This window comes from Trachurus trachurus (genome assembly GCF_905171665.1).
Source record: "Trachurus trachurus genome assembly, chromosome: 17".
In the NCBI taxonomy this organism is placed as follows: Eukaryota; Metazoa; Chordata; class Actinopteri; order Carangiformes; family Carangidae; genus Trachurus; species Trachurus trachurus.
The window spans coordinates 31,099,105-31,229,217 of NC_139900.1; the positions used below are offsets into that span (position 1 = coordinate 31,099,105).

General features: G+C 41.2%; 8 protein-coding genes across 15 annotated transcripts; 3 read left to right on the top strand and 5 right to left on the bottom strand.

Annotated features, from left to right (window-relative positions):
- Nucleotides 1-26,432: 26,432 nt before the first annotated feature.
- mylk4a (myosin light chain kinase family, member 4a) lies at nt 26,433-37,319 on the bottom strand. 4 transcript variants are annotated; one of them, XM_083992078.1, is made up of 15 exons: nt 36,521-37,319; nt 33,759-33,896; nt 33,110-33,206; nt 32,371-32,836; nt 31,746-32,110; nt 30,927-31,032; nt 30,305-30,398; nt 29,845-29,954; nt 29,386-29,527; nt 29,210-29,280; nt 28,997-29,125; nt 28,768-28,920; nt 28,600-28,678; nt 28,095-28,149; nt 26,433-27,815 (listed from the first exon to the last, which is right to left on the bottom strand). In XM_083992078.1, the coding sequence occupies exons 1-14, from the start codon at nt 37,043-37,045 to the stop codon at nt 28,096-28,098; spliced, it is 2,529 nt and encodes an 842-aa protein (XP_083848204.1). In that variant the 5' UTR covers nt 37,046-37,319; the 3' UTR covers nt 26,433-27,815; nt 28,095. The 4 variants fall into 4 exon arrangements, with proteins under 4 accessions (XP_083848204.1, XP_083848205.1, XP_083848206.1 ...); XM_083992079.1 differs by having other exon boundaries at nt 32,371-32,815; nt 36,521-37,317; XM_083992080.1 differs by lacking the exon at nt 33,759-33,896 and having other exon boundaries at nt 36,521-37,318.
- Nucleotides 37,320-46,749: 9,430 nt separating this feature from the next.
- On the top strand, nt 46,750-58,407 carry wrnip1 (WRN helicase interacting protein 1). Its single transcript, XM_083991126.1, has 7 exons — nt 46,750-47,451; nt 48,479-48,673; nt 54,824-55,062; nt 55,547-55,773; nt 56,753-56,908; nt 57,691-57,770; nt 57,916-58,407. The coding sequence occupies exons 1-7, from the start codon at nt 46,798-46,800 to the stop codon at nt 58,195-58,197; spliced, it is 1,833 nt and encodes a 610-aa protein (XP_083847252.1). The 5' UTR covers nt 46,750-46,797; the 3' UTR covers nt 58,198-58,407.
- Nucleotides 58,408-58,631: 224 nt separating this feature from the next.
- On the bottom strand, nt 58,632-60,412 carry LOC311000973 (chymotrypsin-like elastase family member 3B; the record flags this gene model as incomplete). Its single annotated transcript, XM_083991900.1, has 8 exons — nt 58,632-58,649; nt 58,739-58,891; nt 58,981-59,123; nt 59,290-59,426; nt 59,704-59,829; nt 59,996-60,078; nt 60,164-60,252; nt 60,373-60,412. 8 exons carry the CDS (start codon nt 60,410-60,412, stop codon nt 58,632-58,634), a joined length of 789 nt encoding a protein of 262 aa, XP_083848026.1.
- A 1,037-nt stretch (nt 60,413-61,449) lies between these two features.
- dhx30 (DEAH (Asp-Glu-Ala-His) box helicase 30) lies at nt 61,450-69,922 on the top strand (the record flags this gene model as incomplete). Its single annotated transcript, XM_083992076.1, has 19 exons — nt 61,450-61,621; nt 62,072-62,208; nt 62,319-62,429; nt 62,527-62,790; nt 62,886-63,035; nt 63,116-63,268; nt 63,704-64,177; nt 65,615-66,001; nt 66,097-66,175; nt 66,267-66,371; nt 66,458-66,633; nt 66,736-66,942; nt 67,029-67,110; nt 67,237-67,430; nt 67,543-67,702; nt 68,441-68,598; nt 68,742-68,845; nt 68,934-69,073; nt 69,535-69,922. The coding sequence occupies 19 exons, from the start codon at nt 61,450-61,452 to the stop codon at nt 69,792-69,794; spliced, it is 3,513 nt and encodes a 1,170-aa protein (XP_083848202.1). The 3' UTR covers nt 69,795-69,922.
- Nucleotides 69,923-70,180: 258 nt separating this feature from the next.
- On the bottom strand, nt 70,181-90,873 carry LOC311001113 (glycosylphosphatidylinositol anchor attachment 1 protein). Of its 3 annotated transcripts, none has more exons than XM_083992086.1 (14): nt 90,797-90,873; nt 90,344-90,464; nt 89,769-89,948; nt 89,473-89,584; nt 89,209-89,356; nt 89,002-89,103; nt 88,690-88,886; nt 88,414-88,610; nt 88,138-88,291; nt 87,948-88,019; nt 87,654-87,847; nt 84,993-85,163; nt 82,198-84,893; nt 73,800-73,889 (listed from the first exon to the last, which is right to left on the bottom strand). In XM_083992086.1, the coding sequence occupies exons 2-13, from the start codon at nt 90,415-90,417 to the stop codon at nt 84,650-84,652; spliced, it is 1,845 nt and encodes a 614-aa protein (XP_083848212.1). In that variant the 5' UTR covers nt 90,418-90,464; nt 90,797-90,873; the 3' UTR covers nt 73,800-73,889; nt 82,198-84,649. The 3 variants fall into 3 exon arrangements, with proteins under 3 accessions (XP_083848213.1, XP_083848212.1, XP_083848211.1); XM_083992085.1 differs by having other exon boundaries at nt 87,654-87,850; XM_083992087.1 differs by lacking the exons at nt 84,993-85,163; nt 87,654-87,847; nt 87,948-88,019; ... (7 more) ...; nt 90,344-90,464; nt 90,797-90,873 and adding exons at nt 70,181-70,387; nt 70,546-70,658; nt 71,413-71,568; ... (5 more) ...; nt 73,381-73,489; nt 73,616-73,705 and having other exon boundaries at nt 82,198-82,851.
- Nucleotides 73,897-82,930, top strand: sharpin (SHANK-associated RH domain interacting protein). Of its 3 annotated transcripts, XM_083992092.1 has the most exons (9): nt 73,897-75,977; nt 78,435-78,609; nt 79,315-79,407; nt 79,486-79,627; nt 79,736-79,826; nt 79,946-80,231; nt 81,537-81,640; nt 81,858-81,959; nt 82,069-82,930. In XM_083992092.1, exons 1-9 carry the CDS (start codon nt 75,708-75,710, stop codon nt 82,117-82,119), a joined length of 1,314 nt encoding a protein of 437 aa, XP_083848218.1. In that variant the 5' UTR covers nt 73,897-75,707; the 3' UTR covers nt 82,120-82,930. The 3 variants fall into 3 exon arrangements, with proteins under 3 accessions (XP_083848218.1, XP_083848216.1, XP_083848217.1); XM_083992090.1 differs by having other exon boundaries at nt 79,315-79,627; XM_083992091.1 differs by having other exon boundaries at nt 79,315-79,627; nt 81,861-81,959.
- A 455-nt stretch (nt 90,874-91,328) lies between the features above and the next one.
- On the bottom strand, nt 91,329-93,219 carry exosc4 (exosome component 4). Its single transcript, XM_083991019.1, has 3 exons — nt 93,028-93,219; nt 91,892-92,098; nt 91,329-91,807 (listed from the first exon to the last, which is right to left on the bottom strand). Exons 1-3 carry the CDS (start codon nt 93,196-93,198, stop codon nt 91,448-91,450), a joined length of 738 nt encoding a protein of 245 aa, XP_083847145.1. The 5' UTR covers nt 93,199-93,219; the 3' UTR covers nt 91,329-91,447.
- A 740-nt stretch (nt 93,220-93,959) lies between these two features.
- prkacbb (protein kinase, cAMP-dependent, catalytic, beta b) lies at nt 93,960-104,337 on the bottom strand. Its single transcript, XM_083991618.1, has 10 exons — nt 103,961-104,337; nt 100,056-100,117; nt 99,847-99,975; nt 99,472-99,570; nt 99,301-99,383; nt 98,994-99,120; nt 98,781-98,876; nt 97,890-98,012; nt 97,617-97,781; nt 93,960-95,443 (listed from the first exon to the last, which is right to left on the bottom strand). The coding sequence occupies exons 1-10, from the start codon at nt 104,004-104,006 to the stop codon at nt 95,318-95,320; spliced, it is 1,056 nt and encodes a 351-aa protein (XP_083847744.1). The 5' UTR covers nt 104,007-104,337; the 3' UTR covers nt 93,960-95,317.
- Between the last annotated feature and the right edge of the window lie 25,776 nt (nt 104,338-130,113).

A 130,113-nucleotide genomic window follows, 5' to 3' on the forward strand; every position in this document is an offset into this window, starting at 1 on the left:
CATGCATCGCTATAAACAAACAAAAGTGAGAGAATGTTGTTTTATACTCACATGTATTGCATCTTGCTTTTATCCTGAAGCACATTGAGTTTATGCTCGCCATATGAAATGTGCTATATAAATATATTGACATTGATATTAATTTGCAACCATATCACTAAAAAAGGCTTTCAATAAAAGTGTGTCTTCAAAAATGGATGATGAGGCAAGCAGGAGCCCCTCGGGCAGGTTGTTTGACAGCTGTGGCGCCACTACAGTCTACAGCTTTAGGATTCTGTGTTACTGTAATAGTAACCTACCAATAATGTACCATTTGCAGAGTTTCCTGTTGTTCCTTTGCTGTTTTCTTTTGTGATGTTTTCTTGGGATTTTGTTACACCACAGTTGTTTTGAATGTAGAGTTGACTGGTTAGAGTTGCAACATGTGCCGCTCTAATTCATCCTTAACTATAACAGAAATTACCTCATTTGTTAATGGTTAACGATCAAAGTCCCTGAAGTCCAACACACGTTCTCGCTATGGGAGTTGAAGGCAAGCAGGATAGGGAGATGCTTTCTGCACTAAATGCTTCACTTCAAGGAGCCCTCTTTCAGCATTCACTAAGCCTGCAGAAAATGAAGCATTACACAGTAGATGACCTGTTCTTTACAGTCAGAAAAGATGATTTAATTCATTCATGTCGGGTGACAGCAAATATATAGCAGACCGATCTTCCAGTGTTTTCAACCGCAGTTGAGTAATAGAAGGAACAGTTGTCTTTTCATTCCTAAAAAATCACCCATCATTTCTTTGGGAAGTAACTGCAGTGGTGACAGCACCCAACAGATGGTGGTTAGGTTAACATCAGTCATAATAGTCATGATGGCGATGATGATGACAATAATAGCTCCAGCAGCATACTGCAGTTGCAGGTGGGGATACGAGGAGGAGGAAATGTGTTTGTGTTTGTATGTGTGTGTGTGTGTGTGTGTGTGTGTGTTTGTCCATGCAAACACCTGAGTGTCTTGGCAACCCTTAGAGGAAGGGTCCCGGTCATCGGACATCCCTGTTGCAGGGCCCACTCCCTGCAGCAGCAGACCCCCTAATCAGTGGGAACAAAAGGGGGAGGGCGTGTAGCAGCTCCAAAATAGCATGAGGAGTAGGAGGAGTGGAAGGATGTAGGGAATCTGATGCAATGCCTCATAGTGCACGTATTAGTTATGGTCAAAGTGAACTGAAGAGACTGTAGTGCAGCTAGTTAATCTGTCCTATCAAAGTGAATACTTGATGTACAAGAAGCCAAGAGACTAGGGAAGGAGAGAACGTGAGGAGGGATTCAAAATGTTCACCTTTCAGTGTTTATCGTGCATTTGATCATGTGAATCTGGAGGGTAGTTCTATGCGTGTGTGTGTGTGTGTGTGTGTGTGTGTGTGTGTGTGTGTGTGTGTGTGTGTGTGTGTGTGTGTGTGTGTGTGTGTGTGTGTGTGTGTGTGTGTGTGTGTGTGTGTGTGTGTGTGTGTGTGTGTGTGTGTGCGTGCATGTGGTTGTGTGTGACTTCCTCAGCTGTTCATTATGAAGTGACAGCCTGACAAACTGTGGCTCTAGTGGTTGCATCAACTTCCTGACCCCACAAGCCACAGTGTTTTCCCCTGATTGACTTTTCCTCTCAGACACCACACAAGATGGGAAAAGATTGTACCGACATCACTTTCTGGGGAGGATGACTCCAGGCTAATCTCAACATGAATCTGCCCCGGCATCGCTGTTGCATGAGAGCCCCCCCCCCCCGTGAATGTTTTAAAAATGAATACACTCGGATGTTCACAAAATCCACTTGATGACACGTGTAAGGCTTCCTTGTTAGTTACTCAGAGCAGCCTGTCTCTGTGGCTCTTTTTCATGATAAGTCCCTGTCCATATGGAGAAAAGGCCCATCAAAAGCAGGAGATGATAAAGTGGACAATAAGCGGGGGCCACCAGGTCTCCGTCCTCTGGGGGCCACAGATTAGGCCTCCTGCACTTCCTTTGGAAAACAGGCACCGGACCCAGAGGAAGCTCCTGTCAGCTGCGCTCCCTCACCTCCCTGGCCTCTCTCCCTCTAATTCCTAACTCCCTTTCTCCAACACTGTCTATCTCCCTCCCTCCCTCTCTCTCTCTCTCTCTCTCTCTCTCTCTCTCTCTCTCTCTCTCTCTCTCTCTCTCTCTCTCTCTCCTGCTCCTATTCTCTCTGCCTCAGAGATGAAACACAGGCCTCTCCATCCACAACTTGCCACTGCACTCCACCCGGATACCACAGGCCAAGCCTCATCAGGCTACTGCAACATGTCACACAGATACTCTTTTTTCCTACTTTACTGCCACATGTAAAATCTTGACTGAATTTTAAAAAAAGGCAGTTTTCTCTTTTTTGTGTGGATTGGCTTCATCAATACATCATAAACCGTACCATATTTGTGTTGAGTGTGTGCGTGCGTGTGTGTGTGTGTGTGTGTGTGGGTGGAGGGGGTGTAATTACAGAGGAACACAAATCTGTAAATAGAACAGCGAAGCTCCTGCTGAGAATATCCTGTGTTCTGCTGCCAGGGCCCGAGCAGTGGGACAGTGGAAGGTGGAGGGGGTCAGGTGGTCAACAGTGATTGAGTGGGGACACTCCCTCGACTCCAGTGCCAAATCCCAGTTCCAGTCATCAGACAGATAGTCCCCCACCCTCCTGCTGTCTTGAGGATGACCTAGACAATTACGTTGGGACTAGGTGGTTCTTTGGCCTTTAACATCACAGTAGTGTGTTTGCCTGCGTCACCGAGAAGCTTTTCTGTAATTTGTTATGTAGACTATGCCACTTTTGAAAGGTCTAATATTGTAATCATTCTTGTACTAATGAAAATCCAGCTAAACAATCGCAGGCTTTCCGTTTTTTCTTTCCGTTGCACTCTAGCATCCTCTGGCTAGACATGCAAATCAAGTACTTAAAAACCCACCATGTAATGCATTCACTTCACTTCACGTTTTTTCTCATTTCATTTGCAAACAGTCGATAAAATAATTGCAGATTTGAAAACTTTACAAAGCTGTAAAACACTCATAATATCATAACATGATATGCGGTGCTTTGGCATCTCATACAACTTGAAATTCGCAGACCTATCACTCTCACAAGTAGCAATCAGTGTCTGAAACAACACAGCAAACGGCAATTAAACAACTAAGTAACTCAATATAATTCCAATTCCAATGAGTACAGTATTTACCACCACTTGCATGTTATGTAAAATTCACATGAACAACTTTCAATTTAGCTAGTTTCAGCCATCAGTTCTATCAGTTATTATAACACGAGGGTCACCAAATGGAACTGGCTTGTCGGCAAACTATAAACTATATTCAGTTGAGTGCAATGTGTTTATATACAAACAACAGACCCAACTAAAGTAAAACATCAGCTATGATAAAGACAGTTTTCCTTTAAGCATATGGATGTCATTTTGTTGTATTTTCACACTATTTTCAGCCTCACTCATGAACACACTTTCACTGGACCCTGTGATTAAGACGTGAGGATGTCTACTCTCCAGCTCACACAGTGCCAAACATCATGCTGAAGTCCCAGCCCCTAATGATTGACATGTTCAGTATCACATGTGTGGTTATTATTCCATCCAGGGGTCGCATTCTGGTCTTTGTAGACATGACAGGCATTTCAAAAGACTGCAGCACTGTAGGTCCTATTTCCAGCAGAACCGCCACAGGCAATTTGGATCTCCCGCTGGCCAAGTCGTGTGCCTGTTGTGGGCACTCATGGAAAGCCTAAGTAGGTAACTCTGTCAGGCTTCCATGTAGGCCCGGTGGCCACTGAAGGCTGGCACAATGTGCCCTCTTCACCACAAACACTGCCACAGGTAATGTTTTCCTGAAGTCACGCCAGTGTTTTAAGAATTTCCATGCATTGAGGAAAAAGACCCAGGCCTGACTTCTGAAATACAAGCAGCCTTTTCAGCCAAGACCAGCACTAATGTAGTCTGCCTTTACAGACAGCAAGCAGACTAAAGCTCTCCTGTCTTGGAAGCAGAGAGGTGAGAGGATTAGGGCTTGCCACAACATTTAACGACACTGAACCCTGTTTGATTCAATCAAACATGGTAGAAAGCAGGCACGGACGACTCTGACCTAAACCTCCTGTTTTTGACCTCGCCATGCAATGTGCATTTGTGTTTGGGCTTCTATTAGAGTATGTCAGAGAGAGTGCTCACATGTGTTTGTGCCTGCTGAGTGAGAGACGTTTGGCACCTCGCCACACATCAGCAAGTGGAGAGGACGGGTTGATGCAAAAGCAAATTTCATCATGGTTTCCCTTGACAGATTTGACAAATTCACAGGAAAGTCCCATCATTTGTAATCCACATACAGCTCTGATGAGATTAAAGGTGAGACACTGGTCCTTTCAGAGAGAGACTTACTTAATGTCTGAATGCTGGACAACCCTATATTTGCATGTGCATGAGTAATTTTAAGTCTGCAGGAAAAAGCGTTTTATGGTGTAATGTGTCAACGTTATGAATTCTGCCTACATTTTGAAAAACCTTGTTACTGGCATGTTTCTGACCGTAGATCATCGGATGAAAACCGACCTTGACATCTGAATATTCCTCTTGCATTAGTGTCCAATTTACGACAAAATGAATGACAGCCAACGTGCCAACTCTAACTTTTTCACAATAAGGCCTCGGCTGCTGACTGAGATGTGTCTCGCTATCATTCCTTCCATTTCGTATGAGCCAAAAAGCCAGACCTCAGCCAGACACCAGTACACCCTATCCCTCTGGAGGCGAGGTTCCGTGATTTGACAGGGTCTGGGCCTCAATCTGGTCAGGCCAGAGCGAAGCGAGCCACAGAGGAACGACATGTGATAAATGGCTCTTATCTGGAGGTTGTGGCGTTGGGAAGCTGACTCTGTTTCCCTCCGATTACATTAGCAGGCAGGAAAATGGGACGCGAGGGGAATGGCTGGAATTCCATAGAACGAGGGGCAGACGCTCATTTTCACTTGTTTGCCGTCTGATAAAGAGACCGGGACGAGGCATAGGTGTGAGGGGGTGTGCTCACGTGGTCTATGATTCGCCACGATTTTATTGGTCGTGGCAAACTATGCAGAATAGACAGTGCATTGCAAAGAGGGAAATTGTATGATGTCAGCTTAAATCCAGTTTATCTGGACATGCACAACCCATTCATTTCATGCAGGAGCATGAGCAGGGTTTTTCCTCCCTCAAATAAAAGGAAGGCTGTATATCGTACATGCTGCAACCTCTCGTGCTTATTCCCTGCCGTGACAGAATGTGTAGAGCCAATATCCTGGTGGCTGCAAGGGTCCTTACTGAGTGATTCATTACTAAGGACCAAAGTGTCATCTGTGCCACTTGACTGCACTTGACTGGATAGCTTCCCAGCCACAGAGCTGCAGTGTTGCACGGCTCACAGTTTAACACAGGTGTCACGAGGTCATTGAATGCGTCAATCTCAGAGTTGCAGATAATTACGGTTTCATTTAGTGATAGAGGAGCTGAACATTTGCAGATTTCAGAGTTCATAATTGATACTTGTTTATATTTTCTTTTAAAGATGATTGTGTAATTATATGTGAGAATTCACATGAATTGATTATCTGCACAGTCTTTGTACTGTATTTCATGATGTCATGTTTTGCATTTTGCCTGCTTTCTGATGTATAAATTAAATTGCTGAAGGTGCTGCAAAGAAACCTTTTTAACTCACAAGCAACACACATTCCCTGCAGAGATGTGTGTGTTGCCCAAGTTGATCAATTGTTTTGGGCTCTTGTGGAATGAGGTCTGGAGTAAACAGACCTTGGCCCTGGAGTCATGTACCTGGAAAAGTTCTGAGATCTTGATCACAACCTGCTGGAAGTGCTGATTTACAAAATTTTAAACAGAGGTAAATCTTTAAACAGCTGCCTGCACTATTATCTGGCAGGACGCATCCTATCTTTGTCTCAAACTGTGATCAAGATTTGAGACTGACTATTCAGACGTAAATTTTCAAAGATAGATGAAATACTTTCAAGACACAATGACCTTGCTTTTTCATCATTTGGGTTTTCAGCCTAGTTTTCTTCATGTTTGTTTGTTAATCTGAAACGCTAGCAGGTTGCTAACGTAAATAAGTAGAAAACATTGTTGCAGCTTTATTGCCTCTCTCTGGGAGGAAATAACATTGTTTCCAGATTTCTGGACAGATAGAAAAACACAGATATTTGGTATGATACCAAGGGAGAGGGAGAAAAAGGAAGAGAGAGCGATTGTGATAAGAAGTAGGCAGCGGCCCAGACAAACACGGCGTGGCCCTTCCTTACTGACATCCTGAGGAGGAAGCTGTGGTGCTCTGGCCCCTCTGCTCCAGTCCCTCAGAGACAAGCTCCTCCAACAGGTCATCGAAGTGAGCCAGGATCAACGCTTATTAACACTTTCCCGTCCGTTTTTTTTTTTCCTGTTTCTGCTACTCATTTTTCTGTTGAACCCAACCTTATCAACACGTACGTGCTGCCTGCCTTTCTGTCTGTCTAGATAGGTTGCTCGCTGTATCACACTATCACGCTGACTTTTTTCACTCCCACCATTGTCTCTATTCTACAATCTCTGAGTTTTTTTTTCATCATTTCCATAAACTTCTCCTCAGTGCCTTCCTTCTCCACATCACTTATTTTCCACACCTGCTTGTCATGGCTCCGAGCGTAAATCATATACCAAATAAGTGCAGATATCCACCAGACGTGCAGGAGAGCAAGCAAGCAGAGGGAAAATCCTACTCCCAGCTCCATAAATCACCATTCAGACAGTCAAGCTAATTGCTGCTCAAATGGCTCCTAACGAAGCTCTAATTGAATAAGGTGGCTGGTGCGTTTAAGCAGCGCAGTAAGCTGAACTCTGGAAAGGATATCTTTAGAGTGTGTGTGTTTAAGCGAGGCAGGCCTGCTGGCACCAGAGACACAGTGGTAAATGGCTCAGTTTAGCATTACAGTGGTGGCTCCCTACGGGCCTGTCTTCCACTGTAGCAGCAACCTGAGGAATTGCAGGCTCTCGGAGAAAAGGCTGGAAAATAAAGAGTGAGAGCAGAAGAGAACCAGGTTGTGCCAGTAAAATATGTACGCCGCAAACACCAGAGAGTAGGCGATTTATACACAGCCTCGCAAGTGCACTTTGCTGCAAAATACAAATGTGTCTGTGTTTGAGTCGTGAATGTTTATAGATTTATGTTTTATTGCATATTCCATTTTGTTTTGAGGGGGTTGTTCGAAAACACAACATTGAAAGGTTGACAGACATGTTTTGAACAAGGCGTCACCGTCAAAAACAATGAGCAAACCACTTTTTTTCACTACTTTGGGTAGGTATGACTGCCATGTGTTGTTATTCTCCCTTCATTTTGTTCTCACATCTATTCATCCTCTGGCATGGTTATCTACTCTTTGCATGCCTGTCCAGCACAGCAGGGGTCCCCCGGGAGAACAAACCACGCACCGGCGGGTATGAGGCAGTCCCACAATCCTCTGTTTCCCTCCCCCCTTCCCTCTCCTGCTCTGTCTGCTTTCTCCTGTCCCACCGGGACTCTGACTATATGCCCCCGCCAGTTTGCCTTATGACCTGGTTGCTGATAAGACCAGAGGCCCCGCGGTGCCCAGCGCCCGGTGCCAGCACTTCCCTCTCATACAAAGTCAGTCGTGCTGTGTCACAGATGGGATAGGTGATCAAAAACAGCAGCCCCACTCAAAAAAAAAAAGGAAAAAAGACCAGAACTGTTAGACAATAGGGCTCCATGGCATGGTAGTATGGCCCTTTTAACCCTGAGTGTAGATCCTTTCTCCTTTGTTTTTCCTAGAGAGATTTCTTTTTAGCCACTCCAGCAGCACAGCTGTCAGGGTGATCCATCACTTGCACCACCATTTTTGGTTTTGAGTAAAATGCCTTGATAATTGTTTGATAGATTTCCATGAAATTAGATTCACATATTTAAAACGATGAAAAATGTAATTAATATTGATGATCCTTAAACCTTTCCGCTAGGAACTTGTAGATTTCACAGCTAATACTTGGATTTAAGGCAAGATCCAATGATATCCCCAACAGCTCTGTTTGTCCTTTCTAGTAGTTTCTAGTTAGCATGCTTACATCCCAAAACGTGATAACATGAAAGCTTGAAGCGCTGCATGCCTGTGGATTCTTAATTTATTCTTTAAATTTCTTTATGAGGTCATTTGACCTGGCAAGAGATTTGTTCAGCTGAGTAAAACTTATTTGCCCCAGCTTTCTATGACAGACCTTTAGGCCTACAAGGTGGCTACACACCTCACACGCTCCCACAGATACATGTTTACATACTCTTGACTCACTCAGTCACGCAGTTCACTCAAGAGCGCGCATATACAGAAAGAGAGAGAGAGAGAGAGAGAGTGTGTGTGTGTGTGTGTGTGTGTGTGTGTGTGTGTGTGTGTGTGTGTGTGTGTGTGTGTGTGTGTGTGTGTGTGTGTGTGTGTGTGTGTGTGTGTGTGTGTGTGTGTGTGTGTGTGTGTGTGTGTGTGTGTGTGTGTGTGTGTGTGTGTGTGTGTGCCGTCTGGCGTGGCTGAGTGTAGTCCCTGTTCCTATTTGTCTGGACACATATAACAAGGCTCATCAATCTTCTTCAGGGACTGTTCAGAGTTTGGATTAAAAACACCTGGGCCTCTGCAGGCTGACTCATGAGGTGGAAACACGCTCCTACCTTGTCAGAACAACGAAGAACAGTCAGTCTAACACGACCTTAGACAGATAGAGATGGAGACCTGGGCAGGGTACAGAACCCGGCTGGCGCTATGGTGCTCTGGGAGCTGTCTGAAACGTTATCCCTCCTTGCAGAGCAGCACCAGTGGAAACAAAAGAAGGACCAGGACAGCCTTTGTCCATATGAAACTCTTCTTTCAAACCCATTATGAATCTGTTGGAAAAGATTAGGGGTAGAGGGAAGCAATAATTGCGCGTCAGCAGTCCAAAACATGCATTACTGACGATAAGGCTGTGACTCACTATACAATGCACCTCCTACTGGTCAACGATTGAAGCAAAACATTAAAAAGTCCCACAAGTGAGAAGGATATTTGCTTCCTTTGTGGTCTATTTGCCTTCCTGAGCTGTTCTTGGCTCATACAAAGATTAAGTCAACTACAGGAACAAGAAAGGTGAGACCTGAGGTAGACTTGAAAGTGTACCCATGCTGAAAGCTGGGTATAATTCACAGAGGAGGGAAGCACAGGCAATCTGAGGGTGTTTCATAAACACATTCCTGAACAGAGCTGAAGTGCTGCAGACAATACATTTGTCTGAGGCGAAATGTATAAGGCAGTCCCTGCAAAAAAGGATGATAAAGACATATTGAGTGTCATTGTGAGTCTGTGCACGTGTGTGTACGTGAGAGTGTGTGTGGCTGAGAGAGAGGTGCTTTGACCCCGGTCAAGTCACTTGACTTCTCGGCACCTCTGCCTAACCCAGCTGTATCAACACAGCCCCGCTCTACCCGGGCAAGCAGGCAGTGGGCCGGTGGTGTGTCAGGAGCCTGGCTTCAGCCCATCACCCAGAGACTGACTGGGTGTTTGTGTGAGTTTGGGTGGAGGGGATAGAGGGTGGTGGAAAAGGACCTCCACCCCTCACCACAACTCCACTCCATGGAATTCAAATTATTCCTTGCCACCCCGCGCCCCCCACCAGCAACCATGCCCTGAGTAAACAAGCAGCTGGGGTCAGGGGCAAAGCAATCAGCACCACTCTTAATGGATTGCTGTGTTTGCTGACAGGTGGCTCGCTGGTGCCTCAGAATCAATATGATAAAAGGCCCCTTGTGTTACATGTAATGCAACAATGCAGCAAAGATCATGTTAAAAATTATATGGAAATACTTAGTGTGTTCAAAGTTACACTTTGCCTACCTATGCATTTGCTGTCTAACAGCCCCCTTTATTCATATGCCTGTTCTAATAAGCAAAACATGTAAATGTAAACATGTAACAACAAGTAAATAAGTTTGAGTTTCTCAATTTGTTATCTGCATGGTCAATGAGACAAAAGTGAAGTGTTTTTTTTTTTTTATTAATTGAGAGGCTCTTTAGGAATTCAAAGTCCATTGAGAGGCCTTTATCATAACTTGAGAAACTTGCAAAAACAAACATACAATAGGTGTCATGCTTTTTGTTGTTAAATTGGGTTAATATCTTATTCAAGAGACACCACTGGCTGTACCTGAGGTCAGGTTAGAAACAAATGACTTAGATGGCTATTTTGGCTGTTGGACCGATGTTGGACAATTTGACAGTAAACTATCAGAACATGTTTCATGAAAATTAAATACATTACATGGAGTTAAAGAAGCTGTGCCCTGAGGTGATTGCAGGGCACAGAATATTTCATGCACGTGAAATTTTCAATGTGATGTGTTGCTGTAACTTAAACATTTTTAAACTCAGGGGCAAAAGTGATGAACTGCATTGTATCATTTGAGGTTTTGCAGAAATATTGCAGCTGTATTCAAACATTCATGTAAAATGGTAGGATGTAAAAGGCAGCAAATAAAAAATGATTTGAGACACAAATCACAGTCCTCCTCTTACCCACTGGGGATCTTGGCAGCTTATACTGTAGCAGGCTTCATATCATGCTTCACTCCAGACTCATTTCGGACGGTAGCCGGAAGAGGATGTGGATATGGGTGGAGGGAGAGTGTGGAAGAGGAGGACTCTGGAGGGGTGGGGGTGTTTGTCTAGACATTTAATATGAACACCAGAAATCTTTGGCATATAGTGTATCTCGCCTTTTGCATGACAGCAAGGAAATACACACACTATCACATTAGACATAAGTGTAGACGGGGTGGTTTTGAGTGGCTACTCGAAAAACGGACCCATCCCATTTAGCTACCTGCCTACCTCACTTGACCTTGATATAAGCTAACTCCTCTAAAATTTACAAAGACATTTGCAAAGGTGATGAGAAACGGCTTTTTCTTTTTTTTTAAAGGGTGACACAAATGTTACACCACAGGAAGACTGGCTTTCTGTGCAGGCAGCTCTGCTTGAGCAGCTGTTAAAGATATGATGCATGTTGAATCCACTGGGTCCCTTTTCAAAGGATTTAAAGATGTTGCATGCCCTCAGCAGTGACATTAAAAGAAAAAAATCTACTACTTTGCTAATCCTCTCTGAACCTCTAATATCATTACTGTGGTAAATTCATCTTGGGGGAGGAGGAATGAATGGGCCTCTTTGTTTTATTATTATTATTTCTGGCACGGGGAACCACACACACGTCTGTGCAGCACTGACCGAAGGTCTATACCCAGATGGCAATGGTGCTACAACTTATTGTACAACAAACACATCTTTCAGGCTTTCGAGCCAACACTGGCCTCAATATGGGCTGGGACAGGGGCCAAACAATGCATTACCTCTCACCGCCTAACCTCTACTGCTTCCATCTCTCATAGTTAGCCCTCCTCTGAACAGGAGCATCCCAATCCCCGGGCTGATTTACTGTCTGAGGGATGCTATGGGTTTCCTGCTCCAGAGTACACAGAAGCCACAGCAGGACACACCACACAGACAAATTCCCTTCCACACAATAATGCAGTATATGGAGAAAAGGGAACATTCAAATATGTTATTGCTTATCAAATATTGCATTGCTCGCCACTGGATGACAAATGAGTATTTGGACTTGAAAGCGCTGGTGGGGCCTTGAGTGCTTGGGTGTGCGGTTCTCTACAGTCTGACAGCTGGCGGAGGAAAAAATTAACCTGGCAGAAACCTTCTCTCCGCAAAAAGAAAAAAAAAAAAGCAGTCAATAACAGGAACTCAATCAAACTGCCCTGGTTTCCGGTAAGCTATGCACTCTGGACTGCCTGGTCTGACAGAGGCTGGCTTGCTGAAAGACTGGTTGGCTACAGGTCGGGCCCCCACCGCAGCACAGAGAGCGCTCAGTTGGCTCTGCGCTAGCACACTCATTTGTACCTCATATGAACGAGGTTTCGTCTTTTATTCAGGTGGGTAGAAAAATGTGCCGAACACTGCAGTGATTTGCCAAAGAAAGTACTGAGCCCCAGCCTCAAGTCAGGTTAATGCCACATAAAGATTTGAGTTATCCTGTGCTTTGCTTTTCACAAAGTGATTAAAAATAGAACATTTTTGGGGAAAATCCACTTGCTACATGATGTCAAGAGAGAAACTGGGAAGGACCTCTCACTTCTTAAAGTGATATTCCACCCAAAGAGCATCTTTTTAGAATGAAAAACACGTTGTCCTTCGCAGAGAACAGAGGTTGTGGTCAACTTGGATTCATTGCAATTACAATGGATTCCAATAGTAACAACTTTCACGGCTGAAAGAAAACATCCATAGAAACTTGTCAAACCACTCCTGCTACATAATCCTATTTTCCACTGTCAACTAGCATGTTCAGTATTTTCCAACAGGACTGCGTCGTTACTTTACGCACATTAGAGCCTGTCTCCTGCTCTTCTACGGTCAGGTCATGGCTCTCAACTGCTGCATGTAGCTAGCGTGAAGTGAACACCCTATTTTTTTTAGATTTACTGTAACAACCAGTCAGGATTGGTTTTCAGCCATTTTGGCAACAGTTTTCTTGGTACTTCGTTATCCTTCATTATGTAGTGACGAAGCTAGGATAAATATTAACCCCTGCTAATGCTATGCTATGCTGAACATGTGATGTTGCATGCTGATAAGATGATGCTACTCTTCTGATCTGCATGTCTCAAAACATTGCACTGCAGGTCAAAATATGTCGCTAGAGACTAAAATGTGTGCATGAAGTGGCACAGACTGATACAGATAACTTACAAACATCATGGTGGTCAGGAAAGGGCCGGAGGTAGCTGCAGTGGTCCACATGGCACCTAATGTCACAGCCAGTAAACCTCCAGAGCGACAAGCAATGTTGGCAGGGTGGGCCTTCTATGCTTTGACTGCACAGCTCCTGTCATCACCTCTACCTTGTTTAGTCTAAGTGTCGCTGTCTATCAGCTCACCGTAACACAGAAATATTCCTCTTTTCTCACTGCAAACAAAGGAGGAGACAGTGCTGTGAAAATCAGATCCACGAGTGAGAAAATGAAAGGGATGTTTATAGGAACAAATTAACTTGTTGTAGAGATTTAACCCAAAATTAGAGCAGCTGTTTGATGATAGGCTACACAATTAGGTGAAATTCAAAAATGTATTTTCTAAACTGTTTGAACCACAACTGTTCTAGGCTCTTGTATCAGCTGTGACGTGGCTTCATTTCAAAAGAGCCAAGTCATCATGAATCATGATCCATTGCATCCAAAGTTGACAGTTCTATTCATTCTCCATGGTTATATTCTTTATGTTTTGGAGTCTTGCTTTAGTTGTCAGACACTCAAGTCATATGAGATCCAGTGACTGTTTTATACATTATCTTAACTACAGAGATATATGGATGCAGCGATGTCATAAAAGCAAAATAAGCAGTTCAAACAATCTCTAATATTTATTTGAAGATCACAAAATGTTGAAAAATACTCATGTATGTTACAGCAAGTCAAAACCGCAAGCTGTCGATGATCCATAATTCTGCTGTGAATTGCAACAAGAAAAATATGTAGCCTACTTTATTTATGGAGTTTTCGAATGTTCATTTAGATTTACATCTATATGCTCATTTATGTGGTTAAATTCATATGTGTAGTTGAAACACCACATATACATGGTAACAGTGGTAATAAACTATCCGGTGTAATATATTGCAGGTTTAACTGTGCTTTAATGCATTCAAATCTTAGCTGATTTAGGTTTTTAGACAATATTTGCTCCATGTACAGTTCATGAAAATTGTTAAAAGCCTACAAACCAAAAGCATATGATTATGTTTTGCTGGGTAATCTATCAGCTACCTTACCCGTATCATGTTTGTTTTATTCTCTGTATAGGAAAAAGCTAATAAGGGTGCAACTTTTCCTGTGCTGATTTTTTTTTTTTTTGCAGCAGATGGAGAACTTGATGACTTTACATGGAGCTAAAGTCCAGTGCTTCAGGTAACTGAGCAGCTGCCTCAGGGAGCGTGGTTTGGGCTGCAGGCTTAGTGATGACCCCTCTGGAATGAGCTGCATCCTCTCACGTACCTTGTATCAAGCTCCCAAAGTTATTAACACCTACTTATGAGATGTCATAAAGGCGCCACCCTCTGGCAGGAGCCCTCATCTACGCTTTGCGGAAACTTTATATCACAACATATTTCCAGTCTCTCTGTCTTTCATGTACTTGTCGAAGATGATGTTTCTAAATATGCAGGACAAACAGATGCAGCTTCCACAATGGCCCCACATCATCACCTCCAGTATGCACACATGCATGGACCACCACCCTCTCCATCTGTACACTTTCTCACACTCCTTCTTGCCCTACCATGTTTAGAGCCATGGCTTCGAACTAATTGAATAAGCAGCGACCCTGTGGACTGCCTCTCTGAGGGATTAGGATATGATCTCAAAAGAGCGGTCCTCTGAGGGCAAACACAGCCAATTTAGAGCCATTTCATGCTCTGTGCTCCAGCACACGAGAGGCCAGCATTGGAGGCCACACACACACACACACACACACACACACACACACACAAACACACACACACACACACACACACACACTATAAATAAGTAATTCATGGGCCTCAAATCAAGCATGCTTTAAATTATGTTCTTTCTCTTAAACACAGCTGTTTTTTTTTGTCTCTCCCTCGCCTCCCAAAATGGTATGGACACCATTAATTATTAAAAACTGTCTTGGTATGCAAAACACCTGAATCCCACATGTTCTTACAACAGCAACAGCTATTAGACATTGAATAATAGAAAATAATAAAATAGGTAATAAAGATCTTTAAGACGTTAAAGGCATTTAAAGAAAAAACAATAAAAGATATTGCCAGTTTCTGCCTAATAATGATGAGTTGACTGTACTTTGAATATCAACATTACTTGAGTCACCCAGCAGTAACCCCTCTAATGCGTTCACCCTTCTGGCTCCATGCCAACGCTTTGTTTCATCAAATTAATTGTCTGAATCCTGTTTTTAATGATGCTTGCTTCCATTACATTTATTAAAGTCCTCTCTATGGACTGTTTATTTTTTTTAATTGGAAAAAGTAAAAGGATTTCATTTACAGATAAGAATCCCTGGGGGTCTTTTGACCCCACATTTAGTTTTTGAAAAATTCTTGCAGCAACGCAACAGAAAAGGCCTCAGGATTTTTTTTTTCTTCCTTTGCTCACATTTCAGAAAAGTTCACAGAATTAATTCTACTCTTGAAAACATAAGGTGCTTATAAAAATAACGATATTTTAATTTGAATATAAATTTTTCACAGTTACCATGAGGAACATTTTATAATCTGACAGTCTATTCATCCTTTTACCTTCTCTGACTTGACTTTTCACCGCATTTCTTAAATATGAAATTCATAAGCATTCACATCACCTTAAACACCATTTTTAGGGGCTCCAGGGTTCAGAGGAAGCAACTCAAACAGTGTGTGTTTTATTACATGCCTCAGTAATCCAGGAAAGGGGAAGCACATGTCTCGGTGAAATACGATCGAATTCAGATTATCTGTGAATATTTTGCCCCATTTTAACCTCTCACATAAAATGAATCATATAAAAGTCGCTCCCAATTCAGTGTATGTTATTTGTTATGGAGAGAGTCTTCTTCTTCTTCTCGGAGCAGCCAGAGCAGTATAGTTCATGTCTGCCTTTCTTTTTCCAGCTGCCTGTTAGGATTGTGGCTTCCCCTGTGGCGGTATATATCTCCCCCCTGGCAGAAAGAGAAGCATGCCATTAGTTCACGAGACCTGCCATTGCTGTCAAAATACATGCGGGGAGTAGATCTATTAGATACCTATATTTCCTGGTAGAACAGCCTCCATCTCTGCCTTCCCCCTTGGCAGATTGAATAGAGAGACAAAACCCAGATGACTGGTTCTGAATCTATGAAAACATGGACTAAGTACACTGCTTTGGATGTGGATTCTAAAAGAAAATAATGAAAAAGCCACTGGTGGAAAAAAAAATTGTTTCTCAAAGGACAGTTCAATTGAGAAGACATAGTCTGCTGTCACGGATAGCTATGATGCCAGTAGGCTTTTTATTATTTTGCTGATTTGTATTCATTACATTTTGCACGTTTAGATTTTGAGAATTCTTATTAAAATGTTTTTTTTGTGGCAAGAATAAAATTTTAACTTTCATCTTTACACAAACAAACACAGTAAATCTTTCAGTGCTCTTTGCAAATCCCCGGCGAGGATCTATCATGAGAGTCAAAAACAGTTAGAAGCCATTGATAGTATTTAGTACAGGGGTTCATGTCCACAATGAAGTGAGTCTGATTCCTTAAGTAGCACAGGGAACGGTGCAAGAAAGATTTGTAATAAAAGCCCGCTCAGGTAAATCACTTTTCAACCTGTCATCACCCGCGAGGGTAATATTATTGGAAACAGACGGTGTGTATAACATGTGGATATTGGCTACTCGTTTCACGGTCCCTTAAGACTTGGGCACCAGTGAATTCCACACTTCTTTATGAATTATCTTTAAACCACCTTTTGGCAGACATTTTAATGTGTTTTTGTCCCCAGTGATAATTATTTGTTTCAGCTCACTCTTTTACATATAAACTGTAGAGTCTATTGTCAGTGATGGTTGGACGAACTTAGATCCTAGATCCTAGTAAAAGTAAAAAATACTCCACTATAAGTTATTCAAAATGTTTCTTGTGTAATATGGCAGAGGGATAATTAGCAACATGCACAATCCATGCAGAAAACTGTCCATGTATTATTAAATATCACATCATAGTATCATCATCATCATCATTTTATGTACTGTTGGGTTATTGAGGCTGCATGATTACAATCACTGGGTTTACAATAGGCCTATTTTGTATAAACCAGGGTGAACTTGCACCTCATATTACTATTGAGTTGCTATTGAGTTGCTATTGTGCTTTAGTTAAGAGACAACAAGCTCAGGCCTGAACAGTACCTTTGAAATAAAGGGCCGTATAAGAATAAAGTCTCAGTCTTCAGAGCTTGAGGAAATGTACTTTATTTCGCCATTGTCCAAACAGAAAGTTTGGTAGGTGAGGTAAATAAATAAAGGAGTAATTCTGGGGCCGGAATATAATACAATAAATAAACCAAAAACAGTGTTCTCTAAAAAAAAAATAATCAAATCTAATGAATTGGCTTCTGGTGAAAATGTGCTCTCAGGAAAATTAATTCAGCAGTTATTTGACTACCCCCTCTGTCTGGCCAAAGCCTTATCCACTAAGCTGAGTCTCAGGGCGGTCCACTGTTTGTGTGAGCTCTGAATCTGCAGGCTTTACAGGCTTTCCTCTTCCCCAGGCAGGGCGGAGAGGCTGCTGACTCCACAATCTCATCCCTATATCCCTCTATCCCTCTTCCTCCATCCCTCCATCCCCCAGTGTCCTGTTTACTCTCTGCAGCCCTGCGGCCGTGCCACCTCGGAGACACTCCAGACCACCAAGGTCCTAGCAGCCGCCTCGGATTGGCCAGTGACAGCCTTCACCATGGGAACAACAGGGAGAGGTGCTGGAGTGGGTGGGGGAGTGGCGCTGACGGTGGCTTAGTGGTGGGGATTTTCTATGCTGTGGGACCAGGCAGGAGGGTGAAGGTATGATTAAAAGCAGCTAGTCCTTGACATTTATAATATATAGGGATGCTGCTGCGTCGTGTGGCCAGGTGACCTCTTGTTGGGCTCCTCTGCAGCCATGCATTTTTTCTATTTTTGGGCTTCTCAGCGGTTGACAACCATTACAAAACCATGAAACCATTATGAAAAAGAAAATGCCATACTTCGACAATCAAAAGAAGATTTATGGAGCTGTTATATCTCTTAGTTACACAGGCACTGAATATGAACAATTTCTTCTTGCAGATTGCACCATTAAATTTTGTCTCAGCTCTGGCTGGCAGGAGGTTTTCATACCACCCTACTTAAGTTTCTTCTACAACCATGAATGTAATAGGAGATGTTATTTTTGACACTCTGAGAAATCGGGAGGGGAGGTCATGTTGGCCTAATAATGTTCTGGGATTCTTTCCAAAGCTTTAGTCGCCCTCTGCTGGTTACAGGCTGCACTATTTCTCCTTGTCAGCAATAATGTGGTGTGTTTGCACAGAACTACAGTCTACCACAGAAGCGCCCGCAGCAAACTCCATCATGACATCTATTTTTGCATGGGTGGTCCCCTTTACATTGTTGAACTCAGTGACAGCAAGCGCTTGTGAATGTAAAAAGAAAAGCGCCGCTCCAATTGTGGGCAGTAAAAAGAATTTCTGCTTAGGTCAGTCTTGTCAGCAACCCATCAAAGCCAAACAGCATTGGCCAAGCAGGGCATGTAGCTCTTGAATGCCTCTCTCAAAATGCTCCCTGGCAGGACACTGTATTCTCCGCAAGAAGGCAGTTGCATGATGAGAGGGTAATGTAGATATTAGTTTTGGTTTGGAAATGTTGTACATGAGGTGTTCAAGGGCCTACTTATCAGGGGCCGACATCTAGACAGAGAGAAAGGGAGACTGCTGGGGGAAATAGAGGTGGTGGGGGTGGTAGGGTAGAGAGGGGGAATACAGGTGTGCGTGCATTCGCCTCAACATGGAGCCACGCTGCACTAATTTTCTGCTGAGTTTCTGGAAAGTGGGTTCCTGCTCTGAGGCAATCAGCGCTGTGTTTTCCCCATGCTGATGTGAGCTCTGCAGGTCATGATGGCCTCTCCCTTCAGGCTGGAGGGAAAGGACCTGCTGAGCCAGCACATGGGGAAAAGAGGCATCCATGATCAAATTAACAGATTTATTTTATTTATTTATTTTTACCAACTTTATAGCACAGACTCCGTAACTTCAGACGTTGTGTGTCCACGATGACAAGGAAACAGACAACAACAACCAAGGTCTGTGCACTTTTAAGATAAAAAAAAAAAGGTGAAAGACTGCAACTGAAACAAAACCTGGAACACTGAGGGAGAAGGGGGGAATTTGTGGGAGCTGACTCCAGAGTGTTTGGGTAGGGTCTTCAGGATTTTGACAGCCACAGGATACGTGTGGGCCATTGTTAGTCATTCCAAGTGCTACCTCAGTGGTACAACTTCCTCCTCTCCCACCAACCTCCATGCCCACACACACACACACACACACACACACACACACACACACACACACACACACACACACACACACACACACACACACACACACACACACACAACTGCATTTGCCATTCACAGCTATGCATATTTCTGTTGGAGTGGGAGAATGATTTGTTCATAAAGACTGAAACTTGACAGCTTTATTTCATTTTCATAGTCAAACGTCATCTATAACCTTTTTATTTATTGCTTGCCTCGTTGAAATTTAGAATGAGCTTTTGTGTGACATCACTGCATCTGCCGAATTTACATTTACTGCATGAATCAAACTCAGCATAACTGAGCTGGAAAAGCAGTAAGTAAAGCAGTGCAGATGCTGTTGTTTTTTTTAATTATCCTAATTACTCTATATAAAATGTTGAAAAACAGAGGAAGTCAGGTCTTTAGTTTTGATTTTTTCCCCCCACTTATTTTACCACTAAATAAATAAATATAGCATTTAAAAAGAAAATAAATTTAAAAAAAATGTACTATGATGAATAATGCTCCCTTTTGAAAAATGTTTGAGAAATATTTGATACTATTTTAGTAAATAGGTGGACTGTATGGAATGTCACCTTTGTGTATGTAATCATAGTATTGAATGAGGTTATACTTAATACTTAAAAAAAAACAGGTCACAAAAGAACATAAAATACAAAGTGTAATACTCATTGATTCAAGGATTACATCTTTAATATTATTTTGTTTTGTATCAAGAATTTCTGTTTTAATATATTTCAAAATAAAACTGTGAAATTATGTTGCTATCATGCTGACTATAATAAGCCAGTGCACATATATTTGTAACTATTGCTGCATATGTGTGAATATACTGTACACTACACAGACATTAAACCTGTGATCTAACAATGTAAAATGTAACTGTATTAATTCATAGACAATCCCAGATTGGATTGCTCTTCTGAATGGTACAGATAAATGCATATTAATGATTCATTTTAAAAATAAAACATCTGACTGACAGTGTTTCCCAGCTGCAATAAATCGCTGGCCCCTACCAGTAAGAACATGAACATCATCCAAAACGCCCCTGAATAGACACAGACACAGTAAATCTTTTTTGCCTGCGCAGCCTGCCACACAACACATAAAATGTCTCCCTCAAAATGGGCTCTTTGTGTGGTCAAGTGAATATGGCCTGAAGAATGAACCGCAGTGCTGTGACTCTTTTCCTGTTTCCCCTGTCTAAAAGCAGACTGGACTGAAATGAAGGCAGGTCCCAAAAAAAACGCCAAACCAAGAACAAACCATGCAATGAATTTTTAGCTTAAATATGGTCAGGTATCAGTAACCAGTCATCCACCCCCCACCCCGATCAAAACCCAAATGGGTGGCTGCGGTTGTACCCTGCTCCTCAAAATATGTGGTGTTGCAAAAGTTGTGTTCTTTTTCGCCAGGCTATACTTTACATCTCAGTAACATACATACCGCCGCGACAGAAATGAACTTGTTCCATTGCCTGCGTCACCTGATCCTGACCTTTGTCTCTTGTTGTCAGGGATGTGTCATCCATCGAATCCTCCTCTCCGGTCTTGAGCTCCATCGTGGGAAACATTTCACACTACAATGGCGGCAGCAGCACGGGTTGCTATTTGGGTGCCTTGTGCTGTGTTTTTGTTGGCCATTGGAGCTGTTTTTGGGAGACAGACAGAGAACAGGCTAAGGGTCTTTTCCCCTCAGTACGTCCCTGCTGCAGGGAGACCGGGGTTCAGCCCATCGATCACTGTGCACCGGGAGGGAGGACAGACTCTGTGGGTGGGATGGGAGAGCAGAACGAGACATGTATAATATGGATATGTATGAACCTTATGCATGTCCGCTGTTTGTGCTTTTTTCTAACAAATTTCTATGCAGGAATGTGTGTGGGGGGGATAAAGGGGATCCAATAAAACATGACAGGGGTATGGTTTGGGCACAAAAAGTAGATGTTTGCATGGGTAACGGGTCAAGAAGGCATTCATTTGTCTGGATGGAAAGGTCTGATGTGATAAAATATCCACACAAGCAGCATGTTCATACGCCCACGCCTGCACACAGGCTTGTGTTAACACACTAACCTCAGTCTCAGAGAACATGCTCCTTCACTCTGTTTGAACAAGATGCTTGGCTCCATTTAGTTACTTCAGCAACGACTCCTCAGCAAGAGCTTAAGCATAAAAGAGCAAAGCACGTACACACGCAGAGGCCTGATGGATTACGGCTCTCCTGGCCACTGAGGCCTCTCAGCAGGGCTGGCAGACTAAACAGAGACCCCGTGCAGGCCGAGGGGTGAGCCAGAGGGACGAGTAAATACAAAGCTGATGGAAAGGGCCCCATTGTGGGACCGCCTGACCAGCAGTAGGGCCAAACCTGGAGATGATATGGAGCCAAGCAGATGACCCAACAGCAGGGAACCTCCAAGATCATTAAAGGCTTCGGCATGGCCATTTGATCAGTGTTGAAACCACCGACTGAAAACACTGGACACAGCATGCTGCTGTGTTTCCCCCTTGTCTGGAAATCAATCTGCGTGTGGGTGGGAGATGGCTATTTTCATTTCAAGTCATGTCGTACTGTTACTGGTAAAAATGTACTGCAGTATTAGAGGTACAGAGCATGTACAGGCTGATCACATAATTATTAGATTAGATTTGGATTCAAGTTTGTGTTCACCTTACGAATGCAAGTTCAATATTCCCTTATTGCTCTGTTTTGGTTTCTACCAACTTCTGATACCGTTGATGCTAATAGCTCCATTGTGTCCAACACCTATAGGTTTAAAGGTTGTCTGTCTGCCCTTTGGTGCTGGACAGGTCATGTAAAGTTTTTTGCTGATAACAGCTGTCTGCTGCAGCCAAAAATTACAGTGATGGGAGCCAGGAGAGGGAACAAGAACAACGATTTGGACAGCTACTCAGTGAGCTGAGACTCGTAGCGTTAAGCCATGGGGAGCTGCATATTCAAGTGATAATCATCTGTAGTTTGAGCAAACCTTTAAAACTGTCACGCTGAATTTACTGTGTCATTTGATACATTTATAAAAAAAAAAAAGAAATCTATTAGATGCTCTAAGTGAAGATGAATGATTTAACTTGCTTAGTGGTGTCACCTGTCACCATAAGTGTCAATTACAGGTGCATCGTATAAGAGTAAAACATTTAGAGAGGTGTTGTAAAGCAACCTGGCCCAGAAATCTCAGCAGATTTCATTAATATTAGCTACGATTAATCACCCTGAGGCCCTGGTCACACCAGACCAGCTGTGGAACTGAAAGCCTGAGTGAATTTAATTGAGCAACAATGTGTTTTATTGCTTATGAACTTATCCTCATGAGAAGAGGAGCCAGAGTTCCTGTAAAAGTTATGTAATCTTAATTGAACAACATCATAACTTGGACAAATGATCCATCTGGACATCAGTTACATCCAGGTTTAAGATGACTAAATTAGAGGAAAACCTTAAAAAAGATAACTGCGCATTGTGTTCTTATCGGTGGCAAACCTCAGTGATGTTCAAAAACAGATAACTCATCCAGCATGTTCTCACCACTGGATGTGACGACACATGTCCTGCCATTAACTAAACATAAACGTGGTCTGTCCCCCTCCCCTCGTGCAAATCAGAACCACCTGCCCCCCGGCCCTGAGAACTGGCTGGTCCTCTCTTCGGACCTCCTTGGAGAGAGAGAGAGAGAGAGAGAGAGAGTGCCTCTTGTTTGGACAAACGTCAGGGCCAGCGCAGGGGCTCGTACATGAAACGAGGAGTAGAGCAGAGAATCCTACCCTTCACATAGCCTCCTACAACCCCGGGCCCCGTCTCCTCCCTTCTGAGCAGGGCCCAATATTTTTTAATTACGTACAGGAAACTCCTGTTACAAAGGACACTTTCTTAGTCAATCTGCAGGGAGGCTATGAGGAGTTCTGGGGTCACCTTCCCCCTTTTTCTGTCTCTCCTTTCTGTGTGTGTGGCCGGTAGATGTATGGGCTAACAAACTGGAGACCATGCCACCCAGGGATTCGGGTCAGTGCTGACAATCTACCTTCCCAAAGCCAAACTAACGCTCACCTGGTTCTCTGAACATAATTCCCTTTATGCACATGAACCAACACCAAAACTATCCAAAGCATTCCCTACCCTGTCCAAACAAACCAACCTCAGAAGCAACTTCTGTCTTACTCTCTTGTTCACACTGACTGTAGCTTATAGTCAACATTAATGCTACTTTATACAGCAAGACAAAGAGTTGGACATGTCAGTAAGTCTTCCTCGCCCTCAGCTTCTTTGCTCTGGTGGTCTCTAACTGACAGGAACTCAGGCACTATTTGTTATCTTTAGGCCCAATAAGTCCATCTGGTTTTGTTTTGGCTCCTTGAGATCGCCCCTGGAGATGTGGATGGAGGAGACTTAGGGGTGAGGTGGTGGAGGGGCAGGTCTAGGAGGCATTTTTCTCCTCTTAAATTGAATTTCTCACCATTCTAACCTGGGCCTTGGACCAGGGATAGAGCAAGAGCTTAATGCATTCGGCTTCCAACCCCGAGGCTCCCGAAAAACTATGCAAAAAAAGTAAGTGAGAGAGGAGGAAAGAAAATCCTTGGACAAAATCAGTATCACCTGTTTTGCCAAACGACTCGCATGTTCATAGTAATGGCTATTAACAGACTCGAATTCTCTGCCTGGGTTTGTAATAGAGGAATGCATGAACTCTCTCTGAACCATTCCTGACATGAAACCTCTTATGTCTGATGAAATGATGTGTGAAAATAAACAAACAGTAGACTAAACAAAGCTGTCAGTTCTTGATAGGAAATTGTGGATGGAGAGTTTAAAATTCATGTGTAGTGTGATTTGTTGTAATGTCGGAAATATGTTATTGAAGTATTTTTGATAAATGCAGCCTTAACTGCCCCAGGAGAAATATTTTCCCAAAAATAGGCAACACCAAAAGTCACTGAAGGTTAGCCTACCGTAAAGTAGTCCATCAGTTAGCTAGCAGTTACATCAAGCTAGCTCAATGCACTTTCACTATAGTTAATTTGTTTGGTCCATATGTTCAAATTTCCATACATGCTGCAGCCAAATGTTGCGTCATCATGAGCTACCAGGAAAATCTACTAAATAGGTAGGGAGCAAGTAAAGAGGTTACATTAAGTTTTCAACTTCTCGGGTAAAGCTTAAGTTTTTTTGTTTGTTTGTTTTAAAAGGTTTTGACCCCTGCCTCCATTATAATTAAAGCAGATATCAGTGGAATGTTTTTGTTAATATAAGTCCTAAATAGTCCTATTTTCCGTCAGCAATCACTTACATGAAGTATTTCAGCCTAAACACGAGTCTCTCCGTCACTCTGCTCTGCTGTAACCCGAGGAGAAAATTTTCCTTGTGGGATACAAGTGTTATCCAATGAGGAGAGAGAACGGCATGAAGGGCTGTGTGTGCAGCCAAGGGATGCGCGTGAATGTGGTGACGTAGCACGAGGACCAATTGATGCCTGACAAGGGCGGGGGCTGCTAACTCATGGTGCGTTCAAAGAAACTCGTACTTTGTGTTTTTCCTTCCTGTGAAGTCATACCAGTTCGATCTGGTACGAGTTCACGGGTCGGAAGTTACGAGTGGCCGTTATAGGGAACTTTCACAGACAACAGGATGGTAAAAACACGAGCTACGGGTTACCTGGAACGCTACCAAGTCGTAGTTGTGACTTGAAGCTGTAACTTACGGTTTCAAAAGCCTGCCTTGAACGCAGCATTAGCCGAAACGGCCGTGAAGCTGATATCTGCTTTAAGGAATATAGCTACACCTTTTCATGATACTTATTCAGCTAGCTTTGATCACAGACGTTTTCTAAATAGGCAGCTCCTAAGCCTGGCTTTCATTTTTAGCTGCACGTCTCATGTCCACTTTCTAAGAAGACATTCCTCAAAAGCAACCACAGCTGAAGTCAATTTCAGGTTTTCATACGGATGGAAGACACTTTGTCTATCATCCATCTTTCTTGTCACTGTCTAGAGCATGATATATAAATCAAAACGGGAGGAAAAAAAGATAATAAGCCAGAACTGTGAATTATTTCGTCAGCCCTTACAATTTTATGGCCATGACATTCTCAAACTACTGGATGTAAAAAGTGGTCAACTACTGGGTTCCTATGCTTTTTAGTGGAACAGTTTGCTTTTCTGGTATTTCTGTACAATTAAGTACATGTTTCCCATGGTACTGTCCCATACAGTCTGGCAGTGTCCCTGACTAACCCTGTGGGCTCTGTAATATAAGACCTCACTGTCTTTTAAAGAATGGAGCAGGCTGAAAGTTAAGGTATACTTTGTGGAAACTGAAATGAATCGCAAGCTTAAAATCACATGACTGTTTCTGAATCATTGACAATCATCTTCATTTTCTGTCTCCCAGCTCCTCTTGAGTAAGAGTTTGTGTTTGTGTGTTTAAGGTTTAGCTTAATGTGGGCCAAGAATGTAAAATTCTCACTAAAAGGAGCTCATACTGTTGTCACCAACAGATGAAATGAAAAAATAAGATTGTTTTAAATCACACAGACAGAAAACATTCCTCTCAATAACCGAGAGTGACTATTCAAGAGTGAAAATGTTAATACAATTATCTCAAAAACTGGGCCTCATGCTGAAAACATTTGGTTGAATTCAGATTTATGGTTCACATTAGGAGACCACAAATTAGCTATAATTTGTTTTAGAAAGAGTGCATCATTACTTTAGCTTTATGTGCAACCTGGTCAAGTGTCACCCTGTTCTTAAAAATACATCACAATGAGTTTCAGTCTATTCTAATATATAAAAAGGGCTGTATTCGCATATTGATTTTATGATTACAAGAAGATGGTTCAAATTACCATTTTCTAATTTCACTCCCCACTGACCTTAAAGATCATATTTTAAAGTCAAGATTCCTTTTTGTCCAACATGTCATTTCTCTGCATATTTATTGTCATGTATAAATATTAATCAACCATATTTTCAGTTCCCCCCCCCCAACCTTACATTTTTATCAAACACTGGTTTGTGTTACCTCTTTTTTATTGGCTTCAACTTTAGATTAATGAAACTGTGTATTAACTCCTTTTGGGTACTTTCAGCTGCACATTGTCAAACTGAACTTTGACAAAAATGGAATAAAAAGCAAACAAACTCTGATTTAGGACAAAACTTCACTTTAATGCATGTGTACACACTTCACAAATACATGCTGAATTTGAAATTGTTAACACTCAGTGAGGACAACTTCTTTTACTAGCACACTGTGTTCAACAACAATTAATATCACATTCATCATAAACGTAGTTCTAACAATATTTTATCCACTTAGGCAAGATTAGGTAGGTAGTGTATTACTATCAGTTAGTGAACCTTCACAGAAGGTATTTCAAAGACAACTTTGTAATGTGTAAAAAGCATCTATAGTGACATGAATATACAGCCAGAGTGGCACTAGAAATTTATAATAGCTAAAGCACAATACAATAAAAAAAGAAGAAAGTATTAAAAAGTTATTACTCTATTTGTCTAAAGTTTAAGCTTTAATGACTGATAACACAAAAACACATAACATGCAACAAATATTGAAAATGTTACACCTATAGCTGATAAGACATGTGAAATGTATTTTCTTCATGAACACCAGGACAAAGCAGGATGGAACAGATGTAACAGGAAACATATATCCGACCACACAAGCCTTTTCAATGGGACTACAGCAGCTTCATGTATAATATATGTGTATATAAATAACAGTATAAAGTGCACATACTACAGCTCATGACACCAAGCGCACAAATTCCATTCTGTCCATACGCACAATACACATCCCCTAGGATATGATGAATATCTGTTTTTAACTCTACAGTTCAGCATCCATTTACAGCCAAGAAGAATATTTCTAACTGAACAAACAGATTATTCCAGTCACATAATATGAATCACGCTGTAGCGGTTGAGGTATGTTTCTAAACATGTGAGTTCTTATCTACATGAGCGGAAAATGAAAACAGCAGCAAACAATGACGGCACTGTATTTGGTTACAGAGACTGAGCGTAAGTGGATATTTGAAAGGGAAAAACATACGTACAGTGGGCATGTTCAACTTTCAAGACAAAGGTGTCACATACAGTTGATTAGGTTAGATTAGCACAGTTTTGAAATGCCATCTACAACATAATGAAAAAAAAAACAACTTAAAAATTAAAGTAATGTAATAAAACATCACCACAAACTGCAAACTCAACAGTGGAGTTATTAAAGTCATTATAAAGATTTTTATCATATTTATTGCATGACAACTGATTAACATTGTAAGATGTTCTCCCGCTGTCGTTTTGTTATTCATGGAAAAAGAAGTACAGTAGCCTACAACACTTGCTGTGACTATCAACTATGAAATCTCACTTGAATAAAACTGTTATCTAGTCTCATATTTTTGCACAGTGGATCACATTTCAGGAAAATGTTGCAGATGCATCAACTGAAATTTAGGTAATTTACATGGACAGGAGGGTTGGTCCGAATGGCCACAGCTGGAGCCGTCACATCACTGTAGATCCCTAATGTAAAGACAAGAAAAGACAATTATTACAACTCGGGCAGTTATTTTTTCTATAACATGCGAGCCACTGAGCCTCTTTTCCCTGCTGTGCTACTCTGCACAAAATCTGAGACATGCCTCCCCCTTGTGGATGTTGTGAAAGCATTCCTGTTTAAAAGTTGAATGTAATATTTACATATCATATGACAAATATGAAGATTTAAACAGTCCATTCAGTTCTCTAGAGTTAAGACAATGTGTCATTGAAATAAAACAGAATCAAAAACAACTGACCAACCTCAACTGTCTGTTGTGGGGACACATGATGATCGCCGTGATCTGCACATAGTTTTCTGTAAAACAGAGAGCATCAACAAGAATTTCAAGAAATTTTCATTTTAAAAAATGTCACCACATTGACACAAAACATATGTCCTTATTCCATTTACATGTTTATGTTATTATTATTATTGATTTATTTTGAAAATTTGGATATATAACTTACTGTGGCAACAAAAAAAGTTTTATATCTGTGGTCACTGTTCCACTATTATTATCTATCTTTTTTTATTGAGGCATTTGTTTGCCTTTGTTGGTAGTATAGTATAGAGAGACAGGAAATGGGGAGGCAGAGAGAGGGAGAATGACATGCAGTAAAGGGCTGCTGATGCGGGATTCGAACCGGAGCCGACTGCAGCGAGGACTGTAGCCTCTGTATATGGGGCACCTACTCTACCAACTGCACCACACAACGCCCCATTATCTTATTAATGATGAATTCAGGCAAAGATTGTATATCCTACCTTTGTATAAAGGCGGTGGTGAAGCACTGAGTCAGACAGCCAAGGATGTTTTAAGGCCTCTGATGCCCCCATCCTCCAACTGATGAGAAACACAATGAGACACAAGTATAAGACACTAATCTCAGTTGAAGACAGATATACCAACACACAGGCAGAAGATGATGATACCTTTTATTTACAATGAGGAGCTTGGTGATAAAATCTTTGGCTTCTTCAGACGTATCTATAAACTCTTGTTCCTCAAAGTTCCACTGACAGGCCAAGATGTTATTCAGAGTCTGGTTGTCATCATCGCCAAGGAAGGGACAGAGACCACTCAGACTAACAGGAAGAGACAAACAGTCATTAACATTACTCTTTTCGAAATGTGTGTGCATGCGTTTGTGTGTCTACTCACAGCATGTAGGTGATGACACCGAGGCTCCACATGTCTGTGTTGAAGGACACAAAGTCGTAGTTGATGACTTCAGGAGCAAGGAATTCTGGCGTGCCGAAATTCACCCGCAGCTTTTCCCTTGGTTTATATCTATGTGGGAATATAATCAATGACATTTTACATTTTGCATTGTTATGTCAATGAAAAAAAATGGTCAAAAATACCAGTACTTACATCCTGGCAAGACCAAAGTCGATGATTTTGATCTTATTTGTGACTCTGCTCACACACAAAATATTTTCAGGCTGAAATTCATAACAAAACACAAAAGCTGAATAAATCAACTGCAGAGAAGTCGGGTATAAGTTTTAAAAGTGTCATAAAGACACAAGTACAGTAGACTTTGTTACCTTCAAGTCCAAGTGTAGGATGTACATTTTGTGCATGTGCTGAAGACCCTCGCAGATCTGCCTGATGAACACCAGAGCATCCAGCTCCATTAAAGTGTAGTTTTCATCAATGATCCTGTCAAACAGCTCCCCTCCACCAACACTAAGGTTAATGACAAAAAATCAGCAATCAAACTCCAAATTCAAATATAATTAAGTTATGATGTAATACTATTATCAATTATGATAATCAATTATCAATACGTTTAATTTCATTTTAGCAAACTTATCCATATATTCAAGAAAGTTTTCTTACGCAAAGAGAATTGTAAATTAAATGAGTTAACAGAAATTCAGCAGGGCCCATCAGTTTAATTGAACAATTTAAGTTTATTAAATTATATATTTTGTTATAAAACAATCAACAGGCTGTTTTGAAATGAATGAACACGTGCTGAAAATATGAAAGAAGGAGCATACTATTCAAGTACAAGGATGATGTCATTCCTTGACTCATAAGATGCATAGAGCTGGATCAGGCTGGCATGGTCCAGATTATTCATGACCTGGATCTCATTCTTCACGATCTCCTACCAAAAACACAGGCGCAGACAAACAGACAGACAGATGCAAAAGCAGAAGCGGACAAACAGACACAGTTGCAGACAAACATGGACACACACACATACACACGGACACGGTGAGAGGTGTCAGCTGTTCTCTGCTATGAGACAATGCATCTTCTCTTCTAGGTCAAATATTTCTCACCTAGGTGAGAAGTATTCCCTCTGCTTCTGTGTGGCCTTGCAGTGGACTAGTATGTAATAAAAACTGTAGCTAAGCCCCTCTACTGCTTTTTATATCATGTGGTGTGGCTCTCACTCCACTATTCAAAATAGGACTAATTCATTATCATGACAGTGTATGTTCGGTGCTGTACCTTTTCTTTCTGACTCCTGGCTTTGATGACCTTCGCTGCCAAAGTGAGACCAGAGGAGTTTTCCACACATTTGTGCACCTGACCGAAACGGCCCCTTGAGGAGAGACAGATGCAAGGGAGAGAAAAAGAAAAAATGTAATTTCCACAGTTGCCAACTCCATCATCTCAAAATTGTACATCCTAAGCCTGGAAACAGTTGTGAAACCGGACAGAGGTAGTGTTTCATGTGTTTTCCCATCACGAATCAAATACTGATCTTGCTTCAAACAGGGATGTTTTAGAGGACTGCTGTGCTTAATCTGTTATTTCATTAAATCTGAGCTGGGCTCTGTCTCCTCTTTGAAGACTTGGATTAACACATAGTGATTAGCTACCAGCTGGCACCAGGGATACAGTTTCACATACCACTCAGTCCTGAAGTAAAAATAACTGCTGTGACTCTAAAGTTATGAAGCAGGAGAGAGAAGCGGAGAGGAGACGAGAGGGGGGAGCGTTACGCAATCAGGCTTTATGGGAATTGAAACTCTCTCTCTCTCAGTATCTTTTCTTTGTGATCGATTAGTTAGCCTCTGGTAGATTTAACTCTCTTACTGTATATCACACACACAAATGCAACACTCACCCGCCAAGGACCTCCTGCCAGTTGATTGTGTAGAAGTTGCAGATTTTGTTTGGCTTGGCAGACACAATGCGGTGATTAAAAGGAGCAGCTGGAGGGGGAGTGGTGTCTAAAGTCGGATGGGGGAGACAAGACAAAAGATATCATCTGTTATAATAGGTTATGAGGAATGTGAGAACACAGGAGCTTCATTGTTTATCAGCTACAGGGAGGTTGCCATAATCAAGTTAGCACACTGTGTACTAACGTGCGATGATAAACATCAGCTCCAGTCACAGTTGCTGCCCTGATATTACAGAGTTATGATGCTTTAGCAGAAAATAGCTTATAGTATTAGTGGTAGATGATCTGAAAGGCTATATATGTCTTAAAACTGCTGCGCTGTGCCAACTTCACATATGGTAAATGGACTTGCACTTACATAGCACTTTTCTAGTCACTCGGACCACTCAAAGCACTTTACACTGTTCATGTCGCATTGACCCTTTCACACACATTCATACAGCTCTGTTTGCAGACAGGCTTTGGAAGCTAATCATTCACACACATTTACACATGGTCAACCATGTGATGGTGACGCTGTTTCTTTATCACCTCTAACCTAGTTCGGCTTCTCTGTGCTGCAATTTTCAATTATAAACACAGAAACAGAAAAAAAACAACTATTGACATATTTGAGTATCGAGACTCTACGATGCAGAATTCAAGCCAGAGACACAGAGTCTTCAATTGTGGTTTACATTTAGAGTTTGTAATGCTAAATTTATTTTGGCATGGCCTTACAGTGGCTCCATGATTAGTTTTCAATGAGTCACAACTTACCAATTAAGTACCGCTCAGCATCAGCATCATCATCATCATCATCATCTTTCTCCTTCTTTGCCTCAGCTTCCTTCCTCACTCTTTCCAACCTTTGTTTCAGGTCTATCTGGAATTCAACTCCGTCTGCCTTGAAGACGGCCCAGCCATCAGACTCAAGCTTCTCTTCTTCATCCTCGTTGGCCTCACTCTTCTTCTCCTCCTCCTCCTCCTCCTCCTTCTTCTCCTCTTTCTCCTCTTCCTGTTTCACTACCACCTGGCTCTCTGTATATTCCTCCACAACAACATGTTCTTCAGTCACAACAGACTCTGCTGTCTGTTCTTGCTCGGCATCTGGAGGTGCAGCCGCATCTGTGTGGGAATCAGAGCTGAAACAAAAGTTATGGTTTCATTAAATGTCAGTTACCACAATACATGGATTTACTTGGCTATTTACAAATAAATCCTTACATTAGATCCATATAATTGTTTCATTTGAACATTAACAATACATTTTGAATAGTCATCTGTAAAGAATAAAAACATACCCATCATAAATTCCATAAACACCATTAAAGGTCGTTGTTCCATTCAACTAACAGTCCTAAAAATCAAAAAAAGAAACATAATCACAGCTCTTATAGTCTACCTTGTAGCAGTCAGTTCTTTCTCATCGTCATGAGGCTCAGGGAGCTTTGGGGCTTCAGCTTCTTCTTGTACAACAGCAACAGTCTCTTCCTTCTTTTCCTCTGGGACTTCAAGCTTCTCATCTTCTTTCTCTACCACTGCATCCCCCTCATCAAGCTTGGGCTCCTGCTCTGTAACCGCTGCCTCTCCCTCAGGTATCTTTTCCCCCACCTCTCCGCTAACCGCCTCAACAACCTCCTGCTTCTCAGCTGCTTGGGAATCTTCACGCAGGTAGTCTAGCAGATTAGAAGCCGGTAGTTGATCAGGTTGTTGATCTTTAGGGGGCACTCCAGCCTCAAGGTCCAGAGTTTCAGGGGTGAGCTGGTGACCTGATTTCTCTGTGTTTTCCCTGTTGAGTTTCTGGACCTCTTGAAGGAGTAAAACCTGCTTCTTCAGAGAGCTAGGATCTACAAAAAGCCCAAAGAGAACTTGAGTTTAAACTTTTACAACCTGTTATATCCATCATATCTTTTTGTCATATTTAAGATTGAATAGGTTTTTGTGAGAGGTTCTAGGGTGGAGTGTGAAGTTGCTAAATATTTCACTCTGACCTTCTGAACTCGGTTTCTGTGTCATCATACTGTACACATGCTAATAGGATAGCTGTACGTGTAACAGAATATCAGTCCAACAGTAAGAGCAAAATGCGTGCTTTTAAACAGCCCAAGTTTGTGGAGGAAACATTATGTTGATCTCAGCACCTGTTGTGTCCAGGGGCTTTATCTTCTTTTGAACTTTCAGACTTTTAGGGCTCAAACCGGGCTTCTCTGTCCCATCTTTGCCTTTATGGTCTTTCAACTGTGAAATACAAATAAAACATTCAAAATAAAACTCAGCATGACACAATTTTCAAAGAAATTACTGTATCTATTGAAATAATACATTAAATTAATATTTTGGACCTTTTCCTCATCACCAGAATTTGGCTTTACCATAAAACTCAGCATGACACAATTTTCAAAGAAATTACTGTATCTATTGAAATAATATATTAAATTAATATTTTTGACCTTTTCCTCATCACCAGAATTTGGCTTTACCATTCCTGTTTGAAATGAATAATAATAATAATAATAATAATAATAATAATAATAATAATAATAATAATAATAATAATAATAATGTTCTTTGTCATATGTAACTAAGCATTGTTTTGGTTTGGCTATGCAAAAATTTACACTTTTCCTGTTAAGAATATCTGTACAATGACATTCACCACATAGAGCCAGCCTTTTAAGTTAAAAACATGAAGTCTTGGAATGCAAACATACAAACATACATATACTTAGATATTACAAATAAAGATAAATGTTCCTGTGTGAATGTGGTCTTTGAGCACAATACACCTACAAACTTTCCACATTTGCGAGAGGCGAGGAAATGCTTTGGTCCATGGAGCTTTATCCTGTGAGCGGGCTGAGGAGTACTGGGCACACATGCAGGAGTTATCTGTTGATTCCCTTTACTGGCTTTATTAGAGGTAGTTTTCTATTAAAAAGACAAGATGGCAATGTTTAGTAGGGTTACATGTATGCACATGGAATGGAATAATATGAGACAGAAAGTATGAATGACATGAAGTTAGGGGTCACATGTAAAACATAACATGACAAATGAATCAAGAATCAAATACAGGTATGGTTGATGAAGTTAGCATGAGATGTAAAACGCACAACACAAATTAAAGCGAAATGACAATCAAATCATGAAAAGGACAAAATACAAATGACACTTCCTCCGTTTTCAGCTGACAGATTAGCACATTCATTGCACCTCTCCATGCGCAGACCAACTCGTATGGCATGCCTTTGATTATTCATGGCAGATGGATAGACAGCAGCAGGGCAGTGAATTTATAGCTTATCACTTGTCGCACTCAGCGATGGAATGCAATGCTGACCCTGAGCGGAAAATATTACAAGCGACCGTAGGGCTGTTGTTCAAATTTCTCTGCTGAGGAAACTCACTAAACACTCTCTGATCAGGTTAGCATGGAAAAAGCTGTCGTGAACTCCTGGGTGTCTCACATTTGTTCTCCGAATGCTGTGGTGAGGTAAACAACAGTGCAGGAGATATTTACAGTGCGGTGTTCCCCCGGTGACAGCAGTGTATTCAGGAGTTCAAATCTCTGATTGGGAGAGCGGGGGAAAGCGTGCAGAGGCCACAGTAACAGACAGAAATCTCACACCTCAAAAGGTGAAGTAACCACCTGACAAGTCCTCTGACGACAACAGAAATTCCCTGAAATGTGACTCACAGAGATTCCATCAGATTGGCATGTGGTCATCAATCATCAGCGTGTAACCTAAACCATAAATGATGGTCCAATCCTTTAATTGGATTGAATTCAATAAGTCAAGATGTTTTTAATCGGATACAGATATGGATATAAAAACCGAAGGGACTCCACTGTTGTGCACTAATGCAGGACATAAATAGTTTGTGACAACTTTGACACATGACGTCACAACCACTCAGGTGCAGGGAAAAGAGATATGACTCGTTTGCAGTTGGGAAAGTGACAGGAGTGTGGTGATGTCTGTAAGTGCAACTCATGCTTCTGATGCCAAGCAGTACTCAGTGACCTTTATATGGAGCCACAGTTTGTCTTCACACTGGCTAATTAATAAAAAAGTGTCCGGTCTGAGAGATGACTTGTAAGATTTTAAGTTGAGGACGACTAAAATGAATTACATATTTGAGGAACTTCATTTTGATTCTAGCCAATCCATCCAAACCAAAGTTGAAACTTTGGACATTAAGTAAAACATGTAAATTCTGCATCCAGACGTACAAGTGCAAAGCACAGTGGAGCAATAGTGACCGTACGGAGATCATATTTACATAAGTACATATTTATGTTTTAACTTTTCTGAACCTGTACCAGTCGCACTTGAACACTGCATGCCGTGTTAAATGCAGGCCTCCACTGGAACCTCTAAATCAAAGGTACTTTGACAGCATTATCAGCAGGACTCCCAGTAAAAATTTTATGAAGGGCTATTTTGCACCACAGGAAGTTTTGCAATTTGCTGAGAACCACATGGCATAGACTGTAGGCAATACCTGCTTTATAGCAGAGTGGTAACTCCTGGAAAAAGTGATGTAGAATATACAAAATTACTGGCACAGGACCGAAATATACAGAAGCAAAATTATGAGTGACAGGCGGTATACTTAGTTTAAATGAGTCAGTGAGAGAAACAAGCTGCTAAAGAGAGAGTGGGAGAAACACTGACTCATCACAATTTGTTGACATCTGACTCCTTGTGTGCTGGAGGGGTTAAAGCTCTCTTAGACCCCAAACACTGCAGCCCAGGTCCAAAAACAGCATTTCTAAACTGGGCCACTCACATTTCACCCTTGGCCTCACAGCGGCCCTCTCGTGCCCTGCCAGGAGGGGTCCCACAGTCAGCCCCATGCCAAGAAGGCCATGTTGCACACAGCATGAGGAGAGATCCAACAAGCAGGCCTATAAATTGGAGCTTAATTGGGACTTTATATAAGCTACAAGTGAGATATCTATCGTGGAGTAACTTACATAATGCTGTAAAATTAGTGTTCTTAATCTCTTTGCCCTCAATCAGCACTTGGCGAGTGTAAACATGCCAAAGCCCAGACACTACCTATTGCCCCGTTTTTTTTATTTTTTTATGGGGAATTCAGTGTGCAAGCCAAGCCGCATTCACAGTCGAGAGAAGTGTGGCGGTGGTCAGCTTTGCTGCTATGATCATTTTCACATGTTCTGCCAAGACAACAAGACCCTGGGTGAGACTTCAGAAATCAAAGTCAGCATGGAAAACATCGTACAGCATCATTTACAATACTGGCATGAACAAGGCTAGATGTCCGTAGTGACTGCTGGGCTGTAACTCCCGGCAACACGCTTAAGATAATAGAAATATCAAATACATCATTGAGAATGTTAAATCCATACTTCAGAGTCTAGACTGGAAAAACATTTAAGTCTACAACCATATCAATGATAATATTTCTCCAACATGATTTTTATGCAACAGCAATATAATGCAGCCTCTGTACTTTTGCCTAGACTTTAGGTACACACTTGAGGAAAACACATTCATTCGGCAGTTTCAGGCTCCTTATCTCACCTTGTCAAGCCTCTTGGTTAATGTTTCTGTAGATGTTTTCCTCTTGATAGCTTGCTTCCCTTTTGAGTCTTTGGATTTAAAGCCCTTCCGAGCTGCGGGGCCTTTGAACATCAGCTGCATAATCTTCGAACTCTTCACCGTCTCCCCAATGAAGCTGATCACCTGCTGCATGCTGAGGACCAGCTTCTCCATCCCCTCCAGCTTCTGCGCCTGCTGCTCAGACCGCTGGTTCACCACCGACATGATGGTGCTCATCTCCTGGCAGATCTCCCTCACCTCTCGCCCCATGACCTGGGTCTGGCTCACTACCCTGGGTGGCAAATGGATCTCCTCCTTGTCAACTTTCATAGTCTCCATATCCTTTTCAATGCCATCAATGTCTTGAGACATCCCATCTAGTCGGTTGAGGACCTTCTCTTGAATGTTGATGAGCTTGTCCATCTTGCTGCTCAGTGACTCGATCCGATTTTGGATGAGGTCAAAGCTTTCGCTGTTGTTATCCCCCATCTTCACCAAGGCACTCATGGCTTCCAGTGATACAAAAATCACGTTAGGACACCAACTTGAAACAAAAATAGCACCAGCAACGTCCGTGAAACAGACGGAAATACTTTTTCAAAAATCGTAGCCAGCTCTACCTTTCAGTGTTCCACGTCGGTATGCAAATTAATTAAAATCAAAAGAAGAAATTCAGGAAAGAAAGGATCCAAGAATCACCAGTTTTGAAGATTTAAAATTTCTAAAACTCAAATAAGTAAAAAAATTAAATCTGTTTCTCTTACTCTCCTTGTGTCTGCTTCTCTCCACAATAGAAATGGTATTAAGAATGGAGTGAGCCGGTGTCCCTAAATGTAAATGGACAGCCTACGTCAGCAAGGGTCAAGTGTTTGGGGTGGGGGCTTGGCACTGCTTGGGCTACGAGACATTTGAGAGCCTTTAAGTGTTAAGCCCACCTCCGTCACTCGCCTGTTGGGTGTCAAAATGGTCACTGTACACAGTATTTCTTCAGCGTGTGAGACAAGTGGGACAATGCTCATTCATTTTTAATTTTTTTCTTTTCTTTTTTTTTTTTTTTTTTTTACAGTTTTTCCTATTTAAATGACAATGACATTAACTGTCTGTAACAGGTGGACATGTCGGCTCCAAATTCTTGAGTGGACCGCACAGGTGTCCAAAAAAGAAGAAGGGTAAAGATGGAGTTCACAGGTGGGCTTTTTCAAACGGATGAAAAGATTTTGAGAACATTTCAAAATAGAAGCTGCTGAGACCATTTAAAAGGAATAATTCAAATGACTGTCACGGCATAGAAGAGAATAAAAGGACTGCCTGGGCAGCTGGTTATTTGGCACTGCTGCATGTTGTTCTTTCTGTGTACGCTTATAAATGAGAACCATGTTGAGATGCAAATAACCTCCTTATCTTATCTAAGACCTGTAACTTGCATCCAGTGTCTGGGGAAACGTGAGGACACCTGTGGTTTCTGGCCGAGGGGACCTACAGTAAGATATTTAGCCTTTATGCTGAAAGAAGAGATGGTGACACTGATGATTTATATGATGCCAACTCACTGATAAAAACATCCACTGATAACCCACCTCAAGTGAGGAAGGGATCAGTTTTAACTTAGCTCATGTAATATGACCAGAATCCATGTTCCCAGTATGATTTATCCTAACAACGCACGTGCTTATGTCAAATGGGGTGACAGAAATTACTTAAAGCTGAAATTTCCAAAGGCTGCAACGCTCTCACGGTTGGTTAATCAAGCTATTTCCTGACAAGTTTGCCTTCACAAACTTCACAAACTCTCTTTGCCCCCAATAAACTCATAGATGATAGAGCTAAGGTGGAATCCAGCTTTGCTCAAGCCACCATGAAATACTTTTGACAAAAGAGGCACAGACTGCAAACTGAGCCACAGTGACCCCGGCCAAACTCGCCTCACTCCGGCGGCTCAAGCCAAAATCTGGACTCATGGGTGCAGGGACCAAGAAGGAGGTTGTGAACTTGGCAGTTAGAGTGGAATGGAGTGGGGAAAGGTGAGGGAAGGGAAGGAGTTTATCTGTCAGCTCACATTTCATGACAAATCATCATAGCAGGTTGCATATTACTCCCTGTCTTATTTGGATAAGAACCGGGCCACAGTGTGCAAAGCCTCGCGTAATTTTCCTACAGGCTTGTAAGAGCAGACTGACCCACCGCATTCCCTTGTATTTTTATTCTCCTCTGGGTTGACTCTCGTAAGGTGGCTGTGGCGGAAACAACAAGTGACTCTGACGGGGCAGAAACAGATGGGAGTGGAACCAACCATTAATCAGTCAGGGGGAGATAGGGACGCTCACACCTGTCTCTGGATGCCAACAGATGACAGACAACGTAGGTCATTTGCAGCATGTTGTGTCAATTTGAGGGGTATGGACAGTCAACTTTCTTATGCAGTGGTGTGCAACAGAACAGACAGGCTGAACTTTCTGCAAAAGCAGCAAGAAGAATGCTAAGTATTTCTTTAATGTTTTTTGATTATTACTGTTATTTCTTATTTAGAGTTCCATGCATTCTTGTCCACCAGGAATTTTAAATGTTCAGTTATATACTAATGGACTTTAGTGTACCTCAATGATAGATCATTGTTCTTGTATTTCCCCCTTTTTTCTCCTTTTTTGTATGTCTTGTACTTTTAAAATCAATAAAAAATATTTGAAGAAAAAGAAGTATTTCATTACAAACGTTACAGGGGAGAAAAAAAAAAAGAAATGTAGCAGTTATTTTTCTGCATGTTAAAGATTAGGATGCCGTGCTCTGCTTTGCATTGCTTAGAGGTAGAGGGGCACCTTAAGGTTGCTAAACCCTGTGGGGGATATAAACAGACCTCAGGCCTCTGTGGCTTATGACATGAAGCAAATATCGAGTTTATATCACTTACGCTTTACAGTGAAGCTAATGCCAAAGTGCTCAAAGTCCTCTCTCACTTCCTCTGCCAAGCCCAAGCATGTGTACACACAGCCTGAGGACACAAGGTGGCAGCTGAGAAACCAGTGCCCTGTCTACTGGTGCATGATTAAAATGTTGTTTAGTTAATGTGACAGCAAAATTATCAGGATGTTTTGAGATGCTGTCAACTGCATGAATGCCCAGATAGCCCGTGTAAAATTTGATGAATAACCTGGTGTTTGTGTGAGTCCTGGTTGACCTTGTAGTTTGAACTTGAAAAAAATGTAAAGGTAAACTGATATACAGCAGAGGGCTTTGCTCCTTTAAGCACTAAGCCTTCAAACCTTTAATGTCACCATCTTTGCACTCGTAAAGATTATGAAATCAAAATCTTGTACTTTTTTTTTTTATGTTGTTCAGCATCTTCGATTAGTGTATAAAAAATACTCATCATATTTTCTCAGAGACTGAGGTGATGTCTTCAAATGTCCAGTTGTTCTCTGACAAACCTTAAAACACAAATATATTCAGTCCATTATCTCATATCTCATATCATAATATATGAAACTGACATCAGCAAATCTCACATCTGTGAAGTTGGAACCAGAGCATGTCCATTATAATTATTTAGTCATTAAAACAGACCATCTAATTGATCGAGTAATTATTAAAGCTTTAATGTAGGTGACAGTGATTCATTATTTTTATACATGTAGATAAATAATAGATCACCTAATTATGATATACATAGTTATGAGAACATCTGAGATATCTTAAGACTTTGTATTGGCAAAATAAACAAAGGCCCAAGGGACATGCCTTAAACAATTATAACTATTCTTTTTGCATAATTGTTTTTTGCACCAAATGAAGTGCATTGTAAGCATGATGGTGTTGCTTCTGGATAAAGTGACAGAATTGACTAAAATGTAGTAGAGTTTGGACAGTGTCTTTTCTTCTGTGACCTGCACGGTGCTCTGGCTATTGGCTATCTGGCTAGGCTATTTGTTTGGCATTTGGGAGAAGGTGAACTGTTAAAGATGGAGCACCACCTCTCTTACTGGGAACACAATGTCCTGGGAAGCAGTGGGGTCTGTGTGCCGTGGCTACTGTCCAGTCACCCCTCCAGTCTCCACTCACACATTGCGCAGCCTTCCAGTTCTGGCTACACTCTCTCTTGGAAACTCACAGGCTTAAATGTGTGCGGCAGCCATGAAACTTTACTCCTCGTGCTAATGTCTAAGACGTCTCCTCTGTTCTTTCCCTGTCATCTCAGGTTTTCTCCTGGCATGTAAACATATTTTTGCTGCTGCACCTTTCGGTTTTGTTTATATAAGGTTATAGAACAACGTTGGACTACGTTTTGTTTATTCAGTATATTGAATGCACACACACACACACACACACACACACATACACACACCCAACCACATGCCTGTCTGTCTTGTGAAATGTAATAAATGTGTATGTTACAACATGGGAGGTAAACTATCCAACTTTTACATGATATGCATTTATGCCCTTTGGAAGTGGATGTGCTCCAAGGAACTAAATCATGTGAATCTGTGTGTGCCTGCTCCATTTATTGACTAACTAGCAGTGATGGAAAGTAAGTACATTAGATTAAACAGTTATGGTGACTTTGCAGATTAAATCATGACATAAATCATGATTATGTTGTGAAACATGATGTGCTGCTGCAGGACCAGCTGCCTGGTAAAGTAGTTCAATTAGCTCTACATGCAAACTGTGGCATTGGTGACAGTGACACTTAGATGTTGATTTATCAATAATGATAAATGCACCACTTTTACTTATAGAATATTTTCTTAGCGTGATGTTTGATACTGACAGTTTACTCAAGCCAATGATCTGAATCCATCACACACACCACGGTTAGGTTTCTTCTTTGAACAGCAGGTGGCATTGTTCATCCATGTAAAGTATGAACAGCGAGACATCGGAGGTTTTACAGGTGGATGAAAACATCCACAGAAACAAAAAAACACTACTTCTACAGTTATCCTGACCAGAGCAAAGCAAAGCAATACAAGAGAGACTGTCTGTGACTGAGGAAAAGATAAATATGACAGATGAGAAGTTCTTATTTTGTTGTGTATTATGGTTTGCCTAATGATTATGTCCATTATTGATAACACTTTTGTTAAAAGAAATGGACCACAAAAAAAAAATTCTACTATAGATATAGATATAGATAGACCAAACTAAAAAACAATGATGATCTACCACTACATTTATGGCAAACCGCTTCAAAATTGACAGACAAAACCCAAGGTTTGTTTCCATCGATAAGGTGCTTTCACGGTTTTAGTGAGGACCACATAATGCATCTTACATAACCAGGGAACCAGAGTACATTTGAAAAGTGCTGCTGTAGTACATTTATATCTGTTCAGAACATATAATCTCATTTGTACTTGAGTAATACCTTCAAGTTCAGAGCCTCTACTTGCCTCTCATTGCACTATTCTTATTAGTAATGGAATATAAGAGGCGCTTTACATTGAGGATGTGATAAAGGTTATTAAAAGTAAGTGACAGTATACAGAAAGCCTTGTCACATACTTGTGGATCTCATATGGTAAATGTCAGTGTGGATCTCCTAAATGCCACATGAGGAATGGAAACAAGAGAGGGTGAGAGGGCTTCAGCTCGTCTCTGAGGGCACACTATCGCAGCATGAAAGATAACTACAGAATGTGTGTATTTATAATCCGTGTGCAGTGTATCTATGCATACCAGGGCAAAATATTTTACAATTCAAAACTGACACTGGGGAAAAAAACGTAAGGCTTCAAACAAACAATTAACCCATGACATGGACATATTAAACAATCAGTGTTAACAGGCTAAAAGCTTTTAGCACAGCAACAAGAAGTTCACATCACGTGCTTTTTCAAACACGTACACTGTGACTGTGATTGTGCATCTCAACAGCCAAGCAAAATATTTAAATCACTAGAGGGCAGCAAAAGCAGGATTTTGAGCCTTCAATGTGCTTGTTTCCTCTACCACTAGAGCTCACTGTATCTTCACATCAGATTCTCCTAACTCTGCACTCGTAAACACCGCTAGCCTCTTATCTCACGTTTTCTCTGTCCTGCTGGTATCCATAACATAGAAAAACGCACATGCATCACAACCTCCAGTCTCGCCTTTCACTTAGACACCGAGAAGCTCTTTACTGCTAGGAGGATAATCCCCATATGTTGAGCTAACTAATCAAATTAGACATGACATTTAGCGGTAGGATAACATAGGAAACAGGAGTGTAAAAGTAAACGCTTAGCTGTGTGAATAAAACACAGCGATGGCTTCATGCAGATCAGATCCTGCAGCTTATGCATTAATAGCTCGGTGCCATAGACAGATAAGAAATTAAAATACACTGCAAGGTAACTTCAGTCATATCTGTTAAAAGTATTAAGGTAAAATATTTTTTTTTTTTAATTCATTGTATAGGTTAATCACAAGATAACCTTGTTTGTTGCCTGGGGATAAAGTAATTATAGAGCTATGATTGAAGAGGAAATCCATTTCCATTAACAATGTCTGTAGAAAGAATTGGCCGACAGCCCGTTCTTTATGAAACCTGATGCATCAATACATCACAACAGCACTAAGCCCCTGCTCACTGCTGACAACTCCTGTTATGTTTAACAGAACTTGTGAGCTGAATATCGCCCACAGAATTCATGCATCAGTAATAAATTATGTATCTGAGGTATCACGGCTTCATCCAAGGTCCCTGAGAATACCAACAATAGGAATAAACAGCAAATAAATTGGAAACAAGGACACTTCCTTCTAATAAATCAATGTAGAGACCGAGCACATCTTTCAGTAAATCATTCTTGCGTCATGTGCCATCTTTAAAACATATTTCTGTTATGTAAAACGTCACTGCTTACTGGCACTGCAACCTGATCATTTGACCATCACTTTAGATGCATCTCAGCACATACAGTAGATCATCAAGCTACAAAAACATTGAAAATGATCCTCCACCCAAAAAAGGAGCAAAAGAACAACAAACAGAGGTTGTAGTTCAAATATGTTAATAAATATGTTGTGAAATTACTATTTCCCTAGCCTATAATGTTATTGCGAGGAGAACAATACATACAGTAAGCTCAAATAAGGAAGGTCATTAAAACTGCTTTCCCCTCTGAGGAAAGTCCAAGATGATGATTTTTTCATAGTATAGTCACATTTGTGTGCAGTATGCCTACAAATTATGATAAAGTATGTATGTAAAATCCAATTTACATATAAAATTATCATACAAAAATGGTGACATGGCGTGATGAAAATGTTTGGAGAACAAACAACAAACATCAAACCTTCTGATGTAATAGATCTGCCAACATAAAGGTGACTTACACAGGTGTCAGTCAGGAAATCAAGAAAAGTTCTAACAAAACTTTGCTTATGATGTGTGACATATTTCTAATAATAAAGTATAAGGTGAATATTCAGTGCACTAAGATAGAGTAAAGTTTTTCCTAAAAATGTCTTGGCCCTGTTAGTTGAAACATCAAACCATTAACAGACTTCATGACAATAACACTGATGATTTAACAGACAGTAAACATGTACCTGAATGGCAGGTGGAGCAGATGCTCTGTGCCTCCTCCTGCAGAGTAAATCACCAAGCCTGCGCCATAAGTAGGAGGCAACCAAACACATGCTGTTGACCACCCAAGTGTCCCAGCCTGTGACAAATTTCTCCATGGCTTTCGCTTTACTCCTCATCCTTCTTCTATAGTCTTGTAATTTCTATCTTTAACTACAAAGGACCTTATGGAGCTTAGAGAGAAGAGACTCAAGTGGAGGGTTAGAGGAGATGACAGCTCCTCCGCAGGGTAAGAACCGCCCAAACACTAACACTACACTTTCAACCACAGCGCCTGTTAATTCAGTCTACGCCCCCCACTCGTGCCAACACTTGGAGCCAAAGGACGAGCAGTTTGTCCTCATGACAAAAGAGTGACAGGTGCCAGCAAAGGGTGTCTGAGAGACATACTCTCTCGAACCGCCCATCTTCACCAGAGAGCAAGACCTTTTTCAATGTCCTTTTCTCCCTTAATTCCTCTGTGTAAATATGAGCCACAGTCTATACCAAAAGTATGATTAATGAAAACTGGGAGAATTGTGATTTGAGGGGTCTCCTCCCATCTGTCAACACACACACACACACACACACACACTTGGATGTTGTTAAAATAAATAGCCTGTGCTATTGGATTACTGCTGCAAACGTCACACCAGCTAACACGTGGGTGTTCTCTGCATTGTAATTTCATATCATCCTTTATTGTTTGTAAACCTAAATTACAGTGGCGATGAATTATCAAGTGTCCATCCAAATAAACTTAGGACATAGTCTACAGTATGTTGCACAACAATAAGACACTTTGGGTGTGAAACCCACTCTGCCACAGAGCCAAGAATGCATCATCTGGCCAACAGTGGCCAGTCACAGCTATGTGCAGCATGTCTGGAAACCTCCCCAGCCTCCTCTGGCCTCTCAATCAGCTTTGCCAAATACAATAATGAACTCACTTTTGGATGGGAGCTCTGCTCTCACTGCTGAAATGAATCTGTTGGCTGTCATGGTGGAAAAAAAACAGAAACAAATCTAGTCTTTGATTACTTACAATGTCTCAGTTTGCTTTACAGTAGACTAAGTTTCAGCTACAACATGTGATTAAGTGAATCCCAGACTACATGTTTTGCACTATTTTGGGAACTTCTCAGTCATCAAATAACTTGCCAATTGTAAAAAAAAAAAAAAAAAAAAGACCTATCCAAAGCTATTTTGGCACTTATGCAGTGGAGCTGACGCTACAAATGGTGTCATGTTTTGCCACTTTATGCTCTGGTTAATTAGCCTATACTCTGAAAATAAATGTCAAAGCTACATCAGTTATTTAAATCTTTACTTTAGTAATATATTACTAGTGCTCTGTTTATAATTGGCTAATGTGGCTAATGAATGAATGCTGCAAATGCAATATATTGTTACAGCATCAGCTTCAGTTACCCCAAAACGCATTAGCACCCCCTGCTGGTGCTCCTGCAGACCCACAAGGCTGATCCCAAAAGCATATTAATATTCCTTCAGATTAGTTACATACCTTTTATATGGAATTCATAAACTGTTTGAATGCCTGTGGTCCAAATTTCATTTCCCAGAAGCATTGCATTTTCACCTTCTCTGAGAAGAGGAACAAAGCCAGCTTGGGCATGTTTCAGCCGTTGCCACAAGGATGAACTGTTTGGACTTGGACATTCTCCCTGAGGGGGACACTTGGCTGCCAGCCCTTTCCTACAGAGCTTTCACACTGTCTTCCTGGCCTGGATGACCTCTCTGGTATGTGTCTCTTGGCTGGTTCTTTCATCTGAGCAGGAAGGGAGAGAAAGACTGGACTGAAGCACCAATTAGGTTTGTAAGAACAGCAGGATCAAAACATTTCAGACCTTTGTTTTTTAATTACACTTCATCTGCACAACCATGATAGTAGGCTACAGACCCTTAGACTGAGGGGCATTTAATAATATCAATAACACCAATTTATTTTAGCATATTTCCAAATTTTGCAATAGCACCAACTTGTACAATATTTGTATTGTATCACTAACTATTCTACTGCTTCTATTAGCCTACTTAGCCTACATGAAAAAAGAATAGGCTCTGATAGGATAAACTTATTTGAGCCTTTGATTTATATCTCTTTCATTACTCTTAGTGCTCGGAATCGAAAATGAAAATAGTTATTAAACTTAAGAGCACACCCGGAAGTTCTCCATACCCATGCCCAAAGTCTGGTGAGTGACTTTTCTTATGACCACCTGCTTATTAGCAGAGGCTATTAGCCTATTTTACCTGGGCAAATGTTGCATTCACGTACCACAGTTACCACGGGAAGAAGATTTTTCCTTTGACCACATTGAAGAAAACAGTTCTAGTCATATTTTTGTGACAACAGTAGCTGCAGTCGCCATCCCAGTGGTTTAATTCAGATACAATTTTTTATATGTGTATTTGTCTATTATTAGGGAAAGTCGACATCAGCTGACTGTCCCACAGCACGTGAATGTAACACGGATGTACACAGGAATTAAATCGAGATAAATTCACGCAAGATGTATCAAGTATGAAAAAAATAAACAAACACATTCTTGGAATAAACGTCATATTCAGATAATACAAGAAAAAAGTCACACTTTTACTCACTGTTAAGGCAAGTGTCTCCCTTAGTTAACCCCAAATCAGTGTTCGGTCACGTGACTAAAGGTCGAAAGTTTCGCGGGGAACCAACATGGCGAACGAGGAAACAGCCACAGCGCTGGACTCAGTGCAGTGTCCCGTTTGTTTTAGAGACTTCAAGCCGTCCACCATTAATGGACACCTGGATGTTTGTCTGCTGAAAGGCGGTGTCGAAAGCGGTCCGTCCAGCGCAGACGAGAGCGCACCTCCTTCAAAGAAACCGCGCATTAGTGCGGAAGCTGCTGCACCACCGCCGGCCAGCCCCGGTGTCAACAAATCCTCGGCAAGGACCGTGACAGCGCCGATGTTTTCTCTTTTTCAGACAAACAAGAGCAAAGTTTCACTTCAAAGTGAACAGAATGGTTCGTGTACAGGTACTCAAAGCGCTGCCGCTGCTGTCAACAGGACGGATCAGTGCAGTGAGGCTGAACCCGGACCAGCAGCAGCAGCAGCAGCAGGGACGGAAACGCTGAAGAGCCAAACATGTGCGTCAACAAGCGGACAGACCGTGAAGGCAGCACACGGTTTATCATCGCGGACACTGCTGACGATGGCCAAGCCCTTGGCGGAGATACTGCGACCGAACAACCTGGAGGAGTACTTCGGTCAGAGTAAAGTTGTCGGTGAGCAGACTCTCCTCCGGTCACTGCTGGACTCGCAGGACATCCCGTCTCTGATCCTGTGGGGACCACCGGGGTGCGGAAAGGTGCGGTGGTGTCACCTCAGATCCACACACTGCCTTATTGACAGATCTGACTTTCAGCAACATTGACTTTTACCAAACAGTATCATAAAGTAGGCTATTAACTGAGATAGCCTAATTGTTCTTTAAATGCCAGAAATAATCCAAAATGCCCTTTATGATTGTCTACATCTAAAAATGACACAACAGAGGAGATTCCATTGTTATATGAACTGTTGCTTTAATAGTGATGTGAACTAGAGATCAATTATCAGTCAATTGACAGAAAATTAATCTGCAACTATTTAAAAAATTCAGGCATTTTGAGTGGCAAGTGTGAGTGTCAACGCTTTCTCTTCCAATCCTATCAAATGTGAGCATTTAATCCTTTACCTAAAACATTATAATCCAGACTGTGGGTTGGAGAAAACAAGACACGAGAAGATGTCACATTTCATCGACAGTTCATCTAGAAAATAATGGTCAGATGAATTGTTAGTGTAGGCCTACATGATCGTTCAGTACAGCCAGAATTTCCAACTCAAAATGCTCTCTTTTTATACTAGTGTTAGTTTTATTGCTCTGCTCTCTGTTGCACTTGATTAAGAGAGAGGCGAGATGTGAACTTTTACAGCATGTTGACAGTGCATCATTCAGTCCTTGGCTGCCAGGTTGGTGCCTGCCACTCTTCTCTTTGTCAGACATGAATACAACCTGTTAATGACTTCTTGGGAATGCCCAGCTACTTGCATGGATTGTTGAACAGCGTCCTGCCATACTTAGACTTTGTCAACATGCTTTACTTGCACTTGACCTCTTTATCTCCCCTCTGTCAATTGTCAGAATGTCTACAGGTTTCACACATGAAGTGAAGATGAGATTTATGAGGCTCTCAAAAGCAATGTCCCAATACTGTATATGATTTATAAAAAATCCTCCACAAGCAGAAAATGTACTTGCTTTGGTTTTGATTCTAGGCTTAGTAAGTTTCCAGATGAGTGTACAAATGTTTAAATCAAATGACCATGTGTATGTTTCTGTTGTGTTTCAGACCACACTAGCTCACATAATTGCCAGCGCCAGTAAAAAGAACGGCACAGCTCGTTTCGTCTCTCTGTCCGCAACCAGCACCTCCACCAATGAAGTCCGAGAGGTGATCAAGCAGGCGCAGAATGAGCTGCGGCTGTGCAAGAGGAAAACCATCCTGTTCATTGATGAAATTCACCGCTTCAACAAATCCCAACAGGTGGAGTACTGAGCCACTGCATTAGTTTGTAATGTTAGCTTCAGTTACAAAATGCTTAAAATAACCACTGAAGTACAATGACACAGACAAATATGATATTTATGAAAGCCAGTCCTTTTATTAGTTGCCAAAGAGGACCAGTCAAGATCTTCGTTTAATGACCTGATAAGATGCAAAGCGTGAGAGGTCACGTGATGTCGTCACCCTGAGCAGTCGACCGTTGCTGAGCTCCCGCTGCTACTGAGCTATATGTCACTATTAACCTCATTTTAAAAAATTACAACCTTACAAAAACTTACTTAAAAGCAACCAGACAACACGCCGAACACAAAAAGCCTCCGAACCCGCGGTAAATATGTCTGCTGAGGAACCAGAACCGAACCAGACCGCGGCAGCTAGCGAGGATGCTAACGTTACACCTGCTGTGGACAACGAAGCCCTCGCTATGGAAATATCACAATATGTCGCTGAGAGAATATCAACGATGATGGAGAAGAAGTTTGGAGATCTCTCAGCCACATTGGAAAATATTACTACACGACTGGAGTCCAACACAAAACGTATCATCGAAGCTGAGTGTCGCGTTTCGGACGTGGAGGACAACATGTCGGCCATGGAGTCCAGGCTGAAGGGACTGGAGACTAAAGTGTGCGCCCTGACTGAGAGGAGCATTGATATTGAGGGACGCAGCCGCAGGGACAACATTTTAATCTTCAACCTCAAAGAAAACGCGGAGGGCCGACAGCCGGTTACGTTCTTTGAGAAATGGCTGCCTACACTGCTGAACCTGGAGACCAAGCGGGGCATCGTTAAAATTGACCGTGCCCACAGGTCCCTCGGCCCGCCAAAGCCCAACCGGCCCCGCGCAGTGATTATCAAGTTGCACAACCCCAGGGATAAGATGAGGATTCTCGCCGCGGCCAGGGAGAAAGGACCCCTGACACATGAGGGACAGCCCATATTCATCCGACAAGATCTGGCTAGTGGAGTCAAGGAAATGAGACGTGCGTTTAACGGAGTGTGCCAACGACTTATTGACATGAACATACGGTTTTCCATGCGCTTCCCCGCTACCCTGAGTTTCTCCCACGGAGGAAAAACTCACTCTTTTCACTCACCGAAGGATGCGCTTGCCTACGTGGACGGACTGAGCTGAGCTAGAGGTGATGTAAAAAATACGCGTGTTTTGCTCATTGCAGACATGGTCAGATCTTTCATAATTTGTGAGAAGGTGTGTTAGATAAACTTTGTGTGGTTAAGTTAATTCTTAGCTGTTTTTTGTTTTGTTTTTTTTTCCTCTCACATTATGCTGCAATTCACTACAATTAACGTTGATGGAGGGCTCAAGCTGGTTGCTAAAATATAACCATGTTAGTTTGTATGGTTGTGATCTTCTTAGCTCGTGGTGAGCGGGGGAGTGGAGAAGACTTTCTTTTTCTTTTCTCTTTTTTTTTCTCTCTCAGTGATGTTTTTGCTCGGTTTCACGTGCTCCGCTAGTTGTTCAACGCGCCACACTATTGGCCCATTCCGGGATAGTGGGTGGTGGGGGGGTTGGGGAGGGGGGGTGTTCTGGGGATTCTTTAACTGGGTGATTGCTGGGATTTCATCGTTTGGGGATGAATACTTTGTTCATGATGTTCCGTCATGTTTATTTACTTATGCCATCATATATCTGAAGCCTTCCATAAGATATTTCATGGAGCTGTCCATTTCTCAGACTGTTTGTGGTAAAAACACTGAGCCCCTCTGCCCTGTCACAAAGCTCTCTGCTAGATTACTCAACATTTTACTTCTTATTTCTATTATGCTATGAGTGATCTCAAAATAGTTTCCCTTAATGTTAAGGGATTCAATAATGTCATTAAAAGGCAAAAGATCCTTGCTTTTCTGAAAAAGGAGAAAACACAAATAGCCTTACTGTCTGAAACTCACTTAAACGATTTGGAACATCTCAAATTAAGGAGGTCCTGGGTGGGCCAAGTGTTTTACTCATCCTACAACACAAATAGCAGAGGTGTAGCCATATTGATCCACCGTAGTCTCCCGTTTACCTTAGAGAAAACCATAAAAGATAATGATGGTCGTTATATCCTTATCTCAGGCTATCTTTACGGGGAACAGATACTCATTGGTTGCATATATGGCCCAAATTCATACGACTCTGCCTTTTTCCCTAAGCTCTTATCTGAGGTCTCATCAGTATCAACCCCATATGTTGTATTAGGGGGCGACTTCAATTGTGTGCCTGACCCAAGCCTTGACCAGTCCCCACCTAAACCTAGCCCAATCCCTCGGAAGAGCCTCAGACTAAAAGAGTTCTGCCATGATTTAGAACTGTTTGACACTTGGAGAATGACCAATCCCAGGGAGAGAGATTTCACCTTTTTTTCCAATCCCCATCAGACATTTTCAAGAATCGATTTTTTCCTGTCATCCAGGGTGGTTTTGGATAGGGTAAAGGAGTGCTCAATTGGCATATGCTCACTCTCTGACCACTCTCATGTAAGTTTGAGCATTTGTCCTCCTTATACTGACCCCTCCTCTCGCCACTGGAGGATGAACCCCTCGCTACTGAGCAGTCCTCCATTCATTGATTATATTACCGAACAGTGGAATGTTTTTATTGCGACTAATAAGACTCCCGATGTTAGTCCATCTCTGCTATGGGAAACGGCTAAAGCCTATCTTAGGGGGAGTATTATATCATATACCACAGCTCAGAAAAAGGCTGCTATGAAGGAACAACTTAGCTTAGAAAATACAATACAGCAGCTGGAGGTACAATTTAAAAGTACACCCTCTAAATTTCTGTCTAAAAAATTGGAAGCAGCTCGTTCGGCCCTAAACCAACTGCTAACTAAAAAGGCTGAGTCAGCCATTTTTTTTGCAAAGCATAGGCTCTATGAGTCAGGAAACAAACCTGGCCGTCTTTTAGCAAGATTGGCAAGAGGTAGAACGGAGTCAAACACGATACCATCACTGCTGGATGACAATCAGGTTAGACACTACAAAACCAAAGACATCAATAAAATAATGAGGCAATTTTATCAGAAGCTTTATTCATCTGAATGTGAGTTTTCTGAGGAGAGGAGGAAGGAGTTTCTCGATAAAGTGTCCCTCCCATCCCTGTCAGAGGAAGAAAAAGAAAAATTAACGGCACCAGTGACTGAGAAGGAGGTCCGTGCAGCCATAGCATCCCTTAAGGGTGGAAAGGCACCAGGACCTGATGGGTTCTGTCCGGAGTTCTACAAGAAATTGACTCACCTGATAGCCGGACCACTTACTGACATGTATCTGGATTCCTTTGGGATTGGTCACCTCCCCCCAACGCTTAATCTAGCAAACATTACACTTATCCTTAAGAAAGATAAGCCCCCTGATATCTGTGGCTCATTTAGGCCCATTAGCCTTATTAATGTGGATAGTAAGTTGCTATCAAAATTGCTTGCAACAAGACTGGAAAAACTCTTGCCCTCTCTAATAAATACAGACCAAACCGGATTTATACAGAATAGGCTCTCCCTCACAAATGTGAGGAGACTGTTGAACATCATACAGTACTCAAGTAAAGAAAATCATAGAGGACTTGCTGTATCTTTAGACGCTGAAAAGGCGTTCGATAGGGTAGAGTGGGAATACTTATTCGACGCCCTTGGGAGGTTTGGGTTGGGGGGGGATTTTCTTAAATGGGTTAAGATACTCTACAACTCTCCACAGGCCTGTATTGTAACTAATGGCATGCAGTCGTCGCCTTTCCCACTGCGTAGGGGGACGAGACAGGGTTGCCCCCTGTCTCCGTTGCTCTTTGCGCTAGCACTTGAGCCCCTAGCGGAGGCTATTAGACAACACAAAGACGTACATGGGATGACGTTAGGAGGGACAACCCATAAAATTGCACTCTATGCTGATGACATCTTGTTGTTCCTGACAAAACCTGACATATCAATCCCAACTATTCTCTCAATTATCCAGGAGTTCAGCTCATTCTCAGGCTACAAGATCAACTATGGCAAATCAGAGGCTATGCCATTGGGCAGTCCGACTGATCTGGCTTCACTTGCTAACTGCCCCTTTAAATTGTCCCCCACAGGCTTCACCTACCTTGGGATAAAAGTCTCACCAGACCTGACTGAGCTATGGAAGCTTAACTTTTCTCCCATAGTAACTAAAATAAAGAAGGACCTGGATAGATGGCACGACCTCCCTATATCTTTTATGGGGCGTATTAGTTTAATTAAAATGAACGTATTCCCCAGGTTATTATATCCCCTACAAATGTTACCCCTGTGGATCTCCAAGAAGGTCGCTCTTGATATAGAGAGGGCATTTTCTAGATTCATATGGCATGGCAAGAGGCCGAGACAGAAAATAAAAACATTACAGCTACCCTCTGACAAAGGAGGCCTAGGCCTGCCAAACATAATTTATTACAACTGGGCATGCCATGCTCGCTTCCTATGGGAATGGTTACATGCTCATCTTGAATCCAAGCCCTGTCTAGACTCGTGGTCCTCTTTGCCATCCTCGCTATGGAGCTTGGCCATGAGCGATAAGAAAAAGCTACATAGGGATATCAAGAATAATCCAATTATATACAACACTATTAGAGTGTGGCAGGAAATTTGTAAACATCTAGGCAGAGGAAGTTATGCCTCATTCCTGACCCCTCTTACGAGGAATCAGGATTTCCCCCCAGGTCTCCGTCCCAATATTTTTGACAGGTGGCACGGCAACGGGGTGCGTGTGATTGGAGACTTATATGACAATATGATACTAATGACTTTCCAACAATTGCAGTCCAAATTCAGTATCCCTAAAGAACATCACTATGGCTTTCTTCAGGTCAGGCACTACGTTGGATCTAAGACCCTACCCCCTCTTGATCCAGTCATGTATAGTGAGGTTGAGAGGTTCCTCATCTCCCGAAAAGGTCTCACCCGTTTTATTTCTTCCTTCTATGCTCTACTATATTCTCTTAGCACAGGCGATATCACAAGCATTGCACAGAAGTGGGAGAAAGATCTTGACACAGAGTATATTGAAGATGACTGGCAGGAGGCCATTAAAGTATTTAAATCTACCTTTACATGTAACAGACTGAGAGAGACACAATATAAAATACTACACCGTCTACACTTAACACCATACATACTAAATAAGATGGACCGTCAGATTTCACCTTTGTGTAATAAGTGTCATAGAGAGGTTGGAACATACTACCATTATTTCTGGCAATGTAAATTGATAAACAGATTTTGGGGTACAATCTCGCAGGAACTGAGTGGTATTTTTCAAGTAAAGATGAGGAAGGACCCTGGCCTTTTCATCCTCGGCCTCCCATCAAGGGAGGTGACTTTAACCCATTTGAAATTCAAATTATGCGACAAATTATTATTATTGGCCAGAAAATGCATTTTAATTAACTGGATCACTGATAAACCACCTACTGTTACCCTATGGTATAGGGAGATATTCCGGGTCCTCCCCCATGAAAGACTTAGTGCAGTTGTGAAGGGTAATGAAAGGTCCTTTAATGAAATGTGGGCTCCTCTGCTTAACTACCTACCTGACGAATTGACTCAGCTAGTGAAGAGGGGCCAGTCTTCCTTACAATGGTCACGCCCACCTGAGATGAATCCTTAAGTGTCCTTGTTTGCAGTGTGGCATTTACACACTACCATATTGTTTTGTTTTTAATCTGTTTGATTTATCACTGCTTACTGCATAGGATACTGATATGACTGTGACTACATTAATGGGTGAAATCTGTGTGTACGCGGAGCAATATGGGGAGGGGCACCAATATGTGATGTGAGGGTGTATAGGGGGCGGTCGGCTAGAAGAATTGATGGATGGCAATACTGTATTTTATTTTATTTTATTTTATTTTATCTATTTCTGTAACTGACATGATGGCAAATTGTATGTTCTGTGTCTTTGTTGAAAAACAATAAAAAATTTGTTCAAGATGCAAAGCGTGAAAATACAATGTCAGACAGTTATACAGACCATTGTGGCAGTGAAATGAGAACGTTCCTTTATGAACCAGTCAACCAGGTGTTGTGAAAGTTACTCAAATACCCAGATATCATCACTTTAAACATAATGAGCGCATCTTTGTCTTCACTCAGTATGTGTGTGTTTGTACAGGACACCTTCCTTCCTCATGTGGAGTGTGGGACGGTAACGCTGATCGGGGCGACCACGGAGAATCCGTCCTTCCAGGTAAACGCTGCTCTCCTGAGCCGATGCAGGGTGCTGGTTCTAGAGAAACTCTCTGTGGAGGCAATGGGCTCCATCCTGGATCGGGCTGTGGCCACACTCGGGGTTAAAGTCCTGGGGCAAGACACAGGATGTCCCAAAGATGAAGATCAAACAGATGGACATGAGTAAGTATCCCCCTGGGGGGGCCAAGGTGTCCCATGTGTCATAACCGGGTGTCATCTGACAGTTCAAAATCCTTTGGTTGGTTAGATGCCTTTTTTTTTTTCTTGTCTGCTTAAGTTCAGAAAAACAGAACATGTAACTTAATCACTATTTCGACACAATCAAAACACTGTCAAAAGTACCTAATTTTACAAGAAACTGAGAGGTACAGCTTCCAGTGCTTATGGTATCATAGTGTTGGAATAGATGTTTTCATTCATCATCACACCCAGTAATAAGCAGTGATCTGTAAGTAAGTTTGCATTTATTCTTTTCTCACATGTATTATGCTCATATGGCTGTAGTTGCCTCATTGTAAATGATTCCATATATCTATATTTTTGCAGTATTTGTCATCACTGTTGATTCATACATTATTGATACTTTATCTGTAGAAGATAAGTTTAATAGAAATATTGACAGTGATATGGGTTTCTCTCTTTCTAGGGCAAAGATTTACATTGAGCAAAAAGCTCTGGACACCATAGCCTACCTCTGTGATGGTGATGCAAGAACAGGACTCAATAGTCTGCAGCTGGCTGTTCAGGCTCAGGTGAGCTTGGCTCAGCCAAAGCTGTTGGCGGCACACAACGGTTCTCCTCAAGCGATAGTGGTGACGGAGGAGCACATCAAGGAGGGTCTTCAGAGGTCCCACATTCTCTATGATAAAGCTGGTAAGCCCAAATGTACTTTCAGTGTTACTGTAGTGACTCAACAGTCTGAACCTCAGTGATTTGAGAGGCACAAACCTGAATTTGTTACAGCTCTTTTCTGTCATTATTGATGTATTGCTAATGGTGGCTAAAATGTGAGGAGCTGTGAGAAATATACAACATATTTAACAAATCTACATTTCTTGAAACCCCCCCTGCAGCTTCATTATACCATAACACCTGCCACTGTCTTTAATTTAGACTTTTCACTTTCAAATTAGAGCCCCACCATACCCCTCAGCACTCAACTGTTCTTGCCTTGGGGCTTTCATATGAGATCCATGAAATGATATAAGAGTAAGGGTATAATATGGGGGTGTTTATAGCTGTGATTACGGTTGCTTAGGAGTGACATGTTTGTTTTATTCTGTGCATGTGTGTGAATGTCACTGAGGGGTGTTATGCTACACACATTTTATAATAGCCCCAGTGCCCTTTGTGAAGTGGAATATAAAACTAATAGTGTGATTGAGACTCGTGTGATATATATTCATAAAACCAGACAGCAGTTTAACTTGGATTTTACTTAAGTAATTGATTAATGAATCATAAAAAAATGCCCTCAGAGTTGCAGGGGCAACAGAACTCAGCCTTACTATCAGTAATAGTGTCGTTATTCACAGCCTCTTTCCCACTCCCTACTGTTGAGCAATAATGGATCCCCTCATGAGACTTCAAATGTCCTCCACATTGTCCCGTTACATCATACTCAGCTGTCCCAAAAGATTGAGATTCCTGTTTCACATGGTGATGAAACTGTCCCTCAGCTCGACTCAAGACCTTGACAGAGACACTATTCTCACTTTCAGCATGGTTTTATATCGAATTTACTTTTTGTTCCTTTGTCTAAGTGTGGCACGGTTTTCTGAGTATAATTTGTATGTAGCATTCTTCACGCCACAGTGAAGGCTCACGCTGTATGTATCTGTGTTTCTCACAGGTGAAGAGCATTACAACTGCATCTCAGCGCTGCATAAATCAATGAGAGGCTCCCATGAGAACGCCTCTCTGTACTGGCTGGGCCGCATGCTGGAGGGCGGTGAGGATCCGCTCTATGTGGCTCGCAGGCTGGTCCGCTTTGCCAGCGAGGATGTTGGTATGCGAAATTACTGAATGAGTTCATTGCAGGGGTTGCGTCCTCTATCATTTATTGCGCTGCTGGCATGTTGCTGCCACCCTGATCCTCTGGTCTTAACACACCGGTTGCCTCCGCAGATAAGATTAGGATTTACTGATCATGTTCTGCAGCGTTGCATGGTGGTGTTCCTGGTTACATCACTGATACTGTAGTTCAGTTTGAGCCAGAATGAAGACTGTGTTGAGCAGACAGGGCCCGATTGATCATCCCTTAATCTTAGCTCATAACTAAAGATGACTGTGGGCTTTTGTAATGAAATCATTCAGTGGCGGAGCCTGTCAAACAACGTGTTAAGCCCGTCTCTTCATTCAAAACTTCTTTTGATGCAGAATCCTCATGTGATTGAAATCCTTACCTCCCTGTCGCTTCATTTTATTATTTCACTGATTTAATAATCTGCTCTTCTGTGCCCTATGGTGATTGGTTGGTGATACTTAAAACGTAGTGGCATTATGTTACTGCCCTTAAATCTACTTTGTCATATGTACTAAGTGCCATTGTCTTAAAAAGTGATGAATTGTTTAACAGTGATTACTATTAAGTACATCGTCATAAATACAGCAATGCACTGTGTCTTTAAATAACATCAGAAGTCAGGTGCACATTAAAATGCACTTTGAATATATTACGGAGAAGGAAATATAGACTAAAATGTATGCTGTAAGATGAGATTTTAATCACAGAAAATCTTATTCTTAATACAGTGTGACTGAGTGTCCTTCTTTTCATGTCTCTCTCAGGTATGGCAGATCCTCTTGCCCTCCCTCAGGCCGTGTCCACTTTCCAGGCCTGTCACTTCATCGGCATGCCTGAATGTGAGGTGGGCTGACCCGACCAAGCAGTGGCGGTTTTACTCAGTCTTTCAAAAAAGCTAACTGCCATATGTGAGTCTTTTACGTGATAAAAGTCGTATTTCAGTGTCTCATCTCTGTTGTCTTCCCTTCTGTTTATCTGCTGCTCAACAGGTGATCCTGGCTCAGTGTGTGGCGTATCTGGCACGAGCACCAAAGTCTGTGGAGATCTACAAGGCCTATGCTAACGTGAAGGCCTGTTTGAGGAACCACAAAGGCCCCCTGCCTCCCGTCCCACTGCACCTCCGCAACGCCCCCACAAAGCTGATGAAGCAACTGGGCTACGCCAAAGGCTACAAATACAACCCAGCGTTCAGCGACACCGTAGAGCAGGAGTACCTACCTGAGGAGCTACAGAGCATCGACTTCTTCACCTGGACTCCCTCAGACCCTTGAGTAGCTCTTGATTGATGATTTATGCCACACAAAGTATTGTGTAAAACCAGGACTGCTGAATGAAAACAATCTTTTGACATGAACATTCAGATGTTCCGTCATGTTTGGATGTATATAGGTTTACTTAAGACACTTGCTTTTGATTATAAAGGTTACAACCAGTTACTTAATTGACCTTACTTCTAAATATAATCAGAAGTCCCTGTTGTAAATTTGCACAACATACCTTTAATAGGTATTTAATTGTTTTTATGTTTACTATACATTTGTCCTGTCCTTGTAAAAAAATAAACATAAAAAAAAAACTTAAACTGATTAAAATGTTTCTTTATGTTATCAATACTTTTGATTAAGTACAAGACAAACATAATACTGTATGAACGTTTCATTACACAGTTTATTGATGAGTCACTTCTTCATTTATGGAAACATCTTCAGTTTTGGGCCATAGTCTGTAAGGGAATAGCATAAGAATAAGTTAGTTAGATTAACGTTTTTACAAAAAGCCTACTCTGTATTTACCGTTCAGTGTTTCTCTCACCTCACTGATCCAGGGGATGAAGGAAGCCACGCGGGTAAACATTGTGGGCTTTTGAGGAGTATTGCATCCCTTTCCACTGACAAAACTAGTCACTCCCTCAACATACCATTTACCGTCTCTGCCCTTACAGTTCAGGGGGCCGCCAGAGTCACCCTGGAAGATGACGGCAAAGGGTTGAGCATAGGAGAAAATTGTATTGTTTGTCTCAGACAAAGTATCATGTTGTGTTTGTTGTCCCTTACGTGGCATGCTGACTTGCTCTCTCCTCCTGCACAGACCATTGTTGTCTTGGCTGAGCTGCCCCACCAGTCATTTTTACTGCAGATACTGTGATCCACCACAGGAAGCAGGGCCTGCTGCAGGGTAGTTGCCGCGGGACCTCCAGCTGGAGAGAAATTGACACACTCATTGTAACAACAGCTGGGAATCTGAATTATGTTTGATGATTCTCTTCAGGTCCCAGAACAATTTAAATATTTTTTGCTTTACACAAAGGGTTGCACTACGCCCAACATAAGCTGGGTGTTAGCAGGCTTGGCAGCATATCTTACAGTGGAGACGACCCCAGCCTGTTACATAACAGGGTTGGTTGTGGGCAAGAGTAGCACCATGTTGTGGCAGACAAGCCAGCTGAACCTTATCATTGATCACAGCGCTCTTCTCCAGTTTAAGCAGGGCAATATCGTTCCTATGTAACAGAATGAAACACAAAGAATTATGGCTTAATTACCGTATGTCAGAATTTTCTCAGTAGCTCAGAGTCTACTTGACTGTAGAGAAACGTTTATCTGCACGTTTTAGTGCATTCATGTGCATTTACTAAACCCTTTATTTGCTCAGCTGCTGTTCAACAGAAACTCTCAGGGTAAGCATCTTTTTCAAGGACATATTTAGGCTATATCTTCTAATCCACCACATATCACAGAGTTCTGGTCTCAATATGTTGAGAAAGGATGACGACTTACCCACAAGACACACAGTTGTCGTTCCATTTGGGATGGATGAACATTTTTTTCACCATAATGGATTGTTCAGGTCCCTCCTGCTTCTTCATGTCATGCTCAGCAAGAACCACTCTGTATGTGTGGAATCTGTTGGGAGAAAAAAAGAGCCTCTCTGTATTAGTTTAAAAATTACTATTTTTTGACATTGCTATCACATCATTCTCCTTTTAATTTAACCTAATTTAGAGATCTAACAAGCCATTTTATTAAGCTGTTTAATTTAATTTAAGTTTAAGATTTAACTCATCCTCACGTGATGCAGTGAGCAGCAGTCAAGACCCAGTCAGGAGCAATAAGTGTTGCTCCACAGGTGGGAAAGAAAGACTCCAGAGACACCTCCGAGTACACAAAAAAAACTTGGATCAACATGAGACTCAGATGGCTAAGAGTAAGTTTGTGAGAAGTCTTTGCACTGCCTCACCTGCCATGGCCAGCTGTAGGGACGGGCCTCTTCCCCATTCACCACACGGTCGGCGTTGGGCTCGTAAGCGGGTACCCCACACCCAGACACTTTACCACAGTGAGACACAAAGCAAAATAAGCTGAATACGAGTAAGAGGGGTCTCTAACTGTCTCTCAAATTAAGATATGCACCATGTTGATTTTGGGTAGCAACTCCCACTAACTCACCCACTGTGACAGCCAAGAGGAAGACAAATGCCAGTTCCATATTGATCAAAAAGAGCAGTTGTATCAAGCAGCAGCACTATTTATGGGCTGCAGTCCAGACAACACCAGTCACAGTCTGGGAGTTTTCCAACCTTTCTCCAGGTGGTGACTCCTGTGTGTGAAGTGGTCAGATAATGTCTGAAATCAGACTGTATCAGCATGTACTGATTGAGACCTCCCCATATAAACATATAGTATGTAGGTCAGTAGAGTTTGACTGCACTATCCTCATTCAAGTAGGCTACTATTACTCCACTGTTTTCTATTGTTTGTTTTATTTGATATTGTTTTGATCCCACATAGTAGAAGGGGCTGCTCTGTGAGCCTTTCCCTATTTGAGGTTAAACTAGCTAATCAGTGGACATTTTGTAGGCCTATACATTGTGCATGCTGTTAATGCTTAAAGAGACGATAATAAGAAGTAGTCTACTCTTGTTACTTAGGGTCCCTGCTTGGGTTTGTTTGTGCAATCCATTCGCATTGAATCATGTTGAAATAGATAGATAGATAGATAGATAGATAGATAGATAGATAGATAGATAGATAGATAGATAGATAGATAGATAGATAGATAGATAGATAGATAGATAGATAGATAGATAGATAGATAGAACATTGTTTTTATTATTATTTATTTGTATTATCTTATTCTGCTTTTATGGTGATATGGATCCCCTTGGGTCTGAAATAAAGATTTAATAATTAATAATAATAGATAGATAGATAGATAGATAGATAGATAGATAGATAGATAGATAGATAGATAGATAGATAGATAGATAGATAGATAGATAGATAGATAGATAGATAGATAGATAGATAGATAGATAGATGTGTAATTTAGTTTAATAATATTTAAATTCATCTAACAAAAAATATTGTTGTTAAAATTCACATATTTGTTGTTTTTTCAGCGACAAACAAATAAATAATCGATCATATGTTCATGCTGTTTTAATTTCCCCCCAAACGATGTCGCTGTGAACACTTTCGTCTACTTCCGGTCACTGCCACAGAAGAAGAGTTTGTAGTTTAAAAATGGCGCTACCCGGTGTGTTACTCGTGCGGCTGAGAGGGCTGAGCAAAATTGCCAAATGTGTTTACACAGGAGGCGAAACAGCGTCAAACTGGAGCCGAGAAATGCGGTGGTACACGACAAAAGCTGGAAGATTTGTGAGGCCCAGTACGTCTCATTTTCAGACGAAACGAGGTGAGTGAAAACTGTTGTGAGCTGAGTTAGCTAACGGCTAACATGACAGCTCCCATTGCTGCACCTCAAGGACATCCCATTCAAAACATCTTGAAGACAGTTGTCTCACTCTCATATTTCGAGGTCTGCCTAAACCTCAGTAAAACAGTAGGACTGACACAATTGATACAGACGCATAGTTTTTTCTCTCACTTTATTCGTTATTATAAGATATATAATGTAGGCTACATGTATCTGCTGTTGAGAGTACTGCAGGTGTCCTGTAACTATGTCTTATTGAAAAAGCGCTTATCATCATATTGTGGCTACTTCAAGGCAATAAAGTCAGACAGAAGAAAAAACGTTGTTAAAAGACCCAAAACAGTTATGTAGCCTACCTGTAGTAGTAATCAGCCGGCTAACAAAATATTATTCTGCAACATGTCTGACCTTTTTGTTTTTATTGTTTAGATAACCTTAACACAAACCTGCTGAAGGAGTTCCCAGATCCTAAAACCCTTTTGAATAACACCATCTCTCGTTCACTGGGAGTCAGTGATCTGTCCAATCTCATCCAGTACAGCTACACTGAACATGAGGGGCTCAAGGTGAGAACAAAAAATAGTGATGATATTAGGCCTCTCGACAGATTGTAGACAAGGAGATACTTTTGATATTATTATCTCTGATGGTTTGTTTTACAACTTTGTTTCTGTAGAAAGCCACTGTCTCACTGCTCTGGCCCTGCAAGATTGAAGAGGAGGGTTATGCCTCTAAGAGGGGTGATGCAGAACGAATTGCTGCAGCTGCTGCTTGTTTCAAGCTCAAAGTAAGACTTAATACTGTTAGAGGTTGTATTGTAAGTATTTCTGTTTTGTTTTGTTTATTTACCTGTAGTGATTTGCTCCTTTTCTGTTTGACCACAGGAAATGGGGGTGATTGGTCCGAACAATCAGCTCCCTAGGAGGAGAGCTGGCCGAGGGAGAGGAGGGCCACATTCAGCTTTTTATGATAAAGAGGACAACTCGTGGACAGATAATGTTCATATGTCTAAAGCAGATGTAATGAAACATTCCCCGTCTCCTGAAGAGGACACTTCCAATGTCGCAGAAGCTCTCTCCCTGTTTCCTCAACCTAAATCTCTCCTCGGCAGGGTCATCCAGGTGGCTACATCATCTGACAGAATCAGGGTTGGTAGTTCTCATATCCACGACAAAAAAAAAAAAGAATCACTCTGAGCTCTTAACATGTTCTAAATGCATCTCTCTCTTGTCTATCATTGAAGGAGCTAATGCTGTTCAGAACATTTGGAGGGAAACAAAAGAAATGTGAGCTGACCCTGCTCTGGCCTGAGGAGATGACGTTCACAGCCACAGCGAGCAACAGAGTGACAGCAGAGAGGAAAGCTGCAGCTCTCGCCTGCATGAAACTAAAGGTGGGCGTCACTTTGGAGAAATGGTTTGTTCTTGCATGTGAGAGTTGTGCTAACAACCCTTGTCATGTCACCTGGTTTAGGAGCTAGAGCTGCTGGATAAAAACAACAATCCCCTGACTCACGCCAGCTACCACCATGAGAAGGTGAAGGAGGCAGGAGAGAGGGACAGACGCCCCCTCCCACTGGAAATCCCAGATTACCTCAAGACTAGTATGAGAGAGTATCTCGCACAGGTGAGTAATATTAGTTTTTTTTGTTTGTTTTGTTTTTTTCATGTGTGTGTGCATTACACTGGTTTATTAATTCAATTTATCAAGCAAATGTCATCTTTAACTTTGTGACATCAAATCAGAGAAGAGTGGAGGTTATTATAGCAGCACAATATTACCCAGTGTCAGTGGTCAGTGGTTCTTGGCTTTTACCCCTCATCACAGGTTATGATGCCAACAAAAGGAAGAGAAGCCAGAAAATGTTAACATGACTTTATCTACCAGAAATGTATATATAATTTAATTTAATTTATGTATGATGTAATGTAATGTCTTTTAACAACAAGAATATAATGTCTTATCTCTTGTTACTTTGTATATTTGGAACCTCTTTGAGTTTTGGAACAACAGACATAGACCATGTAGTGGTATTAAACTGAAGCCTCATCCTCTTAACAGTACCCAGTGGCAGCAGAAGTGCAGAGACTGTGGGAGGAGGAAGAGGCAAAAGGACAGCAAACGGTAAACCAAGGGGAAGAGGAAGAAGAGGAGGAAGACTTGGTGACGGACGCCATCACAGGCAGACCGTACAAACCTTTGTCAAAACGGGAAGTTCAGGAGCTCAACGTCCATCTTCAAGAGGAATGGGAGGAAGCTCATTTTGGACCGAGCGTGGAGCTCCCCGTCGACGACCACCGTCAGCGCGTGGTCTCTGCTGTGCGGTCATCCAGGGTGGTCGTGATTGCCGGTGAAACGGGATGTGGCAAAACGACACGGATCCCTCGCTTCCTGCTGGAGGAATGTGTTAGAGGTGGAGAGGGAGCCGAGTGCAACATCCTGGTGACCCAACCTCGTCGCATCAGCGCCGTGTCAGTGGCCCAGCGGGTGGCTCATGAAATGGGACCATCCCTAAAACACTCAGTGGGATACCAGGTAGATACAGGATCATGACACTATAATGCATTTGTTTTTTTTATTTATATTATCAGTCAATTAGAGCTGTAATACTTTGTTAATTAATTGAGAAGTAGCTGGGAAACAGTTTCTTTTGAAGTCATTTTAAAGCAGCATTTTTAAGTATTCCTAGTGCTGATCTGATTTCTGTGATTTTAATATGGGCCTCATTCGCGAACCGTTCTTAAGAACAATTTTGTTCTTAAGTCCTACTTACGAAGTTTTTACGAAGATTGTGGCATTCATGAATGTTTTCTTATCCAGAATTTGTTCTTAACTAAGAACAAAATCTAAGAACAGTCAGGAGTATAGACCCTTTCAGAGAGTATAAACAAAGACAGGTGTTACCAAGGATACTAATTAAGGCTCCATTCTATTTAGTGTAGCAGAGCGTTTTCTAATGAGCCACACCTGTCTTTGTTTATACTCTCTGAAAGGGTCTATACTTAAGCACTTTTAAGTGCTGAGACTTCTGGAAAAATAACCGATTACAGCGTTTTCTTTTGTTCTGCAGTTGTATGATATTATGATTTGAATAAGAATTATTTTCTTATCTTTTATGATGTTTTAATAATCATATATATTAATAATAATAATTTATAAATCATTGCAGTCTCTTAAAAAACATTATAGACACTTAATTCATATCTATTATTTCTTCTTTTTGGGGGGGGGGGGGGGGGGGGGGGGGGGGGGGGGGGCGTTATTTTTTTTTTTTTTTTTTTTGCTAATTGCAGGCTGCAACAGTGCACTTACTGTAAGTGTTCACACTACACACAACTGTTTTTTTTCATATGTGATATATGATGATATTTATGATGGCACACGTGAGAGTGTGGTCTCTCTGATAACAACCGAAGAGCTGCATCCACTGCTGACGCTACTAAATATAGCCTAAATATAAATACAAAAATATAAACTAAATATAAGCCTTTTGTTTGTTTCTTTGTTTCATTCCTGCCGCAGTAGCGCCACTTCACTACTTAAGTTCTTTTTACGTTAGGAGTCTGGTGCTCCCTCCCAGATTTTCATTTGAGCATTTCAACTTTCTTTCTCACTTCACCTTCTCTGCTCAGTGCCTGTGGGTTCTGTGTGCACACGGCCCTGCAGTCTCATGCCCTTTTACGGGCATTGATGGGGCAGTTACCTGTGCTGATCCTATGTTAATTAGACTCACCTGGCACACGCCCTCAACTTACGAGGAGATGGCATAAAACACAGCTGCGAACAATTCTGAGGCTTGCGAACGCGTTGATGAATCTGACGTAGGGTTTTCTTAAGGAACTTCTTAAGAACAACTTAAGAAAGAATCTAAGAAGATTCTTAAGAAGATATTGGTGAATGAGGCCCAAATTATTTTCATCAGTTGCTAAAACTTTGACTGTTTTTGTACAATAAATACTTGTTTGTGCTTAGGTGAGGCTTGAGAGCCGACCCCCAGAGCACAGCGGAGGAGCCCTGCTCTTCCTAACAGTGGGCGTCCTGCTGAGGAAGCTGCAGTCAAACCCGTCCCTGAAGGGAATCAGTCACATCGTGGTGGACGAGGTTCACGAGAGAGACATCAACACAGACCTGCTGCTGGCCTTGCTGCGCTCCAGCCTGAAAGAAAACCCCGACCTACGAGTGGTGCTCATGAGCGCTACCGGAGACAACAAGAGGCTGGCCGAGTACTTTGGAGGCTGCCCAATCGTGAAGGTGCCAGGATTTATGCACCCAGTGAAGGAGAGATACTTGGAGGATGTGCTGCAAGAGATGCGACGCCCACGGCCGGTCCAAGGGAGAGAGGGGACAGACAGGCAGCAGGTGAGCCTCAAATCTGGATTTCATTTCAGTTTGGTATATTTTGATTCTTTTCTCCCATCCTGCATCATGTGAAATGGTATTTTATCTTGTTTAAGGGAGGAAAAGATGAGATCGCACCTGATCTAGATTTAGTGGCTGATGTGATCGAGCACATTGACAGTCATGGAGAACCAGGTAACTAATATACTTTCTCCAACTTTTTCTTTGTATTTTTAATAATGCCCATGTAGCACGATGATCGAAGTTGCATCTTTCTCTGCTTCAGGTGCAGTCCTGTGTTTTCTCCCTGGATGGCAGGACATCAAGGCGGTTCAGGAGAAACTGGAGAGGAGGCCCCACTTTTCCTCAGGCTCACAGATGATCCTGCCGTGTAAGGGCAAAGACAACGACTTCACATGTGTGTTTTGAGTATAAGCGAGTGTGTATTTGAAATGCATTTCCTTTCTTTCTGTGTAGTGCACTCCAGTTTATCAGTGGCTGACCAGCAGACTGTGTTCCAGCGCCCCCCAAAGGGCCAGAGGAAGATCGTGCTCACCACCAATATTGCTGAGACCTCCATCACCATAGATGACATTGTCCATGTGGTGGATGCAGGGACTCACAAAGAACAGAATTATGATTCTAGGACAAAGGTCAGTGTAATAGTTACCTGCATTGTTACTGGATATTTTCTAGTGGAATGCAAAAAGGCAACAAATCGGGTATAATCCAACCTGTTTCATGTGGTTTCCCAGGTGTCCTGTCTGGACACAGTTTGGATATCCCGCTCTAATGTCACTCAAAGAAAAGGGAGAGCAGGGCGATGTCAGCCAGGAGAGTCCTATCACCTGTTCCCACGAAAACAGCTGGAGTCCATGACTCCCTTCCCGATCCCTGAGATCCTGCGCACCCCCCTAGAGAGTTTAGTAATGCAGACAAAAATCCACAGTCCTAACTGCAAGGTAAGAACAACTTTTGTGTATTTTTTGTTACAGTTACATTGTATTTTCCCCTCATGTTGAATGACGCTCTGTTTGTGTGTGTGAAGGCTGAAGATTTCTTATCTCAAGTGTTGGACAGTCCAGACCAAGAAGCTGTAAGAGACGCTGTTCGAAATCTACAAGAGATAGGTCAGTGACAACTTGTGCTGTGGATTTAGTTTTTTGGCCATCTTATGTGTTAGATGTGTGAAAGATTTAATTGATTTTGCTATATTTTGTTTTGTTTTTGTTTGTTTTTTGGGGGTGGGGGGGTAGGAGTTCTGGATAGGACAGAAACCCTGACGCCTTTAGGAGAGCGTGTTGCCTGTATGTCATGTGACCCTCGGCTGGGCAAAATGCTGGTCCTCAGTGCCATGTTCAGGTGTGTTCTGCCCATGTTGTCTATTGCTGGCTGTCTGACCAGAGACCCCTTCCACAACAGCCTGCAGAACCGAGCACTGGTCAACAAGGTGAGATGGTCTTGCATCTACATGTTTTCTAATCTGCATGGGTTTTAAAAGCAGACCTCAGATTTGACCTGTTGCATATAACGCGCTTCATCTGTTAATTGTTTTTTTCCAGGCAAAAGAGACACTGAGCGGCTCCAGCTACAGCGACTATTTGGTGTTCAGTAGAGCCGTGTTAGGCTGGAGGGCACTTCAGCAGGAGGGCAACAGAGAGGACAGAGACGACTATCTGGACACACACACTCTGTCCAGGATGAGCCTCCGATTCATCAACGGTTGGTTTGAAACATCACTCACATGGACTCTGACCTGTCCTACAAGTAACGTAACAAGCAGAAATTCTGCCAGTTGTACCTTAAATCACGTGACTCTGATGAATTTGATCTTAAAATACTAAACTGGTAGCTGCACACTTCTTCAACAGCAGCTTATACACTTGAGCTGCCTCAGGGTCTTTATGCAGGTCTCTGTCAGGCCTCATTCTTTGTTATAACATCTGACAGTGTTACATCAACTACTGTTGTCTGTAACATCATCCAATCTAATATCTGACTGTCACATGACCACCTCTCATATTAGTCATTGAGTCATGATCTGTTCCTCTTTAGAAAGATGTTATTTACCTTTCCCTCTGCCTTGTCCTTGTCTCACAGCAGAGCACTGCTCTTACATCTTGTCAGCCGCTGTGCTGATATTTTTCTCAGTAAAACTTGCTTTGCTTACTTTTTCTCTTTTTTTTTTTTTTCTCTTTCTCTGATATTTTTGTGAATTAAACATTCTCATAAACGGCGCAGGACAGCCATCCTATAGGGCAATTTGTGGGGGCGTATGTTGAAATTTTAGCTCCATGTGACCATGTAGAATTCATCAGGATGAAACACGTTTTGCGTGTTGGGGAAATGAGAAAATGTCCTCGTATGAGCCCCAAAGTGTGGGTCTACTGTCAGGACTAACTTTTTCACTTGTTAACTTCTTCACAAAATCTCCCCTGTTTTCGTGTCATGCTGTTGCAGGTCTCATCTCTCAGTTCAGTGAGAACCTGCATGATGCTGAGCTGGTTTCTCGTGCCAGTGAGTGCCAGCGTCACACTTCTCTCTACAATGAGCACAGCAACCAGGATGAGCTGATTAAAGCTGTGCTGCTGGCTGGATTCTATCCCAACCTCATTCAGGTACATGGCGGCTTCTCAGGATGGGGCCTATAATACGGCTTTGAACAGCTTATTTCCTGCTGTGCTCCCTCAAAGAATTTGGACATCTATCTTTGGGCTTACGAGGAGAAAAATCTTTCACTTCTATGTGTTGTTTATTTTAGGTGAAGAAAGGTGTTGTTACCAAAGGAGGGCGCTTTCGCCCCAACAGTGTGCTTTTCCGCACACTCAGTGGACCAGTTCTGCTTCACCGCTCCTCCGTGAACAGGTCCGAACATGCTCAAAAATTAAATTAAACTACAGCAGGTGTTGAATTAACGCATGTAAACCTGACATTTTGCCATGTGTGTGTGTAGAGGAGAGGAAGATTTTCCCAGTCGCTGGCTGACGTTCTTCTATGCAGTCAAGTCCAGTGGGTGTGTTTTCATCAGAGATTCTTCTGTGGTCCATCCGCTGGCACTGCTGCTGCTCACAGACTGTGACATCAAAGAGACAGGTAGGACATGTACTGCCACCCATGAAGAAGAGACTGAACCCATGACAAACATCCATAATCTTGTGTTGTGATCCTGGAGTACGGAACCGTACAACAAACATCATCTATGTGAACTAATGAAATGGAGGAGTCATGAATTTCTGTCCACAAGGAGCAGTTTTTCGCTACCATCAAAGGAAAATTGGATTATTAGCTTGATTGTTTTTTATTTCTGTTAAGACTAGAAGTTGTATAGCTGGATGAATCTTTTACTATTCCTTGCAAATTTTTGACTCTGGTAAGGCAACATACCAATCCCTAAGCGCTTAATTTAATTGATGTCAGGACAGGCATTTAGTGCAAATTAATGATTAACACAAATGCAAAACACTGTACGTGCTCTTCCAAGGTCACTAAAATGTCAAAGTTAAATCCTTCTACTGTGATGATGAATAACTTTTTTTTTTTCACTTATGTCCTAGTGAGAGGAGACAGAGTGGAAGTGTCGTTTCCTGGTCGCTCTCTGGTGCACTGTGAGTTGACGGCTGAGTCGTGGGAGCTGCTGTGGGAGCTACGCACCTCCATCCAGACCATGCTGTACCGAAACCTCAACAATCCCAAACATGCCATCACCAAGACCTTTCAGGATGGAAAGCTCATCTCTTTATTGGTAGACCTGCTCAACAACACAGACCCCAAGCCTTTTGCTCAGAGTTACAACAGTGACAGTGAGGTGGATTGATGATGACGAACACTTTCTACACTACATGTAAGTTGGACCTACTGGCTGGTACAGAGGAATCAAAGAAGATGATGGTATCTTTGTTTTGTTTTCTGTCAAGAGAGTCTGTTTTTGTTCGCGGTTTTTTTTTTTATTTTTTTTTTTTAAAGACATTTTTAATACTTGAGTTGGCACTAAATGTGCTGGACAGGTCACTTAACTCGAGAAATAGACTGCTCTACTTTTTGAGGTAAATGATAAACTCGCACTGGGGTGTGTGGAAATCCATCTGTATGGATTTTGGACTGAGGTTTGTTTATGGTTATTTGCTTTCTGAAAAGCAGAAGTTGAATTTTACTCTAATGAGTGAAGAGAAAGAATGACTGGCAGAAGATCATGAAAACGGATTGCATGTAGTAAATGTCATATTTATTATAATAAATATTCACATGTCAACATGAGGAAAATTATGGGAGTCTTTTACTTGCCCCACTATATCATTATACTGTCTAAGTGGCTTTGTCTAAGAAAAATCCTTCATAAACTGTGTGTGAAAGCTGCTCAGGCGTTTCAGTAGTTCCTCCATGATGTCCTTGGATGTCATAGTGCAAAATCTGCAGAAAGAAAAATAAGGTTAGAAACCTCAAGTGGAAAATGTTCCAAACTTCTATTAACATTTAATGTCATTTTTGAAATATGCAGCTCCTCAATGAAATGGACCACTTATCTTGAATCATACCACAGTTTGTCTACTAGAGAATGTGATTTATACCTGATGTGGTAGGTGCCCTCCTTTTGCCCATATTCAGAGCCAGGACTGACTATAAGACCAGTCTCCTCCAACAGTCTCACACAGTAGAACGTATCTGGCTGCAATCCTACTTCCTAGAATATCCAAAGACACCAGATTTTATGACAAAAGCACAAGATATGACTTTTTAAGAATTAAATACATTACTCACAAAAAGTTAGAGATATTCGGCTTCCGGATGAAATTTCAGAATGCACCTAAAATGCACTTTATCCGTTACACATTAACTTAATTTGATTTTCTCTAAACTTTTTTAAATGCACATGTCCAACTGTTCAACGTTTCAGTCACTTACAACATAACAAGCCGTTCTCTAACAAGGTGATGAACCGCAACAAATCACAACAAGTGTCTGATCCATGAATCCACCACTAAATGTTCTGGTTCAGTGACAGTTTGTATTGAAACACTCCTCTTCATCGTGCTATTCACATTCTGACATCATGAGACCAAGACGACATCTAACAAACAAACAAACAGGAAGTTCCCACTGAGCTCAGAGTGTCACAGAGTGTCATCAGCAGGTTGAACATAGAGACTGGAAGAGTCACAGAAAGGCAGAGAAGTGGACGTCCTTAGATGACAAGTCATTGAGCCACTGACAGTCTGTCACCGTTGCTAGCTTTTGTTTCAATACATTGTTTAAGATGAAGAAATTACCATTCCATACTTATACTTAAATGCCCTACTTTTCATGATATAATATCACTTATCACTCATTTTACAACTTTTTTACATTTTCCATAATTTTTACCCGGAAGTCGAATATCTCTAACTTTTTGTGAGTAGTGTATATAGTATCATGGTCCTATAAGATGGTAAAGTAACCTTGGCTTTCTGAATGGCTTTAGATGGAAGATGCACTCTGGGGAATGCAAATGCTCCTCCTTCCACTGGTTGGCAGTAGAAACCCACCAGACTGTTCACAACCTCACAGGCTCTCTTCACATTATGAACCAGCGTGGTCCTTATGTGTTGTGTCTCCTGTGGAAGAGAGAGAGTCAGAGACCAGGCCAAAAAAAATGACAAGGCAAATGCAAAATGGAAGAGTAATCTGAGCAGTGTGTCCGTGTTCTCACCGCTTCATAGAGAAGGTACGAGGGATCTCCTGGCTGTGGAGGTTTCACCATCAGATCCAGAGCAAGCTGACCCAACACTGGGGCACAGGTGTCTGTTGAGAAATGAGTGTGGATGTATTTCATAACCGCACTGTCCACGTTTACCAGCTCCACGTATCCACAACGGTGACCACATCTGGTGGGAGAGACAAATCCAGTCACCACAAGCACTTTTAGTAGCAGCTCAGGAGATCTCAATCGTATCGCAATGATCTTTGTCTTGAGTTCTGTGATAAGCAGCTCATCGAGACTGAGAACTCACTCTCCCATGTAGCCCTTGGACGCAGAGTGAAAGGAAGCCAACTCCACTGTGTCTGAGAGAGGAGGCCCCATCTCCATCAGGACTTTCTTGTAGGAGACAAACTCACTCTTTTCCCCATAGACACTGTCCTGATAAACCTGTGATGAGGCACATAGAGAAGGGACATGTGTTAACTCGTTATACATGTGTGAATTGATGTGTATCATCTTTTTCATCAAGCCTGGATAGATAATAATGCTACTGTATAAGACATCCACCTCATCAGCCAGAAGAAAGAGCCTCTTCTCTGAAACAAACCGGATCACCTCTTGTATTGATTTTCTGCTTTGCACATGACCTGTAGGAAACAGCAGCGTGTTTTACATTTAATGTTGAAAATATATATTCAGATTATCTTTATTCTTCTTCTTTTTTTAACTACCTGATGGGTTTCCCGGGTTGATGACATACAAAGCAACAGGGTTGCAGACGCCCTTTGCAGATTCCAGTGCACGATGTAGCTCCTCTACCTGCAGCTTCCAGCCCTGCTCCTCGCTCAGGTAGTAGGGAACTACGACCGCTCCCAGTGACGTTAAAGACAGATGAGTAGTGCAGTGACATGGCACTGGAGTTAAAACACCAGTTCTTGGTGAAGCCTCGCTGTTCACCAGGATGTTGAGAATGTTCTAGTAAGCACAGGGAGAAACAGGATTAATTTGAAGTTGACAATAATTTACAGGAGGAGGAGACCTCATCGAACATACTGTACATGTTACCGTGAGAGACCACTGTGAGCCCGGGCTGATGTATATGTTTTCAGGGCGAGATGGAGCCCCACCGTCTCGTCTCGTTATGAATTCAGAGACTTTGCGGACTAGTGCTGGTATACCCGCTGTATCTGTATAGGAACCTGAGGAAATAACAGATTCTGATGAACAATCACAAAACACAGACTTATTTTTAAAGAAAAAGAAAAAAGAAAGAAATCACACTGTAGATTGTATTTTATTTCTTACTTGTATTCTTTTCTATTTCTATATATATACACATATATACAGTGCATAGGAAAAGCCTACAGGGTTCATAGTAAATTATTTGTCATATTGTGTATAAATATTACATCCTACAATATAGACTTCAAATTTTATGTATATTATTCATCACTATGTTTATTTACAGTGTATAGTATGGTGGTATTTTTCACACAAATAGGCCAATATGCATATTTACAAAATGTGTTTATATTAACTTATTTCCAAAACAAAAATGAGTCAATTTGACACAAATAATAATAATAAAAAAGTAACATATCGTCACTGACACCCATTTAGTCATTAGATATCAATAAAACAGTGAGTAAAATGATGATCATGTTTTTGAGAGAGCAGATTGTCTAATCACTCAGTATCACACAGTACCACATACACAACTTCTTACCTACACTCCCTCCAGCACATCCCCCTAGCAGCCTCTGAGCTTTCTGTCTGACGTCCGCAGGCAGTCTGTCGCTGTTCAGAAGCTGAGGGTAAATACATGCTGCAAGAACCTGCAAAAATATGGAGACACACACATTAAAGAAAGACTGGGATTTTAGTTCAGGAGAACATACGGGAATTTGCACATGCAGTCTTTTATAAATTTAAAAGAAAATAAACATGCAGTCACAGATTACCTGTCGGACAAACGACAGAGGTTTCATACCGGCCCTATGTGGGTCACCCCAGGAGACATCTATGATGTCTTTGTAAGGCTTTTTCACTCCCTATTGACATAATTCAAGCAAAGGTTTAATATTAACACAGGTATGAAAAATGGACTCAAGTATTCAGAAGTTGTCAGCACCTCTTTGCCTTTACCTGTCTGAGCTCCTCTTGGATCTGCTTTGCTCGTCCGGCCAGGACTGCATACTCCAGCTGCTTCATGTTCCTCACATTTGAACTGATCTCCTGCAGAACAGACATATCTGCAATTTGTCTGGGGTTTCTATCAGACCAGATGAGCAGCTGTCCTGTCCTGACCTGAGCTGTGTCGTTCTGGTTCCTTAAGCACATTCAGTTGAATATATATACTGTACATGAGAAACACTTTAATATGTACCTTATTAACAGACAGTATAGTTTAGGAATAATCTTTTGTTGGCAGTTAAGTATGTTACTTTTTTCTTTAACCTAATTCTGAAACATGTTGTATGATTTACAGTTGTGTTAGATATTAACTAAGCATGATACTGTATTTTTGAAATTATCTTTATCAAGTATCTTTTCTCACACAAGAACCACTATATCAGTCTGTCTGTATCATTTATGATCATGGCAGATATTTGAATAGGTCAGCAATTTGGTTTGATCCGGAGTCTATACTCAATATAAACCATTTTAAAAGATGAACATATTTAGAACAGGGACACAAATCTAAATTCATTAATCATATTCATATTCATGTTTCAACGCCACAAAGTTACAGAAGTAGAAACAATCGGATGGTTATGGACATCTGACTCTCCGTACTTATCCCACGATATTACAATGAGTCAGGCCACAGGCAAGAAATGTGGGTACTGTTATTGAATGGCATAATCATATGCAGCAGGCTCAACGACTGCACTGCTCTCAGGCCTTCACAAAAAGTCTATAAATCAATTACAACACATACAAAGTCCTCCTGCCAAATTTTTAACTGGCACAAAGCACACCACCCACGTCACTCTCAAGTTTCTACACTGGCACCCAGTCAATCTTAGGATAGCCTACCCTTTGTTTTACAGTATACAATGGGCTGATGTGTTCAATGATTAGAAAAAAACAAAAACTCACTGTTAATTGGTGATGGTGTTATAAACCAATAGTTTTTCTCTATTGAAATCCTGTTTGTGTTGTTTTTCTGATAAATGTATTTCTTATTAAGTGATGGTGTTTTGCCATGTAGGCTAGCCTGCAGAAGGTGTTGTTTGTTTGTTTACTCAGCTATATGGTTACTTTTGATCTGTTTTATTGTTTACGTCCTCACCATAAAACACTTTTAACAGAATCCAGGAACCAGGTAGCCTTTAGGTCAGGGGTGTCAAACGTAAGGGATTCATTTGCAAAGTGTAAAAATTACAGACAGAAGAGGTGTTGAAATTGCTAATTTTTCTCAAGAAATTTCAGGTTATAGTAGTTTTAATGTAGTTGTATTTTTGCACTAAAACTAAGAGAAACATTTAGTTCTCATTATTTATAGGTTTATTAGGCTATGCTATTGTTTTGCTGGTCTGGCCCACTTGAGATCAAATTGCGCTGTATGTGGCCCCTGAACTGTTTGACACCCCTGCTTTAGGTAGGCTAGTAGCCTATGGTTTTTACTTGATTTTTCGTTTCTAGATTACGCACAACGTAATAAGAAAAATCAGTTATCATAAAATATAATATTTTTGTTTCTTAATATTCTTTCTTTCTTTCATTCTTTTTAATGCAGCTCGATTCAGTCTTTATTACAGCTGTTACGTCTGTGTCAGGTTGAATGTTTCACGGCCACGTTTCTCTACGGACAAAAATAAGAGACGAACTCCTGCACTTCCTGTTTTGTTTTTCTTTCGCTCCGTCCTCGGGTCGGGTAGACATGGAAGAATTTGCGAGGAGAGGGGAAAACCACTGCCTGCCCGTGAAGAAACGCGTTCACTTCAGATACCGGTGGACCTTATAAAAGCCCCCACAGAAGCAGCGGGCAGCAGCGACACCCGCCGCGGGGCTTCAGACACCCTCACCCCGCCTCTTGGTGTCCGCGACATGGCTCTCAGCTCGGGCGGCTGGGCTCCTCCAGCCCCGGTCCCTGCTGCCTCGTCTCAGCAGGCTGCATGCGGCGGCGGGCCTGCACCGACGGCTTGCTGCAGTACAGTTTTGATGTCGGTCCGGGTGTCGGTGTGCCACTCCGGCATCCGGCCCCTGTGCCTCCCCGGGGCAGGCAGCGAGACTCTGCGCCTGCAGCTCAGCATGGACCCGAGCCGGGCCGGAGAGTTCAGACTGGCTCTGCGAGACACGAGCGGAAACCGCAGTGTGGTGAGTGCTGCCTGCTGCTCACGCATACACACCTATAAGTGCTGTCACTGTGCGCTTTAGGTATGTTTTGTGATAAACCATCTTATTGTGTTACGTTAATATTAAAAAAAAAAAAAAAAAAAACAGCACAGGCCTGTACACGCCATTTTCTGGTGCAGTCAGCCAGAGACATGCAGCAGCAGCAGCAGCACAGATTCAGATTTAGGGATAAAGTGCCATCAGAGTTTCTGTCAGTGTCAGTTATCATGACAGACAGTTGAAACACCACCCACGCCTTTCAAGCTCTGGATCCACTGTAACAACTAGCCTACGTGCCAAACTTTTAAAAACATTAACGTTTCCTGTTTTCACTTTTTTAACTATACCTATCAGACTGAAACTTATTTATGATCATTATTTGGCCAATGTGAAAACTAACAACCTCTTAAATTACAGTTATTTAAGAGTTGCCTGTACTGTTGTAAAACAAAAACTAAAAACTTTTAGTTTCACTTTCATTTCACCCTTCCCATCAACCACTACTCATTTAGTGTTATTAGAATCATAGCAGCATCAGGGGGAAGTCCTTCAGCTGTCATAGTGTTGGTGTTGTAGTATTAGTATTGGCAGTGATCCTCTTGGACAAGACAGCTAATAGCTAGCAGGTATTTTCCCTCTCACTCGCCACCTCTACAGACAAACTACCAGTTTTTAAGCCAGGGATTTCTATCGAATCCTTATCTATGGGGTAGAAGGTGTGTTGTCAAGCGTGTTTGTGAATACAGACAATAATAAAACAGACATATAAATAACAAAGCGAAGCTGTAACAGGAAGTTTTGGCATCCTGCACATCCAGTTTCGACGCCTATATACTTTGCCGCCACCACCACAGCAGCATGCACCTCAGCAGGCACATCAAGTTATTTGGAGGCAACAACACAGATACATCATTTCACACCTTTCAACTTGACAAGTACACCACTCTGGACTGAAATGGTCATTTAATTGTGTGCACTTGAAGTTCTTGAACCCGCCAAAACTGAGACTGACTGCAAGAACTTAACCTGACATTTGATGTGACTTCCAACAACATACCATTCCTCTGATTGACTGACTGATCTTAACTAACTAGTCGTAAACATCTGGGAAAACCAGTCTCTTCATTATGTCCAGTGCTGTTTTGTTTTGTTATGTAATGACGGACAAATAGAGAAAACACAATGGTCAAAACTGAAGCAGTAGTGGACATATCCTGACTTTAGTTAATGGTGTGGGTCAAGCTGGAATAAAAAATACGGTGTCCTACAAGTCCCCTAGTGCAACTCCACTGTGTTTATCATCACACCCTTTCTGCCCGGTGAATGCCAATGCCAATTAACACAGTTTAGTCTCAAATTCAGTGCAATATATATTCACTAACTTCACAAAACTCCTCCAGAGCCACAGTCTTGTTACTGGTGACACTGTTTCAACGTAGCACTGCTCTGTTCAAGAGGGATGCTCTTGAGAATAAGGACAGGTTCTTCCTGTTTTAATACAACGCATGAATTCTGACAGTGGTGACATCAGCTCCAGCTGAAGACCTGCATGACCTGCTCCTGCTTGAAGCTGACCTTTATTTTCTCATCATGTCCCAAGATCTCTCTCAACTCTGTCCTTTGTTCATCAGGTTCACTTTGTTCCGCCCTCCTAAAATGTGACACGCTTGCAATCAGCCTGTCGTCTCCCGTCAGACGGTTTTCCCCCTCCGACAGTCGAGATGCATCTTGATTTGCACGGTTTTTACTTTGATCCCAGCTCCTTTTCGCTCATCTGTCAGACTTTTCATACTCGTGTCGTGTCAGAGCTTCTATAAATAACACACACACAGTCTCTGGCAGGGGGGCAAATCCCCTCTTTTGCTGCAGTTTTCTATTCACAACAGACTTCAGTGCACTAATGTTTCCCGCCAAATCCACAGTGAAAGCCAGAGGCTAAAATCCCTGAGCTGCCAAGCTCCATCACTTCTGACGAGTCTTTCTCAGCCTGAACAAAGATTTCACTCACCTCCTGTCATAAATCAGGGAATTGTTTTCATTTTCTAACATTAACAATAGACAGAATGATGTCATGTCAGATTACAAAAGCTGTCTTCATTTTGCAATCAAGACTGGCTATTTCCAAATTTCCACTGGCTTGATTAATTGATTAATTGTTCAACAGGGAACTCATTTGCAATTATTTTGAAAATTGCTTAATTATATTTGACATATTTTAAGAAACAACACAAACATTTCCTTATTTCCAGCTGTCTGCTGGTCAGAGAAAACAATCAATTTGTAAAAGTCACTATTAATATTTTTAAATAGCTGTTATAACTCTATTCTGTCTTTTTTTTGTTAATATAGATGAATGGCATGCACTGCAGCTCCTGCATTACGGCTCAGCAGACAGAGATCTGTTTTTTTTTTAATTGTTTTGTTTTTTCTAAACCTCAGTTCATTGCAGAGTTTGACCTGCGCTCGGTGCAGTATGAGGTTAAGTCGCCTCGTTGCCATGAGATGCGTCTTGCTGCTCCGCCCCACGACTGCATCCGCTTCAACTTCCGCTGTGACCGAGAGGCCGAGGAGTGGGCCACGGTGGTGATGTCGTCACTAAGAGAGGCACACAGAGGTCAGCCTGTCAATTCATGTCTTTGTTAATTATTCATGAACATAATAGTGCATAGATTCTATCGATTTACAGATGATCTCATTTGTGCATTAACTAATAATCTGGAAGTAATAACCTTTGAGAAAAAGGCAAATTACAACCACTTGAAAAAAATATGAAACATGACTTTTATACCATTGTTCACCTCTTTAAGGCCTCAGATAACTATGAATAAATGGAAAAGACACAGATTAATCTCAGAAATGTAAAGAGGCATCTATTCTACACATTATGTAAATATTGGAGATAAAAATTGGTTTCCTGAGGAATAATGTTTCACTGCACCTAAAGCGCTTTAGGGCTATTCCTCACTGTCTGTTAAATATTTATAACTCCGTTGTGGCCGGTTTCCAAAGTAAAAGAACGAGTACTTCAGGTGCACTGTGGCTGATATTGCAAGTGGAAGCTACGTGAGCAAATCCAGGAGCTCAAAGACACAGAGATCAGCACTAACTCAGCTGCTTGTGGAGGATGTAAAATGCTGCAGAGCTCCTTCAAGGTTGATTCTGGACAGGAGAAATGATTGGTTCTTCTTAAACTTAAACTTTCGGAACCTTTTGGCTGGTACTAAAGCGTGTCGCTGAACTTTGAGCCTTTATCCGCCAAGAGCGGCCAAAATAAATTCAGATATCAGCTGACATTATTCTCTCGTCTCTCCTCTGACAGTTGCAAACATCAGCACGTGCGAATCAGATGGCAGACAGAACCACACGGCAGCAGCGATGGAGAATTGGAGCTCGGCCTCGCTGCCGCTCAACGGTGAGTATCGCTGTTCATCCTCTCTGTCAAAACAAGCTCCAAAAATGTCACCTCTGATTGCTGCCTTGTTTGTTTTAGAGGAGCTGTGCTTGGAGCTCACCAGGGCAGTCGAAGCAGGCGACACTCAGGCGGCCTCCCAACACGCGTCGGCCCTGGCTCGCCAAAAAGCAGCGCTGACTATTCAGCTCTCCGAAAAGAACTACGCGGACGGAGAGATTAGGTGAGAGGCGGCCGTTGGGTGGAGGTTTTTGTTCGAGGTCAGGTCACTGCGTCTGATGGGTCCTCCACGTCGGGTGTGTGTGCTTACAGTGTCAAATCTGTGTTGCAGTTTATCTGTCGTCGTGGAGGATGTTTCGTCATCCTGTTGTGTCACGGTCAAAGTGTTTCCCTACATGACTGTGGCTGCACTCAAGCAACAGGTTAGAAAAAACGATCAATAATGGAATCACAATTTCACATAGCAGCTTTTTCCTTTTCTTTTTTTTTTTTTTTAGCTCTACTGACTCCTGCTTTTCTTCCTCTTCTTCTTCTTCTTCAGGTGTTTCTTGAGTACGGTTTCCATCCTCGCGTGCAGCGCTGGGTCATCGGTCAGTGTTTGTGCACCGAGCCGAGGTCACTAGCGTCCTACGGGGTGCAGAAGGACGGCGACACGGCATACCTCTACCTGATCTCTGCCCGACAAGCCCGCGTCACCCGCCAGCTGTTCCAGCAGGACCTGGAGAGCGCCCTCCTCGCCCCGCCCCTCCCCCCAGGCAACGGACCCACCTCCCAAGACTGGAGGGGCTACAGCACCCTGCCCTCACGGCTACCCCACAACAACCAGGGTCAGTCTGATGAATGTCCCCTCTCAGTTCAGGGAGGAAGTTTTACAAACTTTCCACTCACTCCTTTTGACTCCAGGACATTGGATTTAAAACTAGAAAGATTAGGTTTAAAGGGATAGTTCAACATTTTGACAAATTGGCCCATTGCTATAATCCCTATAGTCATAGCAGTAGGTTCATCAGTGCAAGCTATTTTTAGAACGGCGGAGCAGAGCTCAGAGCTACGCTGTGGAGGCTAATGGGATTTCTTGGTTTCCCTCATCAAACTCATCAAATACAATCCAACAACTACGAGTTGTTTTAGAGGTAAATCCATGCAAAACCGCTGATGCGTGTTGCCTTCAGGGACAGTTTTTCATCAAGCAGTCTCTGTATTTACCTCTAAAACAACTCTGTCTGGTAACGTTCTGTTATTATCTCATAGCGTGGTGAATGTGCAGGTCACAACTTGTCCACAAGAGTGTTTTGGAGTTGTTGGATTGTGTATTTGATGAGTTTGATGAGGGAAACCAAGAAATCCCATGAGCCTCTGTAGCGTAGCTCTGAGCAGCTCACGGCTCTGCTCCGCCGTTCTAAAAATAGCTTGCACCGACAATTAAAGGTAACGAACCTACTGCTATGACTATAGGGATTATGGCAATGGGCCAATTTGCCAAAATGTTGAACTATCCCTTTAAGTGTTGCCAAGCAGCCATAAGGTTTGTCATACAAGGCAGCAGGTCAGTGACCCTGTCTGGGTCCTGACAGTGACCCTCAGTCACCCTGGCCCAGACAACCAAAGCAGGAAAGGACAGTTTTAGAGCCAAACTCTGCAGTCCTCTCAGCTGGCCAAATTGGTCACCTGACCTCAACCATCCGATCGTATGATTCATTCGCTAAAGACTGAGTTCAAAGCAAAACATCGACCCAGAACAACCTCACCAGAGCAGAAATATTAAGCATCTGGTGATTTCCTGGATTTGATTGGAGATCGTGGTCGTTCATAACCTGAAAACTATTTGTAATAAGATTTAAGGTGATTTCATTTCAAGGTCATGTGAACGGTTCTCGAAATAAAAAAAAAATAGGGCCACAATTCCTACAGTGTACCACACATTCATGCACTAATGCAGACATGAAGGTGTAAAAGTCAATCAAATACGTTTTTTGTCCTTTTTCTATAAGAATTCACTCATTTCATTCCTTAAATAACATTTGATAAGGATGTTAACAGCTGCAGCACAGCACCGTATATAAACTGCACTGAGAAAGTGTCGCTCTGTGAACTTGTGTGAACTTGTTTGTGGTTGTTTCTGTCAACCTCAGGCAGCACAGGTGGAGGAAGCGACAGGCCAGGTGATATGAAAGATGTTCTTGACATCGAGAATCTGCAACTGAATGATCACACCCACAAAGCCAGTAAAACACAGGTATGTGGCCACTAGTTTATACTGTTTGTAAATGAATGTCTTCATTTTCTTTGAATACAGCTTGGCGAGTGTTGAACAATTCAATAACTGAGCTACGTCAGGCTCACTTTTCAAATTGAACAAAAATACGTACAAAAGTTACAAGAGCTGTCGGGCTTTTTTATAAGTAATAATAGAAAAGTTTGTTCCAAGTCTGCATCAACTTCTCTCCCATCAGCAGACAGAGTGGGCTTGTCCCTCATGCACTTTCATCAACAAGCTGTCTCGTCCGGGCTGCGAGATCTGTGCTACAGCCAGACCCGACACACACATCCAGCAGGTACTGCATCATATCCCGCAATCAATACCTTCGTACCGCTCCTCTTAATGTTTCCCTTCTGTGACAGTCACGCACTCTCTCTTTTTTTTCTCCCCCATCTCTCACAAAGGAGAAAGGAAGGAGAGAGGACCGGGTGGAGTCCGGTTTAAGCAGCAGCTGACTGCCCATCATCACGGTCTAGTTGCGATTTCTCACTCACTTACACACACATACACATACATGTCGACAAAATACTCACATCAAGACTGTCAAGTGCACTGAGAGTCCTCCGACAGCTGGCTGGCTGCTGAAGACGAGAGCGTCTGAAGCACTGTAGCATGACGCGGAGCATCAGACGACGGTCGTGGCTCGGACGATGAACTGCAGCGTCAGCTTTTGACCGTTTTTATGGACAATGACCATGACATACATCTGGATTTGGCCTGACCTTTTTATTTATTTTACAGGGAGTGTGTGTGTTTGTGTGTGTGTGTGTGTGTGTGTGTGGGTGTGTGTGTGGGTGCGGGTGCGTGGTGCAAAAAAGAAAAAACAAACACAAAGATGGCCTATATTTATTTTAGGGGGGAGAGAAAAGTGGATTGCAGCTGACGTTGAGGGAATGTCGTACTTTCAGTTTCTGCCAACTGTGAAGCAAAAGAGGTTGAAGCATTGCGCATTTACCCTGTTCTGTTCATGTGTGTCATCTGTTGGTGCCAAAACGTTGGAAATTAAAAAAAAAAAAAAAAAAAAGAGCCATGGAAAACAGAGAAGGAATGTTGCGTTTACAGGGTTGTCAAGTGCTTTTATTTTTTATAACATTGTATTAAGTGTTTTATTTTTAACAAGATGCATTGAGTAACTGATGTACATTTTAAGCAGCTGATCTAACTTTACTCGATCCCCTCTGAGCTGTGACAGAAATGGAATGATCTGTTTTCAGTACATAATACTGTAAAAACTTACATTAGCTGAATAAACATAATGGAACTAAAGGAATCCTGATGAGCCATCTATTGATCCACTGATTGATAGACAAATCGTCTACTTTCAATACAAACGTTTACTTAGCTGTTTCGTCTTCTATCTATTGGTTGATCCACTACTTTGGTCCAGACTGAAATATCTCAATTAATGGATTATCATGAATTTTAGGTCAGTCAGTCTTCACTCCCTGTGAACATCACCAAAGGAGTTTTCCTCCAGCACTGCTGCGAGGTTGAATTTTTCACATTTTACCAAGAATTCTCTCTCTCTCTTATCTTAATTACCTCAGCAATCCCCTGAGTTTTCCAACCTGAGATTAAGATGTATAGGATTTAATAATGTCAGTGCTGCTGTACAGAGCCACTGGCAAGTGATTCTGAAAGCTCTTTTTGATACTGTTGCTCAGTCAATCAATTCAATTGTGTAAATGTAGTCGATTGTGTTGTTCTTATTCCCGATTTTTTAATTTTTTTTTATTAAACTTTTAAGGAAATATCGGTTCCCAAGTTTTGAGGCTGTATCCAAGTGCAGCGATATACAGGAAATACCACAACAAATGTTTTTCAATCTTTTATTTTGACATTCATAAATATAAAATAAACATGTTTCAAAGACAGTTATCAAAACAAGTATAAAACATTAGGTGCAGAGATAGCTTGTTCAACAGATACAGATGTCTAAATATGAAGGATAATCATTTTTAACCTGAGCTTTATTTCCCAATATTTTTAAGTGTAAATGAATAAAATCTTTGCAGTGGCTCCATCACTTAGCTAGTTAGTTAGTGGTACTGTGTTGATACTTTTACTTACTTAGAGAATCTGAACACTTCTTCCATTTCTGAAAGTCACACAATAACACAAACTACCCGCGGCAGCAGCAAACCAGCAACTCTTGTGTTCTTGATCGTTTCAAATCAAACAAAAAGTCTCTCAGTCAAAAATCCCATCCATATTGTTGTCAGGCATTTCTAACAACCTGAACCTGTCTGTGGCAAGACAAGCACTTAAAGTTGGTGTAGTTTGACACAGACCTTGTGTTTACATTGCAGCAGCTGTTGAGCGGTGGCGAAATACCTCGTTCTTGCTCAATAGTGGATTGATAACAAAGATTTTTTTCCCTGTCAATGATTTACACCTAAAACCATGAGAGAATGGGCCCAGGTTAAAAAAATCCCACAGTGATCCTTTAAAAGAAGCAGACAGTTAACCAGCCAATCAGTTTATTCTGTTTTACCACTGTTAGAATAAACCCTGTTGGTACTGGCTGAACTTTTTCCATCATTACAATCCTGACTAAAAAACTGAAACATAAAACAGTGAAGTACCTTTGTTTATGTGTCACAAACAAAAATCTTAACCATGTCAATTTAATGTTTTTTTTTAACAGAAAGCAACCCAACCATTACATTTATAGATACTTGTGAAAAGATCGTCCCCTCTTCCTCTTAGTTATTTGCAAATGAGATGAAAAAAACAGTCCATTCTGTTTAGTTTATCAAGAACAACTTGATTTATCTTCAGTGTTATAAGAATGAAATACTTGGAGTTGGTAGATACCAACAAAATGTCCAGAATAAGAGAGTCTCAGCACTTTCCAAGTCAACCTCCAATCCCCAGTGGATTCAACAGTCATTCTTAAAAATCCCCCCTGCTGAAAACAAACCTGAGAACATCTCAGAGGGGGTTTTTCTCCCCACACTTTAGCTGTTCATTCATGACTGGCATCTACTTCCAGAAGAGGATGTTCCAGAAAAGCAGCCAGCAAGGATAGACCAGCAGGGCTACGAGTGGGTAGACCAGCGAGCCGTACAGGGAGTGGTCCAGGATGCCCTGTGAGATGACTGACAGGAAGAGCATCCAACCATCCTGGAAGCTGACGGGCATTTCCTGCAGCTCTTGGAAGAAAAAGACAGAAAAGAGGAGCGTGCAGGCTGGGCTGAGGACGACCAAGACGAAGGCCGACAGCATCCTTAGGGGAGAAGAAGAAGAGTTTAACGACACGTCTTTGTGAGTTAATATGCAACAGAGCAGAGCTAAATCTCACAAGGTGTCGATGTGCATTTCTTACTTTGGGACGTGGGGTGTGACGAAGGCAGCCACAGGCACCAGGGTGAGAGCCAGGATGAAGCCCAGGGAGAAGTTGATGAGGGCTGTGCAGCCCAGCAGCACGGCCAGGTACAACACAGCAACCAGCTTCAGCACCTTCCAGCCTGGCTCCGTCCCCTCACCCGCCAGAAATCTGCAACAAAAAAATAAAATGAACATGACAAACACTAAATTCTCCAGCATCACAGTGTCCTTTAAGTTGAACCAGTCTCCCATTGTCACAATCTACGGATGTGTTCTTCGGTCATTTCCAGCTGTGCAAATTAGGCTCAGCAGGATTCTGACCTTGTGATATGATGAAAGGATTTATTTCAAAGCCTGTGGTTGTTCATCATCACCCCGTGTAAGTTCAAAGATTTTGAAAAAACTCAGCACGAGAAATTTAAATTTATAAATCTTTTAAAACATACAGGTAAAATTTAAATAAAATTTGGGAATCGTTTATATTACAGTTTTTTTACGACTGCTATGACCCATTAATACAAACCAAATCACTTTACAGGTGTCAGATGTACTGTTTTACAATCAACAGATTATTGTATTGATCAGAAATTGACCTTAGTGCTGTAGTTTCCTTTGAACCTTTTGTTGGGTTTAGTAAATGCAGGTATTTTGTTTCTTTTTTTGCAAACACTGAACGACCCTCACAACGATCTCAGTGCAGCTTTGCAGAATGAACACTTAAGAACTTGAGAATAACTGACCAACTGTCTACTGAGAATTACGGCAGAAAAACAAAAATCTGGATCATAGTTGCTGGTCATTCATAGATGTGTGAAAAAGAACAAGAATGTGTTCATTGTATCGCCCACACAGGCTGATGTTGTGGTAACTGTGTGAAGAGTTTTGAAAAAGTGTTAAAAAAATGGGTCATTGCGATTGTAAAAAACAGTAAGGTTATTTACATGATTAATGGGGATGCATTTGTAACTTATATGTATGTGTGTTGTGTACTTCAATTACCCCTTGAAATGCGCAAAACCTAAATATCGAAATGAAAAACTGGTAATGGAAACACCTACATTTCGAAAAAACTCTCAAATATCGCTAAAAAGTTTTTACGCTCTCATGAGGTGGTTTTTGAGACGTATCGATACAAACGGGTATCGCAAAAGTGTAATGGAAACACTTTTTTCGCTTTTCTACACGTCACCGGCTTCACCGGAGTTGTGTGTGTCCACGCTGTGTTGGTTTATGTAACTTGAGGGGACAAATGAACCACATGTTTATTGTCATGCATTGCTGACCTGGGCATTGTTTCTCATTAAATTAGAAAAACCTTTCCTATCATTCCCCTTTTCTGTGCATGGTTGTAGGAAATTTGGCTCGCATCCACACTCCCACTCCCTCCTGCGCCGAAATGTCACCTTAAGTCACATAAACCAGTACGGGTGTGTGGACACAACCACCTATATTGTTGTCAGCGCCTCATCACCTCTGGTGTTAAAAGGCTCCGTTCTTTCTGCAGTCAGGTTATATTAAAGCGCACATCCGCCGTGTTGGTAAACAAATAGTCCCTCTATATCAACGGAGGCAACCGTGCTTGAGCGGCTTGGGTTGGAGGTGGTGTGAGTGCGGGCCAGCGGGGGACAGAGGAGGGGGCATTCGGGCTTCAGCACGGAACAACTGGCCCGTGTGAGTGCGTCCTTATTTGTGGCCGCTGCCGGCGCCACACGGGCTTTGCCTTTCAGCAGTCAAGCGCTGTTTTTGTCTTTGTTAAAAACAATAACAGCAACAGCTGTCGGCAGCTGAGATCGCTGTGCCGTCACTATAGAAACGCAAGACGCATTAAAGCAGAAGTAAGTGATATATTTGTGTTAATATAAGTCTTAAATAGTTATATCTTCCGACAGCAATCACTTACATAGAGTGTTTGGACTGAAACACGGGTCTCTCAGTCCCTCTGCTCTGCGCCGAAGAGAAAACATTTATCGTATCCTACAGTTTTTATCCAATGAGGAGAGAGAACGGCATGCAGGGCTGTGTGTGCAGCCAAGGAACGCCGTGAATGTGGCGACGTAGGGACGAGGACTGTTATGGTGCGTTCAAGGAAACTCGTATTTTTCCGACCGTGAAGTGGTACCAGTTCGATCTGGTACGAGTTCACCGGTCGGAAGTTACGAGTGGCCGTTATAGTGACTTTCACCGGTAAAACAGGTCGGAAAAATACGAGTGGGTTGCCTGGAACGCTACAAAGTCGTAAGTTGTGACTTGAAGCTGTAATTTACTATTTCAAAAGCCTGCCTGGAACGCAGCATTAGCGAAAACGACCGGACCACTTACTTCTGCTTTAAGGCTCATTCGTAAAATACCTTTCAATGGAAACACCCGCAAATGGCAGTTGCACTTTTTCGAAGTTTCAGAAATATCGCTTTTATTTTGCGAAAATCTGTAATGGAAACGCAGCTCACACACATTGGGGAACTTTGTTTGGGTACCAAGTTTCAACCAGGTTTCTGCTGTGAGAATGTACTCGCACGTTTTCAGATCGTGCATGTAATAGGATTTCCCTGTACACTATAATTTATGTTTAAACAAGGCGCCATCTTTTACGACCAAAGAGCAGTATACCGAATAAAAATAAATAAATAAAGAGGAAAAGTCAGAAAATGTGAGGGGTTACCTGTGTGTGTTGTGAGGCAAAGCCAGCCCTGCTGTGTAAACAGCAATAGCTGTGAGAACCACAGCCTCAGTCTCAGACACTGGGAAGTGTTCGACAGCCATCTCCTGAAAACGGATTGGCAGTGTGTACAGAGCCGCTCCGGTCAGGTGGCTGATCACCAGAGGAGTCAACACAGACAGCACATCTGGACTGGACTGCTGGGAGGAAGCAGGTTGTATTACATTGCTGGTTTATTGACCCGAGTCAAGTAAATTCCTCACTATCTGGCACACTGGTGGGATGTGCGTGTCTCACCTGCTCGATGTCAACGACTCCATCTTCTGATCTGGGCGGTGGAGCTGAAAGTTGAACCCACAGGTCCAAGGCCTGTAGCATTGTCAAGGAAAGATCTGGCCCTCCAGAACATGTCAACAATAATGCAAAAAGCCATTTTAAAGATTAATGCAACCTGATGAAACTAATTTAAACGATTACGAAAGGATACACGAAGCAGCAGGATGACGGCCAGCAGGCCAAAGGCAGGCATGTAGTAACCAATGGAGACAAAGTGAGAGAGCGACGGCATAAGGTAGAAGAAGTAGGACTGGTGCAGGCGCTCCAGGAGGTTATTCAGCTTACGATACATTCCTTCCAGTAGCCTAAAGGATATTGATCAGGATGAAAACAGCTATTATCATCACATAAAAACATGTAAATCCACAAAATAATACACATCAATACATTAAACCTACAGCAAAAGTCAGTGGACATTTGCTCTGACCTGCCAATGGTGGTAGCGTCGGTCTTGTACTGGCGGAAGCTGTTAACGCCCTTGATGGTGGCAGCCTCGATGTGGTAACGCAGGAACAGGCCGTGGTCGCCCCAAGGCCGTCCACTGGCCTGCTTCATCACCATCAGCATCATGGTCTGGACCGCGTGACTGTAGCCAGAAACACTGTCCCAGTCGTTCCTCTGCAGCTGTAGGGACACATCAAACATGAATGTGACCTCTGTGATGAGAAAAATGAAAACGTGCCAAGTGTGAACCGGACCGTACCTTGCCCTGGATTGTGCAAAGGACTCCTATCTTCTGGCAGAAGGCGTAGAAGAGGTTGGCTAAGTCCAGGTTGGGTAACTGGCCGTTCAGACCTTCCAGTACTAGGTCCAAACTAGTGACGACATCACTGCTGAGCTCCAGGGACAGAGCTGCCTGGATCGAACCACCGCGGCCCTGCAGGGGAGACCAGTCCATACCTAGAGGAACCAGCACAAAAGAAAAGTTAACAGAGAAATTCATTGTGCTTATTTTTCAATATTTGTAGGGATATTTGTTGATGTGGTCTGTAACTGGGTGAAGGCAGGTGATCACCTGTAGTGTTGGTGTGGTGATATCCCTCCAGCCACGCCTGCATACCAATCAGATCATGCTCATTCACAAGGAAAATGATGTCCTTGGCCCAGAATATCTGATCTATTGAGGAAAACAGCAGTGGTTAACCAAGAGATGGAACTGAAGCATCATTCAAATCTCTTAATATTTTGTTATATGCTGTGAAGCAGTAGAAGCTAAACTCACTCCTGAAGTAGTGAGCTAAACCAAGCAGGAGGCCCACAGCCTGGTTGTTTTCATCACCCGGGCTGCAGGGAGCACTCAGCACCAGGGCTTCGGTCCGTGGGGCTCTAGGGGCCCGAAGGATCCCGTATACATTGGTGCCTTTCACCATCTGAGGGTGAGAGGAAGGGGAGCAGAGAATACAGAAATCAGTCCTTGTGCTTGGCGAGAGAAAGAAAGAAGCATTCGTATGAGAGGAATGCAATACATCTTCCATTTCAAACGCACATATCTCTCTTTGTTTTCATCAGGAAAGGGAAGAGTGCGAGAGAATCTCTGGGTAAATACTTCCAGCCCTCTCGCCTGCATGGTCTTCACCAACCAATCCACAGGCATCCCACTGCAGAGAAACAACATAGAAGCATATTCTATTAGACATGGAAAAGGAAACTTAAAAATACCACGAGATTGATAGAGCTTAGGTGTATATTCAACTGACTTGTATTATCTTTTATTATATTGATTTTATTTTCAGGATTTCCACTTTTTTTTTTTTTTTTTTATCAAAGCTGCATGTTACTGACCCTGCTTTCTTCTTATGAGCTGCAAACTCCCTGCCGGTGGCCAGCGCCCTCTCTCCGGATGGAAACCGCTCCTCCACCATGGTCGACCCCATGGCGTTCTCTGACATGTATGTCCGCAGAGTGAATGGCTCAAAAGCTAAACCCATGAACCAGGCCACGCCCGCCATGTAGCAGACCACACTGAGACACAGACATAGAAGAGTCATTTAAGGTAAATAAATACACTGGTGCACAGTGGGTAATAGTAAAATGAAGGACAGGCTTTTAAAAAATAATCACTGGTGCATTTGGCAGTTCACTGGTATATTAAATCTGCATTGCCAACAGTCAGCAAACCGTCAATAGGATTACAATGTAAAAAATAAAAATCCCATGCCTCACTTACATAGGCAACACACACAGACTGAAAGAGACATAAAGTTGTTGTTTTGTGTCTCTTTGTTGACTTTTGTATCTCATCATGATCTTTTTTTGTGATTATTTGACTGATTTGTCAATTATAAATATTAACAGTGACATTTTAACAGAGGTTCTTGGGCCTCTGAGGGAGTTGTTGTATCATGCTATAAACTCACCATATCGGGGTATTGAGGCGGGTGAGCAGGCTGATCAAAGCCCGTCTCCTGTTCGGGTCAGACAGAAGCCCCATGTTGTTGTCGGCTGCACCACAGTCCTGGAGCCTGGACACACTGGATCCTGAAGGCAGCACATACACTCACTGTTACTGTGTAATTTTAATATTGCAAATTGTAGATGAATGATCACAGAGACAGACGGCCGCACAGCTGGATAGCACGGCTCCTGTCTTTATATGATTCAGGTCATTGTGAGGTTTTACTGCCGCCCTCTGTCTCAGCATCTATTGACAGCTGTCGTTAGCCCTGTGTTAGCTACCAGGCTAGCTTCGTTGGACGGTGAAATGTTTTTAAACCTCCGCCCTCTGCGAAGGCCAAATTATTATTTACATAATACAAATTACCTGCTTAATCATTCAACACTTATCAAAACTAATATGTTTGAAGACAAACCTCCTTCCAGTGTAAAGCCGGTCACATCCACCTGCAGAGGTGGAGCTCATTCACAGCAACCGCTGCTAAATATTTTTCGACTTCCTTGTTCCTGCGGGAACATTAATGTGGCGGACCGACATCCGGTCCAGCTAAATAAAACAAAAACAACCTGCAGCATCGAATTTAACTAGACACATTGATCAATTGATTAACTTTGTTGTGATTATATTAAATACTATTTATGTTAAACAAAAAATCTAACATTTCCAAGTGACAAAAATATTTGTCAATGTGTTTTGACTGTTTGAGGTTGGATTGGGATCTGTTGACTGTAACCATTCATTTCTCACTCTATGTACTTGTTATTGACCAGAATGACAGGCAGGCAGCTGTATTCCTTTTTGCTCTGACATAGGGATAATACTCTCAGCTACTTCAATAAATACAAAAACTCAGCTAGTAACATACAAATAAACAACAAAGAGAATTCATACATTTATTGTTAGCTTCACAACATTTATACAAAAGTACACAGTAATTGCTATGAATGCATAAAATGCAAAAAAAGAAAAGAAAAAAGATGCTCCATCATTCTTTTCCATTGAAAGTCCAACAACATTTCCAAGCTGCACTTAAAAATACAGTCCAGATGTTACCCTCCTCCCTGCATCACTCTCCAGTGAGCACTGACACTTCTTGGAGATGCTGTCGCACCACCTCATCCAGCACTTTGCTAACACCTTTGCAGGCTGTCATGGCCGCTTCAATCAGAGTCTCTAGGTGATCCTGGTGGAGTCTGGCGTCCATCTGCAGCAGAGCGATCTGTCCGCCCCGGGGAAGCAGCGCCAATGCCAGGGAGCTCACTCCTCCACCTTCCTCCGCATAGCAAAGGTCGGCGAGGGGTGTCTCGTCCACAAACCCGACAGTGCAGGCACAGACGTAGTCACGCATGGGAATGCCGGCATCAATCACTGCCAAAGTGGCAGCATTGACACACACGCTGTAGTTTCCTCCATCTGACTGCAAAATCTGTTTGGAAAAAATACATTATCACATACTTTGATACAGTAAAAAACTTTTCATGTTGCCCTGTTCAAGAATGTAATTATTGACCTTGACAAAGATGTCTATCTGAGAGCGTGGGTAGAGCTGGGTCATCACAGCAGCCTCAAACGTCTGCTTGAGGTGGAGGCTCATCTCAGTGGACTTGCGGTCCCCATGGGGTCTCCTCTTCCTCTCAGCTGTGCTGAACGTGGCCATGCTGTACTGACAGTTGATAACGGCCCGGTCGTGAAGAGTCCGACTGCGTGATCCTCGCATCTAGGGGGGTTGGTGACAAACATGTACATGACGACTCACAGCAAAAAGTCAGACATCCATGTTGAAGTTAACACAGAGCTGTTGCATGGGATTGAGGTCAGGTACCGCTCCCTATACTCACTCAAAGCTGGAAAGAGTCATGGTGTGCTGAAGCATTAAGATATTCACTTCATTATATAAGAAGGAAGTAGATTAATTTAAAAATACTCAAATGTGTTTTGTATTCAATACTGACAAGCCTAACAGGTGGCCAGACCAGTTAATGATCACTTAACACGTAATCTGTACTGTCTAGAGCTAGACTGCAGCTCTGTGTGCTACCTACTGCTGTAACATGTTATGTCAAAATGTCAAGAATGTTATATCAAAATGTAAAAAAGAACAAAAGAAAATGATTTTGATATATGATTATGAAAAGATTTTATTCTGTGGGTAATGGGGGCGGGATTAGATAAGCTTTTGCTTCTCCAGCTTTCCCTTTCGGCCATGTGTATTGTATTATTTGAACTAAGATGAAGTGTGATGATGATTATTTTAATTGACATGCCCGAAATAAACAAATTGATTGATTGATAAAAAAAAATGACACATTCATTCAAGCTCTGGTCATTAACCTACTACACTGATCATAAAATACTTAAGCAGGATTATATGATACATCTGATTAGTCTGATCTCAGTTAGTTGTGTGTGTCAGTGTTTAAGTGTATTCCAAATATTAACTGGATTATCTCTAGTTAAAATCACATTTCGTGTTTATCTGGATCATAGATAAACACATGCAGTTACACTTTAATGAACCTACTTCAAGATGATCAATTACACTTTGTGCAGTTTTACAAAAAATAATAATTGTTTGTATTACAACTGTTGTTTGCTGGGCTAACCCTAACCCTAACCCACCACCACCATCCCACTCAGGCTCCGTACCTCGTGAGGACCGTACACCACAGCCAGAGCCTTCGTGTTTCCCTGCTCCAGATACGCCGAACCGTCCGCCTGAGCGAACACACCCATGCGGGCCTGAACCTTCCGCAGCTCGGTGGCTTTTCGTCCATCCAGACGGTAGCCCTGGTCCGACAGCAGCTCCAAGCCCGCCATGTTTCCGCAAACTTCGAATGAAAGGCAACGGAAGGAACGCCCCACGTGTCTGACGCTGTACTACATTACCCACAAACCCCCTCGAAGAAGGGACTACGGCAAACCCAAAGGTTCAAAAATGCACTGTTCGCTTACTGGCTACCTAATGTTGTTCTGTCCTCTGAAGATACCATAGATACAAGTTGTAAAAAGGCTGTGAGCGAACCGCTATATTCGTTTCAATCCAAACATTTCTGATGATTAGTGATAAATGTTTATGTCCAATTATATATATTTTACCTTTTGGTTCTCAAGAAGTGCTTTTTGTTAATGTGTATAACCTATCAATATAGCTACATGTACAAACTGTCTTTCTTTCTCAGCTAAAAAATATGTTACGACTGGAGGCAGACAGTTTTTGATCAACCGTTCTAGTCTGATTTACCCATTTAGTAACAGGCTAACAGCATCGATATGAAACAATGTGAATGATACTCATGAGGTAGAAAAAATGAGGGGAATAATATGAAACAACAAAAAAGTGGGGAAAAACTTTCATGGACTCAAACAAATATTTCTTGAGAACCCTTTTGTCAAAAATCACCTCAGATTTGCTGGATCACACACTGGAATCAACTAAACAGTTAAACCAGGGCAAAATTCAGACCACCTCTATGTGAGCATGCCAGTGAAACTGACGGCACAGTGTCAAATGTCTCAATGCAAGGAGAGCTGCACAACCTCAACACTTTTAAAAATAAAATTTATTAGCATCTCTAATGTGTATAAATAAAAACATATATGAAACAATGCATATACGTATAATGTAATGAGCTTAACAATAACAGGGTTACATGTGATACAAAGGAGCAGTCTTTATTTTAGAAAGTGTATTGTGAGGAAAACTGTACCTTGAAATCAAGCTTTCAAATAGGCAGACCTTTAAATTGTAAATCTACATTCTTTGACAAGAATGAAACAACATAATCTGTTTGAAGGTGGTAACAGGGAGAATATGGCAAATTGCAGTTTTGCGTTCCTGTTTCTTTAGATTTTAAAACATCTTTGATTTAATACATTATAAATTCTGTACTTTCTTTTTAAAGGTATCACTAACAAAGTTGCGGCAAAGAGCTGCAACGCTATTCACATTGATCTTCTCAGCTTTACATTACACTCAATAAAAACCCTCAAAAGGATTTCACTTCACTCTTTTCCATTTAACGAAGTCACATTGTTCCACAGACTCATAATGACAGGCCTTTATAAGCAGACCTGAAATCTAGGGACAATATGACTATAATGTTAGACACAGCGACAAAAAAAAAGGTTAAAGATACCGAATGACAAATTGTACATGTAACTAACAGATCCAAGAGGATCTAACAGACAACTGGATTTGGATTTTAATAATGTAACAAGGTTTGTAATTTTCTGCGATGGCTTGCTGTGCCAGAATACCAAGAAGACAGTGAGTGGATGCTTTTGAGGGGGGGGGGGGTTGGCTCTCTAAGGCAAAAAGCAAAGAAAGGGAAGGACCTCTCTTCTTGTGTCTCCCAATGTTTCCTATTTGGTCATGCTTTAAACACCCAACGTGTTCAAATGTCTTACAAAACTGACAGATATGCACATTAGGACAAATACTACCTCTGAAAGCTGGCCAGTACTTGATGTGGACTTGTAACAGACCATTAAATATACACAACTGACGACTAGAGGGAGTACCCTTCAACCACACAACTGTGTCAAACTGCCACAGACAAGTCAGTTACAATGTGTGGACTATTATTGGCCGTTGTCTCAGTTTTTCCTCATTAATTGAAAAATATCACATTTTAAAAGGGGATAACAACATCCAAGACTAACTGCTTCAAAGTAAAAAAAAAAAAAAAAAAAAACAGTGGGTAGGTACAAAAAAACAGAAAAGAAAAAGAAACAAGTGGTGTGTCTGCTTTAATACGCATGTGAACGACAGTGAGAGGTTATCGGCACCCAAGGATCATGGCGACCTCATTCAGCCTTGTGGAATGAAGGGACTATGTAGTAGATCTGAAAAAACGATGGTCTCTGCTCCATCCCAAGTCTTTAGAAGAGTGCAAAGATCCCCTTATTTTCCCTGATTTATCCATGTTCCCGCGTCCTAAAACTCTGCAAACTCTTTTGCGCATTTTTCTGTTAAAGAAACGCGGATTTCCTCCTCCTCGTAGTCGTCGAAGTTGCTGGTGTCCCCTGGGCCTCTGCACTTTGGTATGAATGGGGCTTCCACCTGCAAGAAGAGGAGAGCGACTCATTTTAGCATGAAGGATTTCTATTCATGATGATATAACCGGTCAGAAAAACAGCAACAGACAGAAAGAAATAAAAAAAAGTATTCTTACAGATAAATTGTCAGAAAGTTTCAATCAGTCCAAAAATGGCAAGAACTGATCCAAACTGATTAACAGATCTACTGTGTCTTTAGTGGTATCAGTGAAGCTACACTGAATGCCAAACTTTAAATGAAGTAAGATGATGATCAATGAGTGAAACTGTCTCCCTCTAATGTCTGGGTCAAACAATTTCAGAGACTTTCAAATTCCAACAATCACGCCCACTTCACACAGCGAGGTGTGTCGGTGCAAAGCTTTCTTTCCTTCCCTTCCGCACAACTATCTCCAACACTTTCCATGTGTATAAACAAGCGCAGCACCGTGCCTTTCTTTGAGGAGGAGTGTGCTTGAAGAGTTTGCGCCTTAATCCCTGTTTTAACTATTTTCAAGGGCCTCCCCTTTCTCTCTCTCTTTTCATCCCATCCGGCTTTTCATCCCACCTTTGAGCGTTGCCATCTGGAACAGCTACAGCTACAGACGCCTGTGCCTTTAGACACGGTTGGGCAACGCTTTATACAATTTGTAGCTCATCTCAAGCAGAGCCCAGTATTAAAAAGATAACTAAAGTCATGGATTTTGTTTTGCATACGAGTGTACTTCTACAGGCTGTAATTATTCAGCCTGTGATGATTAGGATCAACCTTCACAAAGTGTTGATTAGCTCAGTTTTTACCAAATGTTTCTTGTTAATATTTGTGATCGCAGTTTCATTTCAACAAATTTACACAGAATCACTTGACATTCAGCCAATTGAAAACCAGGGACTGGAGCAGAGCATGTGCCCTTTCTGTTCATTATCAATGAATGCCAGTGTCATTTCTGTTTTCCAGGCCACAATACACTTGCTGTGTATTCAAAGATGCAAACAGTACACTGCAATCAACATATTCTTCAAGCTGAAGCTTGACGGGAACAAATGTCCAATCTTTGCTGTACTATTTCCTCTACAGTGTCACTCCACCTCTCTCAATTCTGTATTTAGTAAACACAGTGTGTTTGGCAAGGTGCAGGGGAGACAATGAAGGTGGAGAGACACAGACAAGAGGAGGAGAATGACATAAGCTGTGATTCGGAAACATGCAGGAATTTGTTTGTGTGCGCATCGGCTTTAACTTAAAATGCAATTCATTGTAGAAACAGTTGTTATTTTTGTAGACTTTGCAGATGATCAAATATAATCTGACTGATTTGCTATTGCGTCTAAACAGAAACTTTCTTTCATCTGCTAGAAAAAAAATGTATTATCAGGAATAATTTAAATGCAAAAGAAAAACAGAGCGAAAACGGGTCTAATATCGCCTTTTGAAACAACCCTGCAGCATAATACCATATTCAATCATTGTCACACTGCAGTATCTAATAAGACGAAAGAAAAACAAAGCAGGCCTTCTGATTTGTGTGTCAAATCTCAGTAACTGTTTCTACATCACAATCTCACTAGGCTTTGTTTTAGTGGAAGCAGCAACTTTCCAACTGGTACATACTGCAGGCATCAGGGAGGCACGTACAAATAAATGGAAATAGTTTCATCTTGTAATAAGCAGGACAACAAGCAGGCTCAGATTTAATTCATTTGACAAGCCAGTCTAAAGTTTCCAACAGCACAGTACGACTGTTTGATAACTGAGGTTAAACAGAATCAACAGATCAATAGCATTCGAGCCAGAGTTAAATATCTACTTTGATTAATCGAAACACTATTTCTATTGTCGTCCCTGCAAAAATGGCATGTGACACTGATATCTGACAACATCAGTGAAGTTGGGTGATTTCCAAGTGACAAAAAAAAGAAAAAGAAAAAAAAAGCATCTGACTGCTCAGTTGTGAAATGGCTGTTAACATTCACACATAAATAGTGAGCTCTGCGCAACTGCAACCCAGAACCATAAAATAAATGGGATGAACTAGTCCTCAGATAACAAAATAGTGTAAAATAATACTGTCGCAGCATCATAGCTGGGAATTTTACAACTAGCGAAAAATCAATGTGAACAAATCAATATCTAATTAAATGTTTTTACAGGAGTAACTCTGTTTGGTGTCACTACAAAATTCATTTTGGTGTCTTGCCTTTCTCTCGTAGATAGCAATCCAGTCTGTTGTGGAAAACCATTTGTGGCCCTTAATATCATTGACTCCGTTCTTCAGGTTGCCGTAACGTTTGGTCAGATCAACCTGCAGCAGGTTTCTCAACAGATCCTTCAAGTCGGAGCTGAAGTGGGAAGGAAATCGGACCTGGAAATGAGAAGCAAGACCTTTTTAGACTTCCCCTGCATCAGTTTTGTACAATGCACAGGTAGGGAGCACATTTCTTTCTTCTTCATGTAGAAGTTTTCTGCTCACCTTTCCAGACACTATCTTCTCATAGATCTGAATTGGTTGATCTGCAAAGAATGGAGGGTAGCCAGCTGCCATTTCATAGATGAGAACACCGAGAGCCCACCAGTCCACAGCTTTGTTATAGCCCTACAAGTCAAGACACACACAAGTTTAGGATATTCCTTATAATAAAACATCCTCTCAAATTAAGAAGGAACTTCTATCTTACATCCCCATCTGGACCAAATAACAACTTTTTCTCTTCTTGTCTAATTCAAATGAGTTTGTACTTTTCTAGTAGAAAGAGTAAGAGCAAAGTTTGTGCAATTTCCTCCTGTTGATAAGAACTTGCATGCAAAAAAAACACAACAACCCTTAACGTCTTTTTCTGCTGCATTACATTATGGTGTTCTGAAGCTACTAAAAGCAAAAAAAAAAAAAAAGCTGTTATCTCTTCTACTTGTGCATATTTCCTCTTGATGATCGTTCCACAGTTAAAGTGTTCAGTGTAAAAAACAAGCCGGAGTGTGGATGTTTGAGGTAGCTTGACAATTTTTTGCTTGAAATTGGCCTCAAATTAGTTGACATGATTGATGTTATCTACTACGGGAAGTAAATTACTCAGCCAAACAAGGTATTCTGGGAAATGCAAAGTGCAATGCAAAAACTGTGTTACTGCATTCAGAACTGTGGGGTAGACTTTTTGTGGCAGTGCCCAGAAATGAAAGGGAACAATAAAGGAAATTTTGTGTATTGAAAATATCTGTCCACCCATTCATCTGTTCAAACATTTAAAAGAAAGAAAGAGAAATATAATAATAATAATAATAATAATAATAATAATAATAATAATAATAATAATAATAATAATAATAATAATAATAATAATAATAATAATAATAAAAAACTCCATACTTTGCTGAGGATGATTTCTGGTGCCAGGTACTCTGGTGTCCCACACAACGTCCAGGTCCTGCCTTTTACCCTCTTGGCAAATCCAAAGTCTGTCACCTTGAAGTCAGGAGCACATATTGTATTGAAATATATTGTATATATGCCATTCATGTGCTTAATGTAAACATATAGGACACAGAAGTATTACATATTCATTCCTTGTGTTTGGCTCACCTGAATGTAGCCGTGGTGGTCAATGAGAAGATTCTCAGGTTTCAGATCTCTGTATATGAGATCTAGTGAATGGAGGTACTCGAATGTCAGCACTATTTGGGCGGCATAAAATCGTGCATGTGGTTCACTGGAAAGCAAGAAGAGATAAATGTGTTAGCTGTCAAAAAAAAAAAAAGTGAGATGAGAAAGCCTAAAAACTGATACATTTTTCTTATCACCAGAATATAAAAAGATTAAATCAAGGTGGCATTGCTTAATAAGACGCTATAAATTTTATATGTAATGAGGGTTGCAGATCAATACTAACCTGAACCTTCCAATTCTTCTTAAGTGTGAGAACATCTCTCCTCCTGGAACGTACTCCATCACCATGTACAAATTGGAGTTGTCCTACAATACAGGAAAAGACACTTGAACACTGCTGATAAACTAAATAAATAATCACAATTTGAATTACTGCATTAAAAAAAGACCTTACCTTAAACGCATACTCAAGTTTGACAAGAAAGGGGAAGCTCACAGCCTGTAATATCCTCTTCTCATTTAACGTGTGTTCTATTTGCTTGAGTTTCACCACCTGACAGGTAAAAAGAGATAAGATGACCTTGTCACTTACACTAGCAACAGAGATCGCAAACACTGAGAGGAGAGGAAGCGTTTCGTTATTTATTACACTTGCGTCCTCCAGTAACCCTGTAAAGCAACAGGTTTCAATGTCATCTCTCCGGGTGTTTGCTGGATATACGATGTGCCACCAAACATTTATGGTCGCTACACATTTAGCTGCTAATGTCAACACTACTATTTATTTTGAAAATCTCTCCCACGAGGTTAGATGTGCGTTTTAACTGACCTTCTGCTTGTCCAGTATTTTCATGGCAAAGTATTGCTCTGTTCCTTTGTGTTTCACCAGCATGACTCTCCCAAATGAGCCAGTACCCAGGGTCTTTAATCTTTCAAAGTCATCTAGGCACGTTGTGCTCTGTGAAAATAACTATGTGTTAGATCACACTGTGAACAGAGCTCCCGCAAATGTTTAGCTCAACGTTTCATCATTCTGACCTGTGGTGGGCATTCCCATTTCCGTAAGAAATCTTCTTTGGCTTTGGCTAGAAACTCTTTGACTAAAAATAGAAAAAGAAGATAAATACAGTTAGTCAACAGTTTAGCAACACAGTTTGAGTCATTAGTACAAGGACAGGTTCAGGTTTTAGGGTGAAACTGGCAAAAAAGACCAAATGCTATTCTACTGGAGAGGGAAAGGAAGAGATGTGGGAAATGGAAATTAAATAGTAAATCAATGGAGAAGAAAACGGGGCAACGTCAACTCTCATCTGGATATAAATTAAACGAGATATCAAAAAATAAACTATAAAAATCAAAAAAATAAACTATATAAATTATTGTTCTAAAGGTGAGACAAAACGCAAACACGGGACGACACAATCCACGACAGGCAGACTAGTGATGCATGCCAAGAAACTCAGTACATTTTCTGATCATTAGTAGCCTCATTCAGAAAGGGGGAAAGGGACCACAACACTTAAAAATTATTATTATTATTATATTTTATCTGAGCATCTTGTGCATCACTTTATACAGATTGAGGGAAAGCTATTAAAAACACAGCATAAAAATGGTAAGCAGAGACAAACCAATTTATGGGAAACACAGCAGACAGCAGATATCCAGATTGAGAGAATGTGGATAACAAAAACACCAACTTATTATCAAAAAGCACACAATATAAGCAAGCACAACTAGCAAAGTTTTTCACAGTGAGACCAATGCCGTTCTGTCATTCTGGTCATCTTTTGGAGGAATGAGCATACCAAAAGTCTCTATTGATCACCAACGTTTTTGCAGGAACAATCACCCACATGGATGGGATGATACGAGAAGAGAAGACAGAAGAGAAATATAGAGTTCATGTACATAACAACAAGTATAACACATCAACAAACATGAAGCATATGTAGTGAACCAAAGCAACAGGAATGAAAACAGAGTTGACATTCACCTGAGGAATTTACACGGAGACTGACTGTCTCCGACCGTTTTTAGAGAACAGGTGTAGCCAAATGCCATGTAGCACAAATTCAGTCGTGCATATTAAGTCCGATCGAAAAGATAACAGCGCACATTCAAAACCTACCATCTTCTACAGAGCTTTTGAGTTTCTGTAAAATATAATAAAGCGTTTTCTGACCACTTGGTCGATTGACAAAAAAGGGATTGAAACAATTTCAATAACTGACTACACTGGTTTTTCAAAATGCCAAATATAACATGTTCTTGCTTCTCAGTTGTCAAGCTCTGTGTATTTTCTTTGACCTATGTTGAAACTTTAAACTAACAGTGATTAATTGTCATTTTTCTATACCAAACCTGACCTGCGACAAATTTGCCAAATGAAGTCTTCAAATGTCATTAAGTAAAATCAACCAAGCAAATGCACAATATATTTAATTTATAAACAGAGTTAGGATTTCTCATTTATCCTTGAGACTTAAACAATAGGCTACATTAATTCTGACACTGACATTTTTGTAATGATCAACAAACTGATCAATCAACTAACTGTTTCAGCTCCAGTTTGACTTTTTATGAGCCAAGAAATTGACCTACACGTCAATTGACGATGACAATGGCAATAATTGTTATAATTTGCAGCCCTGGAGGAGCATTACTCTCACGATGATTTAACATTCTCCATCCGGAAACTTTGAAGAGTTGAAAAATATCAGCGCTTTCTGTTCACACACACAGTCTCTCCAACATTTTGTACCTTGAGGGAAAAATAAATGGTCCGAAGGCAGCACAGTTGGCCAGCGCTTCCTGACAGCAATGCCAAGATCCAGACAAGCATAACACGGTTTAGTTATGTCAGTCTGCCCTGTTGCACTACACTGTGAAGCACAATACATGGAACCAGTGAAATAAAATAGGTGTCATGATGGCAACTGTTAAAATCTCCATGTGACCGACTGATCCAGGCCAGTGGCAGCTATAACGAGTAAACACAGGTAGTGTAGTGTATAAACAAGTGTATATAGGTAACCTGGTCGTCTTGTCAGAGCGGTGACACTCCAGACAAATCTGCAGCTCAGGGCACAGGGTCAGCTTAAACAGGTTTAACAGTTAGCCACAGCACAGGATCTCGGGATCATAGTTACACTGAAAAGAAATGCTTGGCAGTATGAGAACTATTGGCTGATCTGATCATCTCTGTCTGCCTGAGTGTCTCTGGTTGGCACTGTTCACTGTGGCTGCCTGGTCTCTATCAACAGGTCAATAAATCTCAGAGGAGCGTTTTCACTGCATCATATAGTGACATTTCTTTAAACAAACTAAAGTGCACAACTGAACACAGATGGTACTGTGCACATTTTTAAAAAGTGTGCAGTAAAAGTTTATGAAGGTTGCAGAAAAAAAAAAAGGTCAGTGCGTACATGATTGATTTTAAAACCATCAAATGTAACTGATTCTGCTGCACGCATTTAACAACACCCACAGCTTTTATGTTTACAACCAGGAATAGGGAAACATGTATGATATACTGCATGGGGGGATGCTCAGTGATGATGACCAGCTGCACACATCAAAGTACACGAGCCCAAAGTAACACTGGCCTGGGCCTAGTTACGTCAAACCTTTCAAAGCTTGTAATACCCCTTATCCTCTGACGAAGGTCTGATGACAAGCTGCTCCAGTCAATGACAAGCTGAGTGTGTGAAGTGAGCCTTGATGGACCTTTACCACAGCAAGATTAGAAATGGGGCTCTAAATAAACACAACTGACATGATTGTGGTGTGTGCATGTGTGCGCGCGCGTATGCCAGGAACCGGACAGTAGTAGGTCTTAGTTTTATGAATGGAAGGAGGGCATTTGTCATTTCTTCACCATATTTGGTCAGGATGCTGTACAGAGGGAAAGCTTTGTTTATGTAGCCAGGAATAAAAATGTAGCAGTGAAGCCCTAGGCTGAAACAGTCCCACACTTGTCTTCAAGAGAAAAGAAAATATTATTGGCTATTTATATCAATTACTCATGGGTTTGTGGTTTTTATTGCTGCAGATTTAAGCTCATAGTGCAACAGTTTATGTCTGACACAGCTAGCCTTGTGCATTCAAACACACAGAGTCGTGATAGTCATTAGTTATGGCCTCCTCAGATGGAGATGCTGATGTGATGCTAGTTTAGCTATTATCCAAGGATATAGGACACGCTATGGCTAAAATGTGAGTATGCACAAAGCACAGGCCTGAACAGCTACCACCACCACCACCAAGAGGCAATGAAATGACAGGGGCCTTCAGAGGGCTAATCCCCCCCTCACACGGCTAAAGTTAGCAGGCTAGCTGTTCATCAAGCCTGATCCTCCTTGTGCTCCAGCTGGCACAACACGGAACCAGCGTTAACGCGTGAAATCATCCGTAACTAGGCGAGGGAGAGGGGCGTGTGTGTGTGTGTGTGTGAATTTATCGATAACCATTTGCATTTCCAGCTCCTGTGATAACGCTTTGATAGCTTGTTGTTAACACTGTCAGTCAATGCTCACCCCACTCCCCCCACCCTTCCTTTTCTGTGTGCCTTGCAGCCACGAAAACCACAACATCCACAGGGTCTTGTTGCAGCTCGCTACCTCTGTTAGGCCTTTACTAATTTACAATGTCAGATTAAGCGCATAAAAACACACTAATTAGGCTGTTTTTTTTTATCGACAACTGAACACCGAGGCGTGTGTGTGTGTGCAGCGCTGGTGGGATAACTGTGCAGGGGCTATGACGGACTCATGGGCCCTCCCTCCCTTCCCCTGCCTTTACTTACTGTAGCTGCCAGATAGGACAGCGTTAACTGCAGCTAGCTAACGTTACTTCATGGAGGCTTGAGGAGCAACACACATGCATAAAACACCGCTGGAGGCTCCAGCAGCAGCAGCGGCAGCAGCGGCAATGGGACTCACCGCTCTCCAGCTCGTTGCCCTTCTTGGCGGTGGCAGCGTTCCCCATGGTGTGGAAGACACGGCGGCCGCTCCGACTCACAGGAGATGGCGGTGGTGGTGGTGGTAGTGGTAGTGGTGGCTATAAGCTAACCTTCCTACCTACAGCTGATATCCCCGAGCTCCTTGTAGAAAGGTAAACACAATTCGATACCAATGTGTATAAGTTTTTTTTCTTTTCTTTTTTTTTCTTGTCGAGTTCAATAAAGCTCCAGCAGCGTCCCTTCCAGCGGCCGGCCCCCCTCTCTCTCTCCCTCTGGCTCTCCCTCTCCTTCTTCCCCTCTGAACGGGTTTCCGCTCGCCTCGCGTTAGTGGAGCCCTCTCTGTGTGGTTGACATGAAGCTAGCGGTCACTTGTGTTTCTCACTGAGCTGCTGCTGCTGCTGCTCCTGCTCCCCCCGCCTCCTCCTCCTCCTCCCTCAGCCCTCAGCTGAGATGTCTCTGACAAGATAACAAACCAGACTTTGCTTCCGCGTTTTTCAAACATCACGATTGCATTCGCAGATATGGGGATGGCATCTGAGTCCTAGTTGCCTGACTTTATGGGAGGCTAAATATAATAACACACAGGGTATTTATTAGTGTCTCCTTCTTTGTTTGATTTGTAATTTGTCTAACGCATCTATTTTTGGCTACAAAGTGCAGTTTCAGGAGTGTTTATAAGTTGCCATATGACCTCATCTTTTAGTTTTGAGCAGACATTTAAAACTTTAAAACTTTTATTAGGCTAGTTGCACAGGAACTTTACTTGCATGAATGACAAGATTGTCATTGTGTATTAACATATAACAAGCATGATTAACTTGAACAAACAGCATTTCTATAGGCTAGATGTTAATTATGTACCTTTTTTAAAAGGGCAAGGGGGGAAATGGTCGTCCAGACTAAACAGAAGAACCCGTGCCTCTGTCAGTGGGTGTTCTGAACAGGAGCTTAATAGCTACAATAAAGGGACAATAAAGAATCTATCTATCTATCTATCTATCTATCTATCTATCTATCTATCTATCTATCTAAAGTTGTCTAAATAACCTAATATCACATATGACTATTGCTCATATCCTTTAACTCAAAAGTAATATGAAATAATTCTTAAATGCTCAATTGCAATTAACAGTGAATGTAGTAAAGTAGATTTACAAATGAATTACTCAAAGTAGAAGTCTATCTAAACCGCACTAACTTAGTAAACGTAAAGTGCAATTTTAGTAGCCTAGTGTTTATGTCTCAAAGATTGTACAGACATTTGTCATTCTAATCTAACCTTTTAATGTTTATGTATTAAATTGTTAAAGCAGATATCAGCTTCACGGCCGTTTCGGCTAATGCTGCGTTCAAAACAGGCTTTTGAAACCGTAAGTTACAGCTTCAAGTCACAACTACGACTTGGTAGCGTTCCAGGTAACCCGTAGCTCGTGTTTTTACCATCCTGTTGTCTGTGAAAGTTCCCTATAACGGCCACTCGTAACTTCCGACCCGTGAACTCGTACCAGATCGAACTGGTATGACTTCACAGGAAGGAAAAACACAAAGTACGAGTTTCTTTGAACGCACCATGAGTTAGCAGCCCCCGCCCTTGTCAGGCATCAATTGGTCCTCGTGCTACGTCACCACATTCACGCGCATCCCTTGGCTGCACACACAGCCCTTCATGCCGTTCTCTCTCCTCATTGGATAACACTTGTATCCCACAAGGAAAATTTTCTCCTCGGGTTACAGCAGAGCAGAGTGACGGAGAGACTCGTGTTTAGGCTGAAATACTTCATGTAAGTGATTGCTGACGGAAAATAGGACTATTTAGGACTTATATTAACAAAAACATTCCACTGATATCTGCTTTAAGCACTCATTGAAACTTTAACTTTTCCACATTTCAGCAAGTTTATGTTATAGGGTTAGGGTTATTTGAAAATGAAATGACAAGCATTACTATGATGAAAACCCATAATTGTATCTTAATTTCCAGAATATAGCTATCAAGTAGATGTAACAGTGTAAAAAGTATATCTGCCTTTCAGAGATAGAGGTATAAAGTCAGATAAAACAAAAATTCTCAAAGTAGGCTATTAAGCACCTCACTTTGAACCACTGCTAATCTGGCGGTTAGTGGGTACATTGGCAATCTAGTCATAATGCATTCATTATGGCTTAACATTTTTATATATACTGTACCATCATTTTTTTCAAACTGTCCTAGAAAGATTTATCCTATTTATTATACTTTGATCCCATCATATGACTATTCTATGACTCTGTAATAGTTGTTATATGCTTTGACTTTATGTGCATATAACATCATTTTTTATGACAAACAAAGGAGTTGATAGAGACACTGGGAATATCTGTATACAGTTTAATAAGAAATACATACATTTCAAAGATAAAAAGAAATGTTTATGAATCATTTGAAAGTGAATCAGTTAAGTTTATCATTGCCCAAAATCAAAATGCTGACAGACCAAACCGACCCTCAATTTAATAAAAGTAACAATAACACGCAGTGTAAAAACTCTACATTGAACAGATCCTGTATTAATGTACCATGAGCAAAATATAGGCATTCTTACAGAATCAAAAATAAACATACAGAAATATATTATGCAGTGTTATATTATACGATCATGTAATTTCATCATTAATTTATTACTTATATTTCAATGTGTGAACAACTTTTTAATATTGTCTAGCTGTAAAAAAAAAAAAAAAAAAAAAAAAAAACTAATCTTCACATCAGATGCACTTTAAAAACAAACATAGTTGTTATAGTGAAACCTCTTATGATGTAATGCATACATTGTTCAAATGTTATTCATTTTCAAGGGAAAAGACATCATGTGCATGACCAATATTTATCCACTTTAAACTGTCCATTTGTCAGCATGGTCTCAACTCTTCCTGGAGCCATCATTCACTTCCTTAAATTTGGCCTCATTTAACAGCATGCAGTTAAAATTACATAATTGCATACACTTAGAAAATGATGTAATGACTGGACCCTGCAGTGTTATTGCAGCAATCTAAATCACTGTAGCAAGCACAAGAAACCACCCACCCACCCACAGCTTTACAACTTGTTTAGTGCATTTGTGGTTAAGCTTCTTATTGACTGTTCCAAGTTTGATGTGATGGAGTGGAACAATTGAAGTACAGTTTTTTGTTATTTACCGTAATATTACCACCACATGCAATGTCCTCTGCCTTGAGTGGGATCACAATAGACATACAGTAAGGGCTGACAGACAGCAGGTCTATGGAGTCTTCATTGAAAGCAACTGTGAAACCAAAGGATGAAACACAACATCTTCAAGGATAAATTTTAACGTATCCAAAAATAATGAGATGTGTACATTTAACCAGCATGAATGCTAAAGATACTGCAAAAGACAATTATAATTATAAAGAATTATTTCATTCATACAACGCTCTCCAACAAATACAATACAATGGCACTAAGATAGATGAAGGAGGGTGAGTGCAGCAATACAAGACATTATAAAAGTGTAAATACACAATCAAACAAGTACCTATAGAAAATAATTAACATTAAATGTAACCATAACATCAGTGTATCCCAGCAATGAACAGTTAGGTTACATGAAATGTATTAGCAACACATCAGTTCAGACGGCTGGTATAATTGATGCATTAGATCTGATCTGATCTGACAACATGTTGGACGTAATGATGCTTTATTTAGCACTTACCAATTAAAGTCTTCCATAAAAAATAACTAACATTAATAAAATAGGATTCATTATTATAGATTGCCTTGGATGAAGTAGTTAAATCTTTTTAAAATTCTCGTTTGAATTCCTTCTGAAAATGTATTTCAATCAGAAGGGTCTTTTTTTATATACGTATATTATAGACTGTCGTTTTTTTTTTTTTTTTAATAATTTGGGTAATGTTGATTATATCTCGCCTGTATGTAGGCCTAATATGAATCGAGCAAAATGTCATTTTTTAAACATAAAACTTGGTTTTATGCAAAGATAATTATTATATATGATTATTTTTTACTTTTTATACAATGTAATGATTTTATTCTCTGTGCGTGAGTTTTTGAGTATTTAATTAAGTAAAGAAAATCTGTGTAGGGTTGTAGCTTTGCAAACTCAGCCAACTGTCTTTAAGACCCAGAGTGAGTTTCGAAATTATTGTATACGTAAGTCACGATAAGCCCAAATCTTCAGTTGGCACAGGGTGAGTGCAGCCAACTACAGTTGTAGTGGTTGGGATGGCCAAAGTCAATGCACAGCCTTACACAGATATCGTGGGTCTTTATATCATCTGCATGTGATGGGAGGTTCCTCCCTCACTGACATACTCAGCCAGCTGTCATATTTTGATAAGGTGCTGATGATTGGTGTTTTCAGTTTGATTGCAGTCCTACTCCACAGCTTACTGCATAGATCTGCTCTCTGGCAGCATTTTGTTGGTTAGTATGCTACACTGTTCCACAGTTAGATTTAGGTATCTGTTCTCCCCTTTTAAATAGTGTTATAAAGGGCTGTTATATAACATGTTTTTTCAAATTCAATCTTGAGGGTGAAAATGTTCCTCTTTAACAAAAACAATAATAAAGTTTATTTAAGGTACTTATCAAAAACACAGACCACAAAGCACAAAATGAAAAAAAAAGGAAGAGAAAAACACACATGCGGCCAAATTTAACCAAATTCAATAAGGTTATAAAACAGGCTTACAATGAAAAATACGTTTTTGAAAGCAATACAAAAGAGAAAATAAAATCGATTGTTATTCAAAAAAAATAGTTTTCACTGGCAATTTAATAGAAGACACTGATTTTGCTAGACAAACAAATCGACTGTGGTGTCTGTTCCGTAAATTAAATATCTATTTTTTCCCCAACCCCCTGCTTCTATTCAATCCTTTACCGACGGTTAACATCTTGTGAATATTTAGAATATGATTGAACTGCATGTGTCCATTTTTCACCCATTTATACTTACAGCAGGAAATTAGATGAGTCATCATTTAAGCTTCAAGTTAATGAAAGCCTTGACAGATGTTGTGTATCACTGTGATATAGAAATGGTGCAGTGTAATGTCAGTCTGTGCTCTCATGTTGCCAAGCACTGGTTTGCACTGTTATGACACTTGACTACACAAGAGGGCAGCAGATCTCTGCTACATAATCTGTGAAGGAACCCAGTGCCACTTGAGTGTGATGTTTTTGGCTTCAATCACAGTCACAGAGACTTGATGTCATTTTTCTTGATTAAAGTCAGTTGTTTTCAGTTTTGCATCCTCTGCTCAGATGTTGTAATTATATTGCAGTTGGCTGACGCAAGTGTGCTGGCTGTCTGTGTTTCTTGTAATTTAGTTGCACTCTTTGGGACAAACATGTGATAGTTCATTCATTGTGTCCTGCTAGAGCTCTGGTATGTCAGTGTGTCTACGCATGGCTGCCCGCTTCTTCTGGGCAACTATGAGAGAGCGTTTCTTTTAGAAAAATAAAGTATGGAGGCTTCATTTTGTTTCCATAAAATATGTGTGCAAGCCTGTGAGGAGATATTTTTGGTTATTGAGGGTGACGCTCATCTGTTTTCACTCTTTCATCTCCTCATTTTTCCTTTTCTTTCTGTTTTCTTCCCAACACACAGCATGTCATGTTCATCCCAACTGACCAGCTGCTCTCCATATTGCCTTTCTTGTGTTCCTTGCAAACAGACTGGGCTGTACTTCAAAGGGAATGATTTATGCCCTTAAATGAATGAATGAAAAGCCATATCTTTCCTGTTTTCAGATTTGCACTGTTTAGATCTGCGACTATAGACTGTGCTGCATCATTTCAGCCTGGTGCACTCAACTAGTTTTAATCACAACAACTGTAACTGTGGTGATTTTGTTTAGTTTTTTTTTATAACCGAGAATCTGGATTCAAACATGGTTGGTGTAAAGCAAACTATAACTTAAACACAATTTTAAGCCTTTATTTGTCCAGGCAATTGAAATATTGGGTACAGTGGCTGTATTTCAGACACACCCTGCTACACATTCACACAGGAGCTGCCTAGTACAACCACAGATTTCCTCTGTTGGCTACTGACCAACTCTGCTCCAGTGGTTGGGGCTGAAGTGCCTTCCTCCACAGCACATCAACTGAATTTATAGGGAGTGGGGTGTGTGTTATTTGCAGCTATCGAGCTCCTGGCTGTCACTGGATCCCTGAAGATCCTTCCTCTTGCTGGGATTCAAACTAACAACATTGTAACGTAAAGCTTTCTTTTATTACTTTAAGATTACTAGGACATAGAGAGTAAATTTATTGGACTCGCTCTGCTTTATTTAAGGGTGGGTCATGGGTGGTGGGGTTGTCACTGCCTGCAAGAAGGCGTTCACAGCTAAATGTTATTTATCATAGCACTGCTGATGAATAAGGGCAGTGTGCTTATTAATGTGAATGCCTTAATGTGTTTATATCAACAGTATTTCATAGTTGTGGGATAGTTAAAAAGGGAGAGAGGAGGTTATATGTTGCAGACAGACAGTGATGATCTGGTTATCTCCGTCTTATCAGTCACCAGCTCCTATTAGGATATTGCATGTGGTTCCAGGACATTACCCATTTCCTCCTCTGTATATCAAAGCCTCTAGGTCCCCCTCCCTCCCACAGCCTAATTCACTCCAGATGAGCACAATGGGACATTTGATTTAGTGTGCAAAGACACATGTATACAGCTGTGTCAGCTTGCCTCAAACAGCTGGCGTGGAGCTTCAGTACAACTTTTAATCATGCATTTGTTTATGTAATTAAGATAAAAAGGAAAAAAAGGCACAGCACCAAGGACCGTGTTATATTGTCCTCAGCTGCAGACTGATCAGATATTTCAGTGTGATGTAGGTCCTGTCTTCGTTGCAGCTTGCGCTGCTAGCAAATGCTCACGGTTTAATGACATGCAGGTGATACAAATCATGTGCAAACTGCAGAAGGTCTTCCAAGTGTGTGTCAACACACATGACAGCTCTCCCAGCGAATATATTTCTGTTGAATATGTACTTTGGACCCCTGACAAGGGGCTCAAGTGACCTGTTGCAAAGGCCTAAATCCTGATTTTTGCAACCAACAACATGTAGTTTTTTTTCTGTTTTTTTTTTTATCAGCTTTTATTGAGATGTTTAAAACGTGTCTTGGAACATGATTTATATGTGTGCGGAACATCTTATCTTCACTTCCTATTTCTGCTTTATAGCCAAGCTTGTGTTTGCAGCTAGGTTCCCGTATTAGCTCCAAGCAGGGTGAGCTCTGGGCATCAAGAGGTATCATATACTATATATATTGTTCGCCTGTCTGGGAATGTTGATCTGAAAACCATGAGGGCTTGTCTCTACTCATTTCTATTCACTGTACCAGGTTTCCTTTGTGCCTTCATGCGGGGAATATCTATATTTTTTGTTCTTTGGCAGGCTCAGTGCACTACAACATAAATGCCTATAATTTCACAACCACAAGATAATGTATTCTTACCAACAGAGGATGGTCTCAAAGTGCTCAGACAGTTGCTCAGACAGCTAATTTGGGATAGATGCACAATATCCCTTTGAAGTTCTGCTTTAGAGCAAGCGCCTCGAAATTCCCCCCCCCTAGAAAACAGCATGTACGGGCTTCTCTGTAACACACTGTTTCAGTCGCTGAAAGGAAGGTAATGCTGCATTTGATTAAGAGGAGGGTTGGTTCATTAACAAAACAGGGCATGCATGAGGAAGTGGAAGTACAAAGTACAGCAGGAGAAGTGGTCCAGGTCACCTTGCTAGTGTCACACCAGTGTATTCCATTTCAAAGAAGCGTGTTATTTTCTCCCTCAACCGACCAAAACCATGTTGTTTTTTTCAGGATAGTATGATGCAGTGTTCCCGCAGAAGATTTTTCCCCAGTTTTTATTCATAGATAAGGTGATTCATGCTTACTGTGAGGGGTGAACATATTGGCCAAGGCACTGCAGAGACAGAGAAACCCAGTCAGTGTCTTTTCCACTGCAGCGTTTCAGAGATGGCAGAGATTATGGGAGGATAACACTGCACAACATGGCCGCCCCAAACCAGATCAAAGCGAAGACAATCAAAGCCAGAGTGAAAGCTACAGCAGTAAGCTCTTTTAAATGTCTGCCTCCCCCGCCCTGACTGAGCGAGAGTGTTACCCTCAACTCAACTGTTTCCATCCCCAATCTTTCCACTTCTGGGACCAACATAAGCCCCTTCTGCATGAATACTGGACAGCGAGTCGGGCCGGACATAAATCCTTCAAAGCAATGCAAACAGAGCAGTAAATGACCTATGATAATGTTAAACCTAAGCGGTCATGCTGTAAAACCTGTGTAATGCCAGAACAGATAAGACATGACACTGGTCACGATCATTTACGGCGCTGGGTCTAGGCCGTATGAGATCGCAGTGACAAACGACTTGTCATGAGTCATGTATGGTTTTACATGAAAGAGTACAACCACAGGGCTCACACACCGCACGGTCATAGCTGAGGTGGTGTTTTTGACCCACTTTCTCACAGAGGTTAGTGTATGCAGTATAATGCAGGCTGTAGAAATCCACTCACACCTTCCCATACATCTGTAAAGTCAAGCCTGCTTGACTTTTCAGCCTTTGACCTGTTGTCCATATGTTTTTAGATTGATGGATGCATTTTTTCCACCTCCCAGACAGCTACTGGTTTCACTTCATTTAAGAGTGGTATGACAATCAACATCAGAGACCTGCTTGAGAAAAGAGTAATCCATCATAATGGACATTTATTCGTCTTTATTCTTCTTCAATGCCGGGTTAATGGTTGCATGGTAATGCACTTTAAAAGCCTGGATTGTTTTGAAAATGCTTTCAAGCACTGATAGGAAGCTCCCATGATCAAGACTCACTTGGATCCCAGCACTTAAGTATTATAATGCAAAAAGCTCCCAAATTCACATTTCCATGCAGTGAAGTGAATAAGAATTTGGAAGAATATGATGCAACCGCTGAGCTTGTAGCTTGTAGACATTTTTAGAACATGATTTTGGTTTTCTGGTCTGCATGTTGACTGTATGTTCTCAACAAACCCTATGTTTTAAAACCATGAGCAGCTGTTTCCAGGACTGCACGCCGATTAAACTAGTACTGGTGACGAAAACTTCACTTCTAACAAGCTGAAAACGCAGATGTTTTTCACAGCAGACCGTGGACCAAAAAACATCTCTGAGAAGTGAGTGAATTCTGCGCCTAGATTTAGTGGATGCCGAAGTTGCTGAGCATGAGCTTTATTTGAGCAGTGAGTAGGTAATTGTTTGCTTACACGTTCGCCATAACAACATGACAAGCAGATATTGCTTTAGAGCTGTGTTTGTGTTGCTCCCTGGTGCTCATAAGTCACTTAATGGAGCTTTAGCCCTTTAAAGTTCATAGACTTCAGACTCACCACATGTTTTATCAATGCGTACCCACTATAAATATGTCATATGTGCCCTATATTGTTGCTTTCAGGAGAGGTTAGATTACTCTCAGCAGTGGGCACCCAGAGTAACCAGGAGCCATCACAATGAATGAAATGATTTGGAAAAGGAAAACAACAAAAAAAATATGTCTATGCCTGCAAAATATTTATCTCTCAGGGTTGAAGCGGAGCTTCCCACCAGCATTTGAATGCACCACCTGGAATATGCTTCACAGCAATCCATGCAGCATACATTTCAGCTGCCACGAATGACTGCTTAAACACAATGAGGCATTAATTATTGAAAAAAAAAGTTTAGAATGAGATTAACTCTCTGGGGCAAGTTTTTTTTTTTTTAATCGCTGCTACGTTGATTTTCAAATGAACTTTAATTCACCCATTTACTTCTTCAAACTTCAAACAGCGAACAGTGGCTAAAAATACACTGATCTGTGATCTGATCTAAAAAGCTGTTGATACTCTAGAAAAAATGGCGGTGTATGAAGTAGCATAGAATATGCATGATTTACAGTAAACTGGCAAAGTGCAATAACACTGGTATGGTCCTGTAGAAATATCTGCAGCCTCTACTTCTGACTCTGCAGTCTTAGATGTTTGATTTCGCCTCAGGGACGGAGCTGACAGGAAGACAGAGGCACCTCCCAGGGACAAGGTTTACTTCAGGGAACCTGAATCAAAAGATTCACCTGGACCTGCAGCAGGCTGGGACATACCTGTATCAATTAAGAGCATCGCACTGATTATGACTGAGATCAAACACCCCACCTGACCTGGCACTGCTTGTCAGTTCCTCAGACAGCAGCTTTTGGAGTGCCTATAATGTCTGTGAGAGCAGGGATGAGCATGCTGAGGGGGAACTTTCATTTTGATGATGTTTCATCAATCTGTTTGAAGTCTTCTTTTTTTTTCTTTTTTGGTCCTTTTTTTCTTTTTGGCTGCACTCCTGCTTGGTGTGCAAAAGCTTTCAGTCTCGGTGACTCATAGCAATATTTTGCTGTCCCAAGTGTCCTTGAACATTTCTTCTCAATGTGGATAAAAGCTAGCTGACAACTCTTCGTGGTGCTACCAGAAATTCCATGGTATCTACATGTACAACTCAATTAGCCCCACTACAGGTTAAGTGGTTTGTTGGCTGGTTTGCATAGAGGTTTCAAGAGATAGGTCAAATTGAAAATGACAGTGCAGATGACAGTAGTCATATCAGGTTGATCTTGGGAGGGTTTTTGACTTAACCTTTATTCTCAGTGCACAAGTTACTCTGGCAGCTGCAGCTCATATTTAATCTTTAGCATGCCTTTCTATTATTCTGACTATTTGCCTTATCACTCAGTTTTCTACAAATGTGACAGCTCAGTTTCTAACTTTTCTATTGTTCTGTTTTTACGCTCCTTAGTTTTCTGAGTGCTGAGTAAATGACTTCTTGGCATCAGCACAGCAGACTGTGGTTCTGTGTTTCATGCAAATAAAACGACTGCTGCCTCTGCTCTAAATATTTAGCCATTGCAATCCTGCAGTCCATGCACTGTGTCTACTCTAATAGGATGTGACTGTGTCTGGACTTAAACTCCATTCACATTATTACAGTTTTCAAAAAAGCTCTTGATTTTGCCTTGGACATGAGAGACAGTTTTGGCCTTAGGTACATGTGTTCGGGAGGGAATAGCTTGTTAAACAGCTTAAAATCAGAGCTGAGACGTCTGCACAGGCTTCTCACACATGCTGCTCGAGACGTTGCCGATTGCAGGAGTATTTTCTGATCTTTGGGTATTCAGCTTGACTCCAACTTTCCCTACTTACAACAAGAATGTAGAAGTAGTATTCTCAGCTCATCTCAGTTTTTTTTTTTTACTCTCCCGATAGCTCTGCTTCCTATGTTCAACATCTTATTGTATCTTAGGTATGGCTGCTACTGTTGTAATTAAGACCAAGAATTATCAGACCGGAATCAGATGAAAGGCTCATAAAGCACTGCTGAATTCAGACGTATGCCAGGGGCCAGCTCAGTTACAGACTTAATTCATATTCCCTTTGTTCCTCTCCAATCTCACAGAGGGCTTCGGGCAGCTGAAGGACTAGTGGGTCTAGTGACAATATAACAGGTATTAAATAGACCATTTCCAGTGTCACCATGTGGTAACTGAAGGCTTCAAAGAGCCAACAATTTGCTATGAAATTAAACCAGGGATCAGTCTGGCCCACATGATACTGTATATCTTCACCGCTGCTATGTGTAATGTTATGATGCAGACATTTAGCATGCCCACAACAGACACCCCTAAACAACATTATTTTCTTGAAGATGTGAGTCCGCTGCGGCAATCACGTGAACGAGTTACGCTCATTCGTACTGTATTTATCACGATGTGTATCCATCCTGAGTATGTGGTGAGGACTGGCGTGTGCTACATCATCCGTTTTGCTTTCCTTTTTGGGGCTCAAACCCTCTAATAGGCTGTTTCAAGTCTATTTCTGTAAACATGGCAGAAATTATGCCACCTAACCTTGTGAGTAAAACGATTCTGTTTGTAAAGCCTGTTTAATATTCCAGTCATTCCCAGCGAAACCATCTGGTGGCGGTCTTTGCACTCTCCCAGTGGAACATTACTCTTAGTGATCTTGTTGCCCTATCACTTGCTACCTCATTAAAATGAGTGATAATAAATCCCACAGGCCATATGCAATGAAATCATATTGATCATCAAACACATGCACATGCATATCCTCACCATCATAATCATGTGTGCGTATCAGTCCACAAACAAGCCCCTACAGAACCACCACCAACCACTCCACTATTAAAAATATTTCATTCCAAATCCCTTTTCACAGTCCAGCACCTTTGTAGGTGCACAGTGCATACACACTATAGGGACACGGCGAAGGCTGGGTTTTCAAAATACAGACCAGAGAGGAATGTTTAATCAGCCAAGGTCACTGTGTGTTGCCATGCACTGTTGTTGAAGGAGGTTCTGGGAGAATAGAGGGACCATCTCTCATCTGTATTCTCTTCAGATGGCTTGCGTTAGTAGGATCATGCAGATATGGGATTTTTCTCTGAGAATTAAAACCCAGATGTGACGCTAACAGACACACACATCCTCACCACAGTAAAATATTATTTATGGCTCTGCAGTCAGCATAACTAATGCCTTGCACTCAGCAATCACTCACTGTGAACAATGCAAAAACAGTCTTCAATTTGAACTTGTTGACAATAAGCCAGTTCCACCCATGTGTACCCGAATTTATTTGCCCTCTGCACACAATTGAATGTTAAAACATTAAATTATTTCACAGAAAGCAAAACAAAATAGGGCTTTTTCTGAGATTTTTATCTCTCTATGGCCCCAGGTATTCCTGGATGTCAAAAACACTGCACAAATACAGAAGGTCAGGCTGTTTCTTTTAAAAATCCTTCACTATAAAGATCATATATCCCTTAAGTATAACACTGAATACACTGACATTTGCATTTCAATGTTTCATTTCATGTTAGATCGGAAATGTGTGAATAGTAACAGTTCATTAATAATTCCATACCAAAGTGAAAAATGAAATGCTGCATTCATATATATATATATATATATATATATATATATATATATATATACTAAATTGCCTTTTCACTGTACAGAGTCACGCACGGATAAGATAAGACAGGTGACATCCAGTAGAAGGAGCTTTACTCACAAGGACATGTTTAATGCATTTCTCTTCATTTAATGTAATTATGATGAATTCATTTTGCAGAGCATCACTGTATCTCCAGATACATTTGACATGTTCATACATTTTGTTGTGTGGCAGAAATCCCAGATCCATCCTCAAGTGGCAATTGACTGAGCTACAGATATGAGGCGGCCGAGAGCTATCCGCTGTTTTACATAGAGAACAGAGGCTTTGATGTCCCCCAATGAATTGTGCTGCAATAACAGCGTCTCAAACAGAAGAGATAAGATCTGTGCATCACAGGTACAAGCAATGTAGTGCACCAATATGACAGCTGTGTTTCATGCAGTATTTGATTATGCCAATGCACTAAATAAATACGAGCGAGGCATGAAATAGACACCAAGCAGCAGTTTATGATGTCTACAGTAGCTAGAGTGAACTAGAGCAATTATTTCTGCTCTGACTTTTCACCCAAACTTCTTTGAAAACCAACCCACTGACGATCTCCAGTGTGTACTGTTCGGCCTATGGTAAAGAGCAGGACCTAGAGAAACACAGAGGCAGGGCAGGCTGGCTAAAACACTAATGCAAAAGAGATGAGGGTCTTTGTCATTTTAATGTTTGCCATGTCATTTTTTGGCAAAACACACAGTTCTCTTGGGAACCTGTGTGACTGAAACCTTTTTGAGTCTGTGCCCATATTACTGCATTCTCTGTCCTGTCATTATAATTCCTCACAAAGGGAAAGCAGTCTGAGTCTGTGCCAGCCACCTATACTTAGAGCGGAAGACATTAAATGGAGACATACCTGAAGTGACACAAACTTGGCAGGGCCAAAATAGTTTCCAGATAGTTAATTAACCTTAGTGACTGGTACAGCGGCTTTGCGTGGCTGGTCAGTCGCAACCTGTGCCGGGATAAATACAACCAGTCATGTTGACATGCCACAGTTCATACATGTCATGTGTGCACTGCCAGCCTTTACACTTTGTTTAGAGCTGAGTTCAGAGGATATTTTCATCAAGAAAGGGAAAAGGTTGCATTGCCATAATGTTATGCAAACAGACTGAAAGAAGTCTCTGCCCATAATTAACTCAAATAGTTTGTAATGTCAAGTAGTTTGTAATGTGGTATTTATGTAAAAAGGCCTATGTATTTTGCTCATTTTTGATAACAATAACAAATCATCATCATTCATATGTAAATGATCAGGGAAGATCACAAATTAATGAAAATATGTATCTATTTGTTTGTTCGTTTATGTTGTAGTTTAACAGGTACACATATATTAGTTACACAGCAGCAGTAACAATGTTAATAATAACATTCAAGATTTAATTGATAGGTTATATATATGATTAAATGCATATTTCATTTTTGGAATATTGACACACATTCAGTATTTTATTGTCATAGCTACAGGTGATTATATTATTAATTCATCATAATGAATATGTTGACTTTGGTTTTATTTGTAAAATCTTAAACAGGAGAAGTAATATATATTCGCTTTTTGATGTTGAGCTATAACTAGATTTAATTACAGTAGACCTATATGAAAATGTTTATGAAGTTACTTTTTTGAGATTTCTGTCTTCACCCCAAATGTAATAGAGATATATGGAATCATATTTGCGGTGTGCATTACATTTAAACTACTTAAAGTCAGCATTCATATCATGAAGATATCACATGATAAAGGTTGTTTTGGTAAATGTGCCCTTTAACATCATAAATGAGATCAAATTACATGTTGATGGCTGAGGCACTCGGGGTCGTCCACTAATTACAAAGGCCGGTGGTTCAATCTCCACCTTCTTTAGTCCGTGTGTTGAAAGGCAAGGCAAGGCACAGTGTCCCTGAGAGCTGTTCTATCAGAGTGTGAGTGTGTCTATGGGTGTGATATGTGATTGAATGGGTGAATGTGGCAAGTATTGAGTGGTCAGTGAGACCAGAAAAGAGCTATTAAAGTACAAGCCCATTTACTATCAGCTATCAGCTTGGAGTATATCTTGCAACCTTGTCATTGAGATTACAAAGGAAACAATTAGTCATTTATTTGAGCCGGCACAAACTGATACCATTTCTGCAAATCACTACAGGAATTTTAAAGACAAAATACCGACAATTCTCTGGCTCTGTTTCTTCAAATCTTTATATTTGCAGCTTTTCCTTCTGGAAGGAAGGAAGAAAGGAAGTTTTGAGGTTTTTCCATTGAATATGTGGAATTGTAATTGTCAACCTTCACTATTTTGTCTTATCAGTTTAAAGACCAAACAATTAAATAATTAATTATAAAGATATGTTTATCACTGCTCTTTATTGAGGTACTTCATTTTTCTGATGGAAAGAGGAGTGAATGGATTATTGCAGTGGTCTATTGGAGCTGTCTCAACGCAGATAGGTAGTGAAAACCGTCCTGACATTAGAAGAATCACAGCGGCTTGTGGCATGAAGTCCAGATGTCACTCCGCTGTGATTTTTATGGAGAGAAAATGTCAGGCTAGGGGGTGGCAGCTGAGAGTAACTATTAAGTCCAGTGCGACATAAACATTTATGTGGATGACTTTTCTCTGTTTGAGCATTCCCATATTTCCCATCACCATTGCACACATAGCTGCATTTCGACAAGATCTTTAAAGACCGTGTCTCCAAAATCAAAACGTCCCTGACTGGACCGAGACCGAAACATCTGGTGGGTAACACCTCACGGCTCCTGGGGAGAAGAAAAAAAGTCATCACATTTGTTGAAAGAGATTGCATGTGTCAGACAAATGGATGTAAAGTTGGTGGAATGAACGATGAACGGGAATGAGGAGATGATGACACTTGCATGGCTGCGATTACACAAATGAATAGAAAACAGGTGGAATCGGCATGCGGCCACTAGAGACACTCAATTTTACAAGTGTTAATTTTTTACAGGCTATTTCCCAACCATCTTTTGTGCGGACAACCACCCCCCTCTTCTTTTTTTCTTTCTTTTTTTCTGTGGTAGCGCATAAGGAATTCACATATTCTCTCTTACTGTAGCCACAGATCCTCCGTGTAACTTTCCCAGTATATGCGTGGCATTCTCTCATACCAGACTCATCCTCCTAGTTCAAACGCAGAGGATTGAGATCTTTCTGTCAAGACCTGGAACAAGGCCAGCTATACCAGTGGAAAGTTCAGCACACACATCCATTCAGATGACTCCTGTCCAGACAAACACAACGACAGCGATATTTTGTGGCAATTTGTTCGGCAAACCTCATCAGCTTGAAAAGCTATATTAGCGTGATATTGATGCCAGAAACAATCATGGCTGAAATCCCAAATTCTTGCCTATATAAGCTCTATAAACATCATACCCCCACATCCACTGCCTGACGTGTCCCTGTCAAATTGCACACTGATATTTTGTTTTAGCAGAGCCGAAGTGATTTAAGGAACCCTAACAGAAGAAGACATGCGGTTTGTATTCTCATGGCTGTCTCAGCTTAAATGTCTCCAGATTCTTTATGGAAGGGATTGTAGGGGGTGGTTTGCTGACGTTATTTACATGGAGAAGGTTTTGTAGCCTCCTCGTTGGCCAGAACATCAGGATTTTGGAATTTTTTGGCAGTGACCTACATCTGGATTTCTGCACTAGAGGGTGCCCCACCCCCTGACAGCCTCTTGCAGAGCCACAAGGCTGATTTTTTTTCTCCCCCCTCTTTCTCTTTCCCTGAGTTACACTGCAGTGCACACGACTGTGAGTCTAACCCGTCAGTGTTCCCTGTCACACCTATCAGAGCAGAGTCCAGCGAAATCCTAAAACAACACTTCCTCGCCGTGTCTCTGTTACAAACGTGAAGCGAAGGAAGAAAGAAAGAGAGAGACAGAAAGCGTCCCTCAAGCCTTATTCTTCATGCTGTATGCGGAGCGGTATGTGGAGCACCCAATCTGGTTTTCATCCTCAGTGCCCCACCCTGGCTGAAACACAATGGATTGGGAGCAGGCCTGTGACTTTTAACTCACTCTGCAGATCCTATGCTCTGCCGCCAGTCTGGCCAATCTGCAGCCCGGAGAATTCCCTTGATGTGTCAGCCAAAGCAGCTTTGAATCCAATCATAAGGCCATAGGTTCCCTTGTAATAGTACATCCATGTTCCTTCACTTAGACACAGGGGCATTGCGTTTATGGTCAGCAATGTGGAAAAAGACAGATTGATTTTAGCCATGAATTTCAGCTCCCATAGTGATGGATTGCAAGACACAGATAGTTTAGTAAACCTTTTCAATAGTTAATCAGCGAAGTCCCTGGTGTTTCCCTGGATGGAAAACAGTTAAAATAATTCTCCTTTTTTTCCCCCCAGCTGTTGAAATTTTACCTTATTCCTTAAAATACAGTCAAATATATCGACTGCCATGCTTCCCAGGATATGTAATCAAATCTATATTTGTCTTAGTTATTTCCAGGCAGTTACTGAAGCACAGTTTTCCATTACAGAACAAGAATGGACACTTTAATTAAAGAAAGCTGGGGTGAATGAGTGAATGTCAGTCTTTGAAAGCCCAGTTGTTCATCCGTCAAACTTTGAACCGCTGTTCCACAGACTTCAGTGTCTACGCAGTGGGTTTTGAATGATTTTCTTGTTGTAGCCACCGTACAAACAAAGGCACCCCTGTAGATTTATGTCTCATCCCTCCCTCTCATATTGGACTCTGAGGGTTTTAAGGCTGTAATTAAATTCCAATCCCCACTCTCACTTCTCCACTGACTGTCCCTGTCTCTGTGGGAGGTTGAGAAGCTGGGTTTTACCGCCTGTTGTGGTTTGTTTGAAAGATCCAGAGTCCTCTGGAAACCCCAGCCATTACGATAGAATTCACACATGTGGTGCAGAGAGAAAAAGAAAAGGCCTGTGCTCATTCACAGACCCAGGACTGGTGTGACATCCGGTCTGGTAGAGCATTTGAGACATTGTAGCATGTGTGCGTGTGTTTTACCCACATCGCCACCTCTGCCTGTGAACTGCAGGATTTGAGCATTCTCACGTCAAAGTCAGGGATTGCCATTCCAACACGTTGCTATTTCATGCATATGATAGCGCTTTTGGGGTGTTAAGATGCCCATATGAATAACTCCATCACTGTACCTATCAAAGGCTTTTTCTTACCAGACGGCCACCCACTGCCACAGCACAGATTGGTGGCTTTGGCCCATAGCAGCGCCAACAAACTGGAATCAGCTGCACCAGCAGGCTGTCAGTTGGGACTCCTGACAGCGATATGAGGGGCTAGACTGAGCAAGTCCAGTCCAGCAGGGACCAGCGGGAGAGGAAGGATGAGTTCTGCACCACTGATCCAGAGTGACAGTGATGGACAGGTTCAGAGAGGAGAGCTGATGGCCAAGGTTTTTCTCCTGTCTGGACAGTGTTTGAAAAGATGGACATGACGGTCGCAAGGCATCAAAGTCCAACAGGGCATGTGTGTCTGGGCGTGTGTGCGGTGTGTGCGTGTTGACTGCCTGTTCCAGATTGTTGATGTGGGTGTGCATGCATGTCAAATGGTCGGGCAGAGGAATACATGTGAAAAGTGACACTGAAATCTGAAAGATCAAACCCTTGTTTATGTTCGATTTTAGGCCCATTTCAGACACAAGTCATACATCAACGCATAGTATGTGATGTGAAAATAGCAGGGATGTCATTTATTTTCATTATCTAGCCACTCATTTTTAATTAGTTAGGCTAATTAATTAATTTTATTTTAAATTTTTAAAATTCATTATTTGGTCTCATGAAATTGGAAATCTTCTGATGTCTTGTTCTGTCTGAAAGACGTTGAATGTATCATCACGAGAGAAATAAAGCGGCAAATCTTCACAATGAAACTGAGGCATTTTTACTTGAAAAAGTGTCAAACTGATTCATCCATTGCTAAAATAGCTGCCAAATATTTTTATGTTATAACCAACTCATTGTTTCAGCTCTATAATATAGCAGTTTATGACACATTAATGTTGTATGATATTTTTTTTGTTTTGGCCAAACCTATGCTGAAGCTGCAATTAGTGCAATGACAGAGGGACACATTTTCTCTTTATGGTGCTGGGAACCAGCTCTGTCTTGTTAAAAACTGAGTTATTTGTCACAAAACACGTTCTTCTGCAGCTCATGCTTCATCGAGAGTCAGGGTTCCCTCTGACGAGTAATTACGTCAAGAGCAAACGTTCCCAAAGGCAGCAATTAATGTTGAACTCATAACACACAATGATACCCCAGGGCCCTGGATATAATATGAACGCTGGCACCCCTTGTTGTGCCGTTTACCCAGTTGTCTGCTCTCATAACTCACACGCTTAAAACAGTTTTTCTTAGTGAGTGGTGTGCATGTGTGTGAATGTTTCATTCACTTGCTCTCAACATTTCCTCTAGGTCTTACAGGCTGGTGTCTTAGAAACGGATTAGCCGTGCTATCTTATCCAAGGACAGGTTATAGAAATCGTTTTTTTCTTTTTCTTTGGGAACATTTTTTTCCGACACATATATTATCGAACGGTACAACTTCAAGACGCAGCCCGGCTGTATATCCTCTTTATGATGAAATGCATCTTTTTTGACTATGACTTCTTCTACAAGATTTGCAGTTCCTCTAGGAAATATATGCCAAGTACATGTAGGACAGATCCCTCTTTCCTCCCCTCTGGAAATAAATGAAAACACAAGCCCTGTCCTCCCCATTTTTCCTGAGAGCCCTCAAGGTCTCCACCATATCTCACGCACCTATATACAAATTTAAATTATGTTTAGCACAATTCAACCGCGGCCAGGAGATGATTTCAAAATCAATACATGACAGGCCGGGTCAGAACAATGAAAGTAAAATGACCGTTGCATCTGCCCGATGTGGAAGATTGACGTGCAGCATTTGGAGTCTGTGGTTTGAGGGACGGCTTCCTCTTGTGCGTGAGGTGGTCAGAGACAGCTCTGGGTTTGGGCTTTAGGGGCTTTGTGAGGTTGTTAAAAATGTTCCTGCTCACTTTTCCAGCTGCAGCCTTTTAACGGTGCATTAAATGACAGTTACCCCCCCAAAAAGTCACCAGGGAAAACAAGAAATGGCGTTTGAAAATCAAGGAAGGGTCAAGAACAATTCTTTAGCACTATTCATACACTCTTTTTCTTCTCTCTTTTTTTAAGTGCTTAGGACGTTAAGGGGAAAAAACTGATATACTTTTAAGGTCATTTTACATAGAAAATAATATTTTAGACCTTACTATTTAAGTTCACCCACTCCAAATGCATCAGTAACACGTTCAGCTTTAAGAAGTGTGTTTATTCTAATTTGGAGCATTTACTGTCTCACACCCTAACACGAGTCTATACAGCCATGCAACAAGCTGTGAGGCGGCATTCACAGAAAGTGGGTCTTTGCATTAAATGCTAATGTCAGGATGTTAACATGTTCCCAGTGGCAATGCATGGTGATGTTTAGCACATATTATTTTTTACCCTGTCACCATCTCAGTTTGGCGTGTTAGCAAACATCTGCTAATTAGCCCCAAACACAAAGGATAGGCTGCTGATAGTCTGTTTTAATTTCTCATCAAACTAATTAAAAAAAATTTGACCTGATGATTGTACAAGGTAGAAAATAAAAGAATACAAAACATCAGGCATCAAATCTAAAAGGTAATTATTGTGATATTTCAGTAAAAACTACAAATTCTAACCTTATGGTGGTGCCACAGAAAAAAAAAAATCAGTGGATTAGTTTTACCATCTGGAGACCAACCAGCTGTACCAAACCATATTTTTACATTTTGATGAAAATGTATAAATTCAAAGATAACTACAACAAGATAATGATTGGGGTAACTACAGCTAGCTTCAACTGCAGCTAAATTCACTTGTGTTTCCACTGCCAGCTGTTTCCTGTATAGTTGAAATGGGCTACATATATTTTGATGAATTAGCACCTTGGGAATGTAGCCAAATGCAGTGATGGAGAGAAAGAAAAACTATGCTAAACATTAGCTTAGCAGAATAACTACCTTAACTTCTGACTCCAAAATTCATGATTTAGTGTTAAATTACTTTTAAAGTACACATTTAAATGTTTTTTTTTTTTTTTTTTTACATTCATTTACTAACACAATTATTTTCCTGATGAAGATGATTAAGATGATTTTTTTTTTTTTTTTTATCTCAAACTGCCCTTGTAAAACAGTGTAGCCTTATTGGTGATGGTTTGCAAGCACCAATCCAATTAGATGTTGAGATTTTTAATTAATAAAACTTGGACCTCATGGTGGCGCTAGAGAAAAAGTTGGAGATCATCCATATCTTGTAAGGACTATGGATACATTTTTATGATGATTCAGATTCAGCTCTAGACTTTTTATTTCACACCATAAACCAACACTGTCATCTCTAGGAGCAAAAACCTCACCATTGCTCAATCCTGCACATCATGGTGGCCTATAACATTTCCTTTTTTGCTGTTTTAGGCTGAAAGCCATATTTTGATTTAGAATTGTTAGAAGAGGTTCATTGCTCGTTCGACCTCAGAGAAATCAGCTTACTCTCAATGCCACCACATACTATATTTATCTAAATTTTTTATGGGTATGAACCCAAAGAGAAAAAGTTTTGCCAGTGCTGCTTTCTTCCACATTTCATTCCGTTAATGTTACAATACGCAAAGTTTCACCGCACTTTTAAAAAAGTCTTGAGTCAGGACCTCTCTCGATTTAGAAGAAGCAAAGTGATAAGAAAAAGAGAAGATGGATATGCTGAGGCTTTGACTGGAGGATTTTCCTTTTATACATTTACTGAAGGGACCCTTCTTGGCCTTTTTGCTCTGGCAAAGGTTGGAGATGTAGTTTCCTGAAATGCAGCTTATCCTTTAAAATACAACAACTCAAGATTTTTTTTTTTTTACCTGGAAGAAAAAAGTGCAATGTGACCAAGGCAGGAAAGAGTGTTGTACTGTGCTCTCTGTAGACTGAAATGTTAAAGAGGTATGGAGGTGTGGGGTGAAAACTTGAAGATTTCTTGGGCCGCCTCGAGCTTTTTGAGTTTGATCTCTCACAGAACTGAGAACATGGAGCTGCTGCTCAGAGTGACTTTTTCTAAAATATCATGGTTTTTCTCTTGTCGCCCTCTGAATATGGCTTTTCTTTCTTACATTGCCCAAACGAAAAAAAAAAAAGAATAAAAAGATTAGCTTCTGAACAAAACAGAAGCAGATATTCGCCCCACTGTTTATTATTTATTTTTTGATTCCAGTTCTTACATTTTTAACTGTTCTCTTTGTCCAGGAAAACTTGCAGGTACAAGTGAGTGTGTCTTTTTTTTTTTCTTTTTTTTTTTACCAGGGGCTCTGATTTACATTCATGCAGTCGTTCACAACCAGGAAAAAAAATATGTAGAAGTTGGAAGAAAGATCAAGAGGGTTCAACTGAGAATCTCATGTCTGGGGACATGAGGCTGTGCACTTCAAGTAGCTTTATTTTTCATGTTTTTCTGCCCAAGATTTTTGTGTTAAAATAATGATTTATTTTTCCAGGTAAAGCGGCTTCTTATCTTTCCAACACTGTGTAAGCTGTAGAAAAATATTCTGCTAAATGACTTTAGAAAATACTGTCTTGTTGTTGCTCATAAAAAGCTGGTGAAAATGTAGCCTGTTGATGAGGCTAGTAATTATATTCAAAAAGGACATGTAACATAATTTAGTATAATATACGCTCTGATTATACTCTTAACTTTTCTTACTGTCTATCAAATGTGCTTTAACTCATATACTGTCTTGAAGAATACACACATATAACCACAACTAGAAAGTCACCATGTACAAGAAGCTATTTTTAAGTTGACAATTTTCAAAAGCACAGTAGGTTTAATGATAAAGTTATATCTGCAGTGATGTGTTGATATTTCACTCTTCATTGGATATCTACTTTACTTCTAGCAGGTATTAAACACAGAAGATGCTTGTAAATTAACTGTGAAAGTATAGTAGTCTGTTTTATACAGTTGTGTCAGGGGGCTCTATTCTCTTGGAAAGGTGCCTTGCTCCAGGGCACACAGATAAGTTGAAACAGCTGAGGAGCTTCTTCCTGAATTTTGATCTACACCTCTATAAAAGTGTATTTTCCCTCCCAGACCTTCAAAGTAAAACACAATCTATGTGTAGTGTAGTGCAGTGTGGTGCAGTGAGTGTGAAGAGGACAATTTCTAATAAAAGACAACAAAAAAAAGCTGTTTGGTTTTTGTTTTTTCATTTTTTTTTTCTTTTTCAACTGTCAGGGAGTTAAGATAGCAAACATCTTCCCAAAACAAAATGTCACAATTAAACATTTCAGCCCTTCTATTGCAGTCTTTCCTTTGTTTCCATGTGTTTGTGGGTGGTTTTGGAGCATGTGTGCCTGTCGTAACTTCTAAACCAAATATTTTGACGAAATATGAACCTCTGTTGATATAGTCTGTAGTAAAGGTCATTTAGTGTCTACAAGAAAGCAATAATAAAACATGTCACCATGTGTAGCAGCTCAGCGCATCACAGCTCTGCAGTTGCCAAGCTGAAGCCAAAATTTTGTACGACTTTCTTTCTTTCTTTCTTTCTTTCTTTCTTTCTTTCTTTCTTTCTTTCTTTCTTTCTTTCTTTCTTTCTTTCTTTCTTTCTTTCTTTCTTTCTCCTTTTTTGTGCAACCTGTCACTTTGATTTTCAAACCATTGGCCCAAGATAACATTGCTTTGGGCATCTTTTGAATGCAACTTCAAGCATGACATTGATTATCTTAGCTTCGTAATTATCTCCACATGCTACTGTACCACTGTATTCCACATCCAGACGAGGCTCACTACCTCTTGGGTGAGTGATTATAGCAACTGTAAGTAAATCAGCTGTGAATAAAAGCCTTTTAAATAAAGCATTAGTCAAAGACTTCCTGCTGATTAATGCTATAAATGTTCTCAGTGATCCAACAGTGGCCACGAAAGAAGTTTACACTGACACGACCACACGGTCATTTTGAACATGTCTGACGCACTTCTTCTGCAGCACAATCCTTCAGTTTTGAAAGTTTACAGCAGAATAATAATAATAAAAAGAATGAAATAAAAAGCAGCAGTGCCTCATTTCAGCGGTTTGTCCATTTCTGTCTGTGCTTTTTTTTGTTGTAATAAATTGGAGATGCAAAATAAGTACAGATGTGTTTGTGTAATGGTGGGGATTTCATGTAAATAATGGCTATACAGTTTCAGAGATATATAGAAAACATCTGTGTGAGCGATCAGCAATTAAATTCCACTGAATAAAACCAGGACAAAGCTCTTTCTTGAAGCATTTATATTCTATTCATGAGAAAGAAAATAAAGAAATCTCTGTCTTATTTATCAAAGATTTTTCCATCCGAGCTGTCTGTGACAATGCTGTCTTTAAATTGACAAATCAAAAGACTCTTTGAAGTGGGACATACAGCAGAAATGACCATGTTTTATATTCATGTGTGTTTCTCACATGTTTGAAGTAAAGTCAGACATGCTTGACTGGAGTTCAGTCACATATTCACACACTTTTTTTTTCACTCTCTCGCTCCCCCAGTCCTGCATTTTAAAAAATTGCAATCATTACATTTTGACTCAAATGACTAAAAACTGTGGGATCAATTGCTTAAATGTAGGAAAATTCCTCTCCTGAGCTTTTTGACTAATAGCAGTCATATGTTGTGTTTGTGTCTCAGGGGGAATGCATTGCTATTATTTTAACAGAGACAACCCAACAAAAACATGGGCCTCTGGTGAGTGTTTACTGTATAATGGGTGTGACAGGCTACCTTAGACCAACTCTGAGGTCACTGCTGGTGTTTCCTACGAGGTATGACAGTTTTACAACTGTGGGGTTTAGACTCGGATCATTTCTGACATGTTAGACTGCTGCCGCTCCCCGTCTGTCTCCCAATCTCTCCCCTTCTCTTTCTTTCACTTTCTCCTCTGACTCTCTCTATCTAGACACACATACACACACACAGAGAGGCAAGAAACGATATCAAGACTTTCTCAGACTGACTTCAAGTGGGCTCTTGAGCATATTTTAAGCCTAAAGTCATAATCTCTCATAATAGGCCTCTTTGTGAGAGTCGAATGAGGAAGCCCATATTTCTTTTTTAAACAGCCCTCATTTTGGACTGGGTTAGTTGTGGTGATACCCTAACAAGCATTAAAACAACAAACTAGAAATGTCATGAGGCTAAACTGAAGATATTTTGCAGCGCAGTTGGATTGCAGTAATTGCGCTGGAAGATCATGCAATGAAGCAGCTAATTTCAACAGCACAGCAGGATCTTGGGGTGCAACATTTTGTGGTTTGCTATATTGGTTTGTGCAGGCTTTTCCTCAACAACACATGCTCACACATTTACATCCATAACATAGCCTATAAGTAATTTTTCCATTATATGCCACAAGCTATAAAAATGTGAGGAAACCTGATTTCTCCTTGTTTTTTCCCCCTCTTTCTGCAGGCAGGAGTTCTGGGTCTTTACTCGAGCTTTAAAACGCAGACAGAAAACTCAGAATCAGCCAAGGCAGTGCAGTGTTTTTCAGTGGGACGGTGGCAGCAGAGCAAGAGCGATTCAGATGTTCTTTATCTTCCTGCTGCAGAGTGAAATGTAGAGGAATGTAAGCTGTACATTTACAGAGGCCCTGAGGAAATATAATACTCTTTCTGCATTGTGGCTTTGCTAATGTAATTATGCATAGTTCCTGCACTAGCTAAAGAAAAGATTTCGATCCAGGAATAAAAACATTGTCTGTAGGAACACCTTTTCATTTTCATAATAATGTTGTTATTATATTATTTTCAAGCAAGACCTCGGTGGAGCGGGTCAAAAAGCTGATTCTGTAAACATCATACTCATTCCAGCTTTGAGAAAAAGTTTAGAATAATTCAAGTGGAAAAAAAAATACCTCACATTTGCGTGCAGAGTATATACATAGGATGTATGCATGCATTCAG

What these genes read in the sequence shown, in the direction of transcription:
- exosc4 (XM_083991019.1), bottom strand. Translation starts at nt 93,198, where the DNA reads ATGGCGGGCTTGGAGCTGCTGTCGGACCAGGGCTACCGTCTGGATGGA. An exon ending in TGGTGTACGGTCCTCACGAG is followed by an intron (nt 92,099 to 93,027) that starts GTACGGAGCCTG and finishes CAACCCCCCTAG; the next exon opens with ATGCGAGGATCACGCAGTCG. An exon ending in AGATAGACATCTTTGTCAAG is followed by an intron (nt 91,808 to 91,891) that starts GTCAATAATTAC and finishes TTTTCCAAACAG; the next exon opens with ATTTTGCAGTCAGATGGAGG.
- mylk4a (XM_083992078.1), bottom strand. Translation starts at nt 37,045, where the DNA reads ATGAGTGCCTTGGTGAAGATGGGGGATAACAACAGCGAAAGCTTTGAC. An exon ending in CCAGGAGTCAGAAAGAAAAG is followed by an intron (nt 29,955 to 30,304) that starts GTACAGCACCGA and finishes TGTTTTTGGTAG; the next exon opens with GAGATCGTGAAGAATGAGAT. An exon ending in ATCATCCTTGTACTTGAATA is followed by an intron (nt 29,528 to 29,844) that starts GTATGCTCCTTC and finishes CATTAACCTTAG; the next exon opens with TGTTGGTGGAGGGGAGCTGT.
- prkacbb (XM_083991618.1), bottom strand. Translation starts at nt 104,006, where the DNA reads ATGGGGAACGCTGCCACCGCCAAGAAGGGCAACGAGCTGGAGAGCG. An exon ending in AACTTGAGTATGCGTTTAAG is followed by an intron (nt 99,384 to 99,471) that starts GTAAGGTCTTTT and finishes CCTGTATTGTAG; the next exon opens with GACAACTCCAATTTGTACAT. An exon ending in AGAAGATAGTGTCTGGAAAG is followed by an intron (nt 97,782 to 97,889) that starts GTGAGCAGAAAA and finishes TCTCATTTCCAG; the next exon opens with GTCCGATTTCCTTCCCACTT.
- sharpin (XM_083992090.1), top strand. Translation starts at nt 75,708, where the DNA reads ATGGCTCTCAGCTCGGGCGGCTGGGCTCCTCCAGCCCCGGTCCCTGCT. An exon ending in ACTAAGAGAGGCACACAGAG is followed by an intron (nt 78,610 to 79,314) that starts GTCAGCCTGTCA and finishes CTCCTCTGACAG; the next exon opens with TTGCAAACATCAGCACGTGC. An exon ending in GCTACCCCACAACAACCAGG is followed by an intron (nt 80,232 to 81,536) that starts GTCAGTCTGATG and finishes TGTCAACCTCAG; the next exon opens with GCAGCACAGGTGGAGGAAGC.
- LOC311001113 (XM_083992085.1), bottom strand. Translation starts at nt 90,417, where the DNA reads ATGGGGCTTCTGTCTGACCCGAACAGGAGACGGGCTTTGATCAGCCTG. An exon ending in TTTGCACAATCCAGGGCAAG is followed by an intron (nt 88,611 to 88,689) that starts GTACGGTCCGGT and finishes GTGTCCCTACAG; the next exon opens with CTGCAGAGGAACGACTGGGA. An exon ending in CCGTCATCCTGCTGCTTCGT is followed by an intron (nt 88,020 to 88,137) that starts GTATCCTTTCGT and finishes ACAATGCTACAG; the next exon opens with GCCTTGGACCTGTGGGTTCA.
- wrnip1 (XM_083991126.1), top strand. Translation starts at nt 46,798, where the DNA reads ATGGCGAACGAGGAAACAGCCACAGCGCTGGACTCAGTGCAGTGTCCC. An exon ending in GCTTCAACAAATCCCAACAG is followed by an intron (nt 48,674 to 54,823) that starts GTGGAGTACTGA and finishes GTGTTTGTACAG; the next exon opens with GACACCTTCCTTCCTCATGT. An exon ending in CTTTGCCAGCGAGGATGTTG is followed by an intron (nt 56,909 to 57,690) that starts GTATGCGAAATT and finishes TGTCTCTCTCAG; the next exon opens with GTATGGCAGATCCTCTTGCC.